This window comes from Chenopodium quinoa, unplaced genomic scaffold (genome assembly GCF_001683475.1).
Source record: "Chenopodium quinoa cultivar QQ74 unplaced genomic scaffold, ASM168347v1, whole genome shotgun sequence".
Lineage (NCBI taxonomy): Eukaryota > Viridiplantae > Streptophyta > Magnoliopsida > Caryophyllales > Amaranthaceae > Chenopodium > Chenopodium quinoa.
This window is the reverse complement of record NW_018745684.1, coordinates 725,397-838,658: the sequence shown is the minus strand read 5'-3', so window position 1 is coordinate 838,658 and position 113,262 is coordinate 725,397. Positions and strand designations below refer to the sequence as shown.

Genomic DNA, 113,262 nt, shown 5'->3' with positions numbered 1-113,262 from the left:
CTAAATAAATAAAAATAGGTGTATGGAAATGTTGGTTATACATTAAACCCTAATTGAAAACCAATAAGATTAAAGAATGTATTAAAAAAGATAGAATGAATAACCCTCATAAAAAATAATATTACACATGTATTATTTGTTCCTGCTTTGATTTGTAAGTGTATATTGTTTTTTTTTAAGAAAAAAATAAATTATAACGAATTACATGTTGAAATTACACGCATCTGCAACAATTACGAGTTATAAATGTAGGCCCGATTTAGTTGGCCTTATTTTTGTTTATTTGATTTGATCTAAAATTATTTTTCTAATGTGACTAAGGTGTTGTTTGTTTAATATGAGAATTTACTTCCCATGGGAATTTGTATTTCATGGGAAGTAAATACCTACATCCAATTCCTAGGAATTGTCTAAACTTGTTTGGTTGGGATGAAGGAAGTTGCAAATCATGGGAGATTTGACTTACTTAGGGGGGTTAGGCAATTAACTTCCCATGTTTTGTGGGTAGTCACAATTCCCATGAATTTACAATTCCCACATTTACACTTTTTATTGTCAACCAAACAACTCATCCAATTTCCAATTCCCATGATTTTCCACTTTCCCCATTTTCTTTGTGTAATCAAACAAGCCTTAAACTATGATTTTATATACTCACTATGTCCCTATTTATTTATTTATTTATTTTGCCTCATTTGATTTTTCACAATTTCCAAGACGCGTATTAAAAACACAACTCTATTTTCAAACACGTAAAAATTATAAAAATAAACTTGATATTAATAAAATATATATTGAGACGAATCTAACAAGACTTCGCATGATTATATTATCTCTTATTGATTAATTGGAATTTATGGTCAAATTTTATGAAGTTTGACCCATTTATTTACAATGGGGCAAAAAAATAGGGACATGAGGAGTATACGATAATCTATTAAAAACTTACTACCTCCGTTTTTTTAGTTGACACATTTTGACATTAACACTATTCAATTACTCCCTTTTGACCGTGTTTTATGCTTCATACGTGATGAAAAATATAGTCATGTGGAATGTTGTTAGATTTGTCACGATATACATTTTCAAAATATCAACTTTTTATAATTTTTGTTTTTAGGTAATTAAAGATATTAATTGTTGAAGTTGTGCATTGACAAACATGACTAAAGAAATTATATTCCTAACTTATTTATTCTAATCTAATTTTAACTTTTTTTTTTATTTGATTTAGTAATTTACATCTTGATAATGCATTGATATTTTCAATTTTAAAAATTCTATAAAAGTCTATGACCAGATTTTATTGTTACTCCGTATGTGACATATCGACCTTAATTACCTTAATAACAACGTGTTAATGAATCGTGTCCTTTATACCTAATTTTGTTTTTCAATCTTTTTGCAAGATAAAGAGCACTCTAAACTATTCATTTTTTATTTTTATTTTATTTTATTATTATTTTTTTTTGAGATAAAACCATTCACTCATACTTCGTATGTGTTTATTTTATTTTATTTCTTTTTGTAAGAAAAACAATTCACTCATATAAAATGCATTTAAAGCACAAAACAATAAGGATGTAGTAGGACTTGTTTCAAAAATGAGGATGTAGTAACCCACAAGTTGTCACTGGCCCTTATTACTCCGTAACCCTTTTTTCCACCTTAAATTCAAAGCAAACCCCGTAAAATTATGCAGAAAAAAAATAACAGTATTCCAGTTATAAACAAATTGGTGAAAATGGTCTCAGATTCTCAGCTTGCAGAAAAAGTGCATGAATTTTTAAGTGGGTCTGATTTGAAGAAGACGACTAATAATATCATTAGAAAAAAATTAGAGTCTGATTTTGGGGTTGATTTATCTCATAAAAAACCTTTTCTCAGAATCCAAGTTGACCGCTTTCTTCAAACCCAGTACAAATTTGCTGAAGAACAAGATGATTATCTTGATGCTGCGGTTGTTAGGGGTGATGACGGAAACGACGACGTTTCAGATTCTGAAGACGATGAGTATTACGAGGATGAAGATGAGGGTGAATTTTCTGTAGGAGGAATTGGAGCAGCAGCAGCAGATACTTTCAAGGGTATTAGCAAATTCAAACGGTAATTTCTTTTGAAATATTTAGATTATGTTTCCGGGGTTTGATTATTTTTATGTTAATTTAATTTAATTTGTATGATTGAAATGGGTGTATTAGTTACTTTTTGTACAGTACATGCATGGTTTATTTTATACAGTAACGAAGGGTTAAAAAAATACAAATTGATTTAGGATAGTTGAATTTCTGCTTTAATGGTTTTGCTAGTAATGGGGATTAATCTTATGGCCAATTAAAGACATGGGATCCATCAATGTACACTAGTAATTCATTGAAAATTGGCTACTTAAAATATTGAGTAAAGATTAAGAGTTCATGTACAATAGTAGAATTTAAGAGTACACATAGAATCCTCGAGAAGTCTAGAGGCTCGAGAATGCTGTGGCAATGTGAGTGCTCCGTTGTATGAGTACTACATTATGAATTTATGATTGGATGGTATGTAATTTTGTTAAACAAATGGCTTATTTGGGTAAGGTCATGTTTAGCTGATTTTGACTAGTGAGTTGTATTAACCGATTTGACTAAGGGATTGTATTAGCTTATTGCATAAAAATGTTTGTTAAGTAGGTGATTGAATGTCGGGCCACTTGTCGAGGATAAACGTTGAGACTTTGAGGATGTAAAATGGCCAAAAAAAAAAAAAAAAAACACAACAACTGACTTTTTTTTTTTTTATTGTGAAGGATTGGTTATTAACTTATTGTTAAAAAGAAGATATATTTGTTGGTTTTTATGGAAATTAAATGTATTAACGAGAAAATAATTGAAAGGTATTTATAGGAAATTAAAAAATTGTATACACATAGTAAATTAGACCTTAATTTTCAACAAATTGTATTTTTTTTAGGGAAATGTTAAGAAAGATTTATTAATGCACATCAAGTTCCGCCAAGGTAGTAATCCTTTGGGGGAAAGAGTTGATACAAATTAATTCGTAACAATTATCTCATCCTGCACGCTTAACATGAGTTAACACAAATTTATCAAGAACCAAAGACAGCCTCATACTATCGTCATAGATCAACAAATTGTATCTTTTTTTTAAAATTGTTTTTGACAAGAACGAATTGTATCTTAATTGGGGATGAAATCTAAAAAAAAAATTAAATAAAAAGAAGAGAAATTTTAGAAAAAAAACTACTTGATAAACCATGGATGAAGAATATATTATAGTAAAGTCGTACGTATATATTATCTTACAGATCGAAGTAAAAGAACATTCATTTCAAATAAAAATAGAATGATACATTCTTCAAATCCAAAGATCATATCTAGTATACCTTCATAAAAGAGCATAGGTCACAATGAAAACATATTCTAAAATACCATACAATATAAACTTAAAGAACATACTGATGTTCTTTTGAAACTAAATGTGTATCAATCTACTGCATTTAATCCATTTTAACTTCATTATCCTGATTTCATCAGTTGATACTTCAAAATCACCAAGTAGGAGGTTAAGAGAGTTATTTTATTTTTTCCTTTTGCCAGAACAAACATTGACATCAACGCACAGCGTTCATAATGGGTTTCTTGTCCAAGCCAGACCCTTATGTAAAAGTAGTTGTACATTTTGGAACTTTTATGGTTCAAAACTCAACTAAGTTAGGGTTCCAAGATCCTAAGTGTCCCAAACTCTATTTAGGACCTTGTCCATGTCCATCACTGTTTTGGTCACTGACATTGACATGGTCATGGTTTGTTCTTGTCAAGAATGTCAACTCCTTGCTCTATGAGACTGTAATGTCATTGAACATGGCAAGCCTAGCATATTTCGTGCAATTAGTTATGGTTGTGGACTTGTCCTTCACATTTCTACGAGATTGTGATGTTGTTGGATCAGGCAAGCATAGGATGAACATGCAATGAGGGATATTTGTGGACTTGCCCTTGGATGAAGCTCAAAATTATGCAATTTTTTGGAGGGAGGCAAAAAATATAGGGGATAGAAACAAAAACAGAGAGATATAAGGCGGAATTTACTAATAGTCATGCAACTTTAATATAGGGGATAGAAACAAAAACACAGAGATATATGGCGGAATTTACTAATAGTCATGCAACTTTCACATGAAGGCATATTGGGAAAATTCATTTCGGTTTCTTTTAACTGGGATATCAGTGATTTAGATTGTTAGTGCTGTACAAGGTTGACATAAAGGTATTTCCCCACTCAGTTTTTATTTACTTGAGTGATTTTCTCAAAATGACCTGTGTAAAGGTTTCATAATACAAATTTTGAAGATATTAATAATCTATATTTATTTCCAGGTCTCGCCGACAAAATAAAGTGAAAAATAAAAGAGTGTGCGAGTCTGGCAAGTTCTGCACGCTGTCTCCTGCACTCCAGAAATTCCTTGGAGTACCTCATTTGATAAGGACAGAGGTATATGTTGAACATTCTCTATGTCATCATCGATTTTTCCCATGCTGTACAATACACTTCCTGGGATGTAATCAGGGAAATGTTTGCTGATTGCAGGTTGTCAGACGATTGTGGAGCTATGTTAGAGATAAAAGGCTGCAAGATCCTCAGGATGGAAAGAATATCATTTGTGATGAAACATTACGTGAACTTTTTGGTGTTGATTCTATCAACATTCTCCAGATTCATAGTGCCTTAACAAAACACATTTGGCCATCAGGTACATATTGATACTTCTGTTTCCTTTTGTAGTGTGTTCAGGCTTAATTTGGTGCAACATATAAATTCAACTAGATGCATAGGGCATTGCAGCTTTCCTTGATCAATTGGCTCCTACTTCCTAGAGGAATTCTGTAGTTAAGTCCCTGATTGATTATCAATAGGTTTGCACTCTGAGTCTCTGACAGTCTTATCCTCAATTGCCTGGGGCTGTGTGCAAGAAAATATTGTTTGGGTCATTCCATTTTCCCCCACATCAGGATTTTTTTTTTTCAATCTTGTCATCTTGTCAGATTTCCATCTTTGGGTTCATTACAGCTTCGTTTAATCTCCTCAATTTCTCTAATCTGATCTTATCTATACTTATCGTAATTCATCTGCACTTATCTTAGCTGTAATATGATTTTGGTATTCCTTGTCTGAAAGTACTTTGTTAGATGAGAAAAGCAAGGCTTGCGTATCTCTGCCTCTACTGACTGAAATGAAATTTGTATGGAAATCTTGTAATTGCCAATCTGTTAATGATACTTGCCCTCTTCCTGGAGATCTCTGATGTTGAAGACTTGAAGCCTAGTTATCCCTGATCACTTTGTTGATATGTTGCCACAATGCCTGAATGCCTTAGTTTATTGTCCTGACACAGCATATGCAGTTCTTTTGTTCTTCTATATTCAGTGATGGTGATTGTTAGTAATACCCGTTATTGGGCTTCTTATTTCATACGCGCTTTAGTGCTGCAAAAAGATCGTTGAGACATTGTTCATAGGCTTAAAATTGCTTCGTAAGCTGAAGTGTTACAAATTTTTTCCAGAATAACCGAAACCAATTTAACATGCATTATATTTTGCAATTTCAGAGAAGTCGATCAGGAGAGAGAAGCCACGAAAGCAAGAGAGGGAAGAAGGTGAGGACAACAGTGTGCTTTCAAATTTCAAGTTAATTACTAATGTGAGAAATTGTAAGAAATCTGGCTGGCATACAATTGATACCCATCATTAAGCCATTTTGTTATGAGTTAATATGATATTTTTCTCTTAGTATGTTCATATAGATTTTTTTTTTCTCCAGTTCCCTCATGATGCTTGAGGGTTTGCAGAATCTGAATATTGAATTGGTGAAGTTTAAGTTTTACTCATACGGAATCACCTATAATCCATGTTTCTGATCTTATCCTTAACGCTGTGTTCTCCATTCAGATCCATTTGAAGCAAAGCCTCCAAGGAAAGTATATTCTGGTTTTCTTGCCCCTCTTCCGCTCTCAGAAGCTCTTGTAAAATTCCTGGGTACTGGAGAAAGTGCGCTGACTCGTGCTGTTGTTATAAAGAGAGTATGGCAATACATAAAAGAAAACAATCTCCAGGTATATATTTCATTGATCTCTTAATTGCATTAATGTGTGATCTTCTCCATCTTTCTTTTTGTCTTGTTAAAAATTTCATATCATCTATGTTGATGGATCATGCTATGACTGAGCACAATTAATGGTGAAACCATAACATTGGCTCAGTGTTATGCATCATTGAGCTGCAACTGCTAGAGGTGCTACATTTGAAGCCGCAAAATCCAAAGATACCTAGCCTTTTCTTAGACTTGCCATAATTCAAGCCTACTACTCCTAACTATTTTCATGAATGTTGTGGTTTTTCTTGAAGGACCCATTTGCGAAGAAGACGGTAATATGTGATGAGAAGCTGAAGGAGCTCTTTAATGTCGACTCCTTTAATGGATTCATGGTCTCAAAACTCCTCTCTGCACATTTTTTGAAATTGTGACCATCTGCATTTGCCGAAGCCAATCTTTCAAGCTGTTATTGACAGAAGTTTTCGGTTTCTAGATGATTATAATTTAGTTTGTATCATCATGTAATTTAGGAAGAAGAGGGGGGTTGACTTGGCGAAGGAGAGGAGAAAAAAACAATTCAATTAATTGTTTGTACTCCTTCCATCGGTCCAAAACATGTAATACGCTCTCCGTACTTAATTATTTGGGGTCGGAGGAAGTAGGTTGTTTTTATGTTTAAATTGTTGCAGGTTGCATAGCTACAGTATTCCAAATATCCAAAGGTTAGGTGGTGGGCTTTATCTTAGTGGGTGAATTTAAATACGGAGGTCCACTGGGCCTTGCAATGCTAGAATCTGGTGAAGTCTCACATGAGGACTGAGGATTCCTTTTGAGCATTATTAACAATTGAAAAGGTATAAAGTGTATAACCATCTTCGTGAAATAGAGGGAGTACTTAGGAGTCTTGGATGCTCGGGATGATTTGGGGAAAAATCTTTTATATATACTCGCAACTGTGTTTCAATTGGAATAAAACCAAAGTATGGATAGTAAAGTGGGGGTATTTAATCACACCACCAACGGATATGATCAAATTCGCTTTGACGCTTTGCAACCAAAGGTCTACATTTCCGAATAAATTAAACATGGATTCCAAAAAACTCCCACATAGTGCCATGATTCCTCATTCGTTGTCTAAATTTTTTGTCTATTTCTATGAATAATTGGTTTGATAATACCTAAAACTTTGTGATTGTCATACATGGTATATATATTTTTTCATGTAAGCTTGTGTGTTGAATTATAAATATCAATGATTTAAGACCATTCAATCTGATGTTTTATTTCATTCATTTACAACGGATATCTAGGTGAATGATGATACAAAATCCGATTTGTAAGTACTATCTACATAGTATAATAAGTACTCCCTTCGTTTTAATTTGAGTGTCACATGCAAGATTGTAAAGAGTTTTAGGTGATAAGTTATGTGTTGTCTTAGTTATATTTTAATCGAAAAGTACATATAATGAGAGATAGTGGAGGAATTTTTAATCAAATGAGAATGAGTCAATGAGTATTAACCCCTAATTTTTTGTTGTTAGAAAAAAGTGGTACTCCGTACTAAAATATTAATGTATTCATGTCATAAACTCTTAATGATTAATGTAATAATTAAATTAGAACAGACGTATGTAGAAAATGGTACAATTAAATTTTTTCAAAGGGAATACGGACTTACTCATAGGTCAGCCTTTGTTATGATGAGCTTGTAAAAGTACCAAATGGTGCAAGTACTATTCCTCTCGCTGTCTTGCATAAAACTCAACAGTACTTAGCTCTTAAAATGAGTTCTTACACCTAATTTAGCATGTATTTTTGGCAGTATTTATCAAATTTGTTGACGATAGTACTTTGGTTTTTCTTTTTTTTTTTTTTCTTTTTTTTTAAAGAAAAAAATTTAATTTTGTTTAAACTAACAGTGAGAAAATGGAAATATGATCTCAATTCTTTTACTAAGTACTCTCGTATTTTTATTTTATACGAGTAATGCATTGTGTATTACGAGTACTGTAATTATTTTTTTTAGTTTGGATCCATGTTTCCAAAAAAAAATCAATAAACGAAGTTGATAAGAAAAATGATATAGAGCGGGAAAGGAGAAATAAATCAAAGTTCATACATATTAGAGAATAGCGACACAACAAGATGAATTTTCTGTATTTTTATTTTTAGAGTGCAGGGTAGATCCAAATTTAGAGTAATATGAATTTAAAATATGCAAATTTGCATGAATCAACATTGTTGAAATTCGGCCATAACTCTCTTTTCCAATACAGTACGTATGTACCATTTATTTTTAATATAAGATGATCCTTTTAAATATTTAAAACATCTTCTTTACGTCGATGCCACCCTACTAAACAATATTTGATGGATAAGAGATCATGATAACGTTACGTATGAGAGAAAAAATGCACTCAAATTAGTTGATAATGACTAAAATGTTGTGCAACTTGAAAGTTAATTTACCCTAAAGGTGGTATAGGGTATATTACTTGTTTGGGTTGGTTGTGCATTTTAAGATGTTTTAAACTAATTTTGGTAAGAATGAAGATTGAAAAACAATTGATATAATTGAAGACAATTCAAACTTCGACTAATAGATTAATTTTTGTGGTAAGGCTTATTCATCAGTTGGATAATTATGATTATTTTTAGCTCAAATTTGTGATACAATGAATGAAGATAAAAATAAAATGATAAAATGCATTAGGAAATGCCACTTGTTACCACATTAGGTGTGTCTTTTAGTATATAAATATTTTAGTTTATCTCAGTTAAATGTCACAGCAAAAAACAATATTTGTTTTTATGTGTATTTGATATTACATATTTTCCAAAATTTTGATTAAAATTTTACATTTCCTTAGAATTAAACTTGTGATAGTTATGGAACATAACATTATTTTATAGTCATATCCAATACTCCGTGTGTGTCCTTAATTTTCTATACCTAAAACTAGGATGTATAGGGTAAATAAAATTTGTTTATAGGTATTTGAAATAATTTTTAAATTAAATGATGTTTATAGGTAATCGATTTAATTTGGAATATGTTATAGTATAATAATATTAAAAAAATTCTGATAACACAATGGAAGTTTTGAAGGAAAAAATTATACTAAAAACTGATACGTTAGTGTCTGTTTTAGTTATTTTTATAGATTAATTCTTTCCAACAACACCTTTTTTCTTCTCTTACTAAAATACATGCCATTAATTATACGAGTACTACATGCAGGATGGTAATACTTGTACTTACAATTTATAAAAAACGAAGAGTAATTTGATAATGGCAATACACGTAGCACAGTATTAGTTTTGGACTTATTAGGTACCATAAGAAAGTTCTACGCAATAAAAATCAATACATAATTATTGACAAATGGAAAAATAATAAATTTGGTAGGATAAGCATGTGAATTACGGACGTACTACTCCAACTATATGCTTATCCATAAAACACACGCCCTTATAATTTTTATTTTGAAAAAAATAAAATCACTTCTGATTCCCTATATCAATTCTTTAATTTTACACCCTTGATTTTTAAAAGTGAAAAGACAAACAAAAAGGATTTTAAAATAAAAAATAAATTAAATTTCAAGATTCTATTTTACGCGAGGAACCGTTTTCGTTTTCCTCCCAATATTATTCTGTATATATCCCTATAAATAAGCTGTTTTTTGTATTTTTCTCCTCTCATTTTCTGTCATGCTTATCTTCCAACTGTAAGTGTGAACCTATTTTCTCACTCTTCATAAATCAATCTTCAAATTAAAAGCTAATCAATTTAACAGACAAAAATAATGGCATCAAATTTTCCACAATTGAGTTTAGAATTGAGCCTGCCAAATTCTTCCGACGTTTTAACCCGATTTTTAGTCGCCGGTATATCGGATTTGGGTGAACTTTCCAAGCTTAATGGTTTTATTGTCTGCCTCGAAGATGAGCTTAAGAAGATTCAGGCATTTCACCGTGAACTTCCCCTCTCTTCCGTTATCCTAAACGATGGTTCGTTTTCTTTATTTATTTCTTCATTTTTTTATTTATTATAATTGTTATTTTTTTTTTGTCGTCCGAATAATTTGAACCTATCGTTCATTTTTAATAATTGTTTAATTATGGGTTAATTACAGCAATTAGCAAATTGAAAGAGGTTGCGAAGAAAAGTGAGGAAAAACAATTTGAGAAGAAGACATGGATGAGCACTGCTCAGCTATGGAGTTCGGTAATTTTTTTGATTTTAATTTTCTTATAATTTGGAGTTGTTGAGGACAAAATGGTAATAATAAGGTTTAAACATTACAGGCAACAGAAGGAGGCGGCGACTATGAGCCGCATAAAAATGAGGGGAAAGAGGCAATTTTGTCTTTTGAAAAAAAAGTTAGGGAAGATGTCACGGGACTCTCGTTGGTACCTCCCGGTCTGAACACTCCTACTGAAGTGGTTGAACCCGGTTCAGCCAAACTTCGAACCGGCGGAATATTTTCCGGATCAGTTTTTGCTAAACCAGCAATCAAACCGTCGTATCAGACGACTAGAAAACGACGTCGGTGTTGGTCGCCGGAGCTTCATCGGCGATTTGTAGATGCCCTTGAAAGCCTTGGTGGGGCCCAAGGTGAGGTTACGTGTTACTAATTGAATTTTGAAAAATTAATTTGGTGATTCAAAGTATATAACAACGACAACAACATTAAAGCGTTAATTCTAATGATAGGTGAACAATTTAAAGTACTAGTACTATAAGAATAATACTTCATAATTGACGAATTTGGTACTCTGTATTGTTTTTATGGTGATCATTTTTGTTAGAAGTTGTTAGGCATGCTTTTTTATAGTATTAAAGTTAAATACAAATATGTAGTGTAATTTTAATTTGGTAATACGGGTGAAAAAAGAGGTTGATAACGTTTGTTGCAATCCTTGTAATAGTATTATAGTAGTAGTGCTTGTTAACTATCTTCGAATGACATTTATGAAAGTTGATTGTTATGATACAAAATTTTTCATGAAAAATAAATAATTTTAATTTATGATGCGTAATTAGTGTTTGATAGAGTATTATATGTTATTCATGTGTTACTTGTTTGGTTTGCAGTGGCTACTCCTAAACAAATAAAGGAGCTTATGAAAGTGGATGGGCTCACTAATGATGAAGTTAAAAGCCATTTACAGGTGAAAGTCTTTTGTATGTTCTTTTCTCGTGTAATTCATGTTGCATTCATATCGCGTGACTAGTGACATGCAAGAGATGAGGGACGTTCATATTCATGTTACTTGGTTATATGATCCGTCGGATTGGGTAGATTCTGGTTCGCTGCACCTTGGTTTTTTGGTCGATAAATTATTTTCTGGTGGCTTCTAATCAGGTTTTTGAGTTTGGTAAAATTCTTGCTAGGTTGTTGTTCAACTTGGTACTCCCGTATGTATTAGACTAGCTTGAAACTTACTTTGGTTAGTATAGGACAAGGACAAGGCACAATAATAGGCGCGAGAAAAAGGTTTTCGTAGATGTTCATTTGTTTTTCTCTAAGAGATCTCAAAATGTTTGCTTCTTTGCCTGTATAATGCAATGGAAGACCGGAACTACTTCTAAGATGTATATGGCAAGCTGATGATATACTCCTGTATGGCTGTATGATTAGGAGTTTTTAGACGAAGCCTATATCTATCCTTAGGCTCAATAGCTAAATGTATTGCCTTCTTGCTCATGTGCAGAAGTATAGGCTTCATGTCCGAAAGCTTCCAGCTGCTAGCATCACCAATCAATTGACAACTGACGTAGGAATTGACTGTGGAGATCAGCTTGAATTAGGCTGCTTGACAACGGACCTCCAGCATTCAGGTTCACCAAAAGGCCCACTTCACTTGGGGGAGTCAAGGAAATGCAACTCTTCTAGCGTGGAAGAGGATGAAGAGGAGAAATCTGATGGCCAGAGTTGGAAGGTTCAGCATCATATATAGATATCACGAGAGAATTGACATACATTAATTTATAGGTGAGTGCTAATCATACACACCTTTGGAACTAGGGTGGGTATACTTGGTATAATGTAGTATGTATAATGTACTGGAATAGTGGAATGCAGAGGTTTGACATGCTGCATCGAATACTATTGAATGTAACGAAGGGAGATGCTGGGAAGTGGGAACTGCTATGCTCTCCATTTGGCATTTGCCCTCATTCGGGGCTTTAGTGAGGAGGGAAGAGGCCCTAACAAATTTTGCAGCGAGATTTAGGAATATCTCTTTTTTCCTATTGTTTGTACTGATGTTGAGTTATATAATAACATTGTGCCTCTGCCTCTTTGTTACATTTACTTGAGATGCTGATGTGCTTAACTTCACTGTATGTACAAGCGAAATGTGCAATTGCATTTTTGTTATTGGTAATTTTTCAGTCACCAAGCATTCGATGAGCTTTTGATCTCTGCTGGTCTATCACAGCCATCACAGAAATTATCACCCACTTATATGATTTTATCCTTGACTACCTGAGAACAAAGTTAGTTCTGGAAAGGTTTCTTAGTGGACAATTACATGGTTCTCTTTGTTTGATCAACAGAATGCAACCGTTGTGTAGAACATGTTCTGAAACGATTTGTAGCTAAACTGTACTGCATAATGCAGAAATAGTACAGTTGCCCGTGATAGAGATCTTAAAACAAAGCAGTACGTACGTAATTAGAGAGTTGATGTGAAGTGTAGAACTATTCTGTGCAGTGGCGTACGTGGCGTGGCACGAGGGAGGAGACAGTGGATAGTCTATTCAGGAAGCAATATTGTGTGGTAATAATTCAGTTGGAGAAATATGGAAGGTTGAGAATCATCTGAAATTCAATGGGTAATATATTCTTTGAGAGTTTTGGCTATTTTGAAGATATTTGCTGTCTATGATTAATAATTCTACGGGTATAAAAAAACAGGACCCATTCATGCATCTTATTGTCTTGTTGTTTTCATAGTGTTAAAGTGAATGATGAAATAAATCTTCAAGAGTTTGTAACTAATGGAACTATGTATTATGATATGGACTCTGGAGGAGGATGAATATTTCAGCTTCCTACATACGGTGTACTAGAGGTGGAGTTATGACTTGCTGACTTGTGACTTGTACTATCCTTCCTATGCAATGGAATATTAATAATTTTGAAAGAGACAAAATCAAATAAAGTAATCGAGATAATCATTAGTGGGACGACTTGCATATTTGGGTTTGTGTTTTTAAAGACTAGGCTAGAAAATGAGTTTTATAAATGAAATTATATTACACCATCTTTTATTTATAAGGAATGAAATTTACTAGTGGGTTTAGTTGAACTCATACAAAATCTGGAAAAAAATATTTACTATTGTATTATAGTTTGGAAATCAACTAAAATACATCAAGTATAGTTTTAGCATTCTTCTACTAGCCTAGACACCTAGCGGTAGGAACCCTATTGATACAAGCAATAGTCGTCGATTTGAAAATATTAAAACCCCCTTAAGTGTTAGGGTTGTAAAATTAGTGTACATTGAAATAGTAAAATTGTTATTTTTGAATACGTTTGTATTCGATTTACAAATTTATTAATTAGTTCGATAAAAGGTATTGCATAGAATTATATAAAACTTTGTGAATGTGAAGATGATGAAACGTTAATCATAATTGCTTCCGGAGCTCATTTGGATAATTATATAAAGCAGGATGAGAGTATCGATACATCAACATTGTTAATTACAGTGCTTATCTATTCTTCATCAATTTAAAACCAAGAGTGAACGAAATACATTTTTCATTTGTGCTTATATATAATATGGGGATAATGAATTTTTTTCCTCTAATTTTGGATAGATTATCAAAAATGTCAATTATTTTGATATAATAAAAAATAATCTGTAGAATGAATTTTGATTTTTACCTTTGTCATCCTACTACTTCAGCTATCCATAACACGTCAAAGTCCATAAAAAATGTACAAAATCAAAAGTTGAAGACGATACAAAATGGAGCCTATGCACTTGTGCATAGCCCTAACTAAACTCTGACTTGAGCTTAATCGTCCAACAAATTCAAGCTACGGAGCACCTGCACACCATTGCGCGCAGAAGCCGCTACCAACGCAACTTCATCTTCTTCACAGTCATCACAGCCAAATTCCCACGCTATTCTACATTTCTACTCCTCTCTGTCATCTTCTTCATTCTGCTGCAAAAGATTGCTTAATCTTTTGATTCTTGAAAATTCTGCTTACTATTCTTCAAACTAGAAGGTAAATATTATGCTCTATAATTCCACCAACATAAATTCTCTAAATTTTGTTTGTTTTCTTTCAGATTTCGGTTGTTATTTAGCTACTAGGGTTTATTTAAACTGTTTAGGTATGCATAAATTCACATTGGCATTTTATCGAACACCTTATGCGCATTTCTTCAAAAATGAAAATTCAATAATACTTGTCATCCTTAATCCTTATACTGCACTTTACTAGCTGCTTAGCATCAACAGTATCTGTTCAATTATATTTTGGTTTATTATTTATAATTATAACAAGTTTTTAATTGGGCGATTAATTGTGCATCTGGGTTTACTGGTATTGTGGTTTAGCAGGCAACATGAGGGAAGTTGTTACACTTCAAATTGGAGGTTTTGCCAATTTCATAGGCTCCCATTTCTGGAACTTCCAGGTACACCTTACTGTCAATATCATTTTATTTTATTTTGACGAGAATCGGAATTTTACATGGTAGTGAAATTATGATTTGGGGTTTTTAAGTGCTAAATTACGTAGTGAAATAGAATTTATATGTCAATAGTCGATTCTATGGAGTGTTGTTTATCCCTGAGGTTGTTCTTGCACTAAATGTGTTTATTGTTGTACTTGGAATATTATTAATTGAGTTTTCTTTCAAACACACAATCATAAAATTGCCATTACTGTTAAGACTTCGAAAGTAACGAGGTTTCATCAAATTATTACATGAGAATATGAGATGAGCTTGTTTGATCCTAGAGCTATATAAGAATTCGAGTCTTCTTAATGCTTTATTTGCTATTTCATGTTTGCTTTCAATTCATTCTCTCTGAATTACATGGTAAATCAGAAGATAGATGAACATTTTCTATCTTGTATTCTTGTTTCCTACCATTGGGTGACACCTTCATCACTTCATGTATGTATTTTCCCCTTTAATTATTTATTTGTAAGGATCTTGATTTGATTTGAGTATAGCTAATGATAAAATCTTTTTTTTTTTTTTTAAAAAACTAAATGAATGAGAATGAAGTTAAAGAATTACATTTGACTTAATTCCTCTGTTGAATGAGAATAGAGTTAAAGAATTACATTTGACTTAATTTCTCTTTTGAAGGATGAGCTGCTTGGTTTGGCTGGTGACCCTGATACTGATCCAGTGTTTAAAAATCCCGGAGTTAACATGGATGTGCTTTATCGCTCTGGAGAGACTCATGAGGTAAGATTTGTTGCTGGCGGGGTTTCTTTAATTTTGGCATGTTTTTCTAATTTTAAAGAAGGCATTAGAGCTTTAAAATACTTCCACAAGCCAGCCTTGTATGATCTATTTATTTGGTGACCTTGTGTACCAGCATCAAAGGGTAATATTGATCAACCATCTAGCTTATGGATCATGTCATTATATAAATTTATAATTCTTCCTTAATCTACTTGAGAAGCAGTATCATGTGCTATTGTGCTGACTGTGCTACAACTGCTACTTGTCTGGCTTTGAAACTACTCCCTCCGTTTATAAATACTTGCTCCACTTTCTATTTTCGACCGTTTTTAGATACTTGCTCCATTTCCATATTTGGAAAGATTTTACAATATTTAATTCATTTCTCTCAACTAGTGGATCCAACATAAATCATATTTTATTAATTTCATATTCTCTCTACTATATTTGCCTTTTCAATTTTTTATTCTTGCATCTACCCCACTACCTCCATATTTTATTACTTTCTCCAATTTCTCCTAAAACTCCGCGCATGGAGAAATGGAACAAGTATTTAAAAACGGAGGGAGTACCATTTTGTGTGTAATGTCATTGTAGCTTTCTACCTCAGTAAAATTTGATAGCTGGATTGCTATCTTTTTGAAATTGCTCGTGATCAATTGCTAACAAATGATAATCTGATATATCTGGCTGTCACAGTCTCAGTATCTAGTTGCCAAAACTTGTGTATAAGACTATAAGCCCTTAGACAATTTCGAATGCTGATATTATCTGAGTGGAAGATAGATATTTTACCTGTAAATGAATTAAAGAATATATGAGCATTAATTGAGTTAACACTTTTCTAAGACTAATAGCTTAGATGGATTAATAATCTTGACTAAGAGTGTGAGGCAATTTGACTTTGAAATAATTAGTTTTTGACTCTAATGAGGGAACTTATTCACTTTCTAGTATTCTAGTGTGCGTATTATGCTCCCCACTATCTTCTGCAACACCCTCAGCCTGCTGATTTCTCTTGCTTTTGGGGCGGGAGATTGAGAGAAAATGCAAATAACTGTCTATTTGTGTCTGCAGGGTGTTCTTACCTATACCCCTCGATTAGTTTCTGTTAATTATCTAGGTATGTTGTTTTTCTCAGCATATATGCATCTGTTCTTTTTTTTTTTTTTTTCGTGGAAATGTATATTTCTACCCATGGTGTTGACTGAAGTCTGTTTAATGGATTATTAGTCCTATTTTTGTATGATTTTTGCTGATGCCAACTTGTATTGTTTACATATATATATATGGAATAATGGATTTTAATGAAGTCTGGACTGGAAATCACCAGTCATTTCCCATGTGACTTGGCCTTATAGTTTGGGTGCTTGTATATAAGTCGTCATACAAAACTATCCTTAGAGCAACCTTGATACCATCAGCTAATACAGTTACCCTTATGTTTGTAATCGCCCCATTGTGGCTCATCAAACTACAGTTATTAGTCTTATCGCTCCATTTATGTATGTATCTGTGTGTGTATACATGTAGTTACGTATGTATTTGTATAGGTATTTATGTAAACATATGACTGTATGCGGGCATGCATTTTGTCTAATGTTTTGGGATTTCTAACTTGCTTGAGTTCTGATCTGACAGGTAACTGCATAAGCTCATAATACTGATCTTGCTCTCCTAATATAGTTGTTTTTGTGTTCCTTGTTTGGTGACCTATTTGGGGGTTGATCATTTGGACATTTTTTCTTCTCGCATAAGCATCATGGATATCTGACATTTCCCTTTTGTGATCTAACCAGGATCCCTTGGATCAATGAGCTCCCATGGTACATTGTATAATCAGACTCCAGAATCACCTTCCCCTGTGGCCACCTGGTGAGGCTTTACGGGACCTGTGTGATCAAATGCATTGCATGCTCCCAATAAAAAAATTGCCTTATGGCTTTAGTGGTTTTAAAATATCATTCTGGAGAAAGAAAGCGCAAACACAGAAATTCATCAGCCTATCTCTGTTAAATTGAAAACTAAAGTGACTGCTGAATTTGGGATTGCAAAAGGATGATTTAATAATTTTGCCATCTCCAAAGAAAAAGGAAGTGCTGCTTAATATTTTTAAGTGGGACAATAGTGTACACTATTCTTCATTAGTTCATTATTTGCACTTATTCTCCAATAATCTAGAATCAAATAGCCCATAGCAGAGTTGCAGGCAACCTCATATGCCAGTGAGCTGTGAGGCTGTCTGGCATAACTATAGTCATACTTAGTGAAATAGTGAAGCTGTGAACATGAAGAATGCGTCTTCAGGTTTTCCAATATCAATATGATTTCCGATACGAATGACTTGTTGCGTAATACTACTCCTATGAATCAACATTACTACGTATTTTTTTTTTACCCTATGAATATCTAATGTTTCTCTTAATATGAAATGGTCAAAGTGTCATTGCATTATTGATCTTGAGCAACTACAAGTACTCTTCATTTACGATTTACTTATATCCCTCATATTTCCTATAATGTTGGTATATAAACTAAGGTTTTGAGTTTGACTTTCAGGAAAGGCAGTGTATCCACCCAACGTTCTGAGTCTTACAAGAGAAACTTATTCTTGCAAAGTTTATATAAGGAAGAGCAGAAGCAAAAAATTGGTAAAGACAACAGAAATGCTGATTTGCCAGATGATATTGGAGACAAGGATATAGTGGAATCTTTGGAAAATGATGTCCAGTTCTGGACTGACTTCTCAAAAGCCCATTATCATCCACAGAGTCTATATGAAATAAATGGGTTGTGGATGGATGTTGAGGGATTCGATAATTATGGTATGGGAAAGGATGTTTTTTCTGAAAGTTTTCGGGGAGAAGAGATGACCGAAAGACTCCGTTTCTTCATAGAAGAGTGTGATCATGTACAGGTATCTAGCAAAATTCATAATTATCTCTGAGAGTGCATGTTTTTTTAGCCTATTCAGGTGCTTGTTTTGAGCTGGTGGGCTAGTCTAGAAGGATTATACCCTTCCTGAATCCAAGACATGACCCAGGTTTTTTTTTCACCGCCATAAGTTTCATCCCCTGATTCCTCAGTGGGTTCTTACTATTTAAAAGCATATGACAAAAAAGGCTCTCCCTTCAACAAAAAAGTGGTTTTGTTCATGTATATGCCATACCAAGCTTTGTTCTTGGTTCTCCATTATCTTGATCCAAGTGTTTCTGGCTAGTTTTGAATTTTTTTTTTAACTTCTCACTTCCTGAGGGCTGAATGATAAGGTTTTATGCTTTATATTTGCTCTGTTCATGCGACATAAATCCACTGTCACCCATTCATATTATTTGTTTTGCTGAGTCAAATTTAATGGATTTAACTTCATGGTGTTTTGTCTTGACTAAATGTTCTGTGTAACCTCTGGTCTCAAACATTGCCTTTTTATCATGTAGTATGGTTTTTAGATGGTCTAGCTTCAGAAAATTACTGACAAATTATCTGCTTTATATTGTTGCTTAAAGGAACTTCTGTAAACTTGCATTTTTGTAAAACCTATTTTACGAAGTCAGAAACTTGCTGACAGGGAATACAATGTGTGGTGGATGATTCGGGGGGCTTTTCCAGTGTGGCAGTAGACTTTCTGCAGAACATTGCTGATGAATTCACCAATGCTCCAGTGTTACTTTATACCGTTCGCGATCCTGGTTCATCAATGAGCTCTAGAAGTCGAAAAAGGAACATTTCTCGGGACCTTCATGATGCAGTTTCTTTTGCAAAACTCTCTCCTTTCTGCAAACTAATTGTACCAGTTGGTTTACCTTCTCTGGGTGGAAGTAAGTTTTGATACTTTCTGGCTAATATAACTTGTTGCATTTGGGCTGACTTGTAGCTTATATGGTAAAGGTCCCCTTTTTTTTCTAAAATCCTTTTTTGCAGGCAAATTTTCAACAAATCTGCATGTGAATGATAAAAAGCCTTTCCATAGCAGTTCAATCTATGCTGCTGCTCTTCACACTCTCAGCCTGCCCTTTCGCATGGACATGCTTGCTCCTACTGCAACTTCTGGATCTTCTCTTGGTGCTTTGGATATCAATAGCATTGCACAGATGCTATCTGGCCACCTCCGACAGAATATGGTTGCTATATTAGATGCTACCCCTGCACCTGCTATTGGTATTACCTAATTCAATTGTTCTGGCTTAGTGTCTTATAAAATATGTCTTCTCATGGTGCTCTCCCCCCTTTTTGATGTGAGACTCAGGGGAACCTGCTCAGGAACAGTTATTGAGTAAGTTGCAGTCATTGACTCCAGAAACATCGGAGAAAATGGAAGACGTGCATTCTGTAGAAACATTGGTGATACATGGAGCTCTTAAATCAGGTACTCTATATCTGCATATGCCTGTTTTATGGTGTAGACTAACTACTCCGTATGTTGATACTCACTACATCCATAGATAATAATTTGTGCTTCTATTGGTGATACATGGATTCTGTGCTTCTATTCATTTAGGAATACGATAGTTAGGGATGATTTGCTTTTCTGTTGATATCTTATGCTTGTAGCCACATCATCCCTAGCCTCACATAGCATTTCTTCTTCATCAAATTAATACTCCTGTTGAGTCTGCATCTTTCCACTTGAATGTGTATAGTGTTTCTACTAGGTTGTATGTGTAGGGTCCTAAGGTCCTTCTGGGAACTAGGGGGTTGGAAGACATGGTAGTAGTTGTGCTGCCACTTGATCTAATATGAACTATCTTTTCGGACTCAGGTGAGCAACGAGCATCTCTGTCTGAAGTCCAACATGCTATTTCTGCTGCTTATGAGCAGGCATCTTTGAGGCCTAGATTCTGTCATCTATCTGCAGTTACTTGCCCTCTCCCAATACCATTACCATTTCCATCCATATTCTCGGAAAATGTTGGTCGCTGTGGACAATTACTTAGCAATCCTAATCCAACTTCATCTTCAAAGGGACCACTCGATGTCCATTCTATCCCTATGGCTGCAAGACTGCGCTCTAGCAGTGCTGTATTACCTTTCTTGTCCAGCAGGCTGGAAAACCTTCGGAAATTTGGTATTCAATATGGTGCTATTGGAGGAGAATTAATGAATAGTTGGGGTTTTGGAAAGGAGGAACTTGAAGATATGGGAGAGACATTATCAAACATGGTCAGGACTCTGGATCCATACTCTGATGTAACCTCTGATTCAGATTAGTTTAACAGTAGACATGCTACAAGAAGTCAAGAACTTATAATCTGTTGTAAATACAGTTGAGAAGTTTTCCTCTTTATTTATTTTTGTTTACTCTAGAAAGATCCTTGGACCGACTCAAGTATAGGTTTCTTTTGATAGGTCTATAATCACTTTATAAAGCTTACACTCCGTATTTCTTGATGACGTTAGACAGCCCTGGATTAAAATATTAAGTCTTGATGTTATCGATTACTCGAGAGAAGGGTATCTTAATATTTATTCTTCCTTGCCTTCAATTGTTTTTAAAAAATGTGACTATAAAAATATGAAGAGAAATTCAACAATTTTTCATACTCGAATTTTCAACCTGACCAGATTGATGTATACCTCCTATAAAAAACTGATTTATTATTTTACTTATATTGCTGCCTCAATCCTTTTCTGATTTATCCAAACATGGAATACCATTCCACCCAGTAAATTTGACTGGCAGACATTTCTATCAGCCATTAATCATATTTCATAAATTATATTGTTACGAGTACTAATTAATTGAACATGGGAAAGGCTGGCAAGATATCATTCATTTTTTTTTGAAATTTCGTGTAAGAATATACTGGAACTAATACAAATAGAATAAGCATAACATAAGCTAAAACATAACAGGTGAAATTGCAGCTCATTATACTCTGGATCAGTCTCACATTCTTGTCCTCCATTTTCATTATTCCAAGTCTACTTTGGAATTATTTGAATATCATACGTGGTATGTGGTGATATGATACCTTTTTGATAGCGAATACAATTGCCTTTTGATTTTTTATTTGCTCTTATTTTTTGATTTTTTATATTTATTTAAAAAAGAAGTCAATTTAGCGATTAATTATAATAAACCTGGGGCCAGGCTTGTAAGTTGTAACTAAAGTCAAGGACAAAGAGGAGGGAAAAATCTTGATAAAGCATCAGCAAAGTTACCTAACCTTTTAATTAATCACGAAATTTACTTAAAATGGGGCATAAAGCTAACTTAAATCTTTGTGAAAGCAACATATAGCTTACATAAGTTGCATGTTTAGTTGTTAAACTGGACTATGCATTACACCCACACGAGAGAATTTCTCCAAGAAGCGGAAGAACTTTTGAAGTTGCGCGAAATGTTCTCTAGCTTCCGCCTTTTATCTTGTATGTATGGAGTAAATACAACGATGTACATGTAATGTTCAAGCCTTGAATCTCAACTATCCTTAATTCACGTATCACATCCATATACGTTAGCTTGATGGTATGTACGATGTAGCTGTACTTCTCAAGTTAGTGCATTTGCATACCTCACTCATTGCCATAGAGTCATAGCCAAATAAACATGTGTAGTGAACGTACACACCATCTTTGGCGTACCATTCCTTAATAAGCCCGGGTGAATAACGTGTATTGGTAGTTTTTGCAACTTATGAGTACAAAACATTTACAATTTACACGAGAGAAACTTTGGTGATAGATGATAAACTTATAGTGCTAAGTTTTGCTAATAGACATTCACATCCTTCTTAAGAATGAAAAACTTGGTAATACGTAATTTCAAATGTGTCAAAACTAAATGTCAAATTCAAGCAAAAACATAAAAAGATGGACTCTATTATTTCCCTTTTTATTGTCGTCAAGTAGTTGTCTACATATTGAATATAAATCACAAACATATCTTTCTGTAAGTTTGTTTTTCCTCTTCCTTTATCTCCCATAATTTAACCTCTGTTACCCTAATTTCTTATCCTTTTTTGGGGTTGGTTTGTCTGACATGAGTCTGTTGTTGACTATAGGAAATAAAAAACGGACAGCTATGAGGGGTTGATAGAGATATGATTTGTTTAAATGCAAGGAACCTGGTACATCACTTCATTGACAATTTTATCACGTTATTAGCTACTACGTATTATATACTAACATATATTCGAATGGAACACATACTCTCCTTTGCCATCTAAGAATTTGTAAGAAAATTAAATACATTGTTTTTCATATGTAAGATGATTGGGCATGTGTATCTAAAAGAACAAAGCACGACAGAAATCGAGTCATTATGTGTATAGAAATCAATCAATGGGCTAGTTATATATCGGTATAGTATATATGCTTGGAATGAAGATTACCAACGTTCAATTATGTAAAATAATACAGAAATAGGTAAGTTGTGCAACTGAGAGATTTTCAAATAAGATAGATGAGAAAATATTGACTAAAGTAACAGTTTAGCAGCTGCCTTAACTAGTTACTTTGACCACCGAATAATGAAGGAAAAAAAAATTAAAAATGAAAAGGTCTGGTAATCTGGTATGTCTTTCAACCTAGTAGAAATAACCCACGTGCAAATGAATATAACGTTCTTCCAAGAAATTAATAAACCTTTCTTCAACTATATAAAATTTAGTACTCGTATTAGTAGTAACTGTGAAGTTAGCTAGCTATTAGCTGCCTAGTTTAGTAGCTGTCCATTACAACTCTTAGGATATTATTAATCAAATACTTACTTCTAAGTTTTACGTAATTATTTAAAGTGTTACTTGGATGGTAATTTGCATAGTTTAGTTATATTTTATTAATGCACATGAACATCAATGTGCTTTGCCTGCACAACTGTGCCCCGTCCATCATCAATTAAGCACTTTAGTACTAACTCCGTTTTTAATTAGGAAGGTTACAAATCTACAATGGTAATCTTACCGTCCACTCGTTAGTAACAAAAACAATATAGTCTTACCTTCTATCGTGAAAAGTCTCTAAACTTTAAAGTTAGAGATTTGACCTTAAATTTGAGGGTGAATAGGTTATATTAGGTATGTAGGAGGATCCAAGGATGTGATGATTTTGTACTCTACACAAAAAACAATGTTTGACAATATGAAACTTAAGATTCCTCTCACTTCACAACTTAATCGCAAGGACTCCGATCTTGACAATGTTGTTAAAAGATAGATTTTCGAAATTTACGATATGCGATCACCAAACACTTGAAATAATATATGGTACCATCTTGATTAGTCAAACTTACCACAAACTTACTAAAGTGATCTAAATCCACTATTGTACGAACTGCGCAGTAAATTCTATTAAACTTTTCATTGTTTGGTAGCCATTTAACCAACCAGTGGTCCTTTTGTTTGATTTTTCATTAAGGTTTTACTGAAAATAGTTAAAACCATGTGGCTTTTATAGGAAATCTGACATTAGGGTTGTAGGGTGCACCCCTTAAATTGTTACTTGTAAAAGTTAAATTGCAATGTTCTCAATTTAACAATAATTGTTATCAAGGGTATATTATTAGATATTCTACTCATATGTAATAGACATTAAATTACAAAATACTTCCATACATTACATACACGAAATAGTTGAATTGGACCGTACAAATTTCTAGTAATGTATGTTTCTCGGTACGTAAGATACATTCATTGAATAAGATAACTCCTAGATTAAACCTTGCTACTAATAGTCATCAACTAATAGTTATTGTACAACTGCATCATGTGCATAAATAAAGTAAAACTTATAAAATGATCATGACCAACTAATGACATTTAATTAATAAAGAGTAAATTTAGACAATTAATTAGATGGCTTGCCATAACAAAGAACAGACTGTATTGTTTCCTAGCCATAGGATTGAGCTGAAAAAATATAGTTTCACCAGAGAAAGAAAGAAAGAAATGTACTCCATATTTATAGTAAATGGGAACAAAATTTTATCCATATGCCAACATACATTTCTTGAATATACCCCAATTTCTATGCTCTCTTCTTACCACCCTCCCATCCGCCCAAAATTTTTAAAAATAAAGGAAAAAAGACTAAAAAATATAAGAGAAAAATTCTGTGGACTTACAAAAATATTATGGTAATCAGAAATCAGATGTTTAATGTCTAAGAACTCATGCTTCACCTCTGTTTCTACTGTCATTGGTCAACTCTTGCTTGTGTATTATAATACTGCATCTAATCATGCATCAACTGAGCTGCAACCACAAAAGCAAAACAATTAGCACTAAGTATTAACATAAACAAGCATTAATAAGATTTTAAAAATAAGCTAAATAACTTGTGATCCGAGTCAAACTACTGTAGAGTTCGAAAAAAGCAACATTAACTCAGGATTAGAGCCTCTTAATCAAAGATTATTGTATATAAAAAGACAAAATGATATCCCCTTAATCTATGAATATAAAATAAAATGACACAAATTTTTTTAAGCTTTTTGGGTGCAGATCAAGTAGCAGTTTCTGAACAACAAAAAGAAAGTCAATCATCAAAAAAACAAAAGACAAAAAGGAGAAATGAAAGATCCCAATAATATAGTTGATTACAATATCATGCAATTTTTTCACGCTGTTTGTCTCCTTTTCATCCCACCTCCAAAAACCATGTCAAGTTCTTCTCCAAATTCAAGGCAACTACAGCACTAGATTTGTTTTTAATATTCCAAAAGTGGTTTAATTTAACTTATTAATGAAAAATATAAGCTCTATCACTCCACTTATGATCCAATAACATGCATCATGGCAGTAATTCATGTTTGACTTTTTTAAATTTGCACACATATAAAGACTAATTTATGGACAGGTATTAACCTCTTTTCTTCCCGAAAAACCCTTCCACTTGATAAAGAAAATATCCATTTTTGCCCTTTTTATATCACAATATTAAAATTTTTTAAAAAAATACTTTTGTATAATTAAAAGGGAACCATGTTAGACAAGACATTTAACATCATGTTTTTGAAACAAAGAGAGGACTATATTTTATGTACCAAGTTTTGACATTTAGGTTTATAAATCAGGGCATATATTACTAATTATGTTGTAAAATAATACTAACAACACACAGTACAAGAAGATAGTGAAACTTTGAAATAAAATATTACAAGAAAGAGAGATTAAATGAAAATGTCAGAGAAGGAAATTAGAAGAAGAATTTTATCTTAGCTTGCAGCATGAGTTTGACACAAAACTCAAACAACTTGCACAATTGCAATTGACAATCATCAAAATTAAAGTACAATTATTGATATACTATTAGGCATTACTAATAATGCAAGAGTGCATATACGCACGCACACTTATAGTCTAATCGTCAAAAATTGACAACCATAATTAACATTCTATGAGAAAAAGTTAGACTCTTACGAGTATATAGCGTACTTCATACTCCGTAGTAAGTTGGTTGCAATCAATGGGATCATGTATCACTAAACATTATGTCACAAAATCTTTTAGCTTTTAGCAATGTCAAAACTAAAAATTGCAAGAAAGATTCTCCTGAATAATCAATTCTCAAATTACTCTTTTAGTAAAACATCACTGTAGTACTAATGGCGACACCCCAACATACTAGTAGGTGAGCTTTGATACTAAAATTGCAAAAATAGAACAAGCCAACAAAGTGATAAAACACTCTGAAACTGAAAGGAAGAACAAACATTAATTAAATGTTGAATTTTAATTAAATGTTGAATGTGACATTTCCCTGAACCCAAAATAAATTCAGAAAGAGACACAGAGGTCATGAAAACCCTCAAAACTACATTTTGTTCCATTTCTCAAAACACACGCCATGCAGTTTTTACATCTCGTATTCACCAACTAAAATATATCCATCAATCAATAACAGCAGGAAAACATACAAATCTGCAAATTCAATAATATTACTGTACAGAAGGAAAGAAGAGAGAGAAATAAAGGAAATGGAGTTAGAAGTTACCTAGGGACTGAAATTTGTTCAAGAGATCAGATGAGCTTGTTAGCTAGCAAGTAATAAAATCAAACTATTGAGCTCCAGAATGTGCATTCTTTTTTCTCTACAAAGCTGGACCAAGAGTCCTACCCTCATCGATTCCAGGCTGTTACGGTTGTTGTTGTTGTTGTTGTTGCTGCTGCTGCTGCTGCGGATTATGTTCAATGGGTTGCTGATGAAAATGATGATGTTGAGTATGAAGAAGAGGGTGTAAATGTTGTTGAGGAAGTTGTTCATGATGAGGAATTCCTTGAGCCAGTTCTAAATGTTCCTGTTGCTGTGGCGTTACTGGCTGCTGAAGGAGTAACAGCTGCCCTAATGACTGATCATCTTGCGGCGGTTGTTGCTGTGGTGGCGGCTGCTGTGGTTGAATCTGAGCGTACGGGTTTGGATCGAATGTGGCCGCCCCAAGAGCCAAAGACGGTGATACAGCACCTGATGAAGGCCCCGCCTGATTAAATCCCCCTCCTCCGCTACCACCAGCAATAACCAGTGCTCCCTCGTACCCACCACTATACCTCATAAACTGTTGTTGTTGCTGTTGCTGATGCTGCTGTTGTAGTTCCCAGTTTCTTAACAACTCCTGCTCATCTCTCACCGCCAATGCTGCCAACTGTTGCTGTTGTTGTACCTCAATCAACTGGTGCTGCTGCTGCTGCTGTTGCGACTGTGGCTGCGGCTGCGGCTCTCTGATTATCAAAGCCCCACCATGAGACGGACCCGGACCAGCAGCAGCAACTCCAGTAGGAATACCCATCATAGGACCCATATGATACTGCTGCTGCATCAAATTAACACCAGAAGACGAACCCGGGTTAGCATAACCAGGCTGAATCATAGGCATAAGCGCAGTGGGCCCAATATAAGTAGCTAATTCCTTCTTAGCAGAATACAGATCAGTCTGAACTTGCTTCAACCGGTGCTGCAGAAGCGAGATAAGTCCCACACAACCATACACCGGGTCACGCAGCCTCGCCTCCGCCTCGTACGCCAACGAATTAACAGCATCCTCCCTCTGTGTAGCATCCAAGTCATTCAGAAGCTTTGCAACATTACTAGCACCAAACACCTTATGAACATTCGAGAATCGTTGAGGTTGATCCGGCGGAAAGTATGGCGCGAACACACATTCTTGCGTACATTTTCTCCTTAGAAATTTGCACGCTGCACACGGTGAATTTGACGATGACATTTCCAGAAACCTTCAATAATCTTCAATTCCCCTTTATTTTTTTCCAAAAAAAAAAAAATCCTTTATTAAAGAATGAATTTGCGTCAAATACTGCCAAAAAAATAGATACTATCAACAATCAAATCTGGAAAATAACGAACTATCGATTGACATAAATCAAAAAATGAATAATATTTTAGGGGAAGAGAGAGAAAATAAAGAAAAGAGGGGGAAGTTTCATGGATTTAGACTCAGATATATAGGGAATCGCAAAGCATATTCATTCATATTTTTTTCATATTTTCAAATCATATGGATTAATTTTAATAGTACTGAAAAATTAAAATGGTTTAAGTATACTACTAATTCGTACTAGTAGAAATAAAATAAGTATTAGTAGTAATTAACACGAAAGTATCTTTCATTAATGAACCTAAAAACAACAACTCGTATAATTTCCATTAAAATGCTGCTTCATTCATTCATTCATATTACCAGAGAAATCAATATCTCGCTATCATACCAATCAAAATCAAGAAAAAAAAAACCTAAAACGCGTTTCGCCCTAAAAATAGTTTCACCGACTTAAAATGCAAGAAAGTTGTCGCATTCATTAATCATCGTTAACACTCCTTAAAAGACAAGTGAAATGAAATAAAGAAAGATTGAAAAATGACAACCAAAACCATTTTAAATCAAAATTAAACTTAATTATTATACACTAACCACTAATAATCATTCCTTTAAAACGTTTTATCGAGAAGATTATCTAGATTCGTTAGAGGAAAATTACAAACCAAATCTCAAACATTAAGAGTAATTATATTTAATTTTAATATTTTAAAATTAATTATATTAAAAAAAATTCACCTACGATTGTCTTGGACTCCACTCAATATCATCCCACACTTCTCTTTCTCTTTCTCTCTCCTCCTTCAAGCTTCACTACATACTGACACTTATTGCCGGAAAAACTCCGGATTACGACGTCGTTTTCATCGTAATACAATGACGAAAATATACGGAAAAAAAAAACCTAAAATGACGTGGTTTACCGGAGGAAAAAAGAGAGAAAGAAAGTGCCCTGGATCCGATCTTCCCACTTTCAGGATCCGAATACCAACGAATACTCCTTTAACATCAAATTAACACCGTAATCATAATTATAATAATAATAATAATAATAATTAATATCAAAAATTGTATAAATAAAAAATTAAAAATGGGAGAAATAGACAACATACCATAACGAAGACGAAGCCAAATTTCTGCTTTATTTTGTATTTATATTTAATTTTATTTATTAAAAGGGATTTTGACGGAATAATATTCAATTGTTTTTTTTTTTTTTTTTGGAGGTGGGGGCAGGGACCTGATGATGGAGAGAGATGGAGAAGAAGAAGAAAGAGTAAGGGTGAGCGTGTGGGTGAGCGTGTGTATATATTAGTGAAATGAACCTTCAACTAAATATATCTTGTCTTTTAACATTGACCTTTAGATTTTTAGTGTAACTCAATCTCAGCCATTAGATTTTAGATTTATACGGAGTTTGATTTTTTGATTTTGTTCCTATTTTCAGTTTTATGAATCTGACTCACCATTTTGTATCCTAAATCTTTCTGTTCTGTCATTTCTTGACTTTCTCGATTTTACCCCTTTTGTTTTTACTGCGCTGTAACAGTACTGTAAAATGAATTATGGAATTTACTAAAATGTCCTCTGTTTTTTTTTTGTATTTTTGGAAAATACCAAATACGAGTATTCTAATCTTGGATGATCCTATTTCATATCCCAATTTTTTTTTTTTTAGAATGAATCTCATTTCCCATTTGTCAAAACCGTTTTTATTTTTGATTTTATTTTCCTTACTTATCCGGGTATTTCTCTAATTAACTTTTTTTATCAATTCATTGCTACTCTACTCGCCATTAATAAATTCTTGTGTTTAAACTTTAAATGGGTGCTTAAATAATTCAAAATAATGGATTCATACATTTAAATTAATAATGTATGAATGTATCATATGATTGATATCATTATCATACCATCATACTATAACTAATCATTCATTAATAAAAAACGTATTTCATTATAGTTCAATTTGCATCCAATATAAGTTATCAGAGGGTCTAATAAGTTCAATAGAGTGTTGATAAGCTTCGATAAGATTTGATAAAAGGTAAAATATAGATTAAATTAGTTTGACAAAGAAGATCAAGTAAAAAGAGCTACTCACAAAGTTTAGATAAGTTCAAATATATTCAAATAAGTTTAGTTAAATTCAAAAAATTAAAAATCGGGTAGATTAAACGCACCCTGTGTAAGAATGAACATAGATCATCCAAGATAAAGGAACTGATGAACATATGAAGTGCATAAAATCAACTTTAGGGGAAGTGTTATGTATTTGGAATCAAGAAGAATGAAATAAGAGTGGTATGAGGCTACAAGAATTAAGGTTGGAGCTTGATTCTTAATACCTTTTGTGTTTGGTACGGTGTTGTTCGGGATTTGCTATGAGTCATACCCCAACACTCCTCCTGGGTTTTTATTCCCCATCATACTTTTTGGGTTTGCGGTATATGATTAGAAATTAGAATTTTCTTATACAAACATACATTAGATATGAATTTAACATATTCCAACCTCATACCTCATACGATACCTAATATCTATGGACCAATTCAATGCCCTTAAGGTTAGGGTATGGGTAATATGTGTTAAAGATATTAATTCACTCAACAAAGATGACATATTGAAATAAACGACAATAGTTTTAGTGAATAATAAACGTGACCTCTTCATGTTATACTTCGTACTAAATAATATATTAAATCTATCCTTGAATAAAATTTGAACGATGTAAGGCACAAACAGGATTTTAACAAATTAAAACACGAACTCTTCATGTTTCATTAGATGCAATACGATAATTTCTACTTCTCCTACATAACCTCGAAAATAACACATATGGAATTCACTAATTGCATTATTATACTTACAAGAGTTACAACGAACATTCGTATAAGTACCCTAAAATAAATGGCGTCAAAAATTAATCATGCGAACCAAAACAAGTCGATCGTCACTTTGATAATTGTACGTGGCAAGGCACAACACCAACTTTGTAAGTTTTCAACGGGGGAATATAAGAGCATATCCTTACATTGGCAATACTCATCCTAGCTAGCTAACTCCAAGAATAGTTATACTTATACACTACATTGTAGTCAGCATATTCATATAATGATGCATATATACAAGTATATGCTTATCAGTTACCAATGGTGATTTGTACTTGTAATTACGCTAATTTGCTAATAAATTATGACTACTACGTATTACTTTGATGCACGTTCCATATATTCATATCATGATTTTTTAATTAGAAAAAGTGAGTTGCAATATCAAGAGATTTTAATAAAACGAAAGAATCACACTGAACCGTGACTTTGGACTATGATCTTGGTAATTAAATGTTTTGATTATTTAAAAATATATAATGTTCTTAAGATACAATAATTTAAATTATCATGTGGGATATAATAGTGTTTTTGTTTTAATATTTATGTATACCAACTTTGTTCCGTTTTTTTAGATACGATATGATCCTCATTTTAGTTTCAAATAGAGAGTTGAATATTTGAATTGTGATCTAGAGTTTTGATTTCAAGGTGACCTACCTAACGTCTCAACTATATATGAGAAATTATAGGTTTAGTAGCTTTAATTTTAATAAATTATACTCATCAAAAAATTGAATTATGTTACTTGACTGTTTCTTGTATAAGTGTAGAGGGGTTGAGATTGCATTCCCACATATGTGATACGTAGTAAATAAATGAACAATAATAAGTTACTTGATGGCTATTATTAGTAAGTGTAGATGTTGACTAACAACACATGTTCACGTCCCACATTTATAAAACTAGGGAGAGTTAAAACACTTGAGGGGTTGCTCAACCTTCTATTGCCATATATATTACAAGTATATGATCTTGGGTCTTTGGGATGGAACCTCCTTATACTTGTGAGGTAAACTCTTTCTCTTAGTTGGCTGTATATATTCCCACGGGACCATAAATGTAAACTTGAGGGAGAAATTCAATCTGGCGTTTGTATTTTTAATTTGTCTATCTCATTATTATATCTCCTCCTCATAAAAAAGGGGGTCGTATTAGGATTTTGTCATTACTTGAAGTTTGGCTGTTGATTCAGATGTATAGAGCATACACGCAATGCTGAAAGTTAAACAAATTTTAATGAAATGTCACTATTTATTAAGTTTAACTGCTCACCTACTCACATTATTATTGTATTAGCTAGCTTAGGGTTCTTCCTGCTCCTTCCCTAGCTAAATAGCTACTCATCAATTAATCATGTCTAGATTATCAGGTTAATTATGTTTTTAGCAATCATGTTTTAGTTATTGTTACGATACCTAATTACAACATTTTCCGAAGCTTTGTTAGGATACTTAGAACTGCTAGAAAAATGGTTTATTAATCTTAATTTATGCTTTCCATAAATCCATTAAAAGATATTAATCGGTGTACCATGCATGCATTACAAAAAATGCTTTAATAATTCAATTTGCATAGTCTTTATAGAAGAATCCTTTTATGAATAATGATATGAATTAGGTCTAATCTTAAGCTCACATAACTTCTTAGAAATTGTTAGTTGCATTTGTATTTAAAGTTGACAAATGTATACCAATTGGTTGTTGGTGCAGTGGTGATTGGGGTTGTACTTAGCTTGGTAGGGAGGACCACATGTTCGATTCCCCGCAACAAAAATTGGGAGGGGACTGGAACCTAACTACCCTCGAATAATCCGGATTAGCCCAAAGGACGAAATGGGTAGAACAGCAAAAAAAAAAAAAAGGGTTACAAGTATATTGTATTGATATTTAAAACCAAGTTATACTATCTTCATTTTTATCATTAATTAGCTTACTATACCATCAAAGTATTAAGCAGAGATTAAAGGAATAAAGGGTAAACGCACTTATAGATATGTTTAACTATTAAGGGAAAATAATTCGATAGAAGATATTTAAATATAACATCATTCCACAAGGTTGGGTATTTATGATAATACAAAATAATGAATAGTTGTTAACAAAGAAAATAAAGTAAAAGAAATTACTCCATAAGATTTAGAAAATCAGATTGTTAAGGAATCGAAGGTGAGTACAATTGTATTTGTATGCCATAAGAAGTTGCCAGTAGCCTAAAAGATTTTATGAATCGAATAACACTCCTCAATTGTTTTTTTTTATCATATCCCGTAAAAATCTAACAGAAAAAGGTGTAACAACTAAAAACCTACCATCATTGACACTATTTTTTTTTTTCGAAAATTAAAATAGATATCGATGAAGTTTAATTTACCTAATCTTAAACTGGTGATAATAAGGTATTATATATATATTTTTTAAAAAAATAAAATAAAAAATAAAAAAAAATACTCCGTAATGTATACAGTTGGTGCCTTAAATTTCTACCATTAGATATGGTAGGATTGGTAGCGCAAGCAAATCACATATGAATAATTGATACACAATAACATTTCACTTTTTGGTTCGTCACATGATCATCATTACAAAGACATAGACTTACTTTATTTGATGATTTCATACTCTCCTTTTGTTCTTCATTCCCACATAGACAAATGGAATTGGTCCCTTACAAGTTGGACATATCAATTTCAATTATCCACTAGCCATGACTAAATTTAGGGAAGATCTTACCTAATAACTATTTATAGGAGTATATCAATATGTTATTTTGACTAAAATGGACCACCTAATAAAATCAAGGTTAGTATAAATAAATAATGATGATGAGTGGATTGACTTATTTGGTGTTTGGATGAGCATGTACATGATTTATGTTTTCTTTCTCTCATATCATATCTTTGTCATTTATTTTTCTCCCCCTCTTTTTTCATATCGCTTTTAGCCCAATGCTTTGACTTTGCTGCTTTTTTATTTTCATTATTTTTGGCAAATATTAGGACAAATAATTGTTACTTTATGTGGTGTATTAGTAGTGATAGATGAGGACTGAGGAGGAGTAATTATTCTTGGTCAATTTTAATGTTTATTATGTGGAATATAAATAGTACTCGTAATAGGTGAGGACCTGTCTACTCTATATATTTCATACTCTATTTGTTTTACTCAATTTGCTCATGTAATTTCGACTTATTTTAATTAATTAGAATTTTCTACTTATCCTATCTTACTTTATTCATTTTATTAACACTCTTTAACCTAGCTATCTAGGGTCAGGTAATCGATACACACACATGTCTATCCCGAGATCATACTAAGAAGTACTCTGTGTAATTTACATGCAAATCATATTATAAATATGTGCTGTACAAAGAGACAGTCACCCAAGAAAATGAAATGATTTAGCAGCTTTTGCTCGATTATACTGCTAGTGAATCAAGGCCAAGGATTAAAGTTGATCAGATGAACTTTTAATTTCATACTGCTACTGAGAAGCAAGCAAATAGATTTCCTTCAATTCAAATCAGATTTAAAAGGCTGCTTTCTGGTACAAACATTTACTTCGTACTATTTTTGAAAGGAACACATAATAATGTCAATGTATGATGTATGCATGTGGGATGGTAGACATCATATCCAACCAAATTCGTCGACTAATTTGTTTTATGCGGCTAACGTGTGAAAATCCGTTAAAAGCAGCCCAACTTTTGTATTTTTTGTTTTTTTTTTTTTTGTTTTTTTTGACAACATACAAGGAGGGCATTAGCAGCCCAACTTTTGTATTTATTTACTCCTACATTTTTTTTCAAAAATCTCTTACTTTATTTTTCGAGTCCAAGATATCATTTTTTTTTTTTTCTCCCGATTAGGTTGGTAAACTGTTATTAAAATAAACAAGTGATAGTGATTGAGCTTCAAGTGCATATGAGCCAAGCAAAAAACTAACCTTTAATTATGCAAGATTGTGCGACTCCTTTTTGCATAGTCAAGACATATATAAACGCTTGAGCAAAAACAAAAGGGACTAGAAGAAATATTATATTGGGTGTGCTACATAGAACATATATACATACTTTTTTTTTTTTTTTTTTTTGACAAGAAAACATATATACATACTTGTAGATTATTAATGGTTAAAGTTTACTATATGGACTTTGAACCTTTATTTTTGGACCGGAAATTATAGTATCGTATGACACATTAAATGCATATAATTATACCAAACACTGAATGATGACCTTTTAAAGGAGCGATCTTTCCTACATGCTCACAAGAGAACCCATATTAGATAATTAGCATTAAGTAGCCTTATAATCTTATAGGAAAATGATATTTATAAATTATTAAAGTGTGATGACTATTTTATCCTAAGTTGATCAAAATTACTACCTTATATCAAGTGCTCTATAGAATTCTGAAAATTTTATAGTACACCCAAGTGTATCAAGCATGGTACACCCGGATGAAAAACTACAGCAGTAGTTTTGATTATTTAATTATTTTTTTTTATTTTTTTTTTGCAAAAAGGAATCAGTTTTCAAATATGTCTCCCTTAATTGAAGGAACTTGTTAATTTTTTTTTTCCATATTTATAGCATCCAAAATATTTATTTCCATAATTTTCTATAATTTAATTTAAGAATTCAAGAGAGAATTTTTGTAGAGAGAGAAATTTACATAGAGAAAAATGATAATGCGTGGTGAATTTCATCACGATTATGATTGAAGATCTCCTCTTAATGCTTATAAGAATGATGTTTTTGAGAATGAAGGTGAGATTCATGAGGAATTCGTGACCCAATAAAAAGGTAAAGTTAGATTTTTTTATTTTAATTTTAAAATTTCATTATTTTGATGTTTATTTGATGATAATTTATATTTGTTCATTGATCATGGTTAACAAATTCGATATTGAAAGTATCAAGTTTTCAATAATTTTTAGTATTTGCAATTTTATTTTATTTTTTTCTAAATTTGTGTTATTTTTAGAGGTTGAAGATAATGTTCTTCAAACTATAATGAATGTTCTTTTATTTGTTTAATCCATATTTATCTTTTTTAATGGAATGAAATATGTATTTTTGAGTCGGATTAATATATGTTCTTTGAGTTTGAACCATATGTTTAGGTATATGTAGATTAAAAATGTTCTTTGGGTTTTAATAATACGAAGAATGTTCTTTTTACTTGATAGTATGTTCTTTTGTTTTTTTTTTTTTTAAAAAAATTTTTTTTTAGAGAAAAAGAAAGTATTATACGTATACATGTTTTTTTAAAAAAAAAAAAAAAAAAAAACAATGTATACATGTTCTTTTATGTTCTTTGAATAATTTACATTTTTTAAAAATTAATTTAGAATATCTGATAATCATGTTTTTTTTTCCCCTTTTTTGTAATCAGGATTATGAAGGTTAATGAGAATTTTTTGGGACAATGATGGACATTTAGATCTAAAGAGCATCCATAATATTAATAAGGACCTCCATGTTATTGATAAAGAACAAGATATTATCATGTAATGAACAATACATTAATTAACCATTAAACAATGAATATTATGTGACTATAGAAGTACATTAAACTTATCATCAAAGAACATGGACATTTAAAATAATTTATTAAAAGATTTAAAAAATATCATTATATGACATAATAATGTACATATGTATAGAAATAACATAGCGTTAATATATAATTGTATATTATAAACAAATATAATGTGCATCATCTTTTCTGATAAAGAACTTTGTTAAATTATACAAAGAACTTTACAAGTTATACGCATGGACACCAGACCAAATGGACACCAGACCAAATTTTAAAAATGAATATAAAAAATAATAATAATGAACATGATATTACTATAAAATGAACATTATTTAAATTTTAACCAGCATGACAAAATTTTGAAAATGAAATTTAAATTTTAACATAGAATTATTATGAGAAACTGATTTTCTTAAAAAGATTTACCATTAGATGCGGACTAAAAAGATAAAATAGTAATTATCTTTTACTTATTTAAAACCTATGTTAAAAATTGTCACATTCTTTACTTTTTAACAATATGTTTTTTAATTCTAATTATATGTTTTTTACATTCCATCTCAAAGATTTAAAAGCACCGTGTTCTTTATGTGTAAGCACTATGTACTTCCCGAGTGTACCTTGCTCGGTACACTTGGGTGTAGGAACCATGCATTGAAAAAATTCACCTGTCAATAAACCCAAAAATTTTAGAAGGGAGAAACTTTCTAGTTCATGTATCCCTATTTAAAAATGGACCAAAAAATTTAGGAGGGAAACTCAGAAAGGTCCACTTCAACCTTTTACAAAACCAAGCCCAAAATAAAAGCCCAATTTACTCACCTGATCAAACTGAATCATTGATCACTCACTAACCAAAAAAGAAAACCCTTGTTAAACCCTAACACTCGAAGAAGATCAGAATAACAAAGAAAATCGAGGAAAATGCAGCAACAATGGTGGCGCATCGGCGGCGAACGGCTGAGAAAGGCGGCGGAGTATTACAGAAAGTTCCATACAATACAAGCCATACCTAGGGAGATTTCGGGCCCCCGAATATCGGCCCGTGACAGAGCTCAGGGTCGGATCCCCGCCGTCGTCTTCTCCCTCACCGCAGAAAACACCTCCAAGCAGCTTCTTACGACTGAAATTAAGCAGATTGATTCTATTCTTACTAAGTTGGATCCTTCCTTCTTCTGCTCCACCACTTTCAAGCTTCAAGTTCGGGCCGGGTCCGGGTCTTCTGTTCTTCTTCATTCTGGAAATGTCCTCCCTATTAAGGTCATTTCATATTACTCTTTTAATTGCCCTTAATTGATTGTACTTAATGTTAATTTTGTTGATTAGAAATTTTCAGTGATATGATTGGTGTTGACTTTTTGAAAATGTGGGTCTTTTATTGTGTTTGTGTGTTGGAGCAGCTTGCGAGAAATGAGGAGACAGGGAAGGTGATGAATATGGTGTTTGTGTGGGCGGAAGAAGGATCGAAGTTAGAAGTTGATGTGCCCGTTGTTTTCAAGGGTGTAGATTCTTGTCCTGGCCTTAAAAAAGGTGTGTTTTTATGTTGATTTTTGGTGTCTTTGTAATTGGTTTGATGTTCTTGTTTGAAGTTACCGCCCATCCTCGAAACCGAGCAAGAATAATAATTAGCAATGGTGATGTTTTTGTATTACAGTATATCTAATCGTTATAGCTTCTGTATAGTCGTATAGATATAGACAGTGCTAGACTGCTAGTATTGCTCATATCGGGATATGCACTTCAGATAGAACATTACTTACTACTTCTGTGATGAATTTGGATATCATTGCCTATATATGATAGTTTGTATTGGTTTTGGAAGCCTCCTAGGAGGCAAGGACAGCTCTTTCTTCCCAATTTACTTATGTTTAAGATTGTTTTGAATATCTGTACATATGGTTGAATGTACTAGGTATATGATATTATTATTGAATATGCCTTTAGTTGGAGTTTTCTACAGCGTATAAGAAAAGTGCATTAATATCAAATCTTGGAGTAACACACTATTTTTTGTAGAAGGTTTAAATAACAGCTCTTTTTTAACCATTTTCTTTCTTCTCTTCCTTTGAAGTGGAGCTAATTGTTATGTTAATTCAACCTGTACGCCGTATCTACCGGTTTTCTTTTGATTTACCTACTGAAGGAAGATTAGTATCTTAAAATCATAGAATGCTGTAGAGGTCTTTGTTCTAGTATTACTATCAGGGCATCAGGCGATTTGCTTGCATTTAATGATAAGAATCATGATGGATAGTGTGACATCATTTTGTGCCCATATATTGAGAGTAATACTAGGATGGGTGACTTCCTGTTGGTTCATGTAGCCGATTCCACTTATGGGATTAAGGTGAAGAAAAAGAAGATATTGCAGGTAGATATGGCATACTTGGATCCATTGATTAATACCTGACCTTGCTCCATTGATTTTATTAGGATCTCTTCATTATTGCATCCACACACTTCACTAGAGGTAGGCTCAACCTTTGCTTGTGGACTCTGTCCTTGAAAATCAGGATAGTTGTCGGGCTCTTATGTTTGAAAAGTATTAGGTTCGTCTAAAAATGCTAAGAAATTCAAATGAGCCAAGCTTATCAGCGTGCTTTCTTCTGGTAGTAACTAGTAAGTACTTCTCTCTTACCAGATAAGAAAAGGCTTCATATCAGAAGTGAATCCGTCATGAATGCAATGCAATATTTTGCCAATATTATCTGGGTACTGTGATTATCTGACCACTGCTTACTCAGCAGAATTTAAAATGTGGCCTCCTTTCAACTATAGTAAGTCAAGGTTTGTTGAGTTGCTGCCTCTGCTTAATTGTTTCTGTATCTGATCTCATCTCTTACTCTTGGTTCCTCTGCAGGGAGGGGGAGGGGTGTTTGGGCCATTGTGAGAGTTAGCTTTTCTGTGCGTCAGTCTGTTGAATATAGGGCTGCCCTTAGAAGAATAAAATGACGGCCATATGTTCTTGTTTAGTTTAAGCTGTGCAACAAGTCTCATTTGAAGCTGAAAGGAAAAGTTTCTACACTACAGACTCTAATATTACTTTTTCAGGATTAGAATTTTCTTTGCTATTCAAAGTTGTATTTAGTATTTACCCTAGATTTGAAAATGTGTCACTTGTTACTTTTTGATTGTTAACAACCCAACCTGTATTTCCTTTTGAAGTACAATTGGATGAACTTGTAAGCATTCATACTTTCTTGTTTCAAGCATTATTCTGTAAAATCTGTATGGATACAGACTAAACCAGTATCCTTTTATTCATTGTTTAGTGCTTTGGTAATTATTTTCTTGTCATAAATGATATTTACATGATTACTTCTCGTGCTAAGCAGGGGGACAGCTGAAAACAGTAAGGAAGAACCTAAAATATCTTTGCCCAACAGAATGCATCCCTCAAAAGATCGAGGTGGACATTAGCAATTTGGACATTGGAGACCGGATCTTTATGAAAGATATTGAGGTTGATCCGTCATTGAAGCTTTTAAGTGGGAATGATACAAAACCTATCTGCAAGATTGTGGCTTCAGAAGTAGAAAATCCGGTACCTCTAGAAACTTAATTTTATAAGTGAGGTGTTTTTTTTACTTTTTATCTTTTCTTTAAGGGACCATATAATTCAATGATGAAAGCTGCTTCAGTTCATGAAAATAGTATCTGATGTAGGGTGTATTAAAAACTTTGAAGGAGTAATTGGTGACTCCATAAAGCTGCTATGACAAGTATACCCCTTGTATAACATCTTGTTCTATTATATGACCAATCTATCGTATTCATTTCCTTTGTATTTTGTGGCTTAGATGCTTGTGCTTCTAAATTATTTTTTTGCCCTTTGAGGGTTTGCTGGTTGGTAGGGTGTGGGCATGTGGTTTTCAGGTGTATAAATTGGACATTTGTGGGTTTTAGTTTTAGCCCTCCATGTTATTGGGTGTGTATATGTTTTATTTATCTATCTATCGATTTATTTACTAATTGTCATGTCAAGAGTCAATAATATTGGGTTTATTATAAAATTGCTCATGGTGGATTTTTTTTCTTTTATTTTTGATAAAATGTGTTTATGTTGGTTTGGCTAAATAACATACTGTATAATTTCCCTTTTAGATTCAAAGTATTGAAATTTGTAAAACACATGGTAAACAGGTTGGCCTTGCTAAACAATCTAAAACCCATGGTTTATTTAGATTTAAACAGGTAGTATTCAAAAATACGTGGTATTTGTCATTAACTTTTACAATGGTTGGCCGTGCAAAACAATTGTTTGAAATTGTTGACCACGCTTGCAGCATCATTTTTTAGTTTTTAACTAATGTACTCATAATTATTTTTCTAAAAATTGGAATTCGATACTCACCACCTTCTAGAGGCCATAACTATATTTTATGAGGGGTTTTGTAATTAATCATACATATGCATTAAATATATACTAATGTATTTTTTAAGTGTACTCCCTTTGTTTTGGCATAATTAAGCACGCTCTTGTGGGCCTGTGTTTAAGAAAATAATAGGTGGTGGAACTATAAAATGGACTCCCTATGTATTATTAAAAAGGACATGTGAGATTAGGAAAAGGTAATGGACTATGGTGAACATGGTATCAGGTATCATAAAGTCCTTAATATTCATGTACACAGTTACTAAGCAAAGCTTGGTCTAGTGGTAATATATGCATCTCCCAACTTTGAGGTTTGGCTATTAACCAAAATATGAATTACTAGCTATCTCCCAACGTTGAGGTTCGACTATTAACCAAATACGAATTACTAGCTATTTAACCATCTAATTACAGGACGCAATCCACTAAATTAAAGCTGAAACTCTATTACTCAACTGTTCAAAGCTGAAAGTTATCTTTGTTAGCGATAGCGATGTTAGCTGAACTTAATCAGACTATTCAGTTGCATTTTTTCAGCAGATTTGTCATCAAGGATTGTCACAGTCAAACCATGTGGTCTCCATTGAAAGTTTACTAAGCTTAATTAAGCGTAAAATGGAAGCAACCTACTTATCATTTCACACGGTCATCTCTTAATCAGTCAAACTCTTTTGTTACCCTTGTCAACTGATTTTACACTAAAATTCTAATATATCCTCATTCATTAACCCTACATAATACATATCATTTATTTGTTTATTGACAAAGTAAACTGCGACTTATGCTTGCAACTTTAAGCAAACATGGATGATAATTTTTATATTCTAATGGTGAAAATTATTCTATTATTACTAGGGTATTGTATTGGTGTGCAAACAACAGAAGAGTGACTAAAAGAATGGCCAACTCTCATGGTTTTTAGGCACATGATTCGGGATTCTTCATATTTTACGTAATAAATGCAGTGCGCGTATTAGATACATATTTTCTGTTTCTAATGAAATTATTTTCTACCTTCACCTTATACAATAATCATATGGTCATATGTACAAAATATGTATTATTCATAATTTAAATTCCTGTCACCGAAAGGGTCTAATAAAAGTTAGGGCTACAACCGAAAGAGAGGAAAGATAAAAGGAAAATCATTAAGGCATTGATTAAAGTGTAAAGAAGGATTAGCAACTCATAGTGATTAATAAAAGAGGGTAGAGTTGGATGAGTAAAGCAAAGAGTACTTTAATGTACGGCAGATCTGGTTTGACGTATACACTCTTTTACCCAATTCCGCAAATCAGTTGGCATTCCATCTGGAATTGTTCATCCTGTCGGAACTTCCAATTCAATTCTAACCCACCACCCCAAAAATAAAATAAATTCAAAAAATAAAAATTAAAATTAAAAAAAAAAAAAATTGCTGGAAAACCAGAGATATCTTCCAGGAAGGTAACAGACAAAAGATCGCGAGGAAGGGAAGAGAGAGAAAATTGATTTCACAAAAACATCCCCAACACCCACTTCACAATCTTCCTCTCTTTCCTCCAAATACTCCTCTTTTTTCTCTATTTTTTTTTTATTATTTTTGTGAAAATAATCAACAACAATTTCTTGTTTATAATTTGTTGTTAATTTAGTTGTTATTGTTGTTAATGGTGGGATTGATTTTTGTGTACAATGATAATAAAACTACAAGGGTAATTAAATGAATTTGTCACGGTGGTCATTTTCATCTTCAAATTCAAATACACATTCAAATTCATCATCTACTTCGAATTCTAATTCTTCAACGACGTCAAATAATCGCCGGTTAACCAGAGCTAAGCAACTCCGTCATCTCCGTGACTGTGACCTTAGTTATTTGGATTTCTTTTTAGGTCACCGTAACGGTCACGGTCACCGTCACGGTGACGATTTATTGCGCACCGCTTCTTCACCGCCTCCTCAGCCGCTTCCTCTCCCGGAGATAATATCCAGTGACGATAAATCGGTGTCGAAATTGAAACCGAAATCGAAATCGAAATCGAAGTCAAAGCCAAAGCGTGGTGATTGTGAGAATTTCCGGCTTCCGTCGCCAACTGAAGTTTCTAAAGAAAAAGGAAGAGGGTTTGACAATAACATTAAGCTCAATGCTAGGTATAATACTATAATTACTACTCTGTACTTTTTATAATAATAGGTTGTTTTTGAATTGAATTTGATGAATGTTTATTGTTTTTGCCTTTTTTGATTGTTGAATTGTTGATGGAAAATCAAAATGGAATGTCTTTTTGCCTTTTTACCGCTATTTCATTATCATGCTCAGTTTGTATTAGATGAATACTAGAAATATCTTCAATAGTAATTATTGTGTGTCCTATATAGGGCAATGAAAAAGTAGACTCGAATGTGAGAATCCAAGCTAGGTTAGTTGGTAAAGTCTTTAGATTGAAACTCGTGTACACCAATTAACAATTGTGCATGAGCATGAATGGAAGTAAGAAACAATTAATAATTGTAACAATATAACACTACGGACTTTAGTAAGTTGGTTTATGATAATTTTTTTTTGATTAGTAAACGCTTGATGTTTATTTAGGCCAAATAGTTTGACTACCTTAGTTTAATGTTTTTTTTGTTAGATTAATGTTAATGTATCTTATTTTTTATGAAAATAAGTTACATAGCTCATTTTATCATATCTAGAGCTGTCAATTCCTCTAGCAAAAAGTTTAGGATTAGCTTGTTGTGTGATAGCATAGGTGTGTCTGACTTGCTGTTGCTTTGGCATTTCATTTCCAAACAGTAAGGTAGCATCTCAAATTGATCAGAGGGGAGTTGCTGTTGATGCTCAAAAAAGGGTTAGTGCTCGGCGAGGAGTTGATGTGCAAACTTTAGCTGATCCTCAAAGTAGTAGCGTGCACCGTACAGAAACCTGGCCATCATGGAATGTCCCCCAAAAGATACAGAGTCCACATCGACCTCAAGAGAACTATAGCATAGACATCAACTTCCAGAGTGCTCCACCAAGTTCAAGTTCTAGTCCCATGTATAGCCCACAAAGGATGCTTAATGGAGATCCATTTTTCATGTATCCAATGGAACCTGCACGTTGGTCTGAACCAGCCATGCCTACTGGTTTCCCGTATGGTGGTCTACCAGAGAGCACTATGGCTAGTCGTGATAGTCCTTCATTTAGAAGTCCGTTACTAAGGAGCCCAAGACCACCCCGAAACAGCATCAGTGGACCACCATCACCCCTGCACCCCAGATTATCTGTTGATATATCTTCCCCTCATCATGATTGTAATGTCCACCCATTACCTCTTCCTCCCGCACCTTCATCCTCAATGCCGGCGTCTCCTGCTCCTCAAGTCACCTCAAGGCCGGAATTATTACCCATGAAAAGTCAATGGATAAAAGGAAAACTTATAGGACGGGGCACATTTGGAAGTGTGTACACTGCAACGAACCGGTATGTAGTTGTGCTCATCTTGGTCCATTCAGTCATTGGTTTCCATTGATTCTGCCTATTTAAATTTTTCTTTTTGAATGTCCAGGGAAACAGGAGCCTTGTGTGCCATGAAAGAAGTAGACTTAATTCCTGATGATCAAAGGTCTTCTGAGTGCATGAGGCAACTTGAACAGGTAATTCTTCAAAATGTTTTCCAAGGCATCATATGTATTTTATATAATAACTATATCAATGTCTTAAATAGGGTATTTGTTTCAAATATAAATTTTAAATTTTTTTTTTCCATAGTAATTTCTTAAAACTTTCCGCAGCTTAACTTCTGGATTACAATCCCCTGTCAACATGAAATGACTTGTTTTAAAATTTTGTTAGCTTTCTAATTTATACTTCTTGAATGTTTCCTTGCTCCTGCAATAGTGTCTTAATTGTCCAATGGATGAATTAATAAAATACCTATGTCGTGGATTCATTTTCTGATTTTATATACTTTGTATTTTATATATATATTCAAGTTTGGCATTTGGTGTGTGTTTTACAAGATCTAGGTGGTTTAAGCTAAGCAGAGCAAGTGTATAATTTATTCTAATTAAATTTTGTAGTGAAAAATAGATCGAGCAACCTGAGTAATTTTTCCTGCTTACGTGATTAGGTTAGTTACGTTCTAGCCGCCCCCTGGCTCTGAGCTTTGAAGCATATTCATTGTGGGCAATTTATTTTGATGTATTTGTTGAATTTATTTTGTAATATTCCACAATGTTTTGCTGATTCTATTTTTTGATACAGGAGATTGAAGTCCTGAGCCATCTAAAGCATCCAAATATTGTGCAGTACTATGGTAGTGAGATTGTAAGTGTATTCAATCATGCATGATCTCTATTATATCTATGTGATTCCAATATTCAACACATCATTTACTTGTGAAATTGATGAGAAATGCAGGTGGATGACAAGTTTTACATATATTTGGAGTATGTTTATCCTGGTTCTATCAATAAATACATTCGTGAGCATTGTGGGGCTATCACAGAAGCAGTTGTTCGGAATTTCACTCGTCATATATTATCTGGATTGGCTTACTTGCACAGCAGGAAGACAATTCGCAGGTAATACTGAAATTAATCCGGAGGCATTATGATATGGATGATTTATAGTCTACTTTTTTTGTTAGATCACCCAAACATCATCATATGTATACGAACTCTCTGCCAAGCATGTTAATATATACTCCTCAGTTATGAGTTGCTAATAGTACATAGCAATTTGTACTTTCAGGATGGTATAGGGAAAGTTGCCTCTTTTTAAAATAAAAAAAATAATAAAAAAATAAAAAAAATTAGGGAAGGGGGTAATTAGGGGTTGAAAGTGCTGTGGCTTTATCCATCCATTAATTTCCACTGTCCAGTTCTTTCTCTTTTTTTATAAAAGTTAAAATTCTCTAACCTATTTCTAATGTTTAGGGACATCAAAGGGGCAAATTTACTTGTTGATTCATCTGGAGTTGTCAAGCTTGCAGACTTTGGGATGGCAAAACCTGTGAGTTTCATATTTTGTAAATTTTTATATAGGCATGTTGATCCTTCATTAGATACATTCTTTTGTGGAGAGTGATGGAGTAGGGTGTATAAAATTCCATTTTTTATGAATTTTTAAAGGCAATGTTGGGCAAGATGTTATATTGTAATGCGTCTAATTTTATTGTTACTAGATATACAGCAGCTTAGCACTAGATGTTTGTTAGGAACTAGGTAACTTAGTGGACTCTTATTTCATCCTTTTTGTCTACGTCCAAAGGAGGATGGAGGATGACAGCTTCCATGGGTCATCTCATCTAGTACCTATGATTACTGTGTAATCATCACTTTTGATCTAAAGGAAACAATAAACTTATGAACTGGTTGATAGAAGGCACCTATTAACTTATGAGTCAGCTGGTAATTCTCCAGCTACATGCTTTTCTGGTTTTGGGAAAATTATCTTGCTATGGTGACTCTTGTTGACTGTTGTGGTGATGATCATAAGTTTCTGTGTATAATTTCCTGTCAACTACTGCATTATCAAAATCATAGATGCAGTGCTAACTAAATTAGGGCCAATCTTAGACGCACAGCTTATACTGCGTTCTAATTTGAGTTATATTTCCTTGTCAGCTTAGTGAACAGTCAGCTATTCTTTCTCTAAAGGGGAGTCCGTACTGGATGGCTCCAGAGGTATGTTTTCCCTTGTTGAGGTAAACTTTTAAGAATTATCCTAGAATTGGCCGTTGTTAACGTGAAGTTTTTTCCCTACAGCTCATGCAATCTGTGATACAGAACGAAAATAGTTCTGATTTGGCTTTTGCCGTTGATATATGGAGTTTGGGTTGCACTATCATTGAAATGCTAACTGGCAAGCCCCCATGGAGTGAATTTGAAGGGGTAGGTTTAATAATTTAAATTTTCACACCTTTTTATTGTATTCATTATTTCTGATTAAGGTGCCTCTCTTGCTAAGATATTAATATTCTTGCTGAAGCTAATTACTGATGTGGGTGAGACAGTGTTACATTATTAAAGTTAGAAACATGGAGGTAAATGATTAAGCAGCCTAGTTTTTTTTTTTTTTTTCCTTCCAATGTGCACAATATGGGATATTGTACAAGTATATTAATATCAATGGATTGTTACAATATCATACTACGGGTTGAGATGCAAACATGAAGTTGTACATGTACTCTACATCTATTAATAAGTTTCTTTATCTTTTGCTGTAGGCTGCCGCAATGTTCAAGGTCTTGAAAGAATCCCCACCCATTCCTGAAACATTGTCACCTGAAGGAAAGGATTTTTTACACTGTTGCTTTCAGCGAGACCCTGCAGACAGACCACCTGCTATCAAGTTGTTGGACCATCTATTCTTGAGAACCCCTCAGCAAATGGATTTTCCATCTTCCCGTGTAGCACCAGATCTTATGATTCAAATGGTAAGTTCCAATTCCAATCTCATTCTTCTTATCCATCCATATACTCTGATTCTCTTGTGGGTTAATCAGTTCAAAATAATCTTGGATTTTGATTAATGTATTTCTGAAAATCAGGATAAAGTAGCTCATAGTTCAAGAGAGATATATGGTTCCAATCTTGAAAAAGTTTTGTTGTCCCCTAGAAGATGGACAACTAATGGAAGAGGCTACATCAAGTGAGGGTTTCCTTCTGCATTGGCCTTGTCTGATATCTATTATTACTGCATTGCAAGCTCATAAAATTAAAGAAAACAGCCTACATGGCTAATCGTTTCAACTGCACCATACTCCAATTGTGGTTATTCGTGCTCTCTAGCGAGAGTGGCCAAGTATCTCATCATGACTCATGAGACTTTTGACGTGATTGTGGACTTTTTTCATTCTTTACGATCTATTCTTGAGCTAGTTACAATAATCCCACCTCCACTGCAATTGGTTGAAATTTCCAGTTAATGCAATTGTCTTAAAAGTATGATGTTGGGTGCGCTCTCTGTTTCAAACTCTGGAAATGAAGATTTGGTTGGAGTTCTGAAGCATATCAAATGCAAACTCTCTGCATGATAGTTTTTGCTTGCTTTCCCACTTATGCGGAGCTGCATAGCTGCTCTACGCAGTGTACTTGACCGCTGTATTTTGAAACTAGGATTCAAATCTGTTAGTGTATCCAAGAAGCTGTCAAAGTTCAGCGCAAGTTTGCAGGTTGCTACTTACGATGCTATCTTCATGACTCCATAGCAACATTCTCTGAATGTGATCTTGACAACTCAGTAGTCTGTACATAGAGATTTTTCCGCCATTTCTTCCATTTGTTGTAAAGGTTAGATTTGATTATTAATTCTTATGCATATGATTTTTTGTATATTACCGGCTTAGCTTCTAGGAGTTGGAAAATCATAGTTAGAATTTGATACATACTGTATTGTGATTCTGATATTCTTTACAGAATAATCCTAATATCGATCATTTAAAATATAGCATAATAATACACAGCTATCTATTTATATTTTGTAAATCAATGCGGTTAAAAATGATATCCCGTGGCTTGTTTGGTTGTTGGTATAAATGGTGGTAACTAAGTTTGTGGAGAAAATGTCATGCCAATATCTGTGGTAATGTACTAATGTGTGGTAAGGAAGATCTATGAACAAATACACATGTTATGAGGTGGAATTTCATTGACATGATCGATGATATACAAATATATTCTTGTACAGTTGTACTATTACATGCAAATCTATAACCATTTCCACTTTTGATGACAGCTCACCATATAATATGGTAACCTTGAGGTCACAAGGTCGAAACTTCCCAACTGCAGTACTTTTGGGTGAGGATCCCTTATCCTCCTCCCTTTACTTCCAAGTGCTTGACCTGTAAATACTAGATATAAATAATCGTGAGGGTTGAGATTTGGTTAAATGACTACTCACATAAATACAAGTATTAATATGTGATGCCATGTGGACCGTTCATGTTCAACAAGTGATAACATTGAACATTAATTAGTTTTAATAATATTGAATCATAATGTGAAAAGGAGCATTTACTTGATTACTTCTATAAGAAATTTTCAATGTGTAATATAATATTTGTAGTCAAAATAAACAAATATTAAAGTGATAACCACTTAACCATGATCAGTTTAATGACGAGAAATGAGCCAGCTCCCAAAAAATCAAGCATTTAAGGCTAATAGGCTGCCTACAACACCACTTTCAAACCGTTGAAGTCAAAGCAGAGTCCTGGTTCCTGAATTTGATAAAATCACTTCATCAGCTCCCACTAGATAGAAAAATAAAAGTTGGAAAAAGGTAGGAATGTGCTAGAAAAGGAAAGGCATTTTGGCCACCGGTTTGTTGCAAGTCCTTGTCAGATCACATTCTAACAACAGCAAAATTTTACACAGTAAGAACTTGTGGTGTTAATCGTTTTATGAGCATGCTTTTTCTTTTATATATATAAGTAGATATATTGAAGTATTGGTGGATGTTTTGGTTAAAATTTTAAGGTGACACTTAAAACGTGAAATCAAATTCTGTCTATACGTGAAATCATCAATTCTAACGAAGTAGGTTGAAAGTTTTCTTATAAATAAATGTTGTACAATAAAATTAGGTCATTAACGTTTTGTTGAAAGTTTTATGAGTATTGGTAACTAGGTTAGTTATTAACAAATTATAATGAAAACCAAATTATAAAAACGCTATATAAAAAAATATAAGGACTCGACACACCAATTATTCAAGTATGAAGTATATAACCACATATAATAGTTATAATGAACAATTAATATTTTAGAAAGTTGGATTTTATGTAAAGCAAATGTCATTATTTAATTTAGATACAATTGTTCATTATGGCAATTTTTTTTTTATTTTTGGCAAATACTTTTAAAGGGAAATTTTTTAACATAATGTTACCAAGTGTCCTTATTTGCCCTTAGTATTATGTAATAGATAGATGTAGGAATTGCAAGTTTGCAACCCTTACGGCCTTACCCATCCTTCCTATAGCCGACCCTTGTTACATGTTACATGCATCGTCAATTCGTCATTTATTATGACATGCCAAATCGACTACTTGTCTATAAGAGTTACGTCCCAAAAGAATAATTGTCCTAGTTAGTCAACACACAATACAAGGGTGATATAAATATAGAACCCACGTGAATCCTAAAGAAATCACCCATTCATAACCACTAGTTTCAATTCATCTTCGAAAGAAGGTAATATTGTGTAATAACTCTAATAAGAAGTTTTGAGAGACTTCCTTCAAAAAAAAAAAAAAAAAATATTGAGAGAGAAAGAGAAAAGAGAAAAGAGATGGAAGCACCCTCAAATCAACAAGTTGAACTTTCAACCAAGGATTTTCTAAGTACTGATGATCCTGAAGAGAAAGTTGTCGATCAATGGTATTTTTATTATTTTATTTTATTTTATTGTTTATGATATTTAAAGATTTGATTTTTATAATTTGAACTTCGTTTTTGTTTTTGTTTTGTGGGGAATATACAGTTGTTCTTGCTTCTACGATTGTTTTCAAGGGCTGTTGGACTTCCTGTGCTGCGATTCTGATTTTTGTTGTTAATTTTTCATAATTCAATATAAGAATTTTTTATGATAATAAATTATTATTATTATTAGTCGAAAAAATGGAGATTATTGAGTATTGACCTATGTAATTGACCTATTGTTGGAACAATTTTTAATAATGTACTACTAGTAGTCTAGTTTTAGTAATTTCTCGAATTAATTTAGAATTATCAAGTGATTAGCTTAATATTTATAATGTTTAATTCATTCTTTTTTTATGGTTGAAGTTACATACTACGTATATACTTTTTATTATTATTATAGCCTGTAGCCTTGTAGGTATCCATTTTTAAAGTCATACGAATATGTTCAATGTTTGTTGAGTCCTTGGTAATTTTATTGAACATTTATGGTGTATTTAATTATTTATGAATTTTTGGACAAAGAAATTAATGTAGTTTGATACGGAGTATATGTAAGAAATTGGTTTGGAAAGTAGAGAATGATAATTATAGATTTACCTTATTTATATATCAAAGGGTTAGGTCAACACAATTTAAGAAACAAATCTCGTGATTTAAGGGTGTGATTGGACTGATAATGACTTGATATGGTATTTAACAAATTAGGACATATAATTTGATTGCTTTCCTTATATTATGGAGTAATACGTTTGATATCAATCTTATCTCTATCACCTAATCATTCTTTCTTTTTTTTTTTTTTTTTTTTTTTTTTGAGAAAACAACTAATCATTCTTTAGGTAGACAAAGAGAATAGTGGGATATATATTGGGAGATGTAATTCAGTACATGTATGATATATGACTTTAGCTTTCAATATACACCTAGTCATTCCTTTTGTTAGTTCTATCCCTTTTTGACATGAACTTTAGAGTGGCAATTCCTTAGTAGGCTAAACTAAAGTCACCTCAAATTGACATAACCCTGTAAAAGAAAGGCGAATTAACCATGATTTCGCAAAAGATTGGATCAGACCTACAGCTTATCATAAATTTAACGCATCAAGTATTTAAAAGTTGCGAAAATAATTCATGCGCTATTCTGAAGCTTTTACTACACAGTATCTCTTTATCTTGCTTTTTTGTTTAAAGAATTAGATGTACAGAGTATGTATTATTGTTTTTGTTTTTAAAAATTCTAAGCACTTTACCTCTTCATGTTTGACAAATGTAAAAATTTGATCATTATAAAAAGTTAATATTTCGAAAATACAAGTTGAAACATATATCTAAAAACGCCCCCACATATTTCCTCAAAAAGAAAAAAAAAACCCAAAAGATGTTAAAGCATTATGAAACGGAAGTATTATATTATGGCAAAAGCTAACGAGCTAAAAGTGGAAACATTAAAATAAAACTAACATTAATTACACAAACGACGCGTGATTTTGTTCATGCATTCATAACTTAATACTATTTTTAGCAATATATTTATTAGTTAATTAATGCCCCGGGACACTCGTTAGCAAGATCCTTATATTATTTATATACGATAATACGAAGTATACTTATTAAAATACTTGATAAATGAATGCCATGTGTTTTGTCTTTGTGAATTGTGAGCCTTAATGAAAGGTTAAGCCACTAGCCCACTAGTGAAATTGGTCCTACTAGGATCAATTGCTTCTCTTATCACAGGCTAATTTGATATAACCAATTAGTGTGTATTGGGCCAATGAAGATGCCCAAAAAATGAAAACTAAAAACATCACATGCTAGGACCAATGTGTAGTCAATCCGATTACATCAACAAAATCAACATGCATACATTGCATAGTCATACAATTAGATCCACTATTGATTTTGTAAGGGTTCTTCTCCTTAAAAAAAAAAAAAAAAAAAAAAAAAAAAACATTGCATACAATTAGATCCACTACTGATTTTGTTACCTCATAAAAGTGGTGCCTTATAATTGGGACTATTAACTTGTTAATCTGTGACAAAATCTAATTATGCTACGATGTAACACATACAAAGTACTAATTTAAGCAATCTACCACTTAACTACTTATTAAGCATGTCTTCGAACTCTCCGGATGTAATACACCGTACCTCCGAAGTTCCCTACAAAAACTCTAAATGATTGAATTCCCGAATACGAGTACAGTACCTTGTATAACTTCTCACTAGGAATAGGAGCAATAACCACTATTATAAAGGACTAATACAATAACCACTATTATAGGAGTAGTTTTTTTTTTTTTTTTTTTTTTTAAAGTAAAAAAAAAAAAAAGAGTAAATGATCCGACTGTATCTCTTCTATCCTCGAAATTCAGTGGAAGTTACAGGGCCCCTCACAGTGAAATCGACGGTAGAGAGAGCACGGTAGGTTTAGTGGGGACAACACGATCTGAAGAAAACAGAATTCTTTTTACTACGTAAATTTTCTGATTTGAAAACAAAAGAAAAGATCATCATTTAACAATGAGTCAATGAAGACAACAAAAAAGCCCTTCCAATTTATATCCAAAATTAATAAGAGCAGTGCAGCTTTAAATACGAGTATTTTTGTTTTTGCATTTTTTATAAAAAATAAATAAGATTTTCATAGTTTATTTAACCTTCAAAAATCTCAGTTTCTAGGGTTTTAGGAAGCAAAAATTATTTGCAGAGAAAAATCAAGAATGGAGGGAAGACCAAAATGTTTCTTGGATATTAGTATTGGAGGAGAACTTGAAGGAAGGATCGTCGTGGAGTTGTACAATAATGTAGTTCCTAAAACTGCTGAAAATTTTAGGGCTCTTTGTACTGGTGAATTGGGTATTTCCCCTATTTCTGGCCGTCCACTTCACTACAAGGTTTTTTTTTTTTTTTTTTTTTTTTTTTTTTTTTTTTTTTATTTCAATTTTTGGTGGAATGTATGGTGTGGGTTTTATTTTTAATTTTCAGGGGTTTTGTTATAATAATGTGTTTTGTGCAAAGATTGCATCTTGTTTGAGTTTGTTTGTGTTTTAAGTCTCAATTTCATTTGATATTTTGTTTTGTTTTGTGGGTTATATTTGTTGTTTGATTGGATTTTCAGTGTGGGGTTTGTTTATTATGTGTGTAATGTAAAGATTGAATCTTATGTGAGTTTGTTTATGTCTCAATTACATTTGATTTGTTGAATGTTATGTTTTGGATTTTGGGTTTTTGATGAATTAATTTGTTGGGTTTTTGTTCTGGGGTATTAAAAGTTGTGCATTTAGTTTAAAGATTGCATCTTGGTTGCGTAAAGTGTCTGATCAACTTCAATAACATACATACTGTATCACATAACTTTAATAACTTAGCAGTCTCTTGAATTGAAGGGTGCAATCCCTTATTAATTTTTCAATTTCGAATATCGGCTTACAGCTTCATTGGAAGAATTGTACTTGAATGCTTATGGGTTGATTATTGTTGAAACTTTTTAATTTGAAAGTTAGTGCTATAAAAGCAATGGTAATGTTGAGAAGTAATGGTTGAATTCACATTCACAACACTACCAAAATGTACATTTTAATTACTTTTAGTGCTCTGTATCTACTAGTAAGTAGCAATTGTGTTTGATTAACTTGATTTCGTTATTGTAATGACTAATGAGCTTTGGCTATACCAGAATGCTGTTTGCTAACTTGTCAAGTGGCTAGTAACTTCACTTCTTTGGAATTGAATGAAAGATAAGGCAGAGCTTTTGCTTTTCCTTCACTGGTAATAGTCATAAGACTAATGTTGCTGTTTTAGATAATAATTATTGTTGTTAAAATAAGTGAAGATGAAAAGATATCAGTTTTTGTAGCATTAGAAATATATGTTCCCTTTGAAGACGTGCGGGCCATGTGGGTGTTATCTGAGTTATTTTGTGTGTTATATCTGTTTGGTTGCCTGTTTAAATCTTTACTGAGGGTTATGTTTTTTTTTTTTTTTAGAACAATACTAGTATATCCTTGTCCTAATTGTTCAAATTTGAAAAACTGACAGGGTATACCTTTCCATCGTATTGTGAAAGGAGCACTTATTCAAGGTGGAGACATATCTGGGGGTGAGAGTGGGGGAGAGTCCATCTATGGTTCAACGTTTGAAGATGAAAACTTTGAACTGAGGCATGAAAGGAAAGGAATGCTGTCCATGGTTAACGTTGGGCCCAATACAAATGGATCTCAATTTTTTATTACTACTACTCAAACTCATCAGTATAATGGTAAGCATGTTGTGTTTGGAAGAGTGATCAAAGGTTTGGGTGTTATACGTTCAATCGAGCATGTTGATGTTGATCCTGATAATGGGCCGTTGCTTGATATTGTCATTGAGGATTGTGGAGAGATTCCCGAGGGGGAAGATTATGGCATTATCAACTTTTTCAAAGATGGGGACACTTACCCTGACTGGCCATCTGACCTTGATTCCAAATCAGATGATTTCACTTGGTGGGTTACTGCAGCAGAATGCATCAAGGTTTTTGGCAATGAGAGGTTTAAGGTATTTGACAAAATAATTATTTTACTGGGACCAAATTTGGTCCTGTGATTATTTGCACATTGATAAGCAAATGATAATTTTGTCTGAAAAATGGGATCATTAAACTTGAAATACACTGAAATTCTTGCTGAGTTATGCAGGGGGTGTATCAAAATTGCAATTTACATGTTATTGATAGGTATCCTAAAGGGTAATCAAATGTTTTTTCACATGCAGAAGCAAGACTATAAGATGGCTATTCGGAAATATCTTAAAGCTATGCGGTATCTGGATATGTGCTGGGACATGGAATCGTTAGATGGAGGTGATCTTTTTGTTTGTCAACATCATTATGTCATACTCTATTTTTCTAGAGTTCTTTGACCTGCATTGATCTATTATTTTATTTATAATTTTATTTTTTTATTTTTTTTAATGTACACAGAAAAGAGTTTATCTTTGAGGAAAATGAGATCTCAGTTATACACTAATACTGCGGTAAGATTCTTAATCAGTTTTCCTAACTGATGTGGGTGCAATTCGGCTGAACGCTATGGGGCTTTGAAGAATAAGTATTACTAATACCTTTCTGAAATGCTTCGTTTTCAGTTTCTTAAACACTACATTGGTGCTAAATATTTAATGGTTCATCAATTAGTTGATTATGAGATGGTTTCCAAGGTTTAACATTTTCTAGCCTGTCACTCTTGCTTAGGCTTGTAAGTTGAAGATGGAAGATATAGAAGGAGCCTTGTGGGATACTGACTTTGCACTTCGTGACGAAGAAGAGAATGTGAAGGCTCACTTCCGAAGGGGTCAGGTCAGTTATTTTTATATTAGCATTTTTAGTTTTCCTTTTTTGTTTGGTTACCACTTACCAGACCCCTTGTCCACAAGAACCACAAGCATAATTCCAAATTATGCACACTGATGAAACATTACATTCTATACCATTTCGAATGCAGGCATTTATTGCTCTCGGTGACATAGATTCAGCAGCTGAATGCTACGAGAAGGCTTTGGAACTTGAACCGAATGATGGTTAGTTTCGTCATTTATGTATATCATCCAATAATTCCAATATATCATCTATTCATCTTATATTGTGGGATGCTTGAAATGGTAAAGGCCTCTTAACTTTAAGTTGCTTGTAGGTGGCATAAAGAGAGAACTTGCTGCCACGAAAAAAAAGGTAATCTTAACTTTTCAAAGCATGCATTCTGTAAGGTCAGACCAAGAGTAGTGTGAAATAACCAACACTGTTAGCTCGAGCTAACCTTTTGATCTGTATGTGCTTTCAGATTGCTGATCGACACAGTAAAGAGAAGAAAACCTACACTAGAATGTTCATGTGAAATTCAGGGATCTGTGTGGTATGTGAGAAGTTTAAGTAGCCCACCTTGCTTTCTTTTGGTCCAGATTAGTATAATGGTAAATCCAAGCCCTGATGTATTATATACGGAGTACTATATTGTCTATTTATCATGTGCTTGCCTGCAAGATTTTGATGATGGTCTTGGAAAACTAAATTGCCAAATTTATATTCTTAAAATGAACTATCTGTCGTTCAAAGATTTTTGGCCCTAAACACGCAGAGGCTTTTGATTTCTCTAAGTTAAATCAACAAAACTCGTCCAACTGATATCGTTTATATGTTACATTGCAGGTTTTCGTGAATGGAAGATATTTTACTGAATTGGATGAGCATAGATGATGGGCTTGATATCTTGAATTTTGTATAGATGGTAAAATAGGAAAAATTTGCAAAGCTTAGAATATATGTACCAACTTTTGATGTACATTTTAGCTACCTAAACCATCTGAAATGGAGCTATCTTTTCTCTTTATAGCTTATTTATGCTTTGCTCAATTCATTTATATGTTTTATTTTCCTTTAATGCCTGTTTTATCCTGAACTTTAATTTTTTTGTTGTTGTTATATTGTCTGCAATTTAATTTTTATTACTGTAATTCATGATAGTATGTATAATGTACTTGATTTTGATGGATTCATCTACCAGAGTATATGATGTTTGATATTAGAATACAAAATATAAACGGATACAGAGTACTAAATAAAAATAAAAAAAATGGTTACAGTTGTTGCTTATAAAAGTTATGACACTTACGCATGCGTCTTTCATTTTGTATACTTCATATTAATGTGTTAACGGACTGTTTAGATATGACATGAAAATTGTTTGATTCACCCTAAGTCCCTCACAATTCACAAACCTCTGGTGACCATGAACTACAAGCACATACAGAGTACCAAGATAGCACGGCACATGACTGATGGACCAGAGGTCCAGACCATACACAAGTTCAGTTTATAAAAGATTGACACGACCTCAGCACAACATGATTCTTTCTTTATTCGTAACAACTAACAAGCGCGAGTTTTGCTTGCACGGCCGTGCCCAGCTCAAATAAAAAACAAAGAAACAAACAACTCCTTGCAAGCAAATGATGCTTTAGTATAGTATGTGGTTACTTCGAAAAAAAAAAAAGTATAGTATGTGGTTGAGCAGTGTAACTCCCTCAGTCCCTCCTGTTGAATATTCCTGTTTTCCTTGTATCAAATTCTTAACCACAAAATCAAAATCAAATACGAATATTTCACAATTATATAAGCCAAAACCCTTCCAAACTAAATTCTTCAGCATTGACGTTAACAACAATAATCTCCGCAAAATCACAAGCTGCAGTCATATAACAACGGCCGAATCTCATTCCAGGTTTCTCTCTCTTCATCTCTAATGTTTTTGTCTTCCTAAATTTTTTGCTGTACTGTTTTTACTGATTGTTGTTGATTTGTTTTCGATTGCAAAATTTGAATGAACTCTTGTTAATTTATGCGTTGGATAGTTCGAATTTTTTTGATGATTGTTGTTTGTGATAATCAACTAGGGTTTCAGTTTCAGTAGAAAGTGATGGAATTGGGTCAATTGATCCTAGTTGTACGGAGATCATCGTGGTTCGTCATGGCGAAACTGATTGGAATGCTATTGGCAAAATGCAGGTTGATTTTCTCAATTTCTCCATCATTTTTCTTTTCTGTGTGTTTGGAATTTTGGATAGTAGGCTTGTGTTATTATTTTAGATCTTTCGAGGAAATTGGAATATTGAAAGGCAAATTGATTAAGTATTCTTGAAAGGATATATATTAAGGAAATTGATTGATTACTCTTGCTCGCCTTCGTATCCTGTCAAATCTTTTTATCCAGTTACATTGCTATAAGTTTCATTGTATATGCTGATGTTGTACTCTGCAATAACAAATGAATAATGTATGAAATTAGCCTAATTAGTTTATGTAAATGGGTTGAGCTAACAAATGAATTATGTATTAAATTAGCCAAATTAGTTTATGTAAATGGGTTGAGCTTGACAGCTAGTGATTGTGTAAATGGACTAGAAATTGGATAAATTAGTTTAAGAACAGGTGATGGGAGTAGAATTTTAGGAAAGCATTGTTGGGGTAGGACTACTGTTCTATGCAAATCAGATATAAGAAACATTATTGTATATTACTCATATTTGATTCAAATGTCATGCCAACAGAATTAAGTGAAATAAAGAAAAAAGGTGCCTAAGATCGATTCTTGATTTCATGGTTCATTTTAAGTCATATGGTGTAATGCAGACTGGTCCCTTTTAACCTACGAGACTTAGATTTAAGCAGTAATTTTGTTACTATGAAGTATTGCTAAGTTTATGCGGTACATGACTGTTTCTATGTCTATTTTCTCCTTCATTCCTATTTCATCAGGGTCAGTTGGATGTTGAATTGAATGAGATTGGGAGGCAGCAAGCAGTTGCAGTAAGTTGAGGATAATATTGTCTGGTTGTGTACCTAGCTTTGCCAAAGTGCCTCGCCTAATCCTGATTTCTGTTAGGTTGCCGAGAGACTATCAAGGGAGCCTAACATATCTGCTATATATTCGTCTGATTTGAAAAGGGCTCTTGAGACTGCAGAGGCAATAGCATCAAGATGTGGTGGGCTTGAGGTCAGTTACTGTGCTAAAGATATTAAAGTTAAAATGCTATAAATGTAGAATGTTTACAATGCACTGGGCATGGTTTTTTTCAGTGCAAGTTCAAAGATGTAGGATTCCTTTATCACTAGTTAGGAAGACATTTGATGAGTCTAAAAATTAATTATTTATGGTGTAAGATTTATAAGTTTGAATTAGGTTTATTTTAGTATAAATTATGAGCCTGAAATCAGGAGATGATAAACATTTCCAACTTTATGGCTTCATAATTGAAGGATTTGTAAGGATAACAATCATAGGAATTGAAGCAGAGGATGAAAAGAGAATTGAAAGCCTTCTTGTTTACATGGAACCAGTGTCTGAAAAATTAAGTCCAGATCAGACCTATAAGGTTTAGTTTAGTTAAGTTAAGGGCTCATTAGTTCAATTAAGGGCCAATGAGTTCAAGTAGGTTAGATAAGTGCTACTAAGTTCAATTCACAACTGAAAATAAGTTCAGATAAGGAGATTTCAGCTGAAGAAAAGGAGCATTGTAGAAGTGTTTGCTTTTATATATTTGATACAGTGATCCTGGCCATAATTAAGAAAACTTTTGTAAATTTTTCATGTGTGTGGGTTTCTTTGGTTAGTATCGGGGTCAAAGAAAATAACCATGCAAATTTCTTAAGAATCCAACCGGTTAATCTACTTCTTAGTTCCTATTAAACTTTAGAAATTGAGGTTGTTCTGGAAAAGTTTTGCTTAGAAAGGCTGTATACATACAGATCTTTATGGACTCTAAACCTCAGCGAACCTACTCTGAGTTTCACTGCTGGTATATATTTAGATGTCTGTCATTGTGTGGGATTGATCTTTGATGTCTAAACCTCAGTGAACCTACTCTGAGTTTCACTACTTGTATCATGTAATTTAATGCTTTATCTTATTATTTAATTTTGGCAATTATTGAACTACAGGTTATTAGAGACAAAGACCTGCGGGAAAGGCATTTAGGAGATCTGCAAGGACATGTTTATCAAGACTTGGCAAAACTTGGCCCTAAAGCTTATGAAGCATTTAAGTCTCACAGATCTGATCAAGAAATTCCGGTGTGTAAGGACTCTATGCTCATTTGATAGTTTAGTGCACTCATTTGAAATATGAAATACGAAATACGAACTAAAGTTTTTTATGATTTTTCAACATCACTGTGTGCAGGGTGGTGGTGAAAGTCGTGATCAGCTTTATAATCGTTGTACGTCTTTGGTGCAGAAAATTGGTGAAAACCATAGAGGTTATCCACCCTTGCTTCTATTCCATTATTTATACATGTATACATTTATTGGCTAAATATTACAGAAAATAGTTTGTAGGAAGCTGTTTTCAGTTGCATCTTTTGAAATACAGACAATTCATGTTGCGTTTGCTCTGGTTGCATGCTGTCATTGCAGGGCAACGAGTAATTGTAGTCAGTCATGGGGGCGCCATAAGATCACTGTTTAACCGGGCTGCAGCCAAAGGACAACATCCAGGGAAAATATCTAATACATCAGTTGGCATAATTCAACTGTGTGATGGGGATTTGTGGTCCATCAAATCATGGAATGATGCCAGTCACCTCAAACAAACAGAATTTCTTGAATCAGCATTTGGTGGGGATGCTTCTTCAGGCTAGCCAATATTTGTGCTCTGATTTAGACATGATGTATTTCAAGAATTGCGTATTAATTTTCGCATCATTTGCTCACGACATGATGTAGCTTTACCTTGGCCATGTACGTAAACAAGTATTCTAACCAGGAATTTGAATTAGGCCTGCTAAAGAGACAACACTGCTATATAGTATGTGCTCTGAGTTGGAGACCGTGTACTGTATATTGCTGTAAAAACCCTCTCTGAAAGCTGATTGTTATTTTTGCAGTATCTTTGTGATTCATTGTGAAGAACCTCTGTATACCCTGTTTAATATTTTTATTATAAACTTTTTCTTATATGAAAAAATAATGTATTTCTGATATGGAATTTTCGAAGGTCCATATTGAGTGGAATTCACAAGAGAAATCAACGTCAGAGAGACAGGACAAAGCAAAACAGAATAAAAGAGAAATATGTTCGTCCACATTCATAGTTTTATACTCGGTACGTAATATAATAAAGCAAGCACTCCAGCTTAAGTTGATTGCTCAAGAAGACTGACTACGTACATCAACGAGTCAACGAGAAGACGGCATATATGCACCAATAATACAGTAGGAAACTTCAGCTGTTTAACAAAGCCTCTTCATTTCTTTGCTATTTTCTGAAACGCATCTCAGTCCAGGTCTCTCTCTCTCTACCTCTGAAATTGTCATCTTTCTTTTGTTTTTTAGTTTTATTTTGCTGTTCCATTTAGGTGTACAGTTTGTATTTAGTGTCAATGGAAAGCGTTAAGAATGGTAATATAGCTGGAGAAGCAGGGCTAGTTGATGGATCTTGTACAGAGATTATCGTTGTTCGTCATGGTGAAACAGAATGGAATGCTCTTAGCAAAATGCAGGTTAGACTGATATTTCTATTCATCATGCGAGTTGATACAATAGTTTAACTTTGTGATGACTGACAAGCGAGAGGAACTTCAAAAACACATTATACACCGAATTAAAGAGTTTTAGTGAGTGAGACAATAGTTTAATTAGATGAAAATGATGTCCATTTTTTCTCTTTAAAACAATTATCGGGTTTAATAAGGAGAAAATAAGTTCCTTTCACAACAAAAATAAAATGTGTTGTTCTGGACTAATAAGCTCATATAGCTCATATCAGATGAGTTCAATAGTTATTTGGTAAAAACATAGTCTAAGAAGAAGACAATCAACTAATATGAGTCATTTGTCCTAGATATATAGACTTGATTTACCATGATAATTTTCTTTTCCAGTTTTCGCTGGTATTCTCTGTTTCAAAAGTCAAGCTACTCTACCTATTCACATAGGTCTTTATATCATAATATGATTGTTGGCTATTTTGAATTTCTAGCAAGCTCGTATAGTATATTAGTATCCTATTCTTTTTAACAATATAAGTAGAATTTGGCTGATAAATGTTCACTAGAAATTTATAGCATTGCACAAACTTTGCTCCTTTAAACAGCAGATGCCTAGATGGTACTCTCATTATACTGCTGATTTTTTGCTTCATGCATATGCAACTGGTGTCTGTTTTTTATTTGAATTTCTACTTCTTTTGTTAATGCTCCAGGGACAGACGGACATTGATCTAAACGAGGCTGGGAGACAACAAGCCATCAAAGTAAGTTATGACATTCTGTACTGATTTAGGTTATCTTGTGTAGTCCTTAAATTTATCCTTTTTTTTTTTTTTTTTTTTTTCCCTTTTGGTTGTAGGTTGCTGAGAGACTATCAAAGGAGCCTAATATATCCGCTATATATTCATCTGATTTGAAAAGGGCTCTTGACACAGCAGAAACAATAGCATCTAGATGTGGGCTTCAGGTTTGTTTATCAAATTAATGAAACTATACCCCTCTTTGGGGATAATCAGGGGAGCTAATATTAGGACTTGAATTTGATGAGATGCAATATACCCCTCTTTCTCTTTGTTCTATTCAGCTCATAAAATTAAGAATGCTTCAGCATAAGATAGTTAATACAATATGATTTTGTGGTTATTAAATAACAAAAAGGAAACAAAAATGACAATTTTGGTGAGAATGATCAAATACTACATAAACTAAGAGTTTATAAAAAATAAAAAATAAATAAAAAAAAGCCCAAAACAAACAAAATATTGTAGTGACTAATCTAGTGGAATGTATATGTAAACCTTTTTAAATTTTTTAAAAAGTTTAAAATATGCAGATTGATTTGTTCAACCAGAGTATGCTGATCTGATACTTATATGTGGATATCAGCTGCTCATCAGTTTTATGTGGGTCTCAAATCAGGTTGTTACAGATACAGACCTGCGAGAAAGACATATAGGGGATCTTCAAGGACTTACATATAGCGAAGCACCCAAGGTTAACCCTATAGCCTTTGAAGCTTTGAAGTCTCCCAGAAAAGATCAAGAAATTCCGGTGTGTAGTTGTTCGGTTCCCAACTCTCTTTTCAAAAAAGTTTGAAAGACCATTTCTGACTTGGTTTTCTTAACTTCTATTCGACTTTGGAATTAATAATTATAATTACAGTATACATTTGGGTCAAAATCTCATTTGACATTCCAACTAAAGTTTTTCTAAAATTTTGGAACTCAGAGTTTTCTTAACTTCAGAACGTACTTCATCATCTACAGGGTGGTGGCGAAAGTAAGGACCAAGTGTTCAGAAGATGCACAACCTCATTGGAAAGAATTGCTGAAAAACACAGAGGTAATGTTTTAATTTGGGAAGCTGTTTGTAGTTACTTTGTATGCATCTAGGGCAGCCAATAGGGGAGGTAAAAATAAAACCGGTGAACTAATTTTTATTTTCTGGCTACATTTCAGGAGAGCGAGTGGTGGTAGTAACTCATGGGAGTATCATAGAAAAGCTATATAAGCGAGCTGTACCTGGAGAACGTCCTGGAGGGGTATGGAACACATCTATTAGTATATTTCAGTTGTCTGAAGGAGATAAGTGGTCAATCAAATTATGGAATGATAAGAGTCATCTCAGAGAAACAGAATATTTGGAATCGGCTTCAGGTGGAGGCGATGCTTCAGGCTAGCTAGCTAGCTTATGCTTGAATTCCTGGTACTCAATTGTTTAGTTACTCGTGATGAGACTTGCTGTATCAAGGAGGATTGCTGTACTTCTTTATTGTTGTTTTGCTAATTGCAAACTCAAATAGTTGCAATGAGTGGAGTTAAAGACTCGAATGAAATATAAATAAAGAGATCCTAAAAGCTGGAAATTTATCTACTTAAATTAAGAGTACTCTTGCATGTCAGTTATTGGAACAGTTACAACGTTCATTGATTCATAGGTTCATAGTACCCCAGAAAACAGTACTGATGCTGCTTAGCTGTATTTCTTCTGGCGATATGCAATTGCAATTTGATTATCACATAGATGTGGGTGAAAATATTTCTAGGATTTGCTTGCTCATGGTTTGTGATTTAGATTATACCTCGATTATGTGGATAAAAACCAAGTTCTTCAATTGGAAAATCTGCACCAAAGCCTGATAAAAGGCAAGGGTGGTATATAGTATGTATTTGTATTATTTCCTTTTGAGTTCGACGAAAGTAGTAAGTGGTAGCTATAGATAGATGTAAGGACCCTTTCAGAATATGAATATCTTATAATCGACATAGCTAAAGAACCAAAGAAATAATACAAACTGTTAGAATAAGTATTTATAGACAAACACAAATAACAATCAGCAGAATGTCTCTTTCTTTCTTATACTGAAAAGATCAGAGGTAAATGTGATGCTTGTCTATAAAATTATGGCGTTTTGTGATCCAATCTTATACGGACATCAGTCGCAGTGTAATTTGTTCACGAGTACAACAATTGTTTCAGCGTTAATTTGGGCTCATTGAATATGTTAATTTTTCATTTCAGTTTCTAGATTAAACTAGTTTAGGATAAATCTTCTGTTATCAGGTTCGAAGTAAATCCAATGTCAGTGAATTTCACAGGAAAGAGAGGAAAAGACAGGACAAAAGAAAAAAAAATGTGAGAATGAGTTAGGTGGAGCTTAGGTGGTGATTAATAATTAATTAGCATATTAATGTTAATGTTAAACTAAGCTGACTGCTGCAAAAGAACATCCCCAAGTCAATCAGGAGAGGCATCATTAGCTATAGTCATCAGGCCGCCTCCTCAATCAATGGCTGCCTCTGATTCCAGGTTTCCTCTTTATCTGTGTCTCTCTTTTCGTCTACGTCGAAATACTATCATGTTCTTGACTATGTTACTATGTTTATGTTCTTTTGGTTGATCGTATGTTCTTGACTATGTTACTATGTTTAAACAGTTCCAGAATGTCGATTCCGCCCAAAAATCACTATTTTTGAGCCAAAATCTGGGTTCGACAGCCAGATCGATAATAAAATCGAGTTTTAAAATTAATTAAAACGAGCATCTAATCTAATTAGATGAACATGAACCAGAATATTAAATTCTTTAAAACACCTTAATTAAACAATAATTGGGATAATCAACTAGGTCTCCATATTCAGTGGAAAGTGATGGAATTGGGTCAATTGATCCTTGTTGTACGGAGATCATCGTGGTTCGTCATGGCGAAACTGATCGGAATGTTATTGGCAAAATGCAGGTTGATTTTTCTCAATTTCTTCAATATTTTTTAAAATAGTTTTATACAAGGAGTAGTACAATAAATATTTTAAGCTGACTGCTAAAGAAGACTACGTATATGAATATATGATATCCCTGAGTCAACGAGAAGACATCATATATGCACCAATAATACATACAGCAGGATTGCAAGAAGCTTCAGCTGGTTAAACAAATGAAGGTAGTTAATAAATTAATAGACACGGTAATGTTAAGCTAAGCTGAGTTGTTAACATCCGCAAGTCAACCAGGAAAGGCGTATTAACATCTAATAGACATGTTATGATGTTAAATTAAGTCAACACATGAAGATCTTCTGATGGTACCCCGAAAATGCGTCCATAAAACTAAGCAGGGCATGCCCACTTGTCGAATCGACTAACTGGTCGATTCTCGGCAAGGGATAAGAGTCCTTCGGACATGCCCTATTTAGATCTGTGAAGTCAACGCACATCCTCCAGGTGTCATTTGCCTTCTGAACCATCACCACATTAGCCAACCATTCTGGATACTGACAAGGTTCAATGAAACCTGCATCCAGAAGCTTTTTGACTTCAGCCATGATGTCCTGGTTCTTTTAGGCGGATTAATTCCGCCTCTTTTGCTTAATTGTTCGACACGTTGGGTCAACATTAAGCTTATGAGAGATGAGGTTCGGATCAATCTCAGGCATTTCTGCAGCCGAGAACGCAAACACATCTTTGTTGTCCCGGAGGAGTTGAATTAGTTCAACACGGACATTTACATCAAGTCCTAATCCAATGCTGACACATCTCTCAGAATTTCCTTCCGTCCACTCTATTGATTCAGTCTGATTGTCCTGCTCTATGGCTTGGGCGCTGGATTCTTCTCGATCAGGCCTGTTATCAATGTCGGCAGGCTTCCCAGACTTTGGCTGATTTTCTAAGTCCTTCGGCTCTAGCGAGGAACCAGCCTTTTCCGTCCCCAAAGATTTTTCTTTTACTAGGGCCCCTTGGGCCGAAGCACTCAAACCTTTAGGCTTTTTTGCGCAACGGTGCTTTTCTTTTTCTTCCTCATCATCCTGGTCGTCGCGGCGACTCTTGAATGGTTTGAGGTGGTTTCACTTTTGGGCCTCCTTTTGGCTGCGCTTTATTTTTTCGGAGCGTCCCTCGTCCGATACGTAGATCATTGTTTGATGGTACGTTGAGACGACTCCTTGAATATCGTGAATGAGAGGTCTCCCCATGATCACGTTGTACACAGATGGAACATCTATGACCAGAAATTCGGCCATGGTGTTCCTTGCTGCTCGGTCTTTGCCGATGGTGACAGGATCACATTCCCATCAGGACATGATGAAGAGCCATTGACCCCGGATACTGGGTATGATACTGGAGTCAAGTGCTTGGCTTTTAACCTCAGCTGGTTGAATGCTCCCCGAAAAAGGCTATTCGCCCCGCTACTACCGTCGACGAGAGATCGCCAAACGTTGTGGTTTGCAATGTTCATCACGATCACCAACGGATCATCATCGGGGTATAGCACCCCCTGGCAGTTTTCGGCTGTGAACAGAATGTTCGGCACCGGAGACTAGGGTGACCGAATGTCCGCGTGATTAACTTGATGGGTCAAGCCCCTCAGGTGACGTTTCACCGCACTTCGAGAAGTTCCCCCGGATATGACTTAGATATCAGGAGTTTCTTTGTCTTGCGACTTGTCCTTTTTACGGGGAAAGTCCAGATCTTGCCGAGAGTCTTTCTTGGCTTTTTTCTCCTCGTGGCGATCCGCAAGGTATTTCTTCAAATAGCCCTTTCAAACCAAATCTTCGATCTGATCTTTCAGCTGGAGACAGTCCTCGGTGCGATATCCAGGAGACTCGTGGAACTCGAATCATCGGTCTTTGCCTTTGTGCTGATGCCACGGTGAGAGTGGCCTTGGCTTCTTAAACCTCCCATCGTCTTTAGTCGTGCTGTAGATTTTAGCACGAGGAAGAGTGAGAGGGGTGTAAGAGTTATACCTTCCTGTGTAGGGGGTCCTACCTTTCTTCGGCTCAGGTGCCGAAGATGGTTCTGAGGTTTTCGCCTTCCCTTTCCTCGACCCTTGCCCTTTGGACAATTATCCTTTAGCTTTCCTAGCCCCGGATTGGGACTGAGATTTTGTCTTGTTCCACTCTTCGGCTCGGATGAACTTATCCGAGGCGTCCAAAGCTTCCTCCAAGGTCTACGAGGGATGCATGACCATGAAGTCAAGGAACTTTCCAGCTTGTAAGTTGTTCCGTAATGCGAATACGGCAAGGCCTTGGTCCAGACTCGTAATTCTGGATGACTCGTTGCTAAAGCGAGTCAGATAGTCTCGGAGGCTTTCATCCTCCGCTTGCTGCAAATTCATCAGTTCTGCAGTTGTCTTCTCTCGGCGATTTTCCGTAGAAAACTTGCTCTTCAATTTGTTGGAAAGGTCTTTCCACCGGATATAGAACCTTCTTTCACCCCCTTAGTGATCCACAATTGTGCAACACCTTTGAGGGTTGTTGGAAAATACTTACACCAGGTAGCCTCGGACCTGGGGTTGAGATACATGTGCCCCTCGTAAGAGGCAATGTAATCCTTTGGGTCTGAGGTACCATCGTACGTAATGTGCGCCGGTATTTTCACCGTCGGCACATGCTCTTCCAATATCCAACTTTGGAAGGGCGAACTTGTAGGGACCATTACGACCTTCCCTTTTTGTTTGGCCGAAGGGACCTAGCTTCTCTCTCTTAGAGAGGTGGAAGTGTAGGGTTTCGTAGTGACCCGACACTACGCGGAAGGAAACCCACCAAGACCCGCCCCTTAATTAAAGCAATTAAACAAGCATAATAAATTTAATCAAACAAGATTAAGGACAAGAATTATACCTTTGACGCGTGCTTCTCTCCTAAGGAGCTCTTACTTCAAAATCTCGAAAAGACGAGATCTCCGACGGATCGTACCCTCGACCCGACCCGAGCGTCCCAAGTCTTGAAGGTTAGTCAAGACCCGGACAAAATAACTATGAGTTTTACGAATCAAAGGTTTACTCTTTTCTTAGAGTTGCCTTTTTAATTCTACTTAAGGTTGTCTCAAATCCCAATACCAAGCTTGGTATTTATAGGGAAATGATCCCTTGGTTTTTCATCCTCCACCAATGTGGGAGAATGCATTTTTGCTAATTAATTTATTTCTAAAATAAATTATTAAACAAAACTAATCACAATGCAACAAGTGTCAAATGGAGAGAGAAGGTTAGGTGAGGACCATGAACCTTGGGGGGGACCATTGCCTTGATCCCCAAGGCATGCTCTAAGCTAATTGGTCCCCACTCCCTCAAGCCGCCACATACAATGAGCATGCTGGGCTGCTGCCAGCTAGCATGGCGCTGGCCAGCTCCCTCGCATGTCTGGTGCTAGGCCATGCTAGGCGCTGGTGCTGGCCAGTGCTAGGCGATGCTGCTGCTGGTAGCCTAGCACTGCCTATCGCACCACGCATCTCCCTCTCGCACCACGCATCTCCCTCTCGCATCGCATCGCTAGCACAGCCAGCATGCGTGCTGCTAGCGAGCCACGCATGCTGGCCGCACTGACCCTCGCATCATGCGCATTTGCCCCATGCCCACACGCACTGGCACCATGCCACGCTAGCACTAGCCAGTGCCTAGCACTGCTTGTGCTTGGTCCGAGGCATGCGCACACGCACATGCATGCGTGGTGCTGCTGCCTAGCACCCAGCCAGGCATTGCACGCACACGCACCAGCCCACACGCATCAGTGCGGCTGCTGTGCGAGGCTAGTGTGCGAGGATGCGAGTGCGAGGCCTAGCATCGAGCTGGCGCGCAGCCTCTCGCATGTGCTGCGATGCTTGGTGCTGCCATGCGAAAGCTAGCACTCAAGCACACGCACATGGCGCTCCATTGCCAGCGATAGGAGTCACATGCACCCAGGCACCACGCTAGCATGCTTGCTAGCTGCTATGGCCTGCCTGGTGGTCGTGTGGCCTGCGATGGCTGCCATGCGCACCTAGGCACCCACGCTAGCATGCGATGGTCAGCCAGGGTGCGCCTAGGCTGCGATGGTGCCTAGCACACCATGGTGCGCCTAGCACACACATGGTGCACCTAGGCATGCTATGAGCTAGCCTAGCCTAGCTACGGCTATGCTCATACTTGTTGCTTGTGATTTTGCGACGCTCGATATCGACGCCCTAGGCTCGATTTCCGACGTCTGTATTCGTATAACTCTGTCGACTCATTAAATCCTTTCGGATTAATTCGACGTCTCGGATCGGAGATTTGATTGGGTTCGACCCGAAGGGTTCAGTTAAGATTAAGCTGTAATATCAATTGTACCCTGATATTACTGATCGGAAGCGGCCTCCACCTAGGTATTCCGATCACTTGCCCTTACTGAAGAATTAGCTCTGTAATTATTCTGAACCCTCTATCGGAATAATACACTTGTTGGAAGGACATCATTCCTTTCAGGAAGTGGTTTTCGCCCCTGGCCGAGACAATTCGGGGTACGACCCGGTTCCTTCTGGGAATGTGAGACGGCTACGCACGTCTACCTCTCTTGAGCCTAAGCGTTCATGGTCGCTTCGGCGGGCAGACTCTTTACACGCAAAGGTGGTATTGTTGCTCCGGAAACTCATGGAGTCCCGAGTTTCGGCACGGTGAAAGAATTGAGGGTTCTTTCCTTTCCCTTTCGGTCCTCCAAGTGTCCTATTGCCACTTGTCCCCGAGCTCCTTGTAGGATGGAACTTGTCCATCCTCCTCTTGACCGATTCTCCTTCTCAGGTGTCTCGACTGAAGAGGTGAAGACTCGTGGGGCGTTAGTGGGAGTTGACCTCCTTGGGCCTTAAGGAACTCCATACAGACCGCTGCGGCCCTTGCCACTTCCTCCGTAGAGGATTCCTACGGAGGGGTTTCTTTTGGCTGGGACCGAGAGTGTAGACTTTGCGGTGGAGGACTTCTCGCGTTAGACCCACTCGGCCTAAGCGAACTTGTCGGCTGGCGAGTATGGTGGGATGGAGAACCCTCCCAAGCGTCCCCTTCCGGAGAATGGGGAGCTTTTGAAGAAGATGAAGTTGGTTCCGGTGATGGCGAAATCGGTCGATTTTCCCTCACCGTGATCAGGTCTCTGTTCCTCTTTGAAGAGGTGTGACCATTCTTCTTAGCACTCTTGGTGCTCTTGCCACTCTTAGTCATGTTTCTAATAAGACTGGTTAGATTTTTTGGCTTAACTTTTTGTATCCTCCCCACGGACGGCGCCAAATTGTTTCGGTATGAAAACAATGGAGCCTTTAGTAGGCCCTTTTCGGAGGAGAAGACTAATCTTGGTCCAAGCGATAACTAGGCCAAGGATTTCCTGCACAGCGAACGCATGTAAACTAACCTCGGGGGTGGTTGCCGAGGAAGGCACCTCCGATGCTAAAGTCAGTTCAGTGTATCTAGAATAAATGCTATGCGAGAGAATTAATTGCGTGAGGCTGATTGTGAATGAATGATAAATGAGATAATTGATGGCTTTTATACCTTTGCTCAATAGAGGAGAATTGGGCCCTTGAAGTCAGATGGGCTTGCCATGCTGACTAGGCTAAATTGACTTTAGCATGCTTGTGGATAGTTGAATCTTGCATTGGGCTTTTGTAATTAATTGAATCATTTGGACCGGCCCAATTAGGGGTGACTGAGTTGGACCCAAACACCAGGTATTCTAATTGAAAATTTTCAATTACACCTGCTATTTAGTATGTGCTCCGAGTTGGAGACCCTGTACAGTATATTAATGTAAAAATCCTCTCGTAGATGATTGTTTTTCAACATCTGATAAAAATACTTTTTCACATAATAAAAGTTAAATGTTTTTATGATATGGGAAATTTTATAGAATTTTGAATTTTCGAAGAAGGTCCATTTTTAGTGGAATTCGCTAGGGTAATCAACATCAGAGAAAAAGGACAAAGAAAACCAGAATAGTTTTATACTAGTAATATAATAAATATTTTAAGCTGAGTGCTAAAGAAGACTACGTATATGAATATATGATATATCCCTGAGTCAACGAGAAGACAGCACATATGCACCAATAATACATACAGCAGGATTGCAGGAAGCTTCAGCTGTTAAACAAATCCTCCTCATTTTTTCTCTGAAAAAACTCTTGTCGGCTTTCCTCTTGTTTTTTTTTTTTAAATCTGTTGTTCATGTTTTCCTTTAATTAGTTGGTTTACAGTTTGTAAAAGGTGTCAATGGATTGCTTTAATAAAGGAATTATAGCTGGAGAAGCAGGGCCGGTTAATGGATCTTGTACAGAGATTATAGTCGTTCGTCATGGTGAAACAGAATGGAATGTTCTTGGGAAAATGCAGGTTAGGCTATTCATCCTGAGAATTGACAAAATACACATACTATTTGTTCAAGGACTAGAGCTGCTAACTTCTTATTATTATTGTTCAATCTGTGGATGTTTCAACTTCTTGTCACTGTTTTGTGTTACATTCCTTTCACAACAAAATAAAATGAAATGATACAGACTAATAAGCTCATATCCACAATGTCTTTATATCACAAGGTGATTCTGGGCTATATTGTTTATCTAGCGAGCTCAATTTCTGTTCTTTTCAATAATATAAGTAGAGCCTGTCTGATAAATATTCGCTAGAAAATTATAGCATTGCACAAACTTTGCTCCTGTAAGAACCTGCAGTAGATGCCTAGATGGTACTCTCATTACACTGCTGAATTCTTGCTTCATTTATAAGCAATTATAAGGTTGTTTCTTTTGGTGTCTGTTTATGAATCGAATCTCTACATCTTTGTTAATGCTCCAAGGACAGACAGATACTGATCTAAATGAGGTTGGGAGACAACAAGCTGTCATGGTAAGTTAGCTATGATATTCTGCACTGGTCTAGGTTATTTCGTTGAGTCCTTGAATATAATCCTTTTTTTTTTTGTTGTAGGTTGCTGAGAGACTATCAAGGGATCCTAATATATCCGCTATATATTCATCTGATTTGAAGAGGGCTCTCGAGACAGCAGAAACAATAGCATCTAGATGTGGGCTTGAGGTTTGTAACTAAAACAATACAACTTTATCCCTCTTTGGGGATAACAAGGGTAGCTAATAATGGAGCTTGAATTTGATGAGATGAACTAGAATTTCAGTATAGTATGTGGTAAAAATCTTGGATTTGACCGGTAACACTTATGTAGAGACAAATGACCGATTTACTAAATGTTTTTTTTGTCCTATTCAGTTTATAAAATTAAGAGTGTTTCAGCAAAACTTAGCTAGTACAATAAGATTTTGTGATTATCAAATTAAAAAAATTGACAACTTTGGTGAGAATGATGAAATATAAACCAAGAGTAAAAAACGAAAATTAAAGTTACTTTCCTAGTGGCAGGTATAGTGCAAACCTTTTCTAACAGTTTAAATATGCATGAATTAGATTAATTTGTTAGATCAGAAGTGTACTGATCTGATACATGATAATTAGCTGCTCATAAGTTTTATGTGGGTCTCAAATTCAGGTTGTTACAGATAAAGGCCTGCGGGAAAGACATTTAGGGGATCTTCAAGGACTTACAGCTAAAGAATCACCCAAGATTAACCCTATAGCCTTTGAAGCATTGAGGTCTCCTAGAAACGATCAAGAAATTCCGGTGTGTATGGTCTCCTTTAAACAAGTCTAAATGGTCCCCTTCTCCCCTCTTTGCTGACTTGATATGTTAATCTTCTATGTGATTATGGAATCGAATTACAGTATTCATTTGGGTCAAAAGCTCATTTGAAATCAAAGATTTCCTCATACATCATTATCTGCAGGGTGGTGGTGAAAGCCGTGATCAGTTGATAAGAAGATGCACATCTTCAATGCAAAGAATTGCTGAAAAACACAGAGGTAATGTTTAGGGAAGCAGCAATTAGTTACTAATTTTGTATTTAGGACCACCAGGGGAGATAAAAAAATCAACCAATGAAGTAACCCTTTTTTTCTGGCTGATTTTTGACATTTCAGGAGCGCGAGTAGTTGTTGTAACTCATGGGGCTGTCATAGAAAAGCTGTAAAAACGAGCTATACCTGGAGGAACTCCTGGAAGGATATGGAATACATCTATTTGTATATTTCAGTTGTCTGAAGGAGACAAATGGTCAATCAAATTATGGAATGATAAGAGTCATCTGAGAGAAACTGAATATCTGGAATCGGCTTCAGGTGGAGGCGATGCTTCAGGCTAGCTAGCTTATGCTTGAACTTCTGGTACTTAATTATTAACTCATGAAGAGACTTGCTGTATCAAGGAGGATTGCAGTATTTTACTGTTGTTTTGTTACTTGTAAACTGTATTAGTTGCAATTTTATTTGACATGAGTGGAGTTAATGACTCGAATGAAATATTAATAAAGATATCCAAATGCTGGAAATTTATTTTCATAATATAAGGGTACCCTTGCATGTCATTATTGAACAGTCCTGACGTTCATTGATTCATAGGTTCATAGTAGCACAGGAAACAGTGTTGATGCTGCATCTGCTCATTTGTATTTCTTCTGACCATTGTGAAATGTGACCGCAATTTGATTATAATATTCGTGGTGAAACTCTATGGAACGTTCTAGGAAAAATGCAAGTGAGCTCTTGAAAAAAATGATTTTTTGTGAAGTACTGTATATTAGCAAATAACGGAGTATTACTCAAAACTATTTAACAATCGAAGAAAAATAGAATTATAATTTTGTAAATTCAATACAAACAATGGGAATAACCGAATAAAACTTGGTGTGTTTACTCAAACTTGTAATTCTATTTGATTTAATGATCTAGGGACAGTCAGATATTGATCTGAATGAGGCCGGGAGTTGCAGTTTAGGCTTTGTTATAATGTTCTGATTTAGACATGGTATAGTGCAAGTGATGCGTACTAATATAACTTGCTCACAACATTATTTTTACCTTGGCCATGTGTGTAACCAAGTATCCTAATCAAAAAATTTCAATTAGGCTTGCTATACAGGCAAAGCTGCTATATACTCCGAGTTGGACACCCTGTACAGTATATTGATGTAAAAACCCTCTCATAGATGATTGTTTTTTAGAGTTTCTTTCTGAAAAAACCTCTGTTCAAAAAATCCTTGGCACTTTTAAGCCCTAAGAAAAAGTACCATTCAAGTGGAATTCACAAGAGGAATCAACATCAGACCAGAAGAAAAAATGTTCGTCCACTTTCATAGTTTAATACAAGTAGTCCTTTTTTTATTTTATTTTCTTATTTTTTTTTTTTTATATATATATATATATATCTGTTGTTTTTGTATACCTTTAATTAGTTGGTGTACAGTTTGTAAAGGGTGTCGATGGATTGCGTTAGTAAAGGAAATATAGCTGGAGAAGCAGGGCCGGTTAATGGATCTTGTACAGAGATTATTGTTGTTCGCCATGGTGTAACAGATTGGAATGTTCTTGGCAAAGGGCAGGTTAGGCTGTTAGCTCTATTCATCTTCAAAGTTGACAAAATAAACATATATACTATTTTTCATTCATGTTTTGTGTTACATCCCTTGACTTTTTGATGACTGACAACAAGTGAGATGAATTGAACCACTCAAACACACCATACCCCGAATTTAAGATTTTAATCATGGTTTAACTAGATGAAGATAATGTTCATTTTTTACCTTTTTAACAAGTATCGGATCTAATAAGTCTAGATCGAGCAAATAAGTTTCTTTCACAACAAAATAGAAAGGTTTTGATATAGAGGACTGATAAGCTTAATTATCAGATGAGTTCAAGAGTTATTCAGGTGAAAATTAGCCTAAGAAGGGGGAAAACAACTTACATGCAATACATGGTATAGTTATTTTATAATCAATTTTCCTAGATATAAAAACTTGATTAGACTTTTTTTTTGAAAATTTCCTTTTCCAGCTTTCATTTGTATTCTCTGTTTCAAAATTTAGGCTGTTCTGTGTATCCACATATGTCTTTATATCACAAGGTGATTCTGGGCTGTATTGCTTTTCTAGCGAGCTCGGTTTGTCTTTTTGATAATATAAGTAGAACCTGTCTGATAAAATTGACTAGAGTCTATAGCATTGCACAAACTTTGCTCCTGTAAAGAACCTGCAGTAGATGCCTACATGGCACTCTCATTTATACTGCTAAATTCTTGCTTCATCCATATGCAATAATAAAGGTTAATAACTCAAATCTCTACTTCTTTGTTAATGATCCAGGGACAGACGGACACTGAGCTAAATGAGGTTGGGAGAAAACAAGCCGTCATAGTAAGTTAGTTATGATATTATGCACTGATCTAGGTTCTCTTGCTCAGTCCTTGAATATAATCCTCCCTTCTCTCTCTCTCTCTCTTTTTTTTTTGTAGGTTGCTGAGAGACTATCAAGGGAGCCTAATATATCCGCTATATATTCATCTGATTTGAAGAGGGCTCTCAAGACAGCAGAAGCAATAGCATCTAGATGTGGGCTTGAGGTTTGTTACTCGTCAATCAAAATAATACAACTTCATATCCCTCTTTGGGTATAACAAGGGAGCTAATAGTGGGGCTTGAATTTGATGAGATGAACTAGAATTTCAGTAGAGCATGTGGTAAAAATCTTGGATTCAAAAACCAATAGTTACATAAAAAAAAGAAAAATAAGTGACTTTTTTTACTGGCAGGTATAGGGTAAACCTTTGATAACAGTTTAAAAATGCTTGTATCAGATTAATTTGTTATACCAGAAGTGTACTGCTTTGATATGTTTGTTTACACGGTAATTAGCGGCTCATAAGTTTTATATGGGTCTCAAAATCAGGTTGTTACAGATAAAGACCTGCGGGAAAGACATATAGGGGATCTTCAAGGACTTACATTTAGCGAATCACCCAAGGTTAACCCTATAGCCTTTGAAGCATTGAAGTCACCTGGAAATGATCAAGAAATTTCGGTGTGTATGGTCTCGTCTTCTTTTTTTAAAAAAGTCTGAATGCATGATCCCCTTTCTTTGCTGACCTGATGTTTTCATCTGCTATGCGACTATGAAATAGAATTACAGTATTCATTCAGGTCAAAAGCTCATTTGACATTGAAGACTTTCTAAATATTGAAAATACATGCATATCATCATCTGCAGGGTGGTGGTGAAAGTCAAGATCAGTTGAATAACAGATACACATCTTCGTTGCAAAGAATTGCTGAAAAACACAGAGGTAATGTTTAGGGAAGCAGCTTTCAGTTCTTTTGTATCTTTTTTTTTTTTTTAAAAAAAAAAAAAACCAATGAAGTAACCTTTTTCTTCTGGCTGAATGTTGACATTTCAGGTGCACGAGTAGTTGTAGTAACTCATTATACTGTCATAAAAAATTTGTACAAGCTAGCTAAACCTGGAGAATCTGTTAGAGGGATACGGAATGCATCTATAAGTATATTTCAGTTTTCTGAAGGAGACCAGTGGTCGATCAAATTATGGAATGATCAGAGTCATCTCAAAGAACTAGGATATTTTTCAGATGGAGGCGATGCTTCAGGCTAGCTAGCTTATGCTTGATTTCCTGGTACATGATTATTAATTCGTGATGAGACTTGCTGTGTCAAGGAGGATTGCTGTACTTCTTTATTGTTGTTTTGTTATTTGCAAACTCTAATAGTTGCATTGATATTTGGCATGAGTGGAGCTAAACAGTTTTAATAAAGAAGATCCAAATGCTGGATATTCATTTACATAATCTATGGGTACTTTTGCATATGAAGCATCGAACAGTCACATCGTTCATTGATTCATAGGTTCATAGTAGCACAAAAAAATCAGTGCTGATGCTGTTCAGCTGTAGGTCTTCTGACGATTTTGAAATGCAGTCGCAATTTGATAACACATGTAATGTGCAAGACATGGGTGAAAATAAAACTAGTACTTGCTTACACCTGATTCGTGATGCTATTTATACCTCGATTACGTGGATAATTACTAAGTTCTTTAATTGGAAACTCTGCACTTCAGCCTGCTGAAAGGTAAGGATGCTATATATGTATTATGGAGTATGACCTTTTGAGTTAGACACAAGTTGTAAGCGGTAGCTATAGCCTATAGATTGATGTAAGGACCCTTTCTGAATGTTTGATAATCAACATACGCTAAGTAACTGTTGTGCGACAGCGGAAGCAAAGGTCGAAAACAAACAAGAAAACAATAAAGAAATTCAATGCAAACAATAAGAACAACACCAAGAATTTACGTGGTTCACTATCGATGTGATAGCTACGTCCACGGGCACCGAGATCGAATGATTTCACTATAAACTGCAAAGATTACAAAGATGATTCTTGTATTTCTCAAGAACGGCTCTCACTCTCTCTCTCTTAACCCTAATACTGATATTAGGGAGGTTTTATATTAATCCCTAATTAAAAGATACTTGGGCAAAAAGATAATAAAATAAGATAACCTAAAACCGCAAAATCCGCGTTCCGTATTTTTCCTTCTCCGCCCGGTCAGACCGGGCAAGGTCTGCCCGATCGGGCGCGAGAAGAAAACTCCATACGAATGCTTCAACGTATCCAACCCCCACCGCCCGGTCAGACCGGGCAAGGTCTGCCCGATCGGGCGAAGGCTCGCCCGGTCGGGCGAAGGCTCGCCCGGTCGGGCGCGAGAGCAGCTTCTTCAACGAATTTGCCAGGCACCTCTTCTTCTTCCGCCCGGTCAGACCGGGCAATGTCCGCCCGATCGGGCGGACAAAGCTACGAAGTACGAGTCACCTAATATACTTATCAACAATCTCCACCTTGACGAGAACTCGTAGTCAGCAAACGACCCCATCAAGACATAGTGAAAAAACATCTCAAGCCAAACCCGATGCAGGACTCATGCATAAGCCATACATCCCGATAAGTCTTCAACCAAGACCCATCACATACTCGTCTCCAAGTATAACAACTCATAATGCTCCACCTGCATCACAAGCCCCGGGCAAGCTCCACCTTAATGCCAACACACCTACACCAGGAGCTCCCCAACTTCGCCCCTCAGGGCCTACTACATCACGTAGTAATCAATATTTAACAAGTCTAAGCAATGTTTAAACTTGCTAAACGGAACAGGCTTAGTGAAGAAATCAGCCGGGTTGTCAGCAGTCCCAATCTTCTTCACCTTAATCCTCTTGTCAGTACGCAAGAAATGATACCTGACATCAATGTGCTTCGTCCGATCATGGTGTACTTGATCTTTAGCTAAGCAAATCGCACTTAGACTATCACAATATACTGTAGCAAAATCCTGTGCAATACCCAGTTCACCTACTAGGCCTTTGAGCCAAATAGACTCCTTAGCTGCAGAAGTTAAAGCCATATACTCAGCTTCAGTAGTTGACAACGTAACTGATGACTGCAATGTAGACTTCCAACTAACCACAGAACCACCCAAAGTGAACACATAACCAGTCACAGACCTCCTGGTATCCACATCAGCTGCATAATCAGAATCACTGTACCCAGTGACCAAGCATTCCTTATCATTCCCGTACACAAGACCAATATCAGTTGTCCCTCTCAGGTAGCGAAAAATCCTTTTCACCCCTTGCCAGTGTTCCCTCCCAGGTCGAGCCATAAACCTGCTTACAACACTAACAGCATGCGCAATATCCGGCCTAGTACAGACCATAGCATACATCAAACAACCAACCGCATTTGCATATGGAACTCTAGACATATAAGACAACTCCTCCTCTGATTGAGGTGACATAGACAAAGACAACTTACAACTAACAGTAGTTGGCGTACTTATAGGCTTCGATTTTTCCATCCCAAAACGAGACAAAATCTTTTCAATGTAGCTTTTCTGAGTCAAGAAAAGCTTACCTCTAGCCCGATCCCTGTAGATCTCCATACCCAAAATCTTCCTAGCTGCACCCAAGTCTTTCATGTCAAACTCCGAGTTAAGCATCTCCTTTAATCTAGCAATATCAGATTTATTCTTTGTGGCAACCAACATGTCATCAACATATAACAAAAGATAAATCATGGAACCATTATCCAGCTTACTATGATACACACAGCAATCATATGAATTCCTGTCAAAACCTTGTGAAACCATAAAAGAATCAAACCTTTTGTACCACTGTCGGGGGGATTGCTTAAGTCCATACAATGACTTTAGCAATCTGCAGGCATAGTGTTCCTTTCCAGGAACTTCGAATCCTTCGGGCTGCTTCATCAGAATCTCCTCCTCCAAATCGCCATGAAGGAAGGCCGTTTTAACATCCAACTGCTCCAGCTCAAGATCAAAATGTGCTACAATTGACAATAACACACGGATAGAAGTATGTCGAACCACAGGTGAGAATATCTCAACAAAGTCAACCCCTTCTACCTGACTGAACCCCTTAGCAACTAGCCTAGCCTTAAAACGTATTTGCTCAGTTTCCGACAACCCTTCTTTCTTCTTGTAAATCCATTTACAACCCACAAGCTTCCTCCCTTCCGGTACCTTTACCAGTTCCCACACTCTGTTCTTGTAAAGGGACTGCATCTCTTCACCCATTGCGGCAAGCCATTGCGCAGACTCACTACAACTAATTGCTTGTTTATATGTGGCAGGTTCAAATGACTCTACATCATCAGCTACACTCAATGCATAACCTGTCATCGCATCAACACAGCAATTTCTTCCCTCCATCTCTTCAATCAATCTAACAGGCTTCTTGATAACTCGTTTAGGCATCTCAAGAATGGTGTCAGGTTGACTAGATGACCCCTGATTAGATTGCTCCACCTCATCCCCAGAGTTAGAATGAGTAGGAGTAATCTCAGGTTCAGGAGTACCCGGCACTGGAACATCAGCATCATCATCAATATATTGTACCCGAGGTAAATCAGCAATGGTAGACTGATGTACCTCAAGTACCCCATCTGTCTGTAATAAATTGTCTCCTTCCCTTCTCAAATCTGAAATCTCTGCATTTTTAATTGAATACATGGTGTTTTCATCGAAAGTAACATCCCTACTAAGAATGACCCGACCCTCCGAAGGTGAAAAAATTCTAAACCCCTTCACACCATCCCCGTACCCAACAAAACACCCCTTCTTGGCTCATGGATCCAGCTTACCCTCAATAACATGATAATAAGCAACACAACCAAAAATCTTCAAATTCGAAAAATTAGGCAACTTACCACTCCAGATCTCAAACGGAATTTTGGAATCAATTCCAGAATGAGGACCCCTATTAATGACATAACAAGCTGTTAACACAGCTTCACTCCAGTACCTCCTCCCAAGCCCTGCATTAGAGAGCATGCATCGAACTCTCTCTAGCAGTGTCTGATTAACCCGTTCTGCTACACCGTTCTGCTGTGGTGTCTTCCTGACAGTATGATGCCGACCTATACCCTCATCTGCACAGAACTGATTAAACTCGTCTTTGCAAAACTCTAGCCCATTGTCCGTTCGTAGCTTCTTGATCTTCCTTCCTTGTCGATTTTCCACCAAAGCTTTCCATTGCTTGAAAACTTTGAAGGCCTCATCCTTTGACTTAAGCAACCTAAGCCATGTGTATCGGGACTTGTCATCAACAAATGACACAAAATAGTGGTAACCTCCCATACCTTCAACTCTAGATGGACCCCAGCAATCTGAATGGATGTAATCGAGCACTGCATCAGTAATGTGAGCACCCTTGCTGAACTTTGACCTGTGTTTCTTACCAAACACACAATGCTCACAAAATTCAAGGTTGGCAACCTTGACCCCGGATAGAAGACCCCTCTTGGACAATAGCTGCATCCCCTTCTCCCCCATATGACCAAGCCTCATGTGCCAAATCTTAGTCATCTCCTGGTGAGATACATATGCGCAAACCGCAGAACTAGGCAGTGTAACACCCTCAAAAACATAGAGGGTGTTCCTTTTGATACCCTTAAGTACCAACTCAGAACCTCTGAAAATACACAACTCCCCATCTGAAAACACACCATTGTACCCCAATTCATCCAGGGTACCCAATGAAATCAGATTCTTTCCTAAAGCAGGAACATGCCGTACATTAGTCAAAGTTAACCTCCGCCCATCAACAGTCCTCAACCTCATGGAACCAATACCTGTGACCTTACATGGAGCATTGTTACCGACTATAACCATACCCCCATTGCGAGGTTCATATGTATCAAACCAATCTCGACGTGGACACATATGGAACGAACACCCCGAATCTAGAACCCAGTTATCAGATAAATCATCAGACCTAGCAGAACTGACTAATGCTAAATCTTCCTCTGAATTATAGCTCTCATTCGGTTTCTCTTCAACTACAGCAGCCTGGGACTTGTTTTTCCTCACCGGACAATTATTCCTAAAGTGACCCGGTTCTTTACAGTAATAACATGTTTTAGTAGTAGTTTTACTAGATCCATCCTTGCCGTTTCCAGCACCCGACCCAGCATTGTTCCCCTTGTTAAACCCCTTATTCTTTTTAGACTTTCCGGACTTAACAAATAACCCACTACCATTATCCCCATTATCACTCGTAGCTTTCATTCTGAGTTCCCTAGTATGAAGTGCTGCCTTCACTTCTTCTAAGGTTATAGAATCCTTACCAACAACAAAAGACTCTACAAAATTCTCAAAGCTAGACGGTAGAGATACAAGTAAAATCAACGCAGCATCCTCATCATCAATTTTAACATCTAAATTACGTAAATCAAGCAAAATAGAGTTAAGTTTTTCTAGATGTTCCCGTAAGGAAGTACCTGACTGCATCCGGAGGCTAAACAACCGCTGTTTCAGTAATAATTTGTTGGTCAACGACTTAGTCATATACAATGACTCCAGCTTCAGCCACAATCCAGCCGCCGTTTCCTGATCAGCAACCTCCGTGATGATTTGATCATCAAGACTAAGTAATATGGTAGAGTGTGCCTTCTCTTCCATAACTTCTAACTGCGAGTCAGTCGGTCCGTCTCCTGACTCCGAAGTAGTACTCTTTGGAGCCAACGGACGCCATATCTGCTGTTGTTTTAACAGAGCCTTCATCTTAATTTGCCATAGCCCGAAACTATTTTTCCCGGTAAACTTCTCAATTCTTATTGTTGAATCTCCTGCCATTGTTATCTTCAAGAAACTATCCAAGGATTGAACCTGAGCTCTTGATACCAATTGTTGTGCGACAGCGGAAGCAAAGGTCGAAAACAAACAAGAAAACAATAAAGAAATTCAATGCAAACAATAAGAACAACACCAAGAATTTACGTGGTTCACTATCGATGTGATAGCTACGTCCACGGGCACCGAGATCGAATGATTTCACTATAAACTGCAAAGATTACAAAGATGATTCTTGTATTTCTCAAGAACGGCTCTCACTCTCTCTCTCTTAACCCTAATACTGATATTAGGGAGGTTTTATATTAATCCCTAATTAAAAGATACTTGGGCAAAAAGATAATAAAATAAGATAACCTAAAACCGCAAAATCCGCGTTCCGTATTTTTCCTTCTCCGCCCGGTCAGACCGGGCAAGGTCTGCCCGATCGGGCGCGAGAAGAAAACTCCATACGAATGCTTCAACGTATCCAACCCCCACCGCCCGGTCAGACCGGGCAAGGTCTGCCCGATCGGGCGAAGGCTCGCCCGGTCGGGCGAAGGCTCGCCCGGTCGGGCGCGAGAGCAGCTTCTTCAACGAATTTGCCAGGCACCTCTTCTTCTTCCGCCCGGTCAGACCGGGCAATGTCCGCCCGATCGGGCGGACAAAGCTACGAAGTACGAGTCACCTAATATACTTATCAACAGTAACAAAGAAATAACACTGTTAGAAAAAGTATTAATAGACACACATAACAATCAGTTAAATGTTTCTTACACTGAAAAATCAGAGGTAAATGAGATGCATGTCTATGAAATTATGAGGTAATTTGATCTAAACCTATACAGATGTGAGGCGCAATGTAAAGCCAATTTATTCATGTGTATAGCAGCTGTACTCATTAGGTACTAGTTCAGAGCTAATTAAGGTGTGAATGTGTTACGTCGTGGAGCTTAGGTAGTTAATAAATTAATAGACACGGTAATGTTAAACTAAGCTGAGTTGTTAACATCCCCAAGTCAACCAGGAAAGGCGTATTAACATCTAGTAGACATGTTCACATAATAACATCCCCAAATCAACCAGGAAAGGCATTATATAGCTAACGAGATCTGCATCTTCCTCCTCATTATAACGGAGTCAAACATTCAGCCTCCTCATTTTCCTGCATCTTCTATATTCAATGGCTGCCTCTGATTCCAGGTCTCCTCTTTCTCTGTCTCTCTCTTTGTGTCTCCGTCAAAATACTATCATGCATGTGTCTATTATATATAATCTGGTTGGTTGACTATAGTACTGTATTTTACTTCTTTTAGTTGATTGTTTGTTATTGAGTAATTTTGTACTGTATATTGTATTTCAAGTTATACAATGTGTAGACTTGATGATATAAGAAATTTTAAGGGAAATGGAGCAAATACAAGAAAATTCGAAACTTCTATGATTTGGTTTTTGAAAAGAAGCTTAATCATTTTTGTTTGGGTGTTCCACTTGTAAAGGGTGACAACGGAAGGTGTTCCAACTAATGAGTCTTGTACCGAGTTTATCCTTGTTCGTCATGGTGAAACTGTATGGAATGCTGTTGGAAAAATGCAGGTGAAGTCTTATCTAAATTTATATCCTTTTAAATGAAAAACATGTTCATTATGAAGGTATATTAGCAAATTATTTCTCGGTACTCAGACTTGCAATTCTACTTGATTTAATGATCCAGGGACAGTTAGATATTGACTTGAATGAGGCCGGGAGACAGCAAGCTGTAGCAGTAAGTTTTGTAGTTATGTTCTGTATTATTGGTCTATTTGTGTTCGATTACTTCCTCGCTCACATTATTCTAATCATCTTTGTTGAAGGTTGCTAAACGCCTTTCAAGGGAACCTAACATCTCAGGTATATACTCATCTGATCTGAAGAGGGCACTAGAGACTGCTGAAACTATAGCAGCCACATGTGGTGGGCTTGAGGTGAGTTTTTTTTACTCTATGGACTTAGGGCTTGTTTAGTTCACCTTATTTTTGCTTATCTAATCTGGTCTGATCTTATTTTTTCTGAAATATATTAAAAATAAATTGAACTAAACGAGGCCTTAATCAGTTTCACTGTTTGTTTTCAGTTCTTGATTTTAGGATTGAAAACTCTGTATGCCAACAATAATAAATAGTTGAAAGTAAAAATCAGTAATTCAATATGAGAATAAACTTAATTGCTTCCTTTTTGTATCTTACTCCGTCTCAGGTTATATGTGATCAAGACCTGCAGGAAAGACATTTAGGGGAGCTTCAGGGAGTTGTTTATGAAGAATCAATATCCAAGATTTACCCCAAGGCTCATGAAGCTCTCTTGTCAGGTGAAGAAATTCCGGTATGCATCATTTCTTTTATCAATAGAAATTATCTACTATCATAAAATTATTAGATCTCTGCTGCATGATATGAATTAAGTTGATTAATCGATCTTTTATGGAGCAATGGAGTAGCATAACATATGTATCACGTATAGTTGTAAAATTAAGCAGCAGCATTCATGTTTAGTTGAAACTCTGTTGAGTTTAGACTGACATGTATATTTATATACTTCTAAGCTTTTGAACTTGTACATCTATAGGGTGGAGGTGAAAGTCACGATCAACTGTACATAAGAAGCATAGCTTCACTGCAAAGAATTGCCGAAAAACATAGAGGTATATTTCTACGTAACTGTGCTTGTAGACTTGTTGATAATGGAAAAACAAGCTAAGCAGCTAATATGTTGACACTGCATGCAGGAGCGCGAGTGATTGTAGTAACACACGGAGAAGTTATAAGAATTTTATATAGGAGAATTTTACCTTTTGAAGGCCTTCCTAGAATATCGAACACATCTGTAAGTATACTTCAGTTGTCTGAAGGAGAGGTTTGGTCCTTCAAAACATGGAATGATGACAGTCATCTCAGAGAAGCAGAATATCTAGAATCAGCACTTGGTGGAGGAGCGCAAGGGATTAAACCTAAGCTGTGAATTTAAATGAATTGTTTCATTTGACTAATTATGGTAAACTGGAAGAATTTGGGTTGTTAAAACATAAATTTTGAAGAAAAAAAGTGGATTACTTCATTTCTGTTCAATCTATATGTCCTAGTTTTCCAATCTGTGATGTGGTTCGAATTTCAGGAAGCTTAAGTTAACTGTGAATTTGAGATAGCTGCAATGAGTGGAGTTAATGACTCGAATGAAATGTTAATAAAGAGATCCAATGCTGGAAATTTATCTACTTATAAATTAAGGATACTCTTGTCAATTATTGGAATAGTCACAGCATTCATTGATACATAGGTTCATATATAGTAGGCACAGAAAACACTAGTACTGATGCTGTTCAGCTGTATTTCTTCTGACGATTGTGAAATGCAGTCGCAATTTGATATCACATGTAATGTGCAAGACATGGGTGAAAACATTTCTAGGATTTGTTTACTCCTGAGTCCTGATTCGTGATTTAGATTATACCTTGATTACGTGGATAATTACCAAGTCATAAATTGGAAACTCTGCACTGAAGCCTAGTGAAAGGCAAGGGTGCTATATCAATATATGTATTCTGGAGTATGCATGACCTTTTGAGTTAGACACAAGTTGTACGCGGTAGCTATAGCAATATAGCCTATAGATTGATGTAAGGACCCTTTCTGTATACGGAGTATTGGATTAGCTAAGTAACAAAGAAATAATGCAAACTGTTAGAAAAAGTATTTATAGACACGGATAACAATCAGCTGAATGTTTCTTACACAGAAAAATCAGAGGTAAATGAGATGCATGTCTACAAAATTAGAACGTATTTTGATCCAAACCTATACAGACATAAGTCGCAATGTAAGGCCAATTTATTCATGTGTACAACAGTTGTACTCAAGAATTGAAGCTAAATACAGCTGATGTCTGATTTCCTACAAGTTCAAAGGTAATTTGCATTGGGCTCTTCGAATATGAGAATGAGGCCGGGAGACAGCAAGCTAAATAAGCAAAAAGTAGTTTGATCACTAAAATTCAATTTAAGTTGCCATGAATTTAATTATGATTAGTCAAGATCAAACTAAATAAGTTCTTGAAAAAAAAAAAAAAAAAAACTCTGTAAAAATCTATTAAAGTTGATAGAACCTAATTAAGAATTGTAGGCTTTTACCTTACTAAGTGTTTAGTTTGATGAGAATGATCTAGTACCACTTGCAGTAAAATAAACCAAACATAATTGCTTCCTCTTTGTATCTTACAGTCTTACTCCATTGCAGGTTAATCGTGATCAGGACCTGCGGGAAAGACATATAGGGGAGCTTCAGGGAGTTGTATATGAAGAATCAATATCTAATATTTACCCCAAGGCTTTTGCAGCTCTCATATCAGGCGAAGAAGTTCCAGTTTGTATCATTTCTTTTTTCTTTAGAAATTATCATAAAATCATTGTATCTCTGCTGATATGAATTAAGTTAATTAATCTTGTATGGAGCAGTGGAGTAGCATAACATATGCGTCACATACATATAGTTGTAGAATTAAGCAGCATTCATCTTTAGTTGAAGCTCTGTTGAGTTTAAGACTGACATGTGACATCCAAACTAAAGACTATATATATATATATATATATATATATATATATATATATATATATATATATATATATATATATATATATATATATATTCTATATTTATATCTATATCTATATCTATATCTAAGCTTTTGAACTTCAATATCTACAGGGTGGAGGTGAAAGTCGCGATCAATTGTACATAAGAAGCATAGCTTCACTGCAAAGAATTGCTCAAAAACATAGAGGTAGAGCTCCGAGAAGCTGTGCTTGTAGTTATGATATTAGAAAAACAAGCAGCTATATAATACGAAGTACTTAGGTTTGTACTAACACATGGGTTCTTTTTCTCTGTTTGTATATGTTGACACTGCAGGAGCGCGAGTGATTGTAGTAACACACGGAGAGGTTATAAGAAATTTATATGGGAGAATTGTACCTTTTGAAGGCCATCCTGGAGAAGTATCCAACACATCTTTAAGTGTACTTCAGCTGTCTGAAACAGAAGTTTGGTCCTTCAAAACATGGAATGATAACAGTCATCTCACTATCTCAGAGAAACAGAACATCTAAAATCAGTACTTGGTGGAGGAGGTAAGTCGTGCTAGCTCACATCTCAATACATTGGATTTAATTGCTTTAGGGTTTTGGCTTAATGAAATTTTTGTAACAACTGCAACTGAGTGTTACATAAGCTGTGATTTTATTTTTTGATTTTTTTTTTTTGAAATAAAGCGTTTCATTTGACTAATAATAAAACTGGAAGAATTTGGGTTGTAAAAGCATAAAATCTTTAATATAGTTCGAATTTCAGGAAGCTTAAATAAGCTGTGAATTTGTGATCAGTGTTAAAAAGATTAACAAAAGTATGTCTGGTAACATAAACCAGAATGAAACAAAGGTATGGTGTTTAATAAAACCAATTAAACACCAAAGCTAGTCTGTTAAAATCATTCCAAATAAACACCAAACTAAATTACACACTTCGCAAAGTGATATCTCTTATTTCTTGGATCTATGATTACACAGCTTCATATGTTGATCTTCACCCATTCTGCAAAGCATTTAAAACCCTTGTTATAATATGAGGAATGTGAGGTGATGAAAAGTTTAAAACTTGTAAAATAGTACGGGCTATATAATTTATTAATAGAAAAAATAAAAAATTGAAGAATAACCCATATATTAATAGCTAAAAAATGTAATAATTATTTCGAAAAGAAACTGAAAGAGTAGTTAATATAGTCCCTGTGATCTTTCTCTACTTTATTTCATAACACACAAACTAAAGGACAAAAGTACATATTAACTTATTGCAACTCTTAAAAAAAAAAAAAAAAAAAAAAAGTTAAGTCGGGCAAACATTAAACGACAAAGAGAGTCCTTACCATGCCAACAGATAAATTGATACTCGTACATTATAAAAATAAAATAAAACAAAAACCAAAAATGCATGAAGATCAATTATATGAATTACTCCGATATATTATTCACATACCTGCTTGTAGTACATCTGATATTGCCTCTGCCTTTGTAATGAAGCACTGGGCAGCATGGGCAGCGACTGCAAGGGCAGAGACGACATAGTTAAACCAGCACCGTACGATGATGTCGCCCCGACGTTATCAACAAATCCTCGCCCTTGATCATAGTACACAGGTACAACCCCGGGTATCGAGTTCATATTATACATCAAGTTGCTACCTTTGCTGCTACTACCACCCTGATCATCCATTCTAGTACCACCCATTTGATGACTACTACTACTACCGCCTTGAATATCGAGATTTGGATAATTAATAGGCATTAATTGGTGACAAAATTGCTGATGATTATAATTATTGTTGTTAATAGGATAATTAAATGAGGTCAATTGATTAAACCCTTCAACATAAGGGAACCCAATTTGATGACTAGAGATAGGCGTAGGCTCAAGGTACGGTACTAAAGCCGCGCCCTCATGCGTATGATTATGACCCTTAATCAACAAAATCTTTTGCCTAACAAACTCAATCTTTTGATCCAAATGAACAAGCAATTCCATAAATTGTTCAAGAGTAAGCCCATCAAAGCTAGAATCCCAAGAAGGGTACTTAACCAATGCATTCTTATGCCTTAGTTTGGACAACTCTTGATCAGCCTTTTTAGTCCATTCATCAAACATGTCATACAAGTTAAGAGCCCTTTTGTACTTCTCCTCATTAGGAATCCTAAAGTACCTATCAATCATCTCCCGAGCAACCATCGGATCGGTTGCTCGGGACAAATCCATAGCATTAGACTCCCTAATGGAGTCCCCTTTGAAGGCATAAACTTCAGCTTCCGAGGATTGCTTCCCTTCTTTGTAAGGGTAGATGATTATGCAAACCGGTACGTTGCATAAAATCGATAACTCGTGTGCTTTCTTTAGCAACCCTTTTTTTCTCTTCACATAAGTAGTGTTCCTTGCTTTTTCCTTGACTATGAACTCCATTGCTATTTTTGCTCTACCCATATTATCCAATTAACTTTTTTTTTTTTTCGAAAGAGATGGATGGAAAGAGGTTTTGTAATGAATAATGTAGATGGTAACAATATATAATGAAGGAGAATGAAGGTGTGTAAGAATTTAAGTTGGCTCTAGTACATTTAATTAAGTTAATTGGAATCTTTAAACATAGTATACATTTATATGGAAAAAAATAGGAATTAATATTAGATGCACATATTAACTTCCTTATTTGAGCATAATCGTATCTTCCAAATTAATTCCAATATTTTCCAAATTACCTTTTTTTACATATATCCTCCTAAATGCATGGTTGTATGTTTTTCATTTTTTTCCTTTTTTATTCTTATAAAAATTTTAAATAAGGTTATTTTAGTTTTATAATATTCTTCTTGACAAAACGATTTACTTAAAAATTTAAAAACAAAGGTAGACTTGATTGTTAAGGGATCAAAGTCAAACAGTCAAAGAATAGAAAACCAACTAAGTATAACATATTAATTTATTTTTATTTTTTTTAATAGACACCCTTGAGCCTTTTGAGAGAAGGGTCAAATCCTCTATCCCATTTAATTTTATTGGTCCACGTCATTTTAATATACATTTCTTTATTTATTTTTCATAGCAAATTAAATTCAATAGAATTTAAATATTTATATTCTAGTCCTTATCTTTATATATATATATATATAATACCTTCATAACTCTCCAAAAACCCTAATTTTTTTTCGTTAACTCGATATATACACTCTTTCTCTAATTACATCCATAAGTATTAAAGCACTATAATTTTACTTTAATAGATACTCCACTAAAAGCATTGACGAGTGATTTTGACAATTTACCACATGAGGCATGAAAATTTTGTTGGTTGAGTTTAATTCTTCTTGAATTTTGTGTATATGAAATACTATATGCGTATGTTTGTTTCCAATCATTAAACAGCTACATGCATATGATTGTTTTTAGTATAGGCTATAATATTGTCAAAATGATACTATAAAATTGTCAAAATGACACTATAACGATTATTTTTTTTTTTTTTTTGCAAAGCTATTGTTGTTGAAATTTGTATAGATAATGAATTTTTATTATAATAGTGATTGTTATGTTCGTATTGTTTTACTATGTCTATAACAGGAATTTAAGTCGTGTGTTTTTTTTTTTGTTGGAAGTCAAACGCCTAGTTTTTTCAAATATCCTAGGAGAAAACACCTAGAATTTTCAAAACTCCTAGGGAGAAACTAAAATTCTAGGCGTTTTGCTCCATGGAGTTTTGAAAATTTTAGGCATTTCTTTTCCAGTTTTTTGCGATTTTTGTTTTTGTCATAACTTTTGATCCCGAACTCAAATTAAGACAAATAATATACCGTTGAAAAGCTATGGATGTCTACTTTTCAACCCAATTAAAATCAGGTCAATAACATTGTTATATATTAAGATAAGGCCGAAATTGTGCAAGAGTATCGGTTTTAGAACGAGTTTAGTATTTCAACCATATCTTAAAATCTTAAAAAGATATTGACATGATTCTAAATTGGGTTAGAAATTAGACATCAAGAGCTTTTCAACGATATATTAACTGTCTTAATTCGAGTTTGGGATCAAAAGTTATGATAAAAAAAAATATAAAAAAAAATGTAACAAAACTAGAAAAGAAAAGCCTAAAATTTTCAAAACTCCATGGGGAGAAACGCCTAGAATTCTAGGCGTACTCTCCTAGGATATTTGAAAAAACTAGGCGTTTGGCCTCCAACAAAAACACGACTTAAATTCCGATGGTAGATAACCTTGCCCTCGGTCGGTGGTAGCCTATAGCTAGTTGGTGGTGGTTTATTTGTTGGAAGGAGAGAATGTTACATTTGAAAGGAGTGGTGTCCTTCCAACAAGTGTATTCTTCCGATAAAGGGTTCAGAATTATTACGGAGCTAATTCTTCAGTAAGGTCAAGTGATCGGAATGCCTAGGTGGAGGCCGCTTCCGATCAGTAATATCAATGTACAATTGATGTTACAGCTTAATCTTAACTAAACCCTTCGGGTCGAACCCAATCGAATCACCGATCCGAGACGACGAATTAATCCGAAAGGATTTAATGAGTCAGCAGATTTTTACGAATACAGACGTCGGATATCGAGCCTAGGGCGTCGAGACCGAGCGTCGCAAAATCACAAAGCGACAAGTATGAACATAGCCCTAGCACCACACTGGCCTGGCCATGTGGATGCTTGGCTAGTTCGAGCTAGCATGCACCTAGCATGGCTAGGCACAAGCCTAAGCACACTAGGTGTGCTAGGCGCACCATCGCGGCCTTGGTGCACCATCGCAACCTAGGCGCGCCATGGCAGCCTATCGCAGCCCTAGCATCATGCCTAGGCACCATCGCTGCCTATCGCAAGCACCACAAGCACTAGGCGCACCATCGCAGCTAGCAGCGTGCCAGCATGGATGCCTGGGTGCGCATGGCAGCCTATCGCAAGTACCACAAGCACCAGGAAGCCCATTGCAGCTAGCAGCGTGCTAGCCTGGGTGCCTGGGTGCGTATGGCAAGGCCACACACGCACCAAGCACAGCCATCGCAGTGCTAGGCACTGGCGCATGTGCATGTGCATGTGCGTGTGTGCGTGCCTCGCACCAAGCATAGAAGTGCTAGGCACTGGCTGATGCGTGTGCGGGTAGTGCGTGGTGCGTGGCGTGGTGCGTAGCGTGCTGTGTGTGTGGTGCGTAGCGTGCTACGTGCGTGGTGCGTAGCATGATGCGAGGGAAGGGACCAGCATGCGTGGCTCGCTAGCAGCACGCATGCTGGCTATGCTAGTAATGGTGTGCGAGAGGTGCTGCGAGAGATGCGAAGGCCAGCACCAGCGCCTAGCATCGCCCAGCACCAAGCATGCGAGGCTGCTGGGCAGGCTGACGCTAGCTAGCTGGGCTAGCTGACAGTGCTAGTTGGCAGGCTAGCTGGCTGGCAGACCAGCAGCCCTTAGTGGCGGTTTTGTGAGGAGAGTGGGGACCAAGGCTTAGAGCCATGCCTTGGGGAGCAAGGCAATGGTCCCCCCCAAGGTTCATGGTCCTCACCTAACTCTCTCTACCCTTTTGCCACTTGTTGCCTTGTGATTGCTTTTGCTTAATTATTTATTTTGGAATTAAATAAATTATTGCATTTGCACATGATCCCACATTGATCATGAAAAGGGGGTTCAAGTCCCCATTCTCTATAAATACCCACTTGATTGGGATTTTGAGAATACAACCTTGAGTGGAATTAAAAAGGCAACTCTAATTAAGAGTAAACCTTTGATTCGTAAAACTCATAGTTATTTTGTCCGGGTCTTGACTAACCTTCAAGACTTAGGACGCTCGGGTCGGGTCGAGGGTACGATTCGTCGGAGATCTTGTGCTTTCGGGATTTTGAAGTAAGAGCTCTTTGGGAGAGAAGCACGCGACAAAGGTATAATTCTTGTTCTTAATCTTGTTTGATTAAGTTTAATATGCTTGTTAATTGTTTTAATTAAGGAGCGGGTCTTGGTGGATTTCCTTTCGCGTAGTGTCGGGTCACTAGGAAACCCTACAGCGGTATCGGAGCCACGCTCCTTTTAATTTCTGCAATTATTTTTTAATTAAGGTGTTTTAAAAGAATTTATTTTTTGGGTTCATGTTCTTCTAATTGGATTAGATGCTCGTTTTAATTAATTTTTAAAACTCGATTTTATTCTCGATTTGGCTGTCGAACCCAGATTTTGGCTCAAAAATAGTGATTTTTGGGTGGAATCGACATTCTGGAACAAATTTAACTTTTCTAGGGCTGTCCAGAAGCAAAATTCGAACCAGAAACCCAATTTTTCTGGGGTTTTTCGTTTTTCAACGAAAAGTTTAATTCTTTTTAAGCCTTGATTAATGCAAGCATTACAAGGTTAGATTAAATGCACATTTGCATCACTAATCTACTGGTTTTAAAATATCCTTAAGCATAATAAAGGAGTTTTTATTAGTGCTTAAGTTGATATACCAATTTTTTTTTTTCACATAAACTTGTTTTTCACAAATTTTGTAAATAAATTGCAATAAAATGTGAAAACTTGTTGTGATCTTGTAATTTTAAGTTCCCAAGTAATGTTAAAGTTCTAATCTTTGAAGATTTAAATGATTGGAACCCTAACCCAAAATTCCATGTTGAACAAAGTTTGGATTTTTCATGTTTGGTTGATTAAAATCCATCAAGTTCAATTACTTGTTAGTAAAATTTGATTAATCTTCTTATTGGAAGATGTATCTTGGTATTTTACACAAGTATGCAAGTTGGAAATTTTGTTATCATTGGATGGTTAATTTATTTTTCCAACTCCCATTTGTCAAACCCATTATTAATTTGCATATTGGCAAGATTAATTATGGACATAGCTCATTTTATTTTAAGCATAAAGTTAGACCTAATTTTGTTCAAAATTAAATTTTTGGATAATTTAGGCTTGTGCACCAATAAAATAAATTTTATTTAAGTAGGACTTAATTTTATTTTATTTTATTTTCCCTCAAATTAATTCTAAAATGTAATTTAGAATTGATTATTGTCACACACAAATCGGAATTAAATTCCGAGAATTGGCACGCAAATCAAGGCAAAAACACCCAAGCGTCACCAAGGCTAGTCGGGCTGCCCAGCAGCCCACATGTGGTTGCCTATGGTGCGCACAGGGGTGTGCCATGATGTTGCTATGCGCTGCTGTGTGGCGAGGAGGCAACTGTGTAGTGCGTGTGCTGGTGCACTTGTGCTGCTGCTGAGCAGCGAGGCAGCAAGCCCCAGCCAGCCACCCCACTGCTGCCTGCGCCAGCAAGCAGCTAGCATGGGTAGCATGCTGCTGGTGCTAGCTAGCAAGGCAGGCTGTGCTAGGCATACCTGCTAGCTGCCAGCACCACGCACCATGGCGCAGGGCCATGGGCTGCCTAGAAGCCATGGTGCGCACCCACTAAAGGTTTTGTGGAAGTTATTGCTTAATGTTTGAGCTATGCAATTTTGCAAATTTTTCAATTTTAAAATATTTTTGGTAATTATTGTAACGAGGCTAAAAACCTCGATTTTCGATTTTGCAAAATTTTGACAAATTATGGGTTATGCCGACTTAATTAATCGGATTAATTAAGTACGGATGCGGAATTAAGTGGGAGCTTAATTAGTTACGTAAGCATTTTGCGTTTAGAAATAATGGATTAAACAACTTTGACTAGTTTTAATTAGGCGCGTTAATTGGATTAACCACCTAAGTTGGTTACTAGTTTTGCGTGTTTAATTATGTATTTCGTAAAATTGCATGGGCCATTCACAAATAGTGAATGGGTGAATGGAAGATTGTTTTTAAAAACAGGTCTTTGAAATTGGCAACTAGTGGGGCCCGATTAGGATAGGAACCGTTAAGTATTTTTGTACTATTAGGTTAATCTTAGTCGTTCTAGCTAGCTTCTTTTATTTTATTTTGGCCAAGATGTCTCAAGACGGCGTTTCGATGAAGACGAGCCAAGATGAAGACCCATGGAAATTGAAGATTTCAAGGGGTCATGCTAGTTGCCAAATGCATCTATTTTATGCCTTATATATATATTGTTATTATATATGATTTCTAGATTCATGTCTAGGATTTCTATTATGTTGCGACGATTAGTTAAGTTCACTTAAATCAACCAACATAGAAACCCTAGGTCCCTTAACAATATTGAGCTAAAATTTGCCGTTCCAAGAACAACACTTACCGAACTAATGCGCGTATGTGATGGGCTACACCAAAGCGAGGCATCACTACTTCCCTAGGAACGTAAGGTATACTAGGTATACGAGTTGTCTTGGTTAAGCTCAACGATATCAGTAAGGAGTCCTTAGATGTCGTGGCAAAAGAGATAAAATGTCAAGGATGCATTAGATGCGACATTTTATCAAACCGAGAGTAGCTTGGAGCTATTAGCAATTGGATTGCTTACCTTAAGATATTTAATGATTAAGACAAGCCAAAGCATGCTTAACCATTTCTTGATCTTTGGGATCTCGGAATCATTTTATTCTCGCCCATAAGGGACATTTTATATGCGTGGATAAAATGCTCAATAAGATTGAATATATGCATGAACGTTTTAAATTTTCAACTAATTGATTTATGAATGGTTTTTCACTTCAAATTCTTTCAATTGTAGAACAATGTCTGCTAGTAACTCAAACAACAACCATATGTGCCCGGAACTCCCCGAGAAGTTGGCCTTTTCCTTAAAATTGGTCAACTTCAAGGAATGGGAGGAGGAACTCAGGAGAACTCTCCGAAATTGTTCCTTGGAGTATAATCTTGATACTCCCATTCCAAGCTTCTTTGCCAAAGGAATCATGACCGATGAGGCTCGTGAAGAATGGTCTTCCAATTACAAAAAGGTCTCACGACTTATGGCAAATTCCATCCCGGAAGATTGGAAAGAAATTCTTACCTCCTATCTCCCGGACATGTTCCTCAAAGCACTTGAGGAGGCTGTCAATGTAAGAGTCACCAAGAGTGACAATGGCAACTTTTATGGACTCGTGTTTGACTTGACTAGGTCACTCTCAAACATGAGGATAAAGCCACCAAACGTGGGATGTCTTGCCAATGAAAGGCGTCGGCTTTGGACCAAGGTCTACAATGCCAAATTGAGACTCGGCATGCCCCTCCGACCTCATGTGCTTGGAATGACTAGACTCTTCAAACACATGCAGCTTCTCGGAATCCCATTGGAAGATGAGATGGCGGGGCATATCTTGCTTGCTTCACTCCACTCGGGCTATGATGCACTTAGAGTGCATATCGCTGCGGGAAAGGAGACACACTCCCTCAGGGAGGTGGTGCAACTTCTTAGCCAAGCCACCGCCTATGGAATGACCAAAAGGCCCTTGAAAGCTAAGAAGAAGGAGTTCAAGAAGGTCAAGGCAAAGATGAGATGCTTCTATTGTGGCGGGCAAGGCCACTACAAGAGAGAATGCATGCTCTTCAAGGAAGAGGGGAACATTCCGACTACCTCAGGTATCTTCCTAAACACTTGTGAATTAAGCTTATCATAAGGTATTGGATACCAAGAATGACTCACTTTATGTTGCCTTTTCAGGAACCAAGTGAGAAGCTTATCAGGTGTTGGTGCAAGAGCAAGAAGACGACGAAGATGGTTTTTCGGTCGTGCTTGCATGCACCATTTTGTCTTTGAGATGTAATTAAAACTAATTCTAGTTTTGTCATGCTTTTGAACAATATTTTTATCAATGGTGTTGGACACCAAGATGTTTGAAATGAAAGACTTCTAACGTAGTTGTTTTAAAGATTATCTTTCAAACATATGTTCAAATTAAATTGCATGCTTTACACAAAGAAAATAGGAATGATACCAAATGAACTAAGACCATCGAGTCGAATCAAACCTACTTGTGGCATTGTCGTCTTGGCCATATTAACATCAAGCGCATCAAGAAACTTCTTCAAGAAGGTGTTCTTAAATCATTCGACTTAGAGTCGTTTGAAAATTGCGAAGGATTCTTATTAGGCAAGATGATAAAACAACCATTCTCCAAGTTGGGAGAAAGGGCAAGTGACTTATTAGGTCTAATACACACGGATGTATGTGGACCAATGAGTACACCCGCAAGACAAGGTTACCGATATTTCATCACTTTCACCGACGATTATAGTAGATATGGCTATATCTACTTAATGTCGAATAAATCTGAATCCTTTGAGAAATTCAAAGAATTTCAGAAAGAAGTTGAAAATCAACTTGACAAGAAAATCAAAGCACTTCGATCGGATCGAGGTGGCGAATATTTGAGCCATGAATTCGACGATCACTTGAAAGAAAATGGCATTCTTTCAGAGTTGACACCTCTCAGAACTCCTCAATGGAACGGAGTATCCGAACGGAGGAATCGAACCTTGTTAGACATGGTTCGATCAATGATGGGTCTTAGTGAACTTCCTATCTCTTTCTGGGGACATGCGCTATAAACTGCAGCACTAACACTGAATAGAGCTCCGTCAAAAGCTGTTGAAAAGACTCCATATGAATTATGGACTAAGAAACCTCCTAGGTTGTCTTTTCTCAAGATTTTGGGATGTGAAGCATATGTCAAGCGATTAATTTCGGACAAACTTCACCCCAAATCGGATAAGTGTTTCTTATCCGAGAACAAAGTATTTGTTACTCGTGATGGTGTCCTTTTGGAGAAGGAACACCTTTCCAAAATGACAAGTGGGAGGAAAATCGAACTCGACGAAGTTCGAGAGGACGAACAACAATATCAACCTGACAAAACTGACAATCTAGATGCTTTGGAAGCATATAAGAAGATTGGTCAGAATCAAACTGACAATGAAAATGCTCAACCGATTACCCTTCGTAGGTCGCAACGGCAAAGATCTCAACCAGACAGATACCTCGGTATCGTCTTAACCGATGATCAGGACATCCTAGTCATGGATGGTGATGAGCCGGCGACATACAAGCAAGCTATGACGAGCCCCGACTCTGCAAAATGGCAAAAGGCCATGAAATCCGAGATGGACTCCATGTCTGAAAATCAAGTCTGGGACTTGGTGAATTTGCCCGAGGGTTATACACCCATTGGTTGCAAATGGATCTTCAAAGTGAAGACAGACAAGGATGGAAATGTATCAATATACAAAGCTAGACTGGTGGCAAAAGGTTATAGACAAGTCCACGGGATTGACTATGATGAAACTTTTTCACCAGTTGCAATGCTAAAATCCGTCCGGATCATCCTAGCGATTGCTGCATATTACAATTATGAAATATGGCAAATGGATGTCAAAACCGCCTTCCTTAATGGAATTTTGGAAAAAACTGTGTATATGACACAACCAGAAGGTTTTGTCGATCCAGACAACGCTGGAAAGGTTTGCAAGCTGATGAAGTCCATTTATGGACTAAAGCAAGCCAACAGAAGTTGGAATCTGCGATTTGATGAAGCCATTAGCAAGTTTGGTTTTATCAAGAATTCAGATGAATCTTGTGTATACAAGAAGGTCAGTGGGAGTGATATTGCATTCCTAGTCCTGTATGTCGATGACATACTTCTCATTGGAAACAACACAAAATTGTTGGAGTCCGTAAAGGGCTGGTTGGGAAAGTGTTTTTCAATGAAGGACTTAGGAGAGGCACAGTACATATTGGGCATCAAGATCTACAGGGATAGATCTAAGAGGATGATTGGATTAAGCCAGAGTACTTACATTGATAAGGTATTGGCTCGATTCAGCATGAAAAATGCCAAGAGAGGGCATTTACCCATGTCCCATGGCATAACTCTCAGCAAGAAACAGTGTCCATAGACACCTGTTGAGCGAGAAAGAATGAATCAGATCCCATATGCTTCGCTAATCAGATCGATCATGTATGCCATGATATGTACAAGGCCAAATGTATCGTATGCCCTGAGTGCAACGAGTCGATACCAATCGAACCCAGGAGAGGCGCATTGGACTGCGGCCAAGAACATCCTTAAGTACCTGAAAAGGAACAAGGATAAGTTCCTGGTGTATGGAGGCCACAAAGAACTGGTTGTTGAAGGTTACACCGACGCTAGCTTCCAGACTGACATAGACGACTTCAAGTCACAATCGGGGTACATATTCTGTCTGAATGGAGGAGCGTTTAGCTGGAAGAGTGCCAAGAAAAGCACCACTGCAGACTCTACAACTGAAGCCGAGTACTTGGCCGCTTCAGAAGCTGCCAAGGAAGCTGTTTGGATTCGCAAGTTCATTAGCGAACTTGGTGTTGTACCCTCAATCAAGGGGCCGATAGACCTCTATTGTGATAACAATGGAGCTATCGCTCTGGCCAGGGAGTCGAGAAAGCACCAGAAGGTCAAACACGTACAAAGGCGATTTCACGTGATAAGGAAATGGAAATCCGAAGGTGAAATCAGAATTTGTAAGATTGGCACAGATGATAATGTAGCTGATCCTTTGACTAAATCGCTACCTCAAGTGAAACACAACAAACACATTGAGGCGATGGGAATTAAGCATGTTGGAGACTGGCTTTGAAATTCCCTGTACATGTGTTTTAATTAAATAGGATATTTAATGTAAGACAATGTATTAAAACCATTCATTAATGGAGTAATTAATTTTGTGCAAAATTATCATTCACTCCATTACTATTTAATTGTGGTTTAGAATTAAATAATGAGTCCATTCAATTTACGGAAATATTCAAAATAGGGTATCAAGACCATGTCTTGGATAAAAAAACACCTGTTAAGTGAACATTGAATATTTAAATCAAAAATTGTCCCTAATCGAGGTCATCTAACAGATGGACGATTGATGACCGCCATAGATTAGTGTGTAGTATGATTTACAGCACCGTTTCTTGTGCTGCAAGGACGTGACGGCCATAAATCATTTGCACAGGCACAGTTTGGAACTGTACTGGATAAGACCTATGAGAGTACTTTAAGAAATTTTAAAAATTGTCATAAGTACATTTCTCATTATGACTATCGGAACCTATTTCCTCCGACCATGAGTATTGTGAAGTTTTCTTGTTTGAGTACTAAACTCTTTGATGTTTCCTGACGTCTGCCATAACTTGGGATCATAACGGGAACACTCAGGAGACTATGTCCTCTTAGTAAGAGGAACTTACAATGCAAGACTGGGATTGTCCCCCTACTAACAATAGGAAAAATGTTTTGTTGTTTACAAAGCCGCTCGAAGAGCGAGACTGTGAAAATGCATGGCCGTGCTCAGATGGATTTTAGAAATCATCTGCTTATTGACAGTCGAACTCGAAGATCGGGAAACACTTCTGAACGTAATAAGGATGACAAAGAATCTTACCTTATAGTTCACGAAGAAACATTAAGTGACATAGGATTTGGGCTATACACTGTATGCACACTTGTCCGGAAGGACAAGTGGAAGATTGAAAGGAATGGTGTCCTTCCAACAGGTGTATTCTGCCGATAGAGGGTTCGGAATTATTACGGAGCTAATTCTTCAGTAAGATCAAGTGATCGGAATGCCTAGGTGGAGGCCGCTTCCGATCAGTAATATCAATGTACAATTGATGTTACAGCTTAATCTTAACTGAACCCTTCGGGTCGAACCCAATCGAATCACCGATCCGAGACGACGAATTAATCCGAAAGGATTTAATGAGTCAGAGTTTTACGAATACAGACGTCGGATATCGAGCCTAGGGCGTCGAGACCGAGCGTCGCAAAATCACAAAGCGACAAGTATGAACATAGCCCTAGCACCATACTGGCCTGGCCATGTGGATGCTTGGCTAGTTCGAGCTAGCATGCACCTAGCATGGCTAGGCGCAAGCCTAAGCACACTAGGTGTGCTAGGCGCACCATCGCGGCCTAGGTGCACCATCGCAGCCTAGGCGCGCCATGGCAGCCTATCGCAGCCCTAGCATCATGTTTAGGCGCTATCGCAGCCCTAGCATGATGCCTAGGCACCATCGCTGCCTATCGCAAGCACCACAAGCACTAGGCGCACCATCGCAGCTAGCAGCGTGCCAGCATGGATGCCTGGGTGCGCATGGCAGCCTATCGCAAGTACCACAAGCACCAGGCAGCCCATCGCAGCTAGCAGCGTGCTAGCCTGGGTGCCTGGGTGCGTATGGCAAGGCCACACACGCACCAAGCACAGCCATCGCAGTGCTAGGCACTGGCTGATGCGTGTGCGGGTAGTGCGTGGTCCGTGGCGTGGTGCGTGCGTGGTGCGTAGCGTGCTGTGTGCGTGGTGCGTAGCGTGGTGCGTGCGTGGTGCGTAGCATGATGCGAGGGAAGGGACCAGCATGCGTGGCTCGCTAGCAGCACGCATGCTGGTTATGCTAGTAATGGTGTGCGAGAGGTGCTGCGAGAGATGCGAAGGCCAGCACCAGCGCCTAGCATCGCCCAGCACCAAGCATGCGAGGCTGTTGGGTAGGCTGACGCTAGCTAGCTGGGCTAGCTGGCACGCTAGCTGGCTGCCAGCCCAGCAGCCCTTAGTGGCGGTTTTGTGAGGAGAGTGGGGACCAAGGCTTGGAGCCATGCCTTGGGGAGCAAGGCAATGGTCCCCCCCAAGGTTCATGGTCCTCACCTAACTCTCTCTACCCTTTTGCCACTTGTTGCCTTGTGATTGCTTTTGCTTAATTATTTATTTTGGAATTAAATAAATTATTGCATTTGCACATGATCCCACATTGATCATGAAAAGGGGGTTCAAGTCCCCATTCTCTATAAATACCCACTTGATTGGGATTTTGAGAATACAACCTTGAGTGGAATTAAAAAGGCAACTCTAATTAAGAGTAAACCTTTGATTCGTAAAACTCATAGTTATTTTGTCCGGGTCTTGACTAACCTTCAAGACTTAGGACGCTCGGGTCGGGTCGAGTCGAGGGTACGATCCGTCGGAGATCTCGTGCTTTCGGGATTTTGAAGTAAGAGCTCTTTGGGAGCGAAGTACGCGACAAAGGTATAATTCTTGTTCTTAATCTTGTTTGATTAAGTTTAATATGCTTGTTAATTGTTTTAATTAAGGGGCGGGTCTTGGTGGATTTCCTTTCGCGTAGTATCGGGTCACTACGAAACCCTACAACATTGAGTTAGTGGGAAGAAAAGCGTAGAATACAAGTGAGGGTATGTTCGTCCATTCATGTTTAAATGCGGGCGTTACCGGGTAAAATGAGGGCGCCGTTTAACTTTCCACTATACGTTAAAATAATAATAATAATAAATTAAAAAAAAAGGGAAAGATAAAGGACTCGAATATAAATCATGTAAATTCTATTAATTTATTGGCTATTAAAAATTAAATAATGAAAATAGATATTTAAAATTAGGTGAACCAATAAAATTGAATGGTACATAAAATGAGACACAATAGTGGGATAGAGGATTTGGGCCCTAAGAGAAGTCACATCCTACGACGGCCAAAGCCTCCTTCAAAGCCTCGTCCCTGAAAGAATTCTAGATGGTGAAGTTATTTTGCACGTAACACTATATTATTTTGAAATTCATATTCAACACTCGTACATATAAAAATATTGATATTGATAGATTGATCATATCATATAAGGAAGATAAAATTACAGATTTGCAATAACTATTATGATGGGATAATCTATCTACATCACTACATGGAACAGTAGTTATAAGTAAATGTTACATTATATTTAATTATGTAAATTGTAATTCAACTTGTGTAGATGCAATTCGTGTATATGAGCGCAACAAAATCGTTAAAACAGTTGCTGTCTAATAACTCAAACTAGCATGTACTTTTATTAAATGCTCCATCCAAAGGGCAGTTCATTGGATATTGATCTAAACAAGATGAGGAGACAAGAAGTTATTACAGAAAGTTGATTATATGAAATATTCTTCATATTATATGTCGGTCCACTTGTATTTAATATTTTGAATTCATCACATAATTATACTATATAATATATTCTTTATATTTCATCAGATCATATTATTGTATATATTCAGGTTAGGTTGCTGATCGACTGACCATCAAGGGAACCAAAGATATATTCATCCAATATGAATAAGATGGGGGGCAGGGCCAGGGGTCGGGCCTTCTTCCTGTTTAAAATTTCTATCCATAAGTTTGGAAGTTGGAACACATTGCTTTCTTTCAAGGTTAAGTATTTATTGACATATATTTTATATTGAGATATACTCCGTATTTTTTTGTGATATCTTCATATATATTAGTATACACATTACACTGTACTTGTATAAATTGATTAGTATATATTTTAATATGGTATAGACTATAGACTTTAGTGTGATCTTCCCCCTTGATCTTAGGCGTGATTATAGGCTTGTGATATACTCTTGTATTTATACTGAGATTTTGGTAAATAAACGGAGAGGGAGATTCATTAAATTTTGAAACTGGAGGAAGAATGAAACGAGCTGAGTATGTAGCTAAATTGACGTAGTACATTACTTTCTTCGCGGTTGATCAAATGTTGATATTGTAAGAGATAGAACGAGTGGTTGTCGTAGAAATGGGTTGTACTGTAACATACATTACTAACAATAACATACAAGAACGCTGTAGTTGTATTACTTGTATATAGGCATATAGTAACAGAGAAGTACAACTTGGTAAAATAAGGAAAACATCTTTAACGAACTAATTACTCACTTGTTTGATGGAGACTTGAATTGTGGTCCATCAAATCATGGAACGATCTTTATCAAAAAAAAAATGGAACGATAACATTCAGTCACTGAAACTCGGATACACGTTTTTAACAATTGGGTTTTGGTTCCTTATATATGCTAGTGCCTAGCCCATGCTTCACTTATTTGGATTGTTGCATTATAATTGTAATTCTTGTTTCTTACTTCCAAGCGAGTTTCTTGATTAAAAATTCTGAAATTTTGAGAGCTTAACTTGTGGGGGCATTTAATCGTTGATTGAAAACTTCAGAAGTTAAAAGTTGTAGGAGGGTTTTATTTCACTTTGGAACACAGTTTTTTATTCGACTTTTTTTTTCACTTTTTTTTATTTTTTTCTCCTTATAATGGTAGTACAAATTTATTGTGTATGAAATTGTTCAAAGAAAGCAATGCATAACTTATTTAAATTATTTATAATATAAAATGTATGGTACATAGTGATAAAAATTAATAGAATAGTGGTGGTGGTTATGGACGCCGGTGGTGGTGGTGATTATTATGACAGTTTTGTGGTGAAAGTGGTGGTATCAAGGTATGTAAGTGGACTAGTAGATACAGAGCAACAACGTTGCCGGTATGTATAGTTGTGGCTGATGGTGATATAAAGACGATTTGTGGTAGTGGTTTTATTAAGAACAAATTAAACCTATCAACTATATATCCTTCATAGACGAATATAATATTGATGTTTAACAATCATAAACAAGTGTATTGTAGATCAGTCTGCTGATAATTAATTGGTTTTAGGATAAGCTTATTTGCTTATCTTATCGATTCGTTGAAAATTCAAAGTTGATATTAGATTAGAACTTCACATAACCATAGCAATACTAGTTGAGATGTAGATGATAATGGCATAAGCATTAAGCGTCGTTTGATGAGAGGGTAAGATCACAATTTTGTCTTAAGAATATTATTGCTAGAGTTCACTAGATGAAGCGAGTAGTGTACTTGAGTTGTGACAAATAGTCAAATACCCCAAGCGACTTCTACCATAACAAAAACAATTTCAATTAATTGTTTAATAACGACCCTAATAGAAGTATGATTGTTATGTTAGAGAAATTAGTGGATAAGAATTGAGATTGACGACAAGCAGAGTCAGTAATTTTCTGTTTAGTTTTTGGCGGGAGCACTGTGTTGCTGACCTATGTCAGGACATGAATGACGTCATAAATAGAACATAAAATAGAAAAACAGAAGCCAAGAAAAACTATTGACAAAATGACAAAAGCGCACTATCTTAGTGGGACCCAAAAGCTATTAGACAGTTGGTCTAAAGACGCGGGAATTTTACCGGTCTTGTCAATGATCATTTGTTGGTTGAGTTTTCACCTCATCCTCAATTCCGATCATCTCTCTACAACCCCTCCAACAATAATACACAAATACTCTCTAACTATACTTGGACTCACCAGCCACTAATTTAAGGGATACTTAGCTATTTTGGTAGGAGCAATAAGAATAGGAGATGAATATCTAACTACTCCCTCCGACGATTTTCCTTGTCAAATTAAGTGCAACATCTGAATTTACATAATTTACTACTCAATAGTTATATATTTATATTTGACATATAATATCTATAATTACATCATAATATAAATTATAAAATTTTTATCTGTATATATATGTGAAATATGTACTTGAAAACAAATTTATACTAAGATTTTACTTGACAATGTTCATCATTATATTGTTATTGAAAAACAAGGTTCCCTTTTTTATTTGCACTATGGGTTCATTGTATATGAGAGCATTATGAGTATTTAATATAGTATAGGAAAAAGGGACTGAGAAAGTATATACGGAGTACTTCGTACATAGTTTACTATATGAGTAAATGGTACTTCGTATTATTTTGCTTCAACCACTTCTTTTGTTTTTCCTACTAAGTAAACACATCATCAACTTTATCTGGTGTATCTATTGTCCAAATTTTGCTTAATTAATAGAAAAGAAAGAAGTAGAAGAAACAACAAGCAAAACAATAAATACTTTCCTAAATATATATGAGGATGGATCATGCTTGTCGGTATAGTTAAATTCGTGGGCCATAATTGATAACCGAAAGGTAAACAGAACTAATAATATAATTCTAGTATAGATTTTGTTTGGAGGCTAGAGGGTTGGCACTATGATACAAATAATGTCATTTTCTTGCAAACCCAAATTAATGTGCTTTATTCTTTGATGTTGATATCTCTGTTTGTAGGAAAGGTGGGCTGAAATGGATGTAACTTGTAATAGATGGTCACTATTTGGCTGTTGTGCTCAAACTGATCGAAGAGAAAGGCATATAGAGTCGAGGGGAGGCCGGGAGGATAACTACCGTGTAAGCGAGGAAGGAGGGTGATGGAAATCACCTACAACCACTTGAACTTAATTATGTAGGGTCTCTTTTATTATCAATTTTAGATACTCGTATTCGATGTTTTGTGGGTGAAAAACCTTAATATATAAGAAATAACGTATAAATGACTTAAGGATATATATAACCACTGTATTTCTATATCAGATAAGTTGCTTGTATCATGAATAAACAACAAATCCGTGGTCAAATAATACTTGACATATGAATAGGGAATTGTAAAAAATTGGGGGCTTAATTGTAACAATATAGCATGTGGCACTTTTGTAACAACCTCAAATCATTGATCAAGGGGATCATATTAATTCTTAACTTAAGCCGGGATTAGCGACCATGCCTAATTAACAACCCAATCATCACAACAACAAGATTTACAAATGACATTTGAGATGCTAGTATAGTCAAGATTCTGTTTGTCAGGGGGACAATATAAAAGGTATGAGATGATAGCAGATTTGATAATCCTCATTATATTGTTTCAGGATTCAAGATATGTACATACAAATTTTGTACTCAGCTACGAACGTATTGTAAGCATTTTTACAACTTTGCGTCTTGTAGTTTAGAATAACATTTTTATTTTTTTTTTTATTTTTTTTTATTGCTAACAGCATGTAAAACAAGAAACTATATATATATACCCTAATTATTTTTCAATTCGGACAGAGTATAAATGTCACTTCTTTTGTCATCTTCAACATGTGATGATCAAATTTAAAAAATGTATCGGCAACTCTGTTTGTTTCTCATAAATTTAGGTGATACGGGATAATTAAAAAAAAAAAAAAAGTGTGAAAACAACATTGTCTAACAAATCTATTTATCCCTATCCAAGAAAAGCTTGTAATACTTTTAGAATAGCTCAAGCTTCAAGCCTTGATATCAACCAAAAAAATTTCATCTCCGTTGCCAGAAGAAAGAACAAGCTATTGAGAGATGACTTCAAATTATTAATTATAAAGTGCTTTGTATCTTTTTTGGTAAATGGAGTTGAAATTTATTTCAAACTATTAGCTAGTCATGGCTCTCGTTTGAAACAGACCTAATTATTGGCTAGGTTGGGTCGAGGTCAGTGCATGTTGATCGGGTCATAAGAATGGTTTATAATAAATAATCAAAACAAAACGGGTCTAAGTGGATTTTAGGTTGATAATGGACGACCAGTCATTAAAGAGCAAGGAAAATGAAAAAGGATAGAGATAAAAGCAAGAACAAATTAAATAAGCTATACAAGCATGTAAATTTCCTTAAAATTGATTGTAATTTTATATGATATGGTTATACGGATTATACCCATTAGCTTAGATTGTTATGCCCAATAGCTAGGTCAAATATATAGGTTGTTTATAAGAGTTAATGTTGTTCACTAGTCCAAAACTAGACCAGACTAAATCGAACACCGGAATTTAAAATTTCAAGACTAGACATAGGAATCAAACCAATTATTCTAGAAGTGGAGTTGAACCAAGTTTTGAAAAGAGACCAATCTAAAACCCTAACCGGACCAATATGGAACAAATTGTTTAATCCCTTTTTTTATAAACATATATAACATAATATCATGATATACAAGTATTCTTAAGTCTTAACATGCTAAACAATTATAGGAGAAAACTAATTATTCTAAAAGCTTTAATTTTATGCATCATTTTAAACAAAATATTAGTCTGACCCAAGACTAATATATAAAGGGATTTGAATTGGATCGGACTAACCTGGAGACAAGAAAATTATATTGCTTGATTGCTCTTTGGTCCAGACCTACTTGGATAACTTTATAGTATTCTCTTAGTTTTATTTAGAGAATTAGACCCTAAAGAAGTAGGATTTTGTCAACCCGGAAACTTAACTTCACAATTCACATTACTTTCATAGTTTCATGAACGCTCTTAATATCTTACTAGGTTTATGCAGCAGCCACTCTTGTCTTAGAATAAATTTGGTCATCATGGTTAGTTTGGTGCGCATGTGACATTTGATAGACTAAATGGCCGGGCTCCTTAATAATAATGTCATCCATTAAAAAAGAGCATGCTACAAACTTCAAAGGATGTGAACTGATTTTGTCTTACTATTGTACACTCTCTCGAGTCTCAACTACTTGACATTATATGCATAGTACTACATTACTTATTTTACAACGCTTGCTTATGAATTTTGTCAAACAATAGCATGATTAGTTCATAATGATATCAAGATAACAATGCTAGTTTAGACAATACTCTCCAAAACTGCATGTTGGCTAGAGCTAGCATTTAGACAAGATGATAATAAATAACATGTATGTATTCATAGAATCATAGCAGTATAGCATGAATTATTTATTGCTATTATAAGCGTGAAACTCCAAATGTTGAGCAGTTGAGTAGCTAAAAAAAAAATAAAAATAAATCAAAAGTATACTTTATGTGTCATCCTTATGAGGGCATTGCATAATTGAAAAACCAAAAAAATATAATTTTCCTTATTTAATTTATTGATTATTGAAATTGTAATTAAATTTTTTGCCTATCAATGAGCTATATGTGCATTATGATCATGCAATTGTAATTTAAATTTCTCTCATGTTCACAGAGGTGGTAATCAAGAGACATGTCTTATATGGTACGAGTACATTTATTACTGTTTGTTGATTACTCTACTAGATTTTGAATGGATCAAGTGCCTAATAATATTGTCAAGGTATTGCGTTCGTTGCTTCCAACTTTGTCTTCTTTTCCTTCACCCTACTTTATCAAGGAACAAAGTCGCAACTTATGCCATAGGCTCATGAGCTGATGTGTGCACAATATTCACGGTGCAGGGATGTAAAACAATTTTCCCATCCCAACTATAAAGAAATTGCTTGTCTTTCATTTCTTTTGACTTTTCTCAAAAAATTATCAGTTTTATCTTGTGATTATAATTTAATATTTAATTTTTTAATATCATTTGTTATTTTCAAATTTTCAATTTAAATCCTTCAATTCTTACATCACATAAACCAACAAGATCAACTTTTACACTTAAGATATTGCTCATGATCGATTTGCACATGACCCCAAAAAATTAATTAATTAATTTCATAGTCGTTTATGATCGGAATTATTAGGTAAATTATTCAATTGATTAATTAGGTATTGCTGGAAATTTCATTGATTAATTACTCAGCTTCATGTATATAATAAGTTAATAACTAAATAAGTTAGTAGTTGTAACAATAATAAATGATCGGTAGACATGCATGTGGTGGTTAGCTATTAGGGCATGCAGTTGACTGAAACATAGTACTATAAAAGAAAAATTATAACTCTGAAAAGAGGATGGTTAAAGGCGTTTAGCAACCAAGTATGGAAATCGAACAGCCAAGTTTATAATCTTCACATGGTTCCGCACGGGTTTAGCTAATACATCAAATTCCCTATTTATCCTTTGACACGTAACGTATTTACTGACGCAAAGTAATCAAATATACGTCAATTCAAAAAAAAATTGTCAATTAATAAAATGAAACGGAGGAAATACGATTTTAGATTTACCTTGTAATCCCATAGTTTTCACAAAGGACTAGGACACCACCTTGGTAGTTAGGCAAGTAGTCTCTTTCTATAAGATCGAAGACAAAATGGGATTAAGACTAAAAAAATAGGCCAAAAAAGGCATAATTCGTTGCTTCTGAAGTGGCAAATGGCATAACTTAAGGACGAAGCTGCTATAAAACTAAGATACGTAATTTATAAAATTCCGGTGCCTCTATTTAATGCTTGCTTATCATTCATGTGATAGGGCGGCTCCTCATTTTTGATTGAGAATTCCACCATTTCTTTCTCTATAGGTTTCTTATTTTAACATTTGGAAAATCTTGTAATTGAATTTACAACAAAATCTTGTAATCTTGTTTTACATTTTCAGTGAAAAAATAAATTAATAAGTAAATGAAAATGACTGGTGGAAATGTGGAATAGGCCCTTATGTTTTCATAGGGTGAATTTTGAATTATATGGTTGATTTTAATTATAAATAATTTAATTTATTAATAATTAAAATTGGGCGTTTATAATTATAGAATGAAATAATAAAAGAAGTGGACTTGTGTAGAAGGAAAGAATGGTTTTTATTTTTATTTTTATTTTAACTAAATTGCAACAAAGGGAACACATGAACTCTAATAAGAACGTATTTAAAGGTTAAATGAGTTTATTACGTTTACCTCTTATTAGTTGGATTGCCTGAATTAATATTTTTTTTTATTATCGTATACCTACCTTGTATATACATAGTTTTCACCATTAAGAATTGCTAAACATACATGGCTAGATTCACCGAGAAGTATATGGTGTAGTTGGTTGGGAATTTACCTTATAACATTAAGGATATACAGCCTATTTGTTTGATTCCTACTGAAGAGTATCAATTGCGATTCCTAGGTAGGGTTTCCTTATCCTTCCCCCAATTCCTAAAAGCCTAGTTTGTATAGTAGTGTTGCTAGGCTCGCTTACATATGAGAGATTTTGGTCTAAAAAATCATTCTTCATACCAAAACCATAACATGTTGATTTTTGATCAACTTTTATGTCTCTTCTTGTGCTTACAAACATATATAGAATTTGTTAGTATTGTTTAGTGACTTCATTAAGAATGGTAATGAGTTGGAACAAATCAATACTACCTCCGTTTCTTTTTAGTTGACACGTTTCTTTAGTCACGTTTGCCAATGCACAACTTCAACCATTAATATCTTTAAATATCGATAATAAAAAATTATAAAATGTTGACATTTTGAAAATATATATCGTGACGAATCTAACAAGATCCAACATGACTATATTTTTTATTACGTATAAAGCACAAAACACGATTAAAGGGGAGTGAGTGAATAGTGCTAAAGTCAAAACGTATCAACTACACAAAAACGGAGGTAGTATTTTATAACCCTCCATGTGTGCAAATTAATTTCATGTTGGTGGTAGACTAGTATCTACTCAAACATCCAACTAGCTAGTTGACTTCCTAGTAGATATTGCATATTGTGTTATTAATTATTAGTGGAATTAAAAAGGGAGCAACGGACATAATTTGGAGAAATTGGAGGTTGTAGTCGAGGTAAGCTTTTGCTAGCCACTTAGCCAACGTGTTATGATTGAGGATGGAAAAATGCAAAATTTAAGGGATCCTAAAATAAATGCTATGGAAGAGTTAATTTTTGAGATTTTGTTTTATACATCTCTAAAATTATGCGTAAGAATTAATTTTATTATATCTCATAAAAAATACCCAATTGTTGCACCTAATTTAAAATAAAGATAGTAAAAACTTACTTAATACTCCAAATTTAGTTTAAATAAATATTGATATGAGTGAGTTAATTAGCATTGTAAGGATATTGGTTCTTTCACGGTAATATTCGTGTGTGTAATGTTTCTCATTTGCAATAATTTTTTAATTTTTTTTTAATTTTTTTTTATTATAATTTCTTACTTCTGTTATGTTTTACCTAGACTATTTGTTGTGGTAAGTATATTAATTTATACAATTGTGTTTTGTTTCAATTTTATACAGTCAGGGGTCGTTTGGTTCATTAGTGAAGTGAAAATTCCCATGAAATTTCAATTTGTAGGAATTAAATTCCTTTATCAAAATCATGAGAATTCATCAAATTTGTTTAGTTGAAAATGGAGGAAGTAAATTTCCATAAGAATTGTAACTTACCTAGGGGGGATTGGGTGAGTTACTTCCCATGTTTTGAGGGAAGTCAAAATTTTCATAAATTGTCATTACCCCCATTTTTTCTTTTTTGTATCAACCAAACAACAAGTTCAAAATAAAATTCGTGAGAATTTTAAATGCCCATAAAAAATTAAGTCAACCAAACAACACCTCAATGTTTTTGCTGCCATTCGTGGGTTCATGAGATTTTATACGGTTATGATTCCCTTATGAATCTTATGATGGCAATGAAGTATGAAGACTATGAGCACCAATAAGTCTAACACTCACTAATCAAAAAGAGAAAAAGGTTGTATTTGGGAATAGTGAGAGCTAACAAACCCCGCGAAAATGATAAGATAGCAACTTTATTTTGCAACAAGGTGTAGCATCATAATGCATTGACTTCGAAAAATATTTAATCATTGCACCCTAGCCAATTTTGTCAAAAATTTTAATCTATTCAAATAAAGAATGCAAGTCCTGTATCATTCAACAAAGCCAGCAACTTTTTTTTTAATTCTTTTTCATGTATTAGGAGTAATACAACTATACAGCTACATGAGGAGTAAAATCCCCCTATCTTCTATTGTAAATAACTCCATTCCATAAAAAAAAAGTTTGTTAGAAATTTATTCCGTATAAATAGATGCAAAATTTAACATATGAATAAACTATTACGGGGTAATTTTAATTCTCACGGCATCAAATATTGTAGAGAGACTAAAGAGTAGAGGCTAATAAGGATAGAGATTTCCTTACTTTATGCCTTTTCAGAATCTCTCACTCACAATCAATAACATAATACTAAAACAGACATCAGGAATGAGCGTGTCATTCCTGATGCTATATTTTCCTTCCAAAACTCCCCTCCCCTTTTAGCAAAAAAATCTTTTATCTTTACATAATAAAAATCTTTTATTTTTGGAATATTTGTATAATACAACTATAACAAAAATTATTCCAATCTTATACGTAATATATTATCTTTACATAAAATTTATTTCTTTTTATTTTGTGTTCTTAATTTTTCCATACACATTTACCAAAAATATTATTCCAACTTTTTTTTTAGTTATAGAAAAAGTAAGCCACTAGTTTAGATACCAGATACTATCATTACCACCTAGACACCTTTTAGATGGAGTATTATTGAAATTCTCTCAAAAAGTAATAATAAAATTGATTCATATAATTGATATTAAAGAAAATACTTTAAAACATCACTTTATTTTTTTTCCAAATACCTCTAATATGTTGTTTCTTAGACCAACGGAGTATTAGATATGACTATAAAATATATGTTGTGTTCAACAACTATATCATAGGTCTATATCTAGGAAAATGTGAAATATCAATCAATTTTTTTTATTACATTAATATCTTAGTAAATACAAAAAATTTATTATCGTTTGCTGAATTATAGACGCGTATTCTTTTTTTTCGATAAATAGTTATCATCTACAAATAAATTTTAAGCTAATAAACAAATAATGATCAAACTACAATTATTAGATACCAAACATATTTTTATATAATAACAAAGAGTGATGGTATCATGTAAAACATCAATTCATAAAATGAAAATGTACTATTAATAATATAGGTTAGTGTTGCCTAATTGTGGATTATAATTGCCTTTAATGATCCGAGTATTGTTTATTTCCATTGAAATTATTTTATTGTATATAAAGGTGACATATTATTTGTAATTTATATATTTACATGTATGTTGTGCTAATAGTTTTATAGTAGATTTTATTCTATTGTTTGATTAATATTTTCATGTTTATTAAAAAGCATTTATAAATAAGTTTTTATAGTCACTAGATTGTATAGTTTTATTGAGAAATAATATACATCATTAGTGTAATATAATGTATACTACTTTTAGATATTTTCAACACAATTATAACCAACAATAAATTTTTTTTTTCTCAATTGTAGTTTTAATAATTTTGCCTTATTCTTTTATTTTTCGATATACATTGCATTTGTTTATTCCACATAAGTTGCCTCATTTTTGTATTATTTCACAATTAATTATGAAAAAAAATTATTAATACCGTGCAGCG

At 35.2% G+C, this 113,262-nt stretch overlaps 13 protein-coding genes and 1 pseudogene across 18 annotated transcripts; 12 read left to right on the top strand and 2 right to left on the bottom strand.

The window, feature by feature from the left end:
- Window positions 1–1,361: 1,361 nt before the first annotated feature.
- On the top strand, window positions 1,362–6,806 carry LOC110718090 (upstream activation factor subunit UAF30-like). The gene is made up of 6 exons (XM_021896890.1): window positions 1,362–2,106; window positions 4,380–4,494; window positions 4,591–4,753; window positions 5,609–5,656; window positions 5,949–6,112; window positions 6,405–6,806. The coding sequence occupies exons 1-6, from the start codon at window positions 1,697–1,699 to the stop codon at window positions 6,522–6,524; spliced, it is 1,020 nt and encodes a 339-aa protein (XP_021752582.1). The 5' UTR covers window positions 1,362–1,696; the 3' UTR covers window positions 6,525–6,806.
- Window positions 6,807–9,700: 2,894 nt separating this feature from the next.
- On the top strand, window positions 9,701–13,371 carry LOC110717463 (transcription factor HHO5-like). Its single transcript, XM_021896170.1, has 5 exons — window positions 9,701–10,110; window positions 10,236–10,327; window positions 10,408–10,717; window positions 11,198–11,274; window positions 11,818–13,371. Exons 1-5 carry the CDS (start codon window positions 9,906–9,908, stop codon window positions 12,061–12,063), a joined length of 930 nt encoding a protein of 309 aa, XP_021751862.1. The 5' UTR covers window positions 9,701–9,905; the 3' UTR covers window positions 12,064–13,371.
- Window positions 13,372–14,064: 693 nt separating this feature from the next.
- LOC110717462 (protein misato homolog 1-like) lies at window positions 14,065–20,994 on the top strand. 3 transcript variants are annotated; one of them, XM_021896167.1, is made up of 10 exons: window positions 14,065–14,354; window positions 14,693–14,769; window positions 15,454–15,555; window positions 16,633–16,678; window positions 17,355–17,430; window positions 18,115–18,472; window positions 19,124–19,373; window positions 19,477–19,713; window positions 19,802–19,921; window positions 20,315–20,994. In XM_021896167.1, the coding sequence occupies exons 2-10, from the start codon at window positions 14,698–14,700 to the stop codon at window positions 20,761–20,763; spliced, it is 1,710 nt and encodes a 569-aa protein (XP_021751859.1). In that variant the 5' UTR covers window positions 14,065–14,354; window positions 14,693–14,697; the 3' UTR covers window positions 20,764–20,994. The 3 variants fall into 3 exon arrangements, with proteins under 3 accessions (XP_021751859.1, XP_021751860.1, XP_021751861.1); XM_021896168.1 differs by having other exon boundaries at window positions 14,690–14,769; XM_021896169.1 differs by lacking the exons at window positions 14,065–14,354; window positions 14,693–14,769; window positions 16,633–16,678.
- Window positions 20,995–24,149: 3,155 nt separating this feature from the next.
- On the bottom strand, window positions 24,150–28,816 carry LOC110718150 (LOB domain-containing protein 36-like). The gene is made up of 2 exons (XM_021896949.1): window positions 26,491–28,816; window positions 24,150–24,749 (listed from the first exon to the last, which is right to left on the bottom strand). Exon 1 carries the CDS (start codon window positions 27,713–27,715, stop codon window positions 26,633–26,635), a length of 1,083 nt encoding a protein of 360 aa, XP_021752641.1. The 5' UTR covers window positions 27,716–28,816; the 3' UTR covers window positions 24,150–24,749; window positions 26,491–26,632.
- An 8,285-nt stretch (window positions 28,817–37,101) lies between these two features.
- Window positions 37,102–40,062, top strand: LOC110717780 (50S ribosomal protein L25-like). Its single transcript, XM_021896546.1, has 3 exons — window positions 37,102–37,523; window positions 37,664–37,793; window positions 39,599–40,062. Exons 1-3 carry the CDS (start codon window positions 37,188–37,190, stop codon window positions 39,823–39,825), a joined length of 693 nt encoding a protein of 230 aa, XP_021752238.1. The 5' UTR covers window positions 37,102–37,187; the 3' UTR covers window positions 39,826–40,062.
- Window positions 40,063–41,666: 1,604 nt separating this feature from the next.
- Window positions 41,667–47,948, top strand: LOC110717493 (mitogen-activated protein kinase kinase kinase 5-like). Its single transcript, XM_021896206.1, has 10 exons — window positions 41,667–42,771; window positions 43,421–44,089; window positions 44,175–44,262; window positions 44,873–44,935; window positions 45,029–45,192; window positions 45,547–45,622; window positions 46,237–46,296; window positions 46,378–46,503; window positions 46,839–47,048; window positions 47,163–47,948. Exons 1-10 carry the CDS (start codon window positions 42,341–42,343, stop codon window positions 47,265–47,267), a joined length of 1,992 nt encoding a protein of 663 aa, XP_021751898.1. The 5' UTR covers window positions 41,667–42,340; the 3' UTR covers window positions 47,268–47,948.
- A 1,629-nt stretch (window positions 47,949–49,577) lies between these two features.
- On the top strand, window positions 49,578–56,438 carry LOC110718220 (peptidyl-prolyl cis-trans isomerase CYP40-like). 4 transcript variants are annotated; one of them, XR_002510869.1, is made up of 9 exons: window positions 49,578–49,998; window positions 54,084–54,581; window positions 54,798–54,885; window positions 55,006–55,058; window positions 55,276–55,380; window positions 55,526–55,601; window positions 55,715–55,752; window positions 55,862–55,991; window positions 56,227–56,438. XR_002510869.1 is itself a non-coding variant. In XM_021897028.1 (9 exons), exons 1-8 carry the CDS (start codon window positions 52,766–52,768, stop codon window positions 55,913–55,915), a joined length of 1,086 nt encoding a protein of 361 aa, XP_021752720.1. In that variant the 5' UTR covers window positions 52,478–52,765; the 3' UTR covers window positions 55,916–55,933; window positions 56,227–56,438. The 4 variants fall into 4 exon arrangements, 2 of the variants coding, with proteins under 2 accessions (XP_021752721.1, XP_021752720.1); XM_021897028.1 differs by lacking the exon at window positions 49,578–49,998 and adding an exon at window positions 52,478–52,939 and having other exon boundaries at window positions 55,862–55,933; XR_002510868.1 differs by lacking the exon at window positions 49,578–49,998 and adding an exon at window positions 52,479–52,939.
- Window positions 56,439–56,614: 176 nt separating this feature from the next.
- Window positions 56,615–60,460, top strand: LOC110718221 (phosphoglycerate mutase-like protein 4). The gene is made up of 7 exons (XM_021897031.1): window positions 56,615–57,298; window positions 57,471–57,582; window positions 58,333–58,383; window positions 58,460–58,570; window positions 59,515–59,646; window positions 59,756–59,831; window positions 59,989–60,460. Exons 1-7 carry the CDS (start codon window positions 57,045–57,047, stop codon window positions 60,210–60,212), a joined length of 960 nt encoding a protein of 319 aa, XP_021752723.1. The 5' UTR covers window positions 56,615–57,044; the 3' UTR covers window positions 60,213–60,460.
- Window positions 60,461–60,921: 461 nt separating this feature from the next.
- On the top strand, window positions 60,922–63,462 carry LOC110718222 (phosphoglycerate mutase-like protein 4). The gene is made up of 6 exons (XM_021897032.1): window positions 60,922–61,073; window positions 61,775–61,825; window positions 61,921–62,028; window positions 62,481–62,612; window positions 62,828–62,903; window positions 63,020–63,462. Exons 1-6 carry the CDS (start codon window positions 60,954–60,956, stop codon window positions 63,238–63,240), a joined length of 708 nt encoding a protein of 235 aa, XP_021752724.1. The 5' UTR covers window positions 60,922–60,953; the 3' UTR covers window positions 63,241–63,462.
- Window positions 63,463–70,816: 7,354 nt separating this feature from the next.
- On the top strand, window positions 70,817–73,268 carry LOC110717903 (annotated as a pseudogene).
- On the top strand, window positions 72,931–76,944 carry LOC110717904 (phosphoglycerate mutase-like protein 4). Its single transcript, XM_021896691.1, has 7 exons — window positions 72,931–73,060; window positions 74,139–74,274; window positions 75,037–75,087; window positions 75,186–75,293; window positions 75,620–75,751; window positions 75,938–76,013; window positions 76,125–76,944. Exons 2-7 carry the CDS (start codon window positions 74,155–74,157, stop codon window positions 76,334–76,336), a joined length of 699 nt encoding a protein of 232 aa, XP_021752383.1. The 5' UTR covers window positions 72,931–73,060; window positions 74,139–74,154; the 3' UTR covers window positions 76,337–76,944.
- Window positions 76,945–82,585: 5,641 nt separating this feature from the next.
- On the top strand, window positions 82,586–85,203 carry LOC110717731 (phosphoglycerate mutase-like protein 4). The gene is made up of 7 exons (XM_021896492.1): window positions 82,586–83,074; window positions 83,371–83,467; window positions 83,586–83,636; window positions 83,725–83,835; window positions 84,107–84,232; window positions 84,476–84,551; window positions 84,636–85,203. The coding sequence occupies exons 1-7, from the start codon at window positions 83,055–83,057 to the stop codon at window positions 84,866–84,868; spliced, it is 714 nt and encodes a 237-aa protein (XP_021752184.1). The 5' UTR covers window positions 82,586–83,054; the 3' UTR covers window positions 84,869–85,203.
- A 582-nt stretch (window positions 85,204–85,785) lies between these two features.
- On the top strand, window positions 85,786–87,008 carry LOC110717477 (phosphoglycerate mutase-like protein 4). The gene is made up of 4 exons (XM_021896190.1): window positions 85,786–85,811; window positions 86,124–86,265; window positions 86,608–86,683; window positions 86,812–87,008. Exons 1-4 carry the CDS (start codon window positions 85,786–85,788, stop codon window positions 87,006–87,008), a joined length of 441 nt encoding a protein of 146 aa, XP_021751882.1.
- A 246-nt stretch (window positions 87,009–87,254) lies between these two features.
- Window positions 87,255–89,427, bottom strand: LOC110717476 (agamous-like MADS-box protein AGL11). Its single transcript, XM_021896189.1, has 2 exons — window positions 87,934–89,427; window positions 87,255–87,263 (listed from the first exon to the last, which is right to left on the bottom strand). The coding sequence occupies exons 1-2, from the start codon at window positions 88,927–88,929 to the stop codon at window positions 87,255–87,257; spliced, it is 1,005 nt and encodes a 334-aa protein (XP_021751881.1). The 5' UTR covers window positions 88,930–89,427.
- Window positions 89,428–113,262: the final 23,835 nt, after the last annotated feature.

Bases quoted from the DNA above. Each gene is read 5' to 3' on its own strand.
- LOC110718090 (XM_021896890.1), top strand. From the start codon at position 1,697: ATGCAGAAAAAAAATAACAGTATTCCAGTTATAAACAAATTGGTGAAA. The intron at 2,107-4,379 runs GTAATTTCTTTT...ATTTATTTCCAG, and splicing joins GGTATTAGCAAATTCAAACG to GTCTCGCCGACAAAATAAAG. The intron at 4,495-4,590 runs GTATATGTTGAA...TGCTGATTGCAG, and splicing joins CTCATTTGATAAGGACAGAG to GTTGTCAGACGATTGTGGAG.
- LOC110717463 (XM_021896170.1), top strand. From the start codon at position 9,906: ATGGCATCAAATTTTCCACAATTGAGTTTAGAATTGAGCCTGCCAAAT. The intron at 10,111-10,235 runs GTTCGTTTTCTT...GGTTAATTACAG, and splicing joins TTCCGTTATCCTAAACGATG to CAATTAGCAAATTGAAAGAG. The intron at 10,718-11,197 runs GTGAGGTTACGT...TTTGGTTTGCAG, and splicing joins AAGCCTTGGTGGGGCCCAAG to TGGCTACTCCTAAACAAATA.
- LOC110717462 (XM_021896167.1), top strand. From the start codon at position 14,698: ATGAGGGAAGTTGTTACACTTCAAATTGGAGGTTTTGCCAATTTCATA. The intron at 17,431-18,114 runs GTGAGGCTTTAC...TTTGACTTTCAG, and splicing joins CCTTCCCCTGTGGCCACCTG to GAAAGGCAGTGTATCCACCC. The intron at 19,374-19,476 runs GTAAGTTTTGAT...CCTTTTTTGCAG, and splicing joins TTTACCTTCTCTGGGTGGAA to GCAAATTTTCAACAAATCTG.
- LOC110718150 (XM_021896949.1), bottom strand. From the start codon at position 27,715: ATGTCATCGTCAAATTCACCGTGTGCAGCGTGCAAATTTCTAAGGAGA.
- LOC110717780 (XM_021896546.1), top strand. From the start codon at position 37,188: ATGCAGCAACAATGGTGGCGCATCGGCGGCGAACGGCTGAGAAAGGCG. The intron at 37,524-37,663 runs GTCATTTCATAT...GTGTTGGAGCAG, and splicing joins GAAATGTCCTCCCTATTAAG to CTTGCGAGAAATGAGGAGAC. The intron at 37,794-39,598 runs GTGTGTTTTTAT...CGTGCTAAGCAG, and splicing joins TTGTCCTGGCCTTAAAAAAG to GGGGACAGCTGAAAACAGTA.
- LOC110717493 (XM_021896206.1), top strand. From the start codon at position 42,341: ATGAATTTGTCACGGTGGTCATTTTCATCTTCAAATTCAAATACACAT. The intron at 45,193-45,546 runs GTAATACTGAAA...TCTAATGTTTAG, and splicing joins AGCAGGAAGACAATTCGCAG to GGACATCAAAGGGGCAAATT. The intron at 46,504-46,838 runs GTAGGTTTAATA...CTTTTGCTGTAG, and splicing joins CATGGAGTGAATTTGAAGGG to GCTGCCGCAATGTTCAAGGT.
- LOC110718220 (XM_021897028.1), top strand. From the start codon at position 52,766: ATGGAGGGAAGACCAAAATGTTTCTTGGATATTAGTATTGGAGGAGAA. The intron at 55,059-55,275 runs GTAAGATTCTTA...ACTCTTGCTTAG, and splicing joins AGTTATACACTAATACTGCG to GCTTGTAAGTTGAAGATGGA. The intron at 55,753-55,861 runs GTAATCTTAACT...ATGTGCTTTCAG, and splicing joins TTGCTGCCACGAAAAAAAAG to ATTGCTGATCGACACAGTAA.
- LOC110718221 (XM_021897031.1), top strand. From the start codon at position 57,045: ATGTGGTTACTTCGAAAAAAAAAAAAGTATAGTATGTGGTTGAGCAGT. The intron at 59,647-59,755 runs GTGTGTAAGGAC...CACTGTGTGCAG, and splicing joins GATCTGATCAAGAAATTCCG to GGTGGTGGTGAAAGTCGTGA. The intron at 59,832-59,988 runs GTTATCCACCCT...CTGTCATTGCAG, and splicing joins AATTGGTGAAAACCATAGAG to GGCAACGAGTAATTGTAGTC.
- LOC110718222 (XM_021897032.1), top strand. From the start codon at position 60,954: ATGGAAAGCGTTAAGAATGGTAATATAGCTGGAGAAGCAGGGCTAGTT. The intron at 61,074-61,774 runs GTTAGACTGATA...TTAATGCTCCAG, and splicing joins ATGCTCTTAGCAAAATGCAG to GGACAGACGGACATTGATCT. The intron at 62,613-62,827 runs GTGTGTAGTTGT...CATCATCTACAG, and splicing joins GAAAAGATCAAGAAATTCCG to GGTGGTGGCGAAAGTAAGGA.
- LOC110717904 (XM_021896691.1), top strand. From the start codon at position 74,155: ATGGATTGCGTTAGTAAAGGAAATATAGCTGGAGAAGCAGGGCCGGTT. The intron at 74,275-75,036 runs GTTAGGCTGTTA...TTAATGATCCAG, and splicing joins ATGTTCTTGGCAAAGGGCAG to GGACAGACGGACACTGAGCT. The intron at 75,088-75,185 runs GTAAGTTAGTTA...TTTTTTTTGTAG, and splicing joins GGAGAAAACAAGCCGTCATA to GTTGCTGAGAGACTATCAAG.
- LOC110717731 (XM_021896492.1), top strand. From the start codon at position 83,055: ATGGCTGCCTCTGATTCCAG. The intron at 83,468-83,585 runs GTGAAGTCTTAT...TTAATGATCCAG, and splicing joins ATGCTGTTGGAAAAATGCAG to GGACAGTTAGATATTGACTT. The intron at 83,836-84,106 runs GTGAGTTTTTTT...ACTCCGTCTCAG, and splicing joins CCACATGTGGTGGGCTTGAG to GTTATATGTGATCAAGACCT.
- LOC110717477 (XM_021896190.1), top strand. From the start codon at position 85,786: ATGTCTGATTTCCTACAAGTTCAAAG. The intron at 85,812-86,123 runs GTAATTTGCATT...TGTATCTTACAG, and splicing joins GATTTCCTACAAGTTCAAAG to TCTTACTCCATTGCAGGTTA. The intron at 86,266-86,607 runs GTTTGTATCATT...CAATATCTACAG, and splicing joins TATCAGGCGAAGAAGTTCCA to GGTGGAGGTGAAAGTCGCGA.
- LOC110717476 (XM_021896189.1), bottom strand. From the start codon at position 88,929: ATGGGTAGAGCAAAAATAGCAATGGAGTTCATAGTCAAGGAAAAAGCA.